This window comes from Epinephelus lanceolatus, chromosome 6, assembly GCF_041903045.1.
Source record: "Epinephelus lanceolatus isolate andai-2023 chromosome 6, ASM4190304v1, whole genome shotgun sequence".
Classification (NCBI taxonomy): domain Eukaryota; kingdom Metazoa; phylum Chordata; class Actinopteri; order Perciformes; family Serranidae; genus Epinephelus; species Epinephelus lanceolatus.
Window position 1 is genome coordinate 22,562,655 of NC_135739.1, and position 136,454 is coordinate 22,699,108.

The 136,454-nt window shown below is 41.5% G+C and overlaps 6 protein-coding genes and 1 long non-coding RNA gene across 9 annotated transcripts in view; 4 read left to right on the forward strand and 3 right to left on the reverse strand.

Annotated features, from left to right (window-relative positions):
* Positions 1–44,585: 44,585 nt before the first annotated feature.
* On the reverse strand, positions 44,586–47,035 carry LOC144463743 (uncharacterized). The gene is made up of 3 exons (XR_013491759.1): positions 46,859–47,035; positions 45,715–45,802; positions 44,586–45,527 (listed from the first exon to the last, which is right to left on the reverse strand). It is a non-coding gene; the product is annotated as an uncharacterized LOC144463743 (long non-coding RNA).
* Positions 47,036–77,924: 30,889 nt separating this feature from the next.
* Positions 77,925–80,025, reverse strand: fam43a (family with sequence similarity 43 member A). Of its 2 annotated transcripts, none has more exons than XM_033620953.2 (2): positions 79,934–80,025; positions 77,925–79,811 (listed from the first exon to the last, which is right to left on the reverse strand). In XM_033620953.2, the coding sequence occupies exon 2, from the start codon at positions 79,776–79,778 to the stop codon at positions 78,738–78,740; it is 1,041 nt and encodes a 346-aa protein (XP_033476844.2). In that variant the 5' UTR covers positions 79,779–79,811; positions 79,934–80,025; the 3' UTR covers positions 77,925–78,737. The 2 variants fall into 2 exon arrangements, with proteins under 2 accessions (XP_033476844.2, XP_033476843.2); XM_033620952.2 differs by having other exon boundaries at positions 77,925–79,814.
* Positions 80,026–81,623: 1,598 nt separating this feature from the next.
* lsg1 (large 60S subunit nuclear export GTPase 1) lies at positions 81,624–94,379 on the forward strand. The gene is made up of 14 exons (XM_078168834.1): positions 81,624–81,851; positions 82,633–82,759; positions 83,272–83,392; positions 83,481–83,567; positions 83,709–83,795; positions 83,895–83,955; positions 84,281–84,457; positions 91,511–91,879; positions 91,971–92,072; positions 92,182–92,322; positions 92,911–93,037; positions 93,318–93,397; positions 93,796–93,966; positions 94,064–94,379. The coding sequence occupies exons 1-14, from the start codon at positions 81,753–81,755 to the stop codon at positions 94,241–94,243; spliced, it is 1,929 nt and encodes a 642-aa protein (XP_078024960.1). The 5' UTR covers positions 81,624–81,752; the 3' UTR covers positions 94,244–94,379.
* A 2,131-nt stretch (positions 94,380–96,510) lies between these two features.
* LOC117253945 (hydroxylysine kinase-like) lies at positions 96,511–104,560 on the forward strand. Its single transcript, XM_033621850.2, has 5 exons — positions 96,511–96,617; positions 97,584–97,892; positions 102,040–102,182; positions 102,997–103,177; positions 103,319–104,560. The coding sequence occupies exons 2-5, from the start codon at positions 97,589–97,591 to the stop codon at positions 103,756–103,758; spliced, it is 1,068 nt and encodes a 355-aa protein (XP_033477741.2). The 5' UTR covers positions 96,511–96,617; positions 97,584–97,588; the 3' UTR covers positions 103,759–104,560.
* A 2,825-nt stretch (positions 104,561–107,385) lies between these two features.
* LOC117253735 (hydroxylysine kinase-like) lies at positions 107,386–112,700 on the reverse strand. Its single transcript, XM_033621396.2, has 5 exons — positions 112,396–112,700; positions 111,848–112,156; positions 111,309–111,451; positions 110,977–111,157; positions 107,386–110,835 (listed from the first exon to the last, which is right to left on the reverse strand). Exons 2-4 carry the CDS (start codon positions 112,149–112,151, stop codon positions 111,110–111,112), a joined length of 495 nt encoding a protein of 164 aa, XP_033477287.2. The 5' UTR covers positions 112,152–112,156; positions 112,396–112,700; the 3' UTR covers positions 107,386–110,835; positions 110,977–111,109.
* Positions 112,701–113,730: 1,030 nt separating this feature from the next.
* Positions 113,731–117,585, forward strand: LOC117254281 (hydroxylysine kinase-like). The gene is made up of 5 exons (XM_033622449.2): positions 113,731–113,846; positions 114,509–114,817; positions 115,656–115,798; positions 116,421–116,601; positions 116,742–117,585. Exons 2-5 carry the CDS (start codon positions 114,514–114,516, stop codon positions 117,179–117,181), a joined length of 1,068 nt encoding a protein of 355 aa, XP_033478340.2. The 5' UTR covers positions 113,731–113,846; positions 114,509–114,513; the 3' UTR covers positions 117,182–117,585.
* Positions 117,586–133,140: 15,555 nt separating this feature from the next.
* tmem44 (transmembrane protein 44) overlaps positions 133,141–136,454 on the forward strand; it is an 8,882-nt gene continuing 5,568 nt past the window's right edge. Inside the window, exons 1-6 of one of the 2 annotated variants that reach the window (XM_033622602.2) lie at positions 133,141–133,633; positions 133,715–133,841; positions 133,928–134,018; positions 134,273–134,430; positions 134,713–134,799; positions 134,921–135,091. In XM_033622602.2, coding sequence (XP_033478493.1) covers positions 133,449–133,633; positions 133,715–133,841; positions 133,928–134,018; positions 134,273–134,430; positions 134,713–134,799; positions 134,921–135,091 — 819 coding nt within the window. In that variant the 5' untranslated portion in view covers positions 133,141–133,448. The remainder of the gene's footprint in view (positions 133,634–133,714; positions 133,842–133,927; positions 134,019–134,272; positions 134,431–134,712; positions 134,800–134,920; positions 135,092–136,454) is intronic. The other variant, XM_033622601.2, reaches the window with a different exon arrangement.

The following is a 136,454-nucleotide window of genomic DNA, read 5'->3' on the forward strand; positions in this document are numbered from 1 at the left end:
GTGGCCGTTCCAAAATTGCATTTCTGGACATTAAATTGCATTTTTGGACATTGCCACCATGTGGCCAACTGGGGTCATGTTTCTTGGTAAACATCTGCAAATCATTTCAATACAGTTTCATGTTCCTAGCAAACGTACCCTTATAAAACGGTTTGTATGGTATCCTATGAATAACCACCCCACGATTTACGCTAAGTCTTTAACGTTAAGTTACATAATTAACGTTACGTTACAGAGGTTAGGTTTAGGCAAGTAAAGTTACTGTAGTTAGGCTTAGGAAAAGAAAACATGGTGACAATGCACCTCAAAATGACCCAAAGTTCACACGGCACCTAACACTGGCCTCCTGGAGAAAGTCCCTGTTTTGTGGTCTATCCACCACCCCACTGCTTCCTTCTCTACTCCCATCAGTGCACTGATCATATGATCCCGGCCTTCCAAAATACATGAGTTATGCATGAATTATTGACTCATCAATACATGGGATATATACGAATTTTGGTGCATTGCGGCCCCATTCAGTGTATAAGACCATCCTATACTAGCTTATTCCATCTCACTGCAAGTTGAACCGTGGCACAATAACAAACCAGCACAAATTCAACAGGTTCTGCCAATTTGGGACTTGAACCTTAACTAATATTAATAATGGCTCTGTTCTACTCTGTCCCAGTGCCAGTGCCCTCAAGCCACACTTTCTTCTGCTTCAGGCCTCACTTGTTGCTGCCAGTGTTCACAAAACTCTTCCAATCAAAGTGATACTCAGCCTGTAATAATCTCCATCTTAAAAGAAAGATCATGTTGAGTAAACAACCCAACTGAAAAATACACTCAGTTTTCGGTTTATTAGGTACACCCAACAAAAACGAATGCAATATGACAGGCTTGTGATAAATCATCATGAAAGTTATAGTGTTCAGGTTTTGTTGAAACATTTTTAGGGAGGTGCTGATTCAACTGTATGATCATTTTGGATAATGTAATTTGTGGTGCTGTTGGATTGTATTGCATTACACTGACAGGTTTTTTCTATTATTTTGTCAACCCCATTGTATCAATAATGGTTTGGAAATATTACTATAAAGCTTCCCAGAAGCTGATATCTGAAACCTCAATTAATCACAAGCATGAGCGTGTAGTCTTCACATGACACTAAAGTATGTGTTTACATATTACAAAACACTGAACTGAACATTTAAAATTTAGAACAAGTGAACACAGGAAACAATATGTCAGTGGAGATTTCCCTCACTTTTTATGTGCGCAGTTGTAGCCTCAGAGGATATTCTAATGTTGACAGTGAACAACATGACGGCTGATTTACATCTAACTCTCCTGTGAATATCTGTAATCATGAGGCATTCCTAAAAGAGTGAAACACACTCTGAGAAACTGTCATGGATTAAACCAGTTCTGAAAAAACTAAAATCAGCCATAAGGTTGCTGGACTGATCTAAAAGCGTTACAGAAAACCATCTTACTGTAACGATATTCGTTCCTGTTGAGAAAAATGCAATGTGAAAGTTATGTCACCACTCAGACAAGCAAGCTCCCTGTTTCTGTCTCACTTCCCGTTGTTTCTTTTCACTTGTACACCCACACTTTTAGTCTGTGCTCCGTCACAATCTTCAAACCACACACGTGGCTTCAGCGTCATAAATCTGACAGGGCTTTCATGTTTAAGACTGTGTGAGTGAAATATGTGGCTATAACCACACTCTGCCTCATGCAACTTCCATCATTAAAAAGCTACTTAAGGTCAAACAAGGGTAAGGTGTGTTATGTAACAATCATTGTTCGTTATGTAGAAAGTCAGTGTGCAGTTATCATTTTCCATGTATTGCCTGTAATGCAAATATCCACTTCATCCACACCACACCTGTAGATCCAGAAAAACATAATACATCTTTTCTGGAAAACAAAAAGACGCATGTTTGAACATGCATCCCCTGTAGTTTGGTAATCTTATTTAAAGTTTTGTAACAGAGGCAGGGACTTAATACCTGCTGTGAAATAGTCTGGACCAGTTGCTGTTGGTTTCATGAGGATTAACATATTTCACTCTCATTCGCACTGGAATGTTTGGGACAAATCTACTTTGTTTCACAACTTCTTAGTTGGGTTTAATTCAAGTGACGCAAAGTTTCCTGGTTGAACTTCCAGAGAATAGGAGGGCTGTAGATGTGTTGCCATCTCAATTCTTGACGCTTCTCATGAAATACCACAGAGGCTCCTCAACAAATTTCACAATGGGCTAGCTGTTAAGACACAATGGATAAACAAACACCTCATAAATGTATACCTTTTTTGTAATCTATTGAATTTTCACCAATTTCTGGGCAAAACCTACTTGCTTATGTTACTGCTGAGCAGCAAATAATGTACCTGTAGATTTTTGTTACTATTTTTGAGTTATACATTTACTATTACAGTCAAAAAAGGACCAGGTAAGTATGGACCCATTTACAGTGAACGGTGAACTATAAGGAAAATCATAATAATCTCAAATTAACTTGTGCACAATTTATGTATCTTTATTTTTCCTCTAATTTCATTGCGTAGCATTTGGCATAAAGAAAACCTAGTACTATTAACAATGGCTTTGTTATATTTAAGTGTCCCTCTAAGCCATAAAAGTCTGACAGTGAACCAGCAAGCACAACACCTGGACCCCAAAACTGACGCAGTAAAATAGAATTCAGCAATCATTAATTTTATCATTAACACCTGTGCTTTTCCTACTGTGACATGTCAACCTCTGTGGAGGGTTTGTTTAGTTGATGGAAACTATGATGAAAATTACCTTTCTTTCGATGATGAAAACGAGACGATAAGAAGCTAAAAAGAGATCCCGATACTAAAAACTGTGAGGAAATCCATGTTTAATTTTCGTTGATGAGACGAGACGGGACGAAAATGTTAGTGGTGGACTATCAGACATTCAAAATGAGAGGGTAGGAGGATAGAATGGCTAACAACGACTGTGTTTGCAATTAGCTTTTACTTCCATATGAGTGGTATGAGATCAGAGTACAGACTGGCTATAAACTCCAGTAAACAATCAGCACCAGGATGTTTTGCTAGCCTGAAAAACACACACGACATCAGCCACTGGTGTAAGTTGTGAGCTGTAAATTAACAATAAATAAGCAGCCATGTGTGTCTGACTGTGGATGGTAGAGCTGTTGAATGGATTTGTGGAGTTTGTTAGTTGCAGCCGTGGTTGTTAGCAGCTAGGTCGGCTTTTAGATGGTGAACGCCGGCAGAGCGAGGAGCCTGTGTTACAATGAACATGGGTACAAATCCTGGTTGTCTGAAATTAGTTATTTGCTGTATCAAAGTTTTTGAGACCATAAAGAGAGAGATTTTGAGCTTTTCAAATAATGATCAGTAAGTGTATGTTCATAAATCATCCTTTAAGCTTGTCAAAAACTAATGTCAAAAACATTAGAAATGCAAGTTTGTAACTTTGTAAAAATTATTTGTAGTTGTAGAAAAAATTAGGTAAAAAATTATGGGAAAAAAGTTATACAACCTGTCACCTTGATTGTAATTTCTGATGCCTGTATTAGCCAAGTTTCATTTCTTTAAATTAAAAAAAAAACAAAACATCTTGACCAAAAGCAATGACTAAAAGTTGAAATGGCATGACTTTTTATTGACTAAAACATTTTTAGTTTCTGTCATTTAAAACTGGTCTAAAACTATGAAGGACAAAAATGTGTGTGAAACTGTGACTAAAACTAATAACATTTTTTATCTTAAGACTAAGAAGAACACTAAATCTAAAACAGCTGCTGAAATTAACACCACCTTTTTGAGATGACAACGCCTACAATCTTTCCCCATGTTACACCAGTATCCTATTTTAAAATGACAACAAATAGTATGATGAATCATGCTCTAGGTGCTCTCAAAATGCTGTCTCATTGTGACATCAAGCCTCAAATTATCCACTTATTATTAACTCCTTAGTGACCAACAGTAGAGGAATGCAGTTGTACTGGCATGCTCCCAAACGTCAATATGACTCAACATCATCCTACTATAAAATGAGCATGATTCTTTGTTTAAGTCTCCCTCCATTGAGAAATATAAAAATCCACAGAGAAACAGAGATTTGTGTTACGTCAAGGACGAATCAATTTATGTAAATTTGCAATATAATGTCACACTACCGATTTCTATTCCAGGGATGGTGTGTCATTTTAAACTTTGCTCACTTACTCAAGATGGATTGAGTTTACAATTCATCAACGGTACAACTGAGTTTGACAAAAAAAAGGAAATGTAAGGCAACTTACAGATTTTTTTCTGAATGTTTAAAGGTACAGTGTGTAAGTGTTAGGGGGATTTAGTAGTATCTAGCAGTGAAGATTGCAGATGTTCAGGAGGTTTTTACCAAGAGCTGAATTATCCACAAAGGTCTCTTTGCTCCAAAATCGACCTGGGCCCGTATTCACAAAGATTCTCAGAGTCCTCCCAGAGAGCTCCTAACTTAGACTAAAAATTCCTAGCAAGGAATCTTAGCTTAAGAGTGATTCAGTAAGTTTCTGAGAGCAACTCTGAGCAAGGAGGGGACAGAAACTTTTATCTTAGTGAGGAGGTGTGGTTGACCCCGTTGCTAGGTATGACGCAGTCTTCTAAAAGCTGTGATTGGTTGTTACAAAAAGGAAAAGGAAAAAAAAAAAGAAAAACAAATGCGCTCCTAGTAATGAATGGACAGTGAAATCAACCGATCATAGAACTTAGACTGTATTAAGAAATGTGTAATCGTGAAAATAATTTTATGTCATGATGATGAAACTCAGCAAAATTAAATTAATTGTTACACAGCTTCAAAATGTTTGAACGTACCTCATTCACATGCAGATTATTATAGCCTATTGATTTGCTTATTGTTATGTTTACTCGCCATGGTGGTAATTTTACTACTTAATCTATTTGATATTAATGGTGGACGCAGACTCAGCTGTCAGCAATTACTGTGATTGCTGGCCTCCTTGTAAAAAGCGGTTTGATTTGGCAGAATGACCAAAACAATGAATGAAATGGAGAAAAAAACGAGAAAGCCGAACTGGACAGAAGAGCAGTGTCTGCTGTTGGCACAGCTCGTGGAGGAGAACAAAGGAGTTTTAAGAGGGAAATTCGGTCCCGGGATCGCGGCACAAGGGAAGAGGTAGACTTGGGAGCTCATTGCCTGACAAATCAATGCGTCGTTCCCTCTCCCTTTATGCACAAGCGATGAGTGTGAGAAGCGCTGGTACATGCTGCAATCCAAAGCAGGCGTTATTGCCTTACTATGCTGTGTGGGAAAAGTAAGCTCATCCCTGATGAGGTCAACCACAAACATTATCCCTGCACGATCAAGCCGGTAGCATCTTATTAAATCACTGTCGTTCAATATATGGAGAATATCTCCAATTCCTCTCTGTCTTTCTGCCATCTTCTCTGTTTATGACAGTCTTAGGCTTCTTAAAAGTCCTCCTCCCTCCTCTTAACAGTTTTTCACCTTTGGAGCTCTCTTAAGGCCTAAGATGCTTTGTGAATAACTTTTATCTTACCAAGGGAAAATTCTAAGAAAAATTTTAGAATTCAAGGAATTGAATTTTTCTTAGAATGACGTCACTAAAGGTGTGTTCACCTTAGAATGACGTCACTAAACGTGTGTTCACACCGGACCTGTTTTTTTTTTTCGCTGTCGCTCGGTTCGCCCCTTTGATATCGCTTCATCGCTCAGTTGCAGTCGCTTGTCAATGTAGCAGAAATCAACAGACTCGTTTTTTCGTTTTGATGACGTCATTGAAGCGATCAGGGAATTTCGGGGGGGGGTGCCTGACTATAATTTGCAGCTATACTTTTAATGAAGCTGACATGTCATGACAGTCAAGTACCCCCCCGGGATTCCGGGATTACGGCAGCCAATCAGCGTTGAGCTGCAAGCGACAGGACCCAGCGAAATACCGCTCCAGTGTGAACACACCTTAAGAGCTACTTTTAGTCTTAGGATTCTTTGTGAATACAGGCCCTGGTGATTAAAACCAGGGCTGGGAGATATGGCTTAAAAGTAATATTGCAATATTTTTAGGCTATATCACAATACACATATTTTATTTTACACTACCTTATTATATATATACATATATATATATATATATATATTATATTCCATATCTGCCGATATATCCCCCCAAACCCCACACACAGGATCTTATAAACTAACAGTGATTCTTGAAGCACTACCTCTGAAACCATTACTGTAATCCAAATCTATGTTCGGAAGGATGGAGAGGAGGCAGACGATGTAATGGTGTCTGGAGTGAAAGGCCACATGAGGAACTCCATTTATCATTAGTTTGAAAGACTTTGTGGATCAGTTCAGGGGCTCATTATCTCAGCTACTGGTGCTGGATGTGCTACCGTCAAACTGAGGGTATGGATAGTGCAACACTGAAAATGGAGCAGGAGCTGAAATCATCTGAAGTTGCAGCCACAAGCAAGAAGTCGCACTGTTAACTGTGTGTTTTCCGAAGCTGCTGCAGCACATTGGATCTGTCCTATGACTGGTTGGTGGTAAAAATCTAAAAGACAGACAGTCTATAAATGTTATTTTTTTCCTTAAGATTTATTTTTGCAATATATATATTTGTTTGTTTCTCTTCAAGTGAAGTTGTGTCTGTGCTGATAACAGATGCGGCAGGAATGCATGAGGCAGATAAACACACTGTGTTCCCAGTAGTTTCCTGTCAAAACGTTATATCATCAGAGGGATCTGTTTACAGTGAGCAGTGCTAATAAATGGAAGTTTAGTCCACATCTGAAGTCAGTTCCTAGAAGCTGAATACTGTGAAATTTCAACTGAGTGTGCCATGTTGTGACGGTATGTCTCCTGTGGTGAAGAGCGTGGCCCGAGCCAATAGATCGGCTCCCAGATGATGTCACCTTTTCCTCTGGGAGGGCTTTATCAGTGAGGTCAGACCCGAATATTATGCATGTTATTTTCCATGCCAGCTGTCTTTTTCTCACAGAGACTTTTCAAACACTCGTCAGGGGCCTAACTGCAAGAGAATATCTACTACATACCCCCTGTCTGCACTACATTCTGCAGCTGGAGCAAGAAGTTGTTTCCAAAGGTGGCGCATTTTCTAAATTTTGACCCAGAGAAAAACATCTTGGCTCGACCAATAAATTGCAGTGTAACCAGTGGGATTTTTTATTTTAATCCTTCTAGATTTTAATCCTCAACTGAGGTTTTTGAACAGTGTTACAGAGAGTTATATAGACTTTAATCTTTTTTTCTTGTGGGTTTTTCATCTTGATTTAATAACGTGTCCAACTAATCTGACCCCGAACCCTAAAATGTTTGGATGACTGATTCATTTTGGAGTGCATCATCTTTAAGTGGGACTTTAAGAAGTGTTTCGAGGACTATATTTGAACTCTGTATTCATAACATGCCACCCTAAACTTGTGTTTATTTTCATAATTATATAAAGGTTTGTTTTCTGAAGCATCATCTCTAAAAACTGAGGCCAAAGCTGACAGATTTGTGTTTTTGGAGTGTCCTTGAAAAACAAATTAAACACCTGAAAAGCTCTGCCTTACTTTGACTCTCCTTGTTCTTACACTTATTTAAATTCTGCCAAGTTGGCACCTCGAACAGAACTTCACTCAACTTCTCCTCCACTTCAGGGGTTATCTGCATCTCATGGCACAATGCCAAATGGCACCTTTATCATTTAGGAACTAAATTTTCTTGCGGCTGAAATGCACGTGAACTACTGGTGTGTGAAATCATCTTCGCTCAAAATGACCTCGCAGGCTTCTGGGTGGGCCAAATTGAAACCGCTAGATCCCCTCTATCAGGGCTCCTCTCGCAATCTACTTGACTTATTTCCACCTTAATAAGGTTTGTCCTGTGGTTGTAGCTCTCGTAGGAGGGCGGACAGGTAGCCTGGCTCTGACTGATAGAACTTCTCACTCCCTGCAGGGTGATTTTACTTTCATGTTATTATCTCCCTCTCAAGTGGCCAAGAGATTTGAGAAGTCATAAGATTTTCAAGAAGTCAAGTGCTCTTAATAAGCAGATGCTAGATCAAACAGCTGTGTGTGTGTGTGCGTGCCTGCACATGAGCATATGCATACAAGAAGTCTTGCTAAAGTTGTAAACTTTGAAAATTTTAAATTTGATTTGATTTTTCCATCAATCCACCAATCTATTTATCGACTAATGGTTCCAAATGTAGTTCAGTTACTTCCTCTTTGCTTTAACAAGCTTAAAAGTTCCTGCTTTTCTGATTTAACCCTTAAAACCACACCTCTGTTCGGCAAAATTACATATTTTGATTTTTTTTCCATTGAAAAAAATACCTTTTTGCTTTAAATGGCTTAGATGAAACTGCAACACATTCTCATCCCAACACTTCAGGTCATACAGTGCCGATGCTTTCTCGTGCCTTCAGTATGTGCTGCTGACACCGAAGGCACCCTTTGGTGTCTCTGTGAGATGCATTCTTTAATGTTTAATGTAATACACAGCTGTCTCGTGGGTTTAACTCATTGTAACACTACTTAAAGTTAATGGTCACGGTTAGGTTTAGGCCAGTGGTTCCCAAGTAGTGGGTCGCAGTCCAAAAGTGGGTCACAGGTCCATTCTAAATGGACTGTAAGTGACTTGCAAATGTGTCAAGTTTGTAAAATAACACACTTTGTTTTTAAGTACAGTGACTTGCACAACATTTTTACTGTGAAGTGTTGCTTCTTGCTGTAGAATGAGTGACTAACGGACACCTACTTGACAGAGACAGAAAACTAGCTTGGCAGCATGGCCACATCCAAGTATGACGCCGAAGATATTAAACAATGTGGACCTTAAAATAATGACTAAGGAGAAATGTGGACCCCGTGGCTGGACATGGTGGGAACCACTGGTTTAGGCAACAAAACTACTTGGTTAGGTTTAGAAAAAATATCCTGCGTAGGATGTATGGATTTTAACGCAAAGCGTTCTGACAAATATGTTTGGTATTTTGATATCTCCTTGCAAGAAAACCCCCACAACACGCTGGTTGCTTCCTGAACCCCCCACATTAGAGGAGTGGATAGATATTGTAAATGATACTTATGTTACGGAAAAAATTACTTTTTGTCTTCTTCTTCAGAAAAATGTGTTCAATAAATTCTGGGCAAAGTGGGTGAAATACGAAAGACCCTTACGACCTGATTTGGGGAGGTATCGTATAAAAGACCCTATTTTTCTTTCTTTAAACCCTCCTCAAGTCTCCGCAATAAATGGCACTTACATGTACACTTAATCTCTCCCAAAATGTTCTACAAAGTTCTTAAATTGTGAAAAAAAAAATTGAACAGCAGGAGAAATTGCTTTCTTTATCATAATTTATGTTTTGCTTTGTAAACTGCTGTTTGAAAAAAATCTAAAAAAAAAAAAGTAAAAAAACTAAGAAAAACAATGATTTGGGTTAAAGTAAGTGTGTACGGTGACATAAATACCTCACATTAGTGACATCGGTACCTAAAGACTGGACATAAGTTACATAATGTTACATTAAAACAGCACTAACTTTGTTTTCACAACGACAGCAGTCTCCTGAGTGGAAGTCCTGTGTTTGTTTTACCCATCCACCAGCACTCCCACTCACCTTACACAGATTTTCATGCTCTTTATACTATGCTGGAGTTAGCTGAAAGCCTGGTGAGTCTCATAGAGACACAACAGGGTTCCTTCGGCGTCGGTATCACACACGATGTGATAAAGCATTAGTACTTGATGACCTTGGAATGAGATCAGGCTGATAACTCTACACTTTTGCCGCATGTAGAAGCAAATTAGCCCCACTCCTTAGCTGCTCGCCTGTAGCTCTAATGTACCTGCTCATCAAAAACATAAAACTCTGTTTGTAAACAGTAATAGATAACATCAGACTTTAGCTTTACCGCATTTTCAAACAGCTAATTGAATGATGCTTCATAAATAAAACTTGTTTGCTATCGCCAGCTCTGACAAGTTAAAGTGAACGTGAAACTTTACTACTGGTACATAGCTACACCTGGCATTTCCGAATTGAGTAAGTCAACAGGATTGGTTCCTTTGGTTTGTGAGGTAACATCCCTGGAAGTCAAAATCTGTTCAGAGCTTGGCCATGGTACTCAGTACTTCTTTTAACACACTATAATGAACTGGACTAATGCAGGAGAATAAAAAAATTGTGATGAGCAGCATACAACTTTGTAGCTATGATTAACTCTGTCTGATTTATGAGCAGCCAAATGATCAGGATGAAACGCACCATGTGGATTATTATTTTTCATACATTATAGACTGTACAGCAGTTAAAACATCATAACTGCAGGTTATTTTTGACTATCTTTCTGACCCTGGCCTGGTGCTTACAGAGGAGTGTGCCAAGCGGATGAGGCGGATGCTGCCGTCTCTCTAATCTGCTTCCAGCCTATTTTCCTTGCAGCTGTCTCATTTACTCCCAGCATATCATGATTGCCATTAGTAGACTACCTGCCACGTGAAAATGCCATCAGTTGCATCGAACATGACCACATCGTGGCAACGTGCAGCCTCTAAAGGTCTGCTAATACTGTTTCCTGCAGTGATGGAATGGCATGTCACCACATAATGCAGGAGGGAAATGGCAGGGTAAAGATTTGATGTCCTACGTTGGGCACTTTATTAGAGAAATGGATCGAGAAAGTGGGCTAAAGTCATCGATGAAAAACATCACATGACACAAGTGAAACAGAAGGATGCATGGTTATCAAGGAGAAAGTATTCATAGCTTGTAACAGAGAATAATTAGAGGATGAAGAACGGTGTCTGCATGGCCCCGTTATGCCTTGTGTTCATTAATGTATACATGCTGTATATGGCAACAGAGGTTAAGATGATGAATATACATTACAATGTGTACAGTGTCTATATTTATTTGTGCATACAGGACATGTGTGTGTGTGTGTGTGTGTGTGTGTGTGTGTGTGTCTGAGCGTGCACTCCCAGCTGTGACAGTTCGTCCTATTTCATAACTACAGACAGTCCCGAAGTCCTTGAATAAGAGCGAGGTCTAAATCTGCCAAAGGCCAAACACTGAGAGGATGGATGTTGCTCAGTTAGGAAACTGGCTCTGGCCTCTTTGGTGAAGGCTGTTTTTCTTTTTTATGTGCAAGGTGACCTTGTCCGTTACTGAAATCCTACAGGAGCTGATCACTGCCATCGGCCTCCAGATTGCTCCGTCCGGTCAATGTGAGTCTATTGAGAACCGCTGTATTGATCCAAATGGAAGCCTAATTCAATGCTGCGTTCTCCCTCTCTGCATTAAATTTGAGTGAAAGCTGATGGAGCCCTTTGTGAATGTCATTAAACAGACCGTCTCAATAATGAGGCCTCTTGTTTTAAACGCACAAGACACTGCAAAAGTAGACAAGTTTTAAATTAATCACTCTGCCTCATTTTGTAATGAACAAAACATCACTTGAAGTAGTTTCTTGCTTTTGTTAGCACAACACTGCAAAAAAATATATAAAAGCAAGCATTATTTTTTTTTATTCTTTAAAATATTGTTCCATAGTTAGTTTCTTTACGGTCTGTTCTCACTTATCTTTCCGTTTCTTAGCACCTTGGTGTTAACAGATATGACATAATATTCTATTTTTTTTTTTTTTTTAAAAATCAATTTTTACCAGCCACAACAACGTCAGGACAACTGGTATCATTTTCACCTCATGTGTCTGTTTGTGTTTGTGTCATCATGGCACAATGTGGACCAGGTGACACCAACTGTCAGGGAAACTACGACAGAAGCTGTTTGAGTACTTTATCAGCTATTTATATTAGGGATGCATGCAATTAGTTGTCTAAATGTCTGAACGTCCGCCCCCTCGCTAGTCGGCACCAGCAATATTAGTCAGTTATAGTAATTAGTGTTTTACTCATGTACAAGGCCGCTTTACTGTCATGCAGCCGCCCGCCACTAGTGGGGGCTACAGAGCAGGCAGACAGCAGTCCCCCTCCCCGCGGTAATGCTCGAGTAGACTGGAGTGTTAAAATAGCACGGTGGGGAAAAAGAGAGGTGTCCTCTCACAAAACCAGCATGGATTGGCAGTACTTTGATCTAGAAAATGAAAACAATGTAGGCCGTGTAAGAAAAAACTGGCATATAATCACTCGACTGGAGCAACATGCAACCACATTCAACTGAAGCATTTGGATGTTAACCTGCATGGAATGACAGCTGCTGTTGCTAGCGGTGCTAGCCACACTCAGACCAAACTGACATTGTTCACCCGAAGCACTGTGACCCCACCTGGTCTGAGATGATAACGCAGCTCATCACGACAGTGACCTTGCAAGATATGCTTCCACCTAACTTTGTTGAAGGTAAAGGCTTCAGGAAGTTAATGGAATATGTTGAGCCTTAATACACCATGCCGGGCCGCAATATGATATCCTCCAGGCTGGAGCACATTCACCATAAAATGACAGAGGAGATAAATTGCGCTAAATTTTGACTGTTTTCTGTCAACTAGTCTTAATTAAAGTTTTTGTTTAGTTGACAGGGAAATTAGTTGCCAGGAAATTCCCTAGTTCATATGTTTGTCTGTAGACAGATTTTGTCAATGTGATACAGTCACAAACCTTTTTTATGTTTCGATTAAACTGAAGGCTGAGTTCAAAGATAGGCGTGGTCTGAGCAAAGTGGCCTGAAGTAAGGGGGTAGAAAGTACGGAAGGGGCCATTAGCCCCCACACTTTGCACTCCTGGCTGATGTTCACTTACAGCTGCGGATCATTGTACTGCTGGAGTGATCCAATCGCAAGATGGTCTCTATTCAAATTCTAAAACATTTAAATTCACAGATGTTTCAGAGTTTATTTGAAATGTCTGTTCTACAAGACTTGACAATTGAATAGTCCACTTTCAGGTGACAGAAATGTGTTAGTGTTGCGCCAAAGCAGATAAGACAGTAAATTACAAGTTGCTGATGGGCTCCAAGTAACCATTATTTTCATTTTTGATCAATCTGCAGATCTTTTTTAGTTATCAATAAATTGTTTTGTTAATGAAATGTCATTTAAAAGAGAAAAATGGCCATTGTAGTGTCCCCACAGCCCATGGTGACATACTCCAATTGCTTTTGTCTGACCAGTGCATAACTCAAGGATTCACTGTTTACTATAAAATATAAAATATTAGATACTTTAATCTGAGAAGCTAGAAACAGCAAATGGTGATCATTTTGCTTGAAAAACGACACAAACAATAAATCGATGATTTTCTGTTGTTTAACTAATTGATCAATTGACTAATCATTTCAGCTCAAATAAAATGGAGATATTTCTTCAGGCCAGAGCAATGAGCTTCTACTACCATGTCTGCAGGCCTGTTGCATTTCAAATATATGGTTCTGCCACACCGACCTTTATAACCTGACAGGGAATTATCACTCTCTGGAATCAAAGTGACACACTGCCTTGCTCCAGGAGGTGGTCGGGAGGAAATGATCATCACCAGAAGAGCCCTATACGGAAAACACTTTAAGGGGGTTTTAAATTGAAACACTATTCCAGTCAGCCAGCTCAGGTGGAAAAACAATACAGTCTGTACAGGGCTGATATGTGGCATCAGGATATCTCGCCCGGCACAGTATAGATTACGAAGTGATGATGATAAAATCCCCCATACGAAACTACATTAGATACAGAGCATGACGCCAGCTGTTGCGTGGAATCTACAATGCGAGGGCCGACAGCACCATCTGCCCATAGGCCATTCCTAATACAAAGTGTAACCCTCTTTTCTTCATTGTTGGTGTTCCCCAGTTCTTCCAGGCTGTGGTTAATAAGCAGGCTACAACATTTGTTTCTTACTCTTTGTTTAATTTTTACTAACACATCCAAACTTAGGGGTACAGCAACTTCTCTCCACTGTTAAGCTTGAGGCACTCACTCTCTTGTGTATCACTCAAACTCAGTCCTCTTAAAGTGGACCAAAATGTGGATGGACAGAAAAGGGTCTCAGTTCTTTTTGTGTTCACATTGTCAGTTCATTTGAAAGCGGACTATAACCTATATTTAATATATATACATTGACGCAGTTCATTTTTTTTTTACCTTTACATGGCACTGCAGTGCGGTTATGAAGCCTCTCACTTTCAGGTGAACTTAAAATTGGAGGAAGACCTAAGCGTTTCTGTACTGTAGACTGTTTTCATTTGAGGAATTCTACATTCCTCATCTGAAAACGTGCAGTATCTTCCGTGGACCAAACTACTCCTCCTCCCGCGTCCTTGCAAGTGTTACAGGGCGATGTGATTTCGTCTGTTTTTTTCAAGCGTCCTAGTGCAACAGCATGTGATCTAGAGAGCCTAATACAACGGCAAAGAGCAAAAGAACCTGGCACGCTTTGTGTTCACAAGGCATAGGTGAAGCGAACCGCGAGGACTTGAAGCAAACCAAACTCAGACCACCTCCTGAGGAGTTTGGTTCCCTTCAGAGGGGTCTGAGTTCTCTTAGAGTGTTCACATATGCACAAAAAACGCTGAGTCACCGCTCTGAGTGCATTCAGAGGGCTGAAAAGGACCAAATCACTACACATGAAAACAAAAATTAAACAATACACAAAGTGCTATACATGACAATTTAACAAATAATTTACCAGTAACTCAATAATGCTGAATCTATTATTACTTATATAAAAATAATGCAACCATTCATAAATAACACAGTAATTCAAGTAATAAATAACTATGGATACAAAAGCACCTCAAACAACTACAGGAGATATACTATATTGTAAATTGAGTGGATTAAAATAAGTCAAGGTATCTACATCATAAAACGTCAGGTATGCAGCAGGTAGTTATTAACTTGTGTTAAAACCAAAACAAAATCTCAACACCCTTTTACGTCAGACGTTATGTAGCGAGGACCATCAGTATTTAGATGGTTATCAACATGAAGTTGGCAGTGAGTGTGGCTGCGTCATGGAGGGATTATTATGCATGCATGTAGGGCACCTACATGCATGCAAATAGCAGATGCCCTCCTCAAGCACAACGAGTTTGGTTGCACAGTCGCACCACCACACAGCATGTATACTATGAAATTACATGCATTTTTATGACATATTAAATCACTGCCATTTTAAGAGCTTTAGAGGTCCAAACACACACCTTAATTTGAATAAAACCACCAACAACAAACCGTGACAGCACAGTTAACGTTACATAAATTAATATCAAATGAAGGACAGAGCCACAGCTATGGCCACACAACACTAATTACAGTGAAAAATATCCTACCTGAACCACCGGCTTCCTCCTGGCCTTCCTTGGAGAGGAGTCAAAGGGTCAACTCCCGGATGAGCTATGACTCATTGGCCGTGAGCTATAGCATGCCCAGGCGTCTTTTTATCCATGTCCTCATTTTGTTTTTAATAATGGACATTTCTGAAAACACAAGTGCTCCTGTCGTGTTCAGAAATACAGTAGTTTCCAGTCGCAAAAAACGTCCACAAACGCACTGCGTTAGTCCCAAACGGCTTCCTCTGTGGCAGCAGTGGGAGTACAGTCTTCCGGTGAACTTGGGCTAACGTTAGCAGTGCACAAATTAGCATCCAGGTTATCAACAGATAGCGCTGTAGCACCGGCGCTGTTGCTAATAGCAACACCATGACCGCAACACCGTTACCCCCTGTTTGTGTTTTGGTGGTGAAATGTTGAAATGGAGAGTATTTGTTGTAGCAAAGCGGTATCTCAAACTTTCTGTTTTGAGTTTACGCTTTCTCGATCCGCTATCAGCGTGAGTTAATAGACGTTTGATTACGTCATCACGTAATTACAGCATTACGTGTAACGGGAAGTTTATTTCATGATCATATTACATTTAAATCACATTTAAACCTATATTTTTAAAAAAAAACTAAAATACGAGAAAATAAATAAATAATATAAATCTTACAATCAAAGTGAACATTTCCACCTTGCTAGTGTGGTAATCCCTAGAGGAAACTCACCAGTTCAGCCCATAATATTCATAAACTCACACATATAAATAAAAATTTTACCCTAACATAAATCAGCAATATGAGGGAATAATAAGCCACCTGCCAAATAACAACACGAAAAATAACCTCATCTATTACAAGAACGCAATTGATAGCAAAGCGAATATTAAACTTACGCAAGCAAGCAAGCATTTGGCAAATACATATGTATATTTATATATATATATATATATATATATATATATATATATATATATGTATACATGCATACATACATACATATATATATTTGTTACTATCATTATTATTATTAGTAGTAGTAGTAGTAGTATTACTAATAATAAGAATGCATTTTTGGGGACATTCTCATGTGCTGTTTAGCATAAATTTAACAGAATCTATATCCTAGTAACAAAGATAAATTACTTTATACTACGTTATACAAACACGTGTGGACTGGCAGCCCAAGCAAGTAAAGGAGTAATCATGGGAAATTAGACAGGAAATATTTTTTCATTGGCATTCTCATGTCTGTTGTTCACAGGATGACTTCTTGGAAAACAGAAAAAAACGGATGTCCTCTTTCAGATGATTATCTACTCCCGCTGTATCTTCACAGTATTCTTTTCATTCTTTCGTATTGATCTGCTCCCCTGATATTGCCTTCCATTCATCAGTGCCTTCACTCTCATCTTCTTCTCTATTCTACCTCCCAGCATGTGCTAACAGATGTGTAGCAGACAATAATGAAAACCAACAAACAAGTGAAGGTCAAACGGTTTTCCAAGTCGTGACTGCAGAGGGAGAACACCGAGGATGTAGGTGTGACGCCTAACTCACGTGTGATACTCATTCTCTGAATGAGGAAGGTATGTAGGCCACAGGCGGGAGGGGTGGAGGATGGGAACGGTTGGGGAATAGATGAGACAAGGTCACTGAGGTGGTACTCTATATACACCAGCACATTTCGATCAGCTTCTGTTGTTGCTGTGGTGGACGACAACACACACACCCACACACACACAGATGTTCAAATTATAAAAGGTAATGACATTTCTCTGTTCCTCTTTTCTGTTCAGTTGATGTTTTTGTGTGTTTACAAAAAGTAATTCAACTATCATTAAAGAGTGGGCGACAACCCTGAAGGCTCTCTTGGTGATGATAAACAAGAGCTGCACTACAAATGTTGCAGGCAAAGATGCATGCACGGGCAGCTCAGTAGCAACAACCACTGATGCAGTTGTCTGTAAATGTTTTAACAACCATTATATAGTGACAGTGTTTTTAAATTTAAAGGAATAGTGTGTAGGATTTAGCGGTATCTCGCGGTGAGGATTGTAGAATGTAACCAGCTGAATTATCTTCAGAGGTCTCTTCCTCTAAAAAACAAACATGAAAACCAGTAAAAATACTGAATGAGGCAGTTGTACATTAAAGTCAGTGTTTATGCGACACTTTTGGGCTCATTGCAGACGGGTTAGCACAGTACCTGCTAATGTGTGCTCACTTTTTATCTCTGATAACTCAAGATCTGGGCACCAAGGGGGATTTAATTAGGAGCCAAACTATCTGCAGAGGTCTCCTCCTCTCCAAAATAAACCAATCCACTGATTTAAACTGGTAAAAACATTGAATAAAGAAGATTCATGTTAAAAATTAGTGGACTCCGTGAACAAGGGCTAGCTCCTTATGTAGATATAAACCACTCATTCTAAGGTAGAGAAAACACAACACTTCTTATTATCAGGGGTTAAATCACTTAAGAAAAAATACTTATTATATTATATTCCATTTTTGCCAATATATCCCCCTAAATCCTACACACTGGACTTTTATTCTTAGCTTGCAAAATCAGGCAAGCCTGTATAGGCATTTGGTCAGTTAAAGGGGAACTAATGTTTTTTTCAACCTGGGCCCTATTTTCCGATCTACTTTTGTCTAAATGAGTGATAGGATGTTCAGTATTGGACATCTCTCCAGTACGAAGCTAGGGCTCACCTGCCTGCAGCCCGTGAGCACGCACTATATTAAATAATAGGGCACTCAGACAGTGTCAAACAACGTCAAAATACATCCACTAAAAGTACATTTTTCTCCACACAGATAGACTCGGCTTGTTAGTATAGTTATCTGACAATATAACATGTTTACCTTTAGCTGGGTTCGGACATGTACCTCTGCCTGTTTCTGTTCCCACTCTCTCCTCATCCGCTCTTCAGTTTCAATGAGCTCTGCATCCATGTACGTCTGTGTACTCCATGTTCAAATAAATACGGGCGGTCATCAAATTCAAATGACTCATCCAGATCCAGCTGGTCAAAATTGGGTAAAAATTCAGCCATGACTACTCCACACAGAGTAACTCCTTGCTTTTGTAGAGCTCATTGAAATTGAAGAGCAGACGAGGAGAGAGAGGGAGCAGCAACAAGCAGAGGAACATGTCCGAATCCAGCTAAAGGTAAACACAGACGTTCATTTCTCCTTTCCGTTATGTTGTCGGATAATTATACTAACAATCCGAGCCTATCTGTGTGAAAAAAGTGCACTTTTAGTGGACGTATTTTGACGTTGTTTGACGCTGTCTGAGTGCCCTATTATTTAATATAGTGCGCGCTCACGGGCTGCAGGCAGGTGAGCCCTACCTTCGTACTGGAGAAATGTCAAATATTGAACATCATTTAGACAAAAGTAAATCGGAAAATAGGGCCCAGGTTGAAAAAAATGTTAGTTCCCCTTTAATATTATTTTCAAGGATCAGTGGATTTGTAGGGTACACCATAAATCAGATTTCTGCAGAGATACTGTAAAAAGCAAAGTGCTAACAAACATCAGTTCCTAACACTGACCTACATTTGCTTTTATCTTTTAAGGCATTTATTAACCTGATGGGAAAATGATGAAAATGAATGATGAAATGTCTGGGCAAAAAATTGTGTGTCGCTGTTATTATTTACCTTCCTATATCACCTGAACATCCACTTGATAACCCTGGTTCACATACTTCCTCTTTTTTGCTGACCCACAACAGAAACAATAGGAAAAGAGAACTACTTCAAACAAAGGTTAATATGTTGCGGTGTAAAAGGCAGATAAGTTGTGTTTGTTCACCAAACTATCATTTCAATGTTAGATATGACTCTGCTATTATTTCCAGGCACCTTCAGTTCATTGTACTGACACTGGGATGCTCACCTAGTATAAACCCTCAATGATTCATTTGGTCCTCTGTGTGACATCAATTCAATAACATTTAACCCAGCGGGGGCAACGTTTGTTGCCTTCAGCACTCACACCAAGGCTAAACAGTCAGACAATGAACAGTGCTGGTAATTGGGACAGCCTGATTTTGATTTAACAGGCATCGTAGCTGAGCCTAGGATGACCGATCTTGTGTGGTTAACAGTCACACATTTAAAAAGAAATATAAGGTTGATAACGTTTAATAGGGACATAGACCCAAGCATTTGCTGCATCAGTCATGAGCAGCTGCGTCGCTACTGCTCTTCTAAATATTATTTTCAAGTGTTGTGCAGTAAAGACAAATGAAGCAAAAATGCATTTGTTTTCTCTGACAGTAGCACTTGAACCCAGCTGATAGACTAGTGTGATTTATTTATGTCTTCTATGTAGAAGATGACACTTGAACACGAAAACCAGAGCCCGAAATGATTGAGAATGCATTATAATTCATCCTTAATTTAGAAAAACCAAACATAAAACAAGCTACATGTAGACATTACATTAAGACAGCAGTTTAAAAAATTAAAGTTCTGACTTTTTTATATTCTCATTTAACATATACATATATTTTTCAAGGGTGGCACAGTGGAGCAGTAGTTAGCATTGCTGCCTCACAGCAACTCCTGGTTCGAACCGTTAGTGTTAGCATGAGCTCCATGTGTCAGTGTGGGTTTTCTCCAGGTACTCCGGCTTCCTCCCACAGTCCAGAGACATGCACGTCAGGTTAATTGGTGACTCTAAATTGGCCGTAGGTGTGAATGTGAGTGTGAGGGGTTGTCTGTCACAGCTGAACTGACTGGCAACAAAGGTTTTCTAAGGTCTGGGCAGTAGCTGTGCATGTGTCATCCATGAGCAGTACTGTAAGTTGCTAGTGTGAGGTTTTATGGCTCATTTTGTTTTTTCAAAAGAAAACCAATGCACCAAGAGTACAGCACACTAGACCACAACAGTATATGCTGTATATATTAAGATATTAGTGTTTATACATGAACAAGAGTAAAGCAGACTGTGTGGAGTTTGCATGTTCTCCCCGTGTCAGTATGGATTTTCTCCGGGTACTCCGGCTTCCTCCCACAGTCCAAAGACATTCAGGTTAATTGGTGACTCTACACTGGCTTTAAGCATGAATGTGAGCATGAATGGTTGTCTGTCTCTATGTGTCAGCCCTGTGATAGTCTGGCGACCTGTCCAGGGTGTACCCCGCCTCTTGCCCAATGTCAGCTGGGATAGGCTCCTGCCCCCCCGGCAACACCCAACAGGATAAGCAGTTACGGAAAATAAATGAATGAATATATTTTTGAAGAGACAGATACAATAAAAAAAGTTCCAGTCAAGGAATCAAAATAGGATTCATTACCAAGCAGGTTTTCACTCACAAGGAATTCCCTTTGGTCTATGAAACCTAAAAAATCTATTAAGAGGAAATAAAAACAAAGGCAAATCACTGCAACAGTGAGCAGAAACATTCCAATAAAAATGTGAAAGAAATGACTCTGAAAATACTATGACATAACAAATGCGTACAATATAGCTGCTGCAAAATGAGAAAGCTGTATAGTTTTGTACAGGATGTGCAAAAATATAGATCAGGGGATGTGCAAAAGCTCACAGTATAGCCAATATGTGCAACACACAGAGATACTAGTCCAATACGTGTGTTAATGTAACACATATAGGACACTGTGTCAGTGGTGGTCATGAGCTATGACCTAAGCAGATGATAAGTTAATTGTTATCTTACGGCATCTTAAGGTTTTCACAGTTATTTAAAACAAACGAACAAAAAAAAAACCCTGATAAAAAAGTTCATCATCTGAAGGACATTTTTTTTTAAATATCTGATGTTTTTAATGATTCACTCCATTGGATGTTTGCTCTATAAGATAAAACCAAAATAAAGCAGATTTTATGAGTCATCCTCCATGTGCGGAAATTCCACTATGTGCTGCTGACCTTCTCCGCAGATGTTTCCTCTCTCTGTTGTTGTTGTTCTCCCTCAGCACCCTGGGGTCTCTCCCACTCAGCTTGTGGCCAACTAACATATTAGTTGTCTTTATAAACACTGTTCTGTAAAAGGAACACAGGTGCTTCTGAACAAGAATGTATATCTCAGTGTTTCCCAAATCTGTACTCCACAACATGGCTTGGATATCAGCCATCCTTTCCAAGCTGGTACAGGAAGTCAGTATCCCAACACTTGCTGGTGGTTTCCTAAGATTTAAAGGGCACTGTTACTATTTCACCATGCAGGAAATGATATTTTAGAGACAGAAATGAGGCGGGCTGCTCATGCACCAAAGCAGATGAACCTAATATCTTTTGGCTGGTTACAATCCTGCTCTGCTTCTGGTTATAAGCAGTGGAGGGTAGAGTGTAATCGAGGTATTGTGAGACAGTGAACAAACAAATCTGTATTTTTCTGAACACACAATGAAGTGTTGGTTGTTTTCTGCCTTGCATCTTAAGGTCAGAGTCACTTCTTCATCAGTGTTTGGTCTTTGATAGAAACATTTTTTACTAGGTAACAAGCGGCTATGATCAGGCTTCAGTCACATTTTCCAACAAGAGAGTCAGCTAATAGATCACATGATTCCTTTCTATGCAACCAACTGGCAAATCTCATTCAGGGCGCCCTATTTAAACTGCTTTGGCCTGCCTACTGTTGCTGCTTCCTCTGCAAGGTACTTTGCAACCCGCCTCCACCCCAGCTCCTCCTTTTCATGCTGTGTCTGACTTATCAATGTCATTTCTGTTTGTCATTGATGCTCTGTTCTGTTCCCGGGGAGACTTTGCTGCTGCTCTCCCTCTCCCTGCCTTAGGCTTTCTATGTAGGCGCATAGAAGGGCAGAGAAGTGTGCTCTCTGCACCTCAGGCGTTCCTTGTTTGCATGTGGAAGGGCAGAGAGGTGTGCTCTTTCTGTCTTAGGCTTTCCACATAGGCACATGGAAGAGACTTCCTGCATAGGCCCGAGGAAAGGCAGAGAGGCCCCAGAACAGAGCCATACTGCCAAATATAACACTGCAAATGGAAATAAAGTTTTCTTTGACTAAAGTGGTCCTGTACTGAATTTTTATTTTGGTCAAGATCTGGAATGCATCCTATTAATTTATACAGAAGTGCTGCTGCTATATGAGAAGTGTCAAAATGTATCCGGGAAAGACAACACGCAGGATGGCATAAGTTGAACTTGAACTCTTAACTTTTGCATTTAGAGACAACCATCTTATCACTCAGTTACTGAACAAACCAGATCACCATTCTGAAATACTTTATTAATCCCTGAGGGGAAATTAAATTTTTTCCACTCTGTTTTCATGTACACACAGACCCAAAATACACACACATGCACAATCAGGACCTAAACATGCATTAAATGGAGAGATGTCATATGTCAGGTGTCCCTAGAAGTTGCGGGTTCAGTACCTTGCTCAAGGGCACCTGGGCAAACTGGCACCTCTCCAGCCACCAGTCCACGCTCCATACTTGGTCTGTACAGGGACTTAAACCAGTGACCCTCCAGTTCCCAAGCTAAATCCCTATGGACTGAGCTACTGCAGCCCCATTTGTGCATGTACAAAAGTGAAAAATACCTAAGCACATGCCAAGAAGGTTTTGACAGGATGAATTATGAATTGAATGAAGTTCTATTTACTTAAGTTTAATATAATACAAAAGAGTCACTGGGTTCTCTGTCCTCTGGAGTTGTTCCTGATCCTGTGTAAAACTGCTGAGGGGACCTGGTTTAGATCACACAGACTTGGGATCTCCACACTCACCTTTGCATCGAAGGGTTTTAGAAAAGGTAGTGCTGGACCAACTATTACATACACTCAACAACAACAATGTATTTGAAAAGTTTCAGTTTGGTTTTCGCAGCTGCATAGCACAGAAACGGCACTCCTGAGCAAAACATGGAATACCACAAGGATCAGTTTTGGGACATGTTCTCTTCACATAGTACATGCTATCCCTGGGACAAAAAATATGTCATCACAACATCTCTTTCCATAGCAACTCAGATGATTAGCTTCTCTTCATCGAAGCCTTTATGACATAAAAAGCTGAATGTCCCAAAACCTCTTAAAATGAAGTACTCATCATTGGCCCTGAACATATCTCAAAACAAATTCAGCCACTCATCAGCCCCCTCACTCCTAACATAAAATCTGGGTGCAAAAAATCTGGGTGTTATTCTGGGCAGTAAATTGAGCCTGGAGCAACATGTTAAGAATGTAGTCCAGTCCTGTTTTTACCAGCTGAGGAATATTTCCAAATGTAGGTCACTGTCCTTCAGTAACACAGAGAAAGTAACACATTCTCTTATATCTGCTGACCCCTTGATGACTGTGATGCCTTATTCACCTGCCCAGCAGCTCCAAATCATTCAAAATTGAGCAGCTGGACTGTTGACCAAAACAAAACAATCTCGCACATCACGCCTACTTTGGCTTCCCTGCACTGGCTTACAATTCATTTTAAAGTGCTTTTAATTGTATACAATGCTCTTATTGATCTGGCACCGGAGTATATAACTGAGCTTCTCAAACAGGCCCCTCAGGTCTGCTAGTCTGGGTCTTCTAACTGTTCCAGAGTCCAGGTTAAAAATAAAGGGTGATCTAGACTTTTCTTTCAGCTCTGCAACAGCCTCCCACTGAGCATCACATCAGCTGACTCTGTTCACACTTTTAAATCGCGTCTTAAAACTTACTTTTACAGAATGTATTTGCAGCGGGCAAGTGTATATGTCTGCATGCTTACAGGCACATATATGCTTATGTGTATATGTAGGTGTATGTCTATGGAAAGACTGGGAATTTGTTAAAGAAGCACAGGTTAAGGCCTTAAAGCTTTTAAACCTTAAGGCTCCACAACAGATGGGCAGAAACAGGATGATGCGTCTCTTGTGTGCAGATGCAGGTAGTTTCCTGACGACCTCTTCTACACCTGCCTCCCACCTCCAAGACCAGGACGCCAAACCAACCTCACAAGCAGAAGGCAGAGAGAAGGAGGTCGCAAAACGTCATAGGGACACATTCTAAAAAAAGAAGAAAACATCAACCTGCTTTTCTTGAGTGTATTGTCAAAGATTTTGGTGAAAGGTCTTGAAAAGTTATAGGAGCTGCCCACCTGGGGATTCAAACCCTGGACCCAAATCCCCAGAGAAGGTGACTTGCTCACTGCATCACCAGGAAGTCATAGCTTAGGAGGGCTGATTGATTGACATATTGAAATTTCCTTGATCCTTGATCATTTCAGATCAGCAACGTCAGTAGACGATCCTGCCAAATTTTTATACGACTTACCCAACATCCTTGAAAATAAGATTTGGAGAAAACAGAGAAAAAGTTGCAAAATTTTGTATTTTCAAAGCAGAAGACCGTTGAAGCAAAGATGGAGATGAACTGAGACATTAAAATGGTGTATAAGCATTGACTCCAAGCCTAGCTGTTTACAAGATAATTGTGAAAATGTAAAATTGACCGTTACAGTGCCACCTTGAGGTCAATGAGTGTCATTTTTTGTGTAGTGGTTGGAATTTTCAACCCAACTGCCAATTTCGCTGACTTCCAATCTTATGGGTTTTTGCCACATAAACACTTTAAGTGGAGAAAAATAATAATGAGAATGTAGAACAAAAACAATAGGGCTTCAGCAGCGTGGACCCCTAAACATGTGAGGTATAATAAATCATACCAAAAATAAAGTGCTGATATTTCTGTCAGTGATGTTGTAAATGGCTTTTGTCAATGGGAAGATCTGTATTGTGCATGAAATACATGAATTACTGAACACTGAAATACCTCCTGCCTCCCCCCAGGGCATCTATCATGTGATGTGTGTGCCTGTGCACACATGCACAGTATATGAATGTGAGTGCCTGTGTGTGTGTGTGTGTGTGTGTGTGTTGCTGTGGTGAGGACATGTTGCCCTTGTCCTGCCTCACCTTTCTCTCATTCTTAAGCATCACGTGCATGGAGCACACAGAGGGAGGGTGGTCTCGTGACGAACTGGGCTGTGGTAACAAGGATCTGAATTTAAACCACCAGCCCACACCTGTCTCTGTGAGAGTAAATATACTCCAGTTTCAGGTATTTATAGGACTCATGAATGATTTCCTCCTGCAGCCCTCAGAGCATGGGAGCATGTATGTCTAAAGCTATGGGTACCCCGAGTGTGTTTGACTAACGAGGTGCTCTGATTTCCCTCTGGAGGAGAAACGGGGGCACACTTAATGATTCTACCACCACTGTGTGTCTGCAGATTATGAGAGGACACTTAGAATCACATTTTCTTGCTTTTGAAATAGTTTTTCTGTTACACATGAATTACAGCCATTTGAAAATTGACATTTTGTTTGGTCAGATTTTCTCATCCGAAAAAGAAGGGTAGTTCTTACGTGCATTTCAAAAAACAAGCACGGAAACCAGCTCTCTCAAAACCAGCAGATTCGTCTTCAGCTTCTTCGAAAGGATGCTTTTTTTTGGAGCATAATTCAAGTGCTCTGACATCAAATGATCGCACTGTGGGTTCAGAGGTCCAGTATTTACTTTATAACAATATTCCTTCACTTTCAAATGAGCAGAAAATTTCAGAGAGAGTCTGAAAAGCAGAAGTAATACGAATGCAATACATTTGGTGCACGTCTTACTTTCTCTCAGCTTGAACTCAAAACTTTTTCATTACAGCTGTGTGCAATCCATCATCACCAAATAACCAAGAGTGTAATGAGCACCATAGATGTGATACTGTGAATCACACTGAGGTTGACTTCTCCCTTAAACCCAGATTCAGAAAGTTTTCATGTGGCAGAAAAAGAGCATTAGATGGTTCGGTATTTTTGGCCTTGGTGTGTGTGCTTTTGTTTTTGCCATCTTGTAGGAGGTGCTGCTGTGGGCACAGCGGGGTTTCCTTGGACACGTTTTTATACACAGCTGGAAGCGAATAGATCAATAGAAAGCTCATCACAAGATTTCTAGGCTGTCTGACACGTGTACCAACACATCTCTTCCAAACGGAATTCTGGAAGAACTCTACCAAAAGACACTACCACCTGAATAAAACCCTGTTGATGCTCCTAAAAGTTCGGTTCACATAGAATATAATTCTATGGCCACTGTTTTCAACAACTCAGATGGAATTGTGAAACAATTTAAAAATGTCAGTGTTATGAGATTATATACAGGAGATTCTAACATTTCTGCTAGAGATATTGTTTTCTATTGAAAAACTGTCCGCCTGTGTGTCTGGGTGTGTGTGTGTTTGTTTCTGGATGAAAAACAGCTTCAGCTCGAGGCAGCAGGAGCTAAAAGTGGTGGAAACTTTCTGGATTTCAAAAAGTTTGTTTTGTGTGCAAAAGCAGATACAAACCAGATGCTCAAATAAGCTTTTTCATCAAAAGAAATTGTACATCATTTTTGGGGTTTAATGCTCTATTTTAATTTTTTTGAAATGCTCTTAAGCTGCACTTCTTGGGGTAAGTTGAGACACCTGTCAATGAAACAAACACACCCCCAGAAACCCCCTTTACACCTTCCATTAAAATGCATTTTGAGTGATCAGGTTGCAGTTAGATAGCACTTGACCACATAACAGTACAGGTGTAAATGCACTCAAAACACACAGAGGAAAGATTGTGATCTGATCAGCCAAACCGCTTCTGGAGGTGTTCAAAGATGCATTGTAACCACATTAGACACAAGTGTAAATGCAGTGGCATTTTTAATCCACATACAACAACTATGTGTAATAATAATTTATTTTCCAAAACAGCGAGACAGCAGCTCTACATGGCCTGACACTAAAGCTACGGGGCGCACAATGGTCTCTCTTGCATCTGATGCTAACACTACTTTGGCGTCTCCCAAATCTGCAATGTATTCTTCCAGTCAATCACTGTCAAACAGGTAGGTCTGTTCTATCCTTGTTGACCTTGCTGCTGCCCTCTAAATTTTCCTGACCGCCTCTAATGTAACAAAGGAAACCATAAACCAGCAAAGATGATTTTTAAATATTTGTTTTGTTTTACATCAAATATTATCTCTGAAAAAGTAATTGTAATAGTCGTTGACAAGCAGGGGTGGTTTGGCTACGTTCGGTTGTTTCAGTTGGACAGAGCGATTTGATCTTAATTTAATCTCAAAGTGGACACTGGAGACACATATCAATACCAGGTGTAAATGTTATCAGTTAATTCATATCTATATACAGTTTGGATACAAGATGCTCTTTAATGCAAGGTGTAAAGGGGGTCAAACATACCTCTCTTTAAGCCTCAAGTTTGAGATTTTAATGTTGTGGGTAAAAAACAAAATCAACATATTATTTCAAAAGAGAAGTTGGAATAAACAAAAACAAACTGGAAGGTTGGCATGAGCAGTAAAAGTAAGAGGAAACACTGGAAACACCAGAGGAATAATATATGCAAGTACATGTAGTGTGTGCAAAGTGTGTAAAAATGTGTGTCTTCATTGTGTGACTGCTTTTATCCCTGTGCACATACATGTGACTGCAAACATGCTTGAGTGTTCACGTGAAGCAACATGTATGTAACTGTGATATTTAGCAGAGCATGGCCTCAGGTCACATTGTTTCAACCCCAGATAAAAACGCATTGAGACTAACCGGCACATTGTGCTACTCTCCAGGCTCTCCCAGCGGACGGCTGTGACACTTTGCATTAGCCAGAGACATGTTCATGCGACGGCACTTCCACTCAACCTAACCTGCTTCTCCCTGAGGCGGAAGTAGCTGAAAGTTTAAAGAAGTGGCTTGTTTACAATTTAAGTTCCTCGACCAACTGTGAAAATCTGCAAAGTGAATGATTTATACCCTTTTTTGTCACCACATCTCTTTACAGCTGATTTAATATTTAACTCGTGTACCAAAATGATTGCCAACAAGTCATTGTTTTGACTTGAGGAGGTGTTCACATGAATTTTCTCAGCTGAAAACTATTTTTTCCTATTATTCCGATATCACATGAATGCAGAGGTATCCTACAATTTCCATGGACCTTATTTAAAGGTCTGGTTGATTAATGCTCTCCTCTTCACCTTCTATTTCCTACCTATGAGCAAGGCATATCATCCACAATTATAGTGGAGCTGCTTCATACGTAGAAGAGAGAAAATTAAAATGAGGCTAGGGCAGTGTTGAAAAGAAAAAGAGAAATTATCTAAACCAGTGGTTCCCAACTGGTCCAGAATTCTCCTTAGCCATTAGGTCCCAGAGTTTAATACATTCAGCTTCATGCTTGCGTTTGGACATGTCATTGAGCTAGTTTGCTGTCTCTGTCAAGTAGCTGTTGGTTAGTCACTCAGTCTACAGCATTAAACGGCACTTGAGAATAAAAGCTCTGTGCTGGAAATGTACTGTGCTTAAAATAAAGTGTGTTTTTTACAGACTTGACACATTTGAGAGACACTTGTGGTCCATTCAGAATGAGCCCACTGCCCATCAGATGGGAACCACTGATCTAAACATCTTAATTGAACATCCTGAAAAGACAGTTCTATTCAGGGAGTCTGCTTTGACATGTATTGATACAGAGTTATTGATATTGACATGTTTTCAGCCGAGCATTCACTCATGGTTATAATAAGATCACTGTGAAAGGGGTCACATGTAATGTGGTCATGGGAGGTTTGAGGATCAGTCAAATCCTGGAAAGGCAAGACGTCCTATTGGTCCAATAGTGTGAGACATCTGCCATGTAACCACGATGGCTCATTCACTACAAAGTGGTTAGATTTACTGAAAGACAAAAAGACAAGTCTTCATCTTTGTGTTTTGCTGAGTTGTGCGCAGTCGGAGTTCTGGCAAGCCATAAGACTTCCTGCAGAGTGTCAGCTATTTTTTCTCTCTGTATGTTTCCACTGTTTATCTCTGGGTTTGATTTCATACAGCTGTGTGTTTGGATTTAAGGCCACCAAACTGCTGAACTCAGAGCGGAGAAGTGACCGTGCACATAAAAGCTGGACACACATAAACACCATCAGGGGACTTGTGTATTCTGAGAGTGCTCAACAGATGTTTCGATAGCAGATCTTGATCTGAGATCAGTTTGTAGCACAAAGATGCAGGTTGTGACCGTTCCCTCTGCACTTAAAGTGAAAATAGAGCTCTCTAGTTTTGTTTGTTTCCTGGGATGCTTTATGGCTTCCTTGTGTATTTGTGTCCCTGTAGCATGCAGTCAGTGCCTTGTCTACGATCTGTTCTCATCATGTTACTTTTATATTTTACACTGTAAACTACAAGCACTGCAAAAAAAAGCCTCTGAATAGTTCAGGTGTGTGTGTATTTTAAAACTTGTATATGTCTGGCAGCAAAGCAATACTATTCAATTCTTTATCTGATCCCACAAATACATTTTTTATAAATAGTCTACCTAGTTCCTCCAAAATGCAGTTGTTCCACTTTTTTGTTCCTACATCCTGACCTGTTGGAGTTACTCAGGTGAAATGTGAAGCCAGCTGATTTCAACAGATTGCATCAGACACAGTTGGTGTGTGTGAGTTGATTTGTATGCGCTGTGTGTTGTTACAGCCCCGGTGGGTCTTCCAGGTCCGCTGCTGGAGTCTACAGTATAACAGCATGAGACAGTCAACTAAACAGATGGGGGATGTTTAAGATTTAATTTGAAAAGATCAGATTTTAGTTAAATAAATCAGTACAATGCGAGGTACTTCGTCTTACCCAACTTGTTTGTATCCAGATGATGAAGAGCCCCATGCACTTTTCATTCCTTCATTTATCTCACTAAGAGGACCTAGTGTGTGTGTTTTTCTTTTTCTTTTTTTGGCGAACAGAACAGTCATTTAATGTGTTACTGAAAAAGAAGAGAGAGGTTGAAAGTGTGTGCAGTTTCTACTGTAGTATCACCATATACAGTCACAGAGTTTATGTGGGTGTGTGAGAGCATGTGGATCTGCACATTTTCAGGTCTATTTGTCACACATGCATGTCTGTATATTATGAAACAATATATTTGTATATTTTTTTCTCAAGGTTTTGACACTGGAACACTCAGTCATTATTGATTGATATTATTGAACCCACACTAACTATTCAGTCTATCCTCATACAACACTTTGTTGGAGATCAAATGAATTAGCGTCCCATGGAAGATGTTATGTACTTATTGTAAAGTTACTGTAGTTTGGTTTAGGCAGGAATGTTTTGTAGGTTAGGTTTAGGAAAAGAGTAATATACCTTAAAATGACCCAAAGTTCACTTGGTTTCACATGGTTACGAACCTGATCTTCTGTAAGACAGTCCTGGGTTTTGTGAACCATCCACCACCTCAGCCTGGCTCCTCATGTGACTGCTTCCTTGTTTACTCTAGTCAGCACATTGGTCACAGATGTCACAGCCTTCTAAGATATGTGGATTGTACACAAATTACTGGATCATGATTTGGTGGTGATGATATGATGCATTACTTTTCGTAGGTATATGTACGAACAGTGCATGAGAACTGCCTGAAGTATTTTACGATTCTGAAAGTGGTAATAGTAGCTGACTTTTAATCAACATAATAATTAAATTGTCTATGTGAGTAGTTATTTGTCACAAGGGCTAAAAATACAGCTATGCACCAAAGACAATTTCCATTTTAACCATATTAATTCAACTACATGTTATGGATGAATTACATTTTTAGTTTGTTTGAGCTGTATCATTGAAATATGTACAAAGGTGTACCACAAGGTTCTATTCTGAGCCCATTATATTTTTCCGTTTATGTATCGATATAACCATCCATAAACTTTGTTATTAATTTAATCTTATTTATTTTCATAGGCATTTTGAGTTTGTTTGTGCTGCTTCTGTAATCCTTTGTAACATGTATCTGTTCTGACACAATGATATTGAGTTATCATTGTTTTATCTAGTAAGGTGTACCACAAGGCTCTGCTCTCGGCCCAGTATGTTTATTTGTTTATGTCTCAGTATAATCATCCATAAACATTATTTATTTTCATTGTCATTGATCATTCTTAGGATTGCACAGTCTTTGTAAGTCAGTCTTTTCCTATAGTGTAAGTTCAGAGTAGTTTGCTCAGACTAACGTTGATGGATCTCTGTCTACATCTTATGCCTCTGTGTGTGGTGTTTCTATGCTAGTCATTGTTTGCTGTTAAATCCATGCACCAGTACATTATGTTTAACCAAATACTTTTTGAGCCTTTAAAAAAGTTATCTTTATCAAATCTGTGCACACATAACATTTGTGATGACACACATTCCCTTACTTACTTGCAACAGTATTATCTTCCTACTTGATGAAGTTGGTCTGCAGTCTCCACTCCATCGGGTGAGCCGGTTGCGTAATGTTCTATTACAACAGCTGTTTATGTAATGTTTAATGTAACTACGAAGATAATTAAACATCACCACACCCTTCAATTAACATTATGTAGCTTCACCCTTTTCTTTTACACATGGTAATAGAATGTAAATACGTGCGCTTGGATACACCCTGGTGATTTTCACTTGTTGTCTTGAGATTGAAATAGTGCCCTTGGTTTGTACGTGTGGTGTAAACATACCTGCCTGCGTCCATTTGCTTTTAACATAACGTTTGGCAGTAAACAGTGTGGGGGGAGGTGTTCGAGATTACTGCTGCTGGGGCCAGGCAGTAAGGATATATCAGCTGAGAAATCACTATCTGCCTTCTCCTGCTTCTTCTCACTGTCACCTGCTGTGATAACCCTCACAATTTACTCCTGTTGTATTTTTAGCCACTGACCATATGTGCCTGTGATGATATGTGATGGTTGTGTCCGTCTCTAATGTCTTTCTCAGGGTTCAACACATACAGAACACTAACTCGGTCAAATCCATTCTCTAAAAAAATCTCTGTAATCTTTCCTGGAGTTGACGTCTCCCTCCCTTGGGCAACATAACAGAGGAACATGTGCTGACTGTTCATCAATCCAGTGAGCTTTGGCTGTAGATGGACCTCTGCTTGACATCATAAAGATATGGGTGATAAAACCTGCCTGGATATAGATTAACAGAGGCTTGCTACTGTAGCTGCCTGCTCTATACCATGCAGGAATATGTGCTTTCCAGCAGACATTTGTGTGAACAGCTTTTATAATGTGACCCTGTTTTTGCAGTCTGGAGAGCTCAGGGCTGCCGTACACGCCAAACAAACTTCACTGTTATGTGTTTTTAAAGGCTGTTGAACACAATGCTGCACGCAGCTCCTTTTAAGCATCGACAACTCATTCCCCTGTGGCCCTGGAAGGTGTAGCTTACAGAGGACAGCGGCTGCAGTCTGCTTGGCTTCAGTTACGGTGGAACAGTGACCCACTTTCATCCACTCATCAACATTAAAACATCCAAAAAAATGTACTCTAATCCACTTCTCCACTGGTCATCCATGCGCTCAGTATGTTTCAAGTATTATTAAATACACTATGCTTTGGTCTTTTCACAATAACCCTTTCAAGGTTGCAAAAAAAAATGCAACATGTTCTCATTACAGGTTGTCAGATGCTCGTGCTGCTGGGTTGTCCATAATGCCAATGCTCTCTTGTGGGTTTTGCGTAAGACACTAACTTAGCATTTTTACACTGAACTAAACAATAGCGACATCATTTCTGCTCCAGTATGTGATCCCGGCATCCCGGCATTGTGGAATCAAAAGAGGTGAGATGGGCATGACATTTAACACAGCAGCGTTGGCCTCTAGTGTGACATATAACATATGTTTTAACGGTGCTTTATAAACAATATCAGTGGCATAACATGGCAATAATATTCATTTATCCTCTCTGTTATATGGCGGTTTATCTTGTCCTCTGCTCGGAGGGTAAGGAGCTTCCAGACTTCATTGTTTCTTAATTTGCTGACATTTTTGGCAGCTGTTCTTTGATTCATTAAGTTAAATGAGGATGTTTTGGTCGTAACAATAGAAGTCACCAATTAACCTGCGTGTCTTTAGACTGTGGGAGGAAGCTGAAGTACCCTGGAGAAAACCCACGCTGACACGGGGAGGACATGTAAACTCTGCACAGAGGGGCTCCCCCACCCTGGGTTTGAAACCCCCACCGTGGGTTCAAACCAGGATCCCTCTTGCTTTGAGGCGAATACGCTAAAAACTGCACCACCATGATCAAAGAAGATTTTGATTAAAAAAGCCAAAAAATAAAAATCCATAATGTTAAGGTTGAATTAGATCTATCAGGTATAAAGATTTTATGTTAAAGTAAAAGATGGAGTCGCAGCCACTAGTGTTTAACATCTACACTCATTATTATTTTAATGGGACACTTAATACATTTTTAATCATTCACAGATATTCATTTTACTTTATTATTTAGTTATTTTCATTCTTCTTATAATGACTGTTATGTAGACTTAATAAAACTGAATGAGGAATGGTTCAGTTTAATTTCTATTCTTTATTTGTGTGACTTTGCCTGAGTGTGCTCATTACAAACACACAAGCAACCACACGCTGATAGACACACGTAACAAATCAATTATTGAAAGGTCTTCACTTCTGCCAAGAGATGACACCATCCCCCGTTGTGCAATTCTCATTATATGGCTCATCTTCACCTGTAAGTGACACCAGTTCTTTGTAAAGCCTGAGGATAAACAGTAGCGAAGCACCATTAAATCCCTCCTCAAACAATAACTGCGAGGGGCCGTCTTTAAAAGCCCAATAAAAGAGATGGTCTGTGTTGTTTTCATCCGGTGTTACATAATAATAGTTAACAGATCATGTAGCAGTGAATAGACGCTGGCAGCGAGGGCCAGTTAATGCCTTGTTTTCCTCAATTCTGCATCCGATGTGGACAAAAGAAGGATGTTGTTGCCACGAAACCAAGATACATTTTCACAGGTGGTCTGTTTAAAAAGGTAAAGAAAATAAGGATGTTATGTGTTTTTCATACACTGTTAGAGAAAAAGTGATACTTAAGTATTTGACGTCAAAGAAACATGTAAGTATCTAATTATCCTCTATGACTAATACAATCATTAACAGATTTTATTTCAGCTTATTCACTCAAAATATTGATTGATAATAAATAAAGCTGCAAGCAGCGATTCAGGGAACCAAACATCACGTCAGAGTTCACTGCACAAAGCCACAGAGGACTGGCCTACCCTCTGACTAATTGGAGAAACCTTTGTGGAAAGATGGGTCACTTCCTGTTTGTGTCTTTCCTGCCAACTTTGTCAAGTTGTCACACTGAAATTGTTCATTATTCAGTATCTGCTGCGAGGAACTGATTCAACCATTCAACTAATTCATCTGTCAATATGATGAACTCAGTTACTAGAAATGATCTGGACACTGAAAGCATAGTTTTGATTAAAGATTTCCTGCCTGAGCCTGTGACCTTAGATAATAAGTCCTTGAGTGTTTTTCAACCAATACACCATGAACTGTATGAACACTGCGAAGTCTGTGTTGTGTGTGGTTCACTGACTAGGGAAAACTCAATTTCCATGAGGGTCCTCAAAAGTATAAAAGTATAAATGCATGTGTGTTTGTGGCAGTGTCATCCTCATGGTGAACTGAAATTCTAATTTCTGGATCAGGAATACAGTATCAGAAGACATTAAGTAAATTAATAAATTATCAACAATAACTCAGTGATTCTCTGGCAAAGTTGCAAAGTGATCTTTTAAGTGTCAATGGCTTCACTGCAGCTCATATGAAGAGGATACAACAGATGGGTCCTATGGTCCTATGAGAGTCAGATTTTCAGTGGCATCCCTAAAGTGGGGACAGGAGGGATCATAGCCACATCATGGCCATCCTAATACAATTGCTGCCCCCCCCATCCACTGGCTAAATAATGCTTCAGAGCTGGGCTAAACTAACTGGCATGGCCATTTTCAAAGGAGCCCCCTAAACTCTCACCTCATGATATAGGAATGAAAATAGGTTCTATGGGTATCCATGAGTGTCCCCTAAACTCATGAAGGCTTGCTCCCAGTGAATATTTTGTTCATTGCAATCAGTGCCTTTAAATTAAAGATGTGTATTTGTTTTTTGGGGGGTAAAGAACAACTGGCTAGTTTGATGAACAATGAGTTTCTTAACAAATGTATATACGGGTACATAACACATTAAAATGGGATTATTGTGGAACTCTAAATGTTAACTGTACTGCTATTAGTCTATGGAAATCAGATAATTTGAATGCTGCTAATTTGATTGTTATAAATTGGCTGTTTGTTTTGAGTCTGTTGCTTGTTTTTTGTTTGAGAAATCTTTATGCTGTTTGTTTTAACCTATCGCAATTATGTTTTAAGTGTGTTGCTTCAAGTGAAAATCTGTATACTGCTGTCTTGGCCAGGACTCTCTTGCAAGACAGACTGAATCTCAATGGGAATCTTCCTGGTCAAATAAAGGTTAAATAATAATATTTAGGGATATTAAGTGTAAAATGACAACAAAAGTATATCAATATGTAATTCCTTAACTCGACATACTGACAATTTTGAACTCACCTATATACTTTAGCATAAGTTAATTCCTGAAATGTAGTAATGGCTTTTGGTTTCAGTGGCCCCATCTAGTCATCCACTGTAAAAATAAAAAAATCTGGGGGAACCACTGCAACATGTGTGTGTTTAAGGGAGGACGAGGACTGGTGGTCCCATAGAGCGCAAACTGCTCTTGTCTCAGATTGGGAGCAGGTTAGTGATATTTCTGGATGCTGCTGAAGTCAAAATCACCTGTTCTCACCATCTCTTTGATGGGTTTACCAAAATTATCATGACTTTTTTTGGTACTGAGAAATTGTAACAATCTAGTACAAAACTGATTCAGAAAAACACAAAATACCAAGAACAGTTTATCAAATCCAAATCTTTACTAAGGAGATCAGGGGTCAAACACGTGAAGGCAGTCCGTGAAGGCAGAAAACTCCACTCAGGGAAATCACACACACAAAAAAAGTCCAAAAATCCAAGCAGAGTCAACAACCAAGGACTCAAACACAAGACTGAAAAGCACAAACACACTAGTGCGCCAATAACAATCTGGCAACTGAATGGGGGAAACACTTGGCTTTAAATGCACAAGGGCTGATTACTAACTACACACAGGTGAGTGGAACAAGACAAAGGTGAAACACATTGGGTAATTAACAAAGGCGGGAAAACTCAGGAAGTAAAGGAAACACAGAGCACAATGAGAACAAGTTTCAAAATAAAACAGGAAGTGGACACAAACACATGAACATAAACTGGACAGAATGTCACAGAGATGACTTCAGACCAAAAACATTACATGGTAAACAAAAACAAAATCATGACTAGTTCCAATATTACTTTTTTTAAAGAATGTGGTTTATAATGTTACAGCTACCATGTACAAATACTTAAACTTGTTGATTCATGTATAATACATAACTTTAATGAGATCCTTATATGTGCTTACATCTTTTAGTGTGTCATGAACCTTAAGTGTTAGCATTTCTTCTTTCTCAAATGTATGTACATAACAACAATATTTACTGTTTGTGTCAAAACCACTGTGAATGTAAACAAATACTTATTATACTTAGTAACAGGCTTGACATTACATACATTGAAAATGAAGTGCAACTGCTAATGTGTAAATACAAACCATTAGGATGCCTCACTGGGCTGGAAGAGGAAGGAGGAAGGACTTTGCTTTAGATCTGGAGAAACAAAGAGACTGTGTCAACATCAAAAAGCAACAGGAGGTCAACCAAAGATCACAGTCAGGGTAAAGGATGGGGCGCTGATGCAGGGGGAACAAGGGGTCACAAGAACAGGGGTTACGTATCAGAGGTCACAAAGCCATAGAGGCTTGACTACACCATCTACAGACATGTGAATATTGAGAGTCAATGATTCACACCCTTGGTGTGATTTGCTGCCTGTGAGGTAAACGTGTCGGAAACAAGTCAGATAATCAGAAGTGCTGGGCTGAAATGGATGTGGTATGTCGAAATTTGCTTCCTGTATTAGTCAAACCGGTGTTGCTATACATCCTAGAATAGACACAGCCCAGAAGGCATTACACATCAGTTTCACTTGAAAATCACAAGGTGTCTTCCCAGAGAAAGCATGCTGGAATTTGCAGAAGGGACGTGCAGAGTCAGTGACTCAAGGATTTACACAGAAAAGAGATGTTACCATCACTCTGAGAAGTTACTGGGACAAAGTGCGTATCAGTCTACTTCACTGTCACCCTCAGAAACTGTTGTAATGAATGTGTTGTTAGGAAAGCAGTGTTAACCGTACAGCCTCCACTGCCATTGTGCTGACACGAGTGTGTTGCTGTGCAGCAAACACGCGGCACCCTGCGAGTCTGCTGGCACCGAATCAAGCCGGTCACACTGATTATAGACTCCAGAAGTTTTCTTACAGTCAGCAGAACGTGCTGGTAGCCAGCAGGGGGTAGACACTGAAAACTGACATTTATTCAGTGGTGCCGGAATTTCTCATTTTTATAACACTCACAGCAGCATGGTAATGCTATTATTCACTATACACACTGCCACCAGAGGCAGTGCAATATGGTTGTGTCATCTCTCTCTGTAAGAGCAATAAATGAGCAGGAGTTTGGTAACATAGACTTCGCACTAGTCTGTGTTTTTTCTTGCGTAACACTTATTGTCAACAAACCCCATGAAAAGACCAACAGTATAAAGTACTGTGCAGCCAAAGCATAAAATAACTTCTTCTGTTCTTGTTTAAAGATGGTTAAAAACTTATCAGTGAGCCTCATGTTCGCACAGGGTGACATGTTCCTTCAGTACTATGTACATGCTTAGTTTATTTTCAGTCAGTCCCACACACACTGTCCTTCTGCTGTAAATACACTAGTGAGTTTTGCTCAAATCTACACCACCCAGGAGGGTTAGTGGAGACCCAGGGGCTCATCAAAACCCCCACCCCACCCCCCCCCAGAGGCACCTAAGCAGGTTAATTTGGCCGCAATGACAGATGTCTGCTGATAATATCAGAGCCAATCATCTGTATTCACCACACTCAGTACACTGTGTGCTCTCAGAAAGCAGGCACACATGAGCACAGCAAAATGACTTTCACAACAAGGTAGCCTGTTTCTGTATTTATATACTGACTGTAAATATACTGACATATTATCTACTGTATTAATGTGTTTTTTTCTGGACTGTTCCACCTCAGGGAGACTAGAATAAAGAGAAAATATTACAATTGAAGTTGTGATTTGTAACATTTTTATTGACCGAATCACTGTGACATCACACTACAAACAAGAATCACTTCTGTGTTGACAACTTGAGATTGATTTGAATTGCAGAGATATGTGAAATCAGCAAACATATTTAATTTCTATTGCCATTTTCAGCCTTAACCGTGACCTTTAAAGATACATAGTTAAACACATTGGTTGAACTTATCTGACTTTTCTGCTGTGCTTATTTTATGTACTGTGTTACTTTGTTATGGTCTTTGATACACCAGATCTACTGGCAGGGAAGCTAAGTAATGTTCTGCTGCAGCAAACTGTATTTTAGCCATCTAAAAAAATCATTAGTAGTTTAACTGTTCACTATATGTGCAATCTTTCCACCACTTCTCCTTACACACTAACTAATGGAGGCAGTAGTAGACCAGTACTTTCCCTGTTCTTCTTGGTAAAATTATCATATTTGTCATCAGAGTCTGGTGGCATTGAGATAACAGTTTCAGTTCCACATCGTCATGGGCTGTTTAACAGCAAGCTAAAGTGCTTCAGATATTCTAAATATAGCGTACACCTACTCTGATATTGAGTTTCAACTGAGGCAGCGTTTGCAAGGCACCATTTCATTCAATGTACGTGTTGTGGAGGTTTTCTACCTGGAAGTTAGTGTGATGTGGTCTATACACCATTTCACTGGAACTGCATTGCTGGACAGCTTGAGTCCATGATTACTTCCTGTCAGATGATACCATTCACACAAGCTGTGTCTCGAATCAGGGGCTGCAGCCTTTAAAGGCGACCAAGGCTGTCTCATTTCGAATTTGGAGGATGTAACGGATGAATACTTTGTGGCCCAGCCTATCCCAAGATGCACTGCGAGCCGGGACAATTTGGTTGCCTATTATCATGGCATCTGACACACCGCTGGCAGCAGTGGCGGCAAATTACACTTTTAAATGTAAATACTGGGTTTCAACTCACTCAGATAGCTAACAATACAAATGTTATTAAACACAAGAGGCCTTCAAACCTAAAAGATTTGTTCAAATAACAGACTAATGTTAATGATGCTAACCAACATTGCCAGTTAGCTTCACTCGTCAAGCGCCGCTGGTGGCGTGAGAACAACTGGTGGTGCAACCAGTAAATCCTCCACAGACCATTCGGTTTGGTTGATGCAGTCTTCAAAGGATGCGGTTGATGTTGATCACAAAGGCCGCATCCTTCAAAGAAGGAATTGAGGGGACCATGTCATTGGTCCGACAGCCCATTGGTCCGACATCCCATTAGTCCGATGGTCTGCGGTGCTGAACGGCTCCTGGCGGGCGTATTTCTGCCTTGATGGTGCACCGCGACCGGCTCTGGGTCAGCTGGGAAAGGCCTGAGGCGGAGCAGGCTCACAGCTTATGTGTTTGTCACTTTCTTTTTCATTTTAACCCACACCATGATCTTTTCCTGACCCTAACCAAGTGGTTTTTGTGCCTAAACATAACCAGACATCATCACAGGGCATCATGATGATTTCGGAACAACGGGACTTCGGAACAATGGGTTTAATATGGTCGGAACAATGGGATATCGGACCAATGGGCTGTCAGATCAATGGGCAGTTCCCGAATTGAGACACACCTATACACTTATAAAGATTCCAACAGGAAGTATAAATAGTAGTAGTAGTAATTTAGCCTTTCTAAGTTGAGGAACGCTTTCAAATTTGCTAATCACAACCTGCATCTGGCGCTGTACGTCTTTGCCAAATGAATTCCAGGTGTAAAGAATTATTTTGCATTTTTGATTTGATTGGATTAGACAGAAGAAGAACTGGTACATGTAAGTTAGACGAGGAACAGCACGCTGATAAAAGTATCAGCTGCCTCCCCAAAATATGTGATAGTGAAGCAGAGAAGAATTTCTTCCCCAGATGGCTATTTCAGTCCGACAGATGTCTCATTTTAAAGAATCAGCAAACATCCAGACTGATCTTTTTTTAAATGTGATTAAAGATCACCCACTCTTAGCGCACTCTAAAACTTGCTGGTTCAAATCAGGTCTTCGGGGGCTTGACTGCTCCTAACGTCTCTAAAGGTTTATTCCTGGAGTTGAGGTTCATACTAAGTGAAGCCAGGACCCCTGTGATTATCTTTGACTTATAGTCCTCTACTTAAACCTGGCTGCTGGTAAAAATACCATGCGCACACACGCTACCTTGAGACACAGCCCCTGCAACAAAGCTACCGAACACACGCACACATTTCCTTGGGGTAAGAGTTGGTTCTGGTAAACTTGTTTGTCACTGGTTATGCGGCTGCCAATGACAGCAGCAGAAAGATGTCTGAATGACACAGCAATGACACACCTGCCCGTGGCGAGGGCTGGTCGGGGTGACTGGAAGGTTGCCAGTTCGGTTCCTCAGAGAGTGTGGGACAGGGAGACCTTGACACTCCCCTCCCAGGATGACACCTGCTGAGGTGTCCTTTTTACCCTCTGTGACTGTGAGTGTGTGTGTGAATGTTAAATAGAGCAGACTTGCAAAGGAAAATAATGCAAGGTCAGTAAAATCTGAAGTGAAATAGGAAAATACAAGTAACAAGAGGTTAAACAGACTTCATCTTCTCATGTTAGTTCAACACAAAAAGATGCTGAGTTAGCAGCACGGCCAACAGCATCACAATGACCAACATCCCGTAACATCAATGGCCCTTTGTATAGAATTGAATCAAAAAGAGCGATCCATTACTTGGTTGAAACAAAAGCTCTCGGGTTCATGACCAGGTTGTTGTCTTTAGAGGCCGCACTGATTTAAACACCTCTGGAGGACTTTTTCCGGCGCCAGCAAAGACACGAGCCAGAGCCAGGGGGAGACGGGAGTCAGGATCCTCTGCTTTCTTTGGTCCTGCTCTGGGCTGCATCCTGAGGCCACGCAGGCGGCGGCTGGAAATAGCCCAGACATGCAGGCCAAGTCGAAGCAGAGTGCTGTTGGTGTCGTCTCCTCCTCCTTCCTCAGCCGTGCTGCTAATCAGCAGAGACAGAAGGATGCAGGACAGGAGCCAGACACAGACAGGCGCTGCTGGGCAGGACAGGCAACAGGAGTGTGCATGTGCGTGTGGGTGTCTGGGTGTGCATGCATGATTACCTGTATGCAAATGTCTGCAAGTAACTTTGAACATGTTCGCACATGTCGACAGGAAACAAGGGAGTGGCACAGTTCAACTTGGATCCTCTCTCAGCTATTCTTCCACCCACCTTATTCCAGTGGTGGAACGTTAATTTAATCAAACATTTTGAGGTACTTATATTACATAATTCCATGTCTTTCAACTTTATACCTCCACTCCACTACATCTCAGAGGGAAATTTTGTACATCTTACTCCAATACATTTATTTTAAAGCTATAGTTGTTACTTTGCCAATTAAGACTGTACATTAAAAAACGTGAAAATCTTATATTTTTTCAAATATAAAATGTTTTGGCCTGTGACCCCTTTCAAAAAACCTCAATTTGTCTAGTTGGATCGACTTATCACGTTTTAAATGTTTATGAGCAGTTCAACCAAAGCGTGATTCCCCCTCTGAAATTCTCAGATGCTTAGAGACAGATTAGAGAGAATCAAATAAATAAATAAATAAATAACAATAATTTTATTTGAAGGGCCCGACCCCAGGTTAGGAACCACTGCAATAAAATACCTATATTAAGTAGATAAAACGATTCCACCTTGACCTGCTACAACAATAAGACGCTGCTCACTCACTGATACATCGGTACTATAAATCTAAAAATGTCATTATATAACAGATAGTTCCAGTCATTGATTATAATTGACTAAACCGCATTTGAACCCATTGTAAAATGCTCTCTAAACCCACAGCTTTGATAGCATTACAAATTCTGTATTACTGTGGCAATTAGTCACCTATTGCCTATTAGGACGCAGAGCTAAAGAAGACAGTTGCCAAATGATGCCTGAATCATTTATCATCCAACGGGACAAGAACGGTCAAATGTATGTAATGCTGTCATTCAATAAAAGCACAAAAAAACACAAAGATGCCACCAAAGAAACAAAGAGAGGTTACAAGGATTTATGTTCTGTTGCTTCACTGGAAAAACAGGATCGTTGCTGCTGCCCAATCCACAGGTCTTATATCTCTATCCAGAGCAGCTAAACTACACCAAGGATCTAAGTTAACGATTCAACAATGTAATTTTCACCAGCTTGCATGTTTTTATTTGTAGCCTCTTATGCTCACGTTCCTCCAGCTGTGTTGTCAAAAACCAGCAATATAATTTTTCTGTGAATAGTGGTGAAAGGGTCAAACAAGCACAGGCCTTTCACCCAGGAGACCAGTGTTTGTCACCTGAAGTCAACTTTGATGTCTTTTATTAATAGTGTAGCATAGTTTGCCAGTATGTATAGCGTACTATGCTAGTGATGTATGTAATGTGAAGTATGTGATGTCTGTCATGTGACTTCCGTGACGTTATATTAGTAACAAAAGTACCTATTTAACACCAACAAAGACCAATTTTCACCTAGGAGACCAGTGTTTGAGTCCCGTTAGATTATAAAGCCAAACCTTGTTCTTTTTTCTGAAACCTAACCACGTGTTTTTATTGCCTAAACCCAACCACGTGCGTTCGGAAATAAAAAGTCAATTCGTGTTTTTATTTTTTTTTTTAAAGAGACTGTATGTAAACGGTAAGTTCCCTGTGAAAACGGAAGTGTATTTTATGAGAAGAAAATGTATGTAACAGGCTGAAGTACCAAGTACCAAGAACCAACCCATCCAGGGTACGTTGCAAGTTATATGAAAAGTCCACAACCAAACGTCAATATGTGACAAGGCTGGAGTGAGACTATGTTGGTCATTTGGGGATGGTCATAGCATAAGTCAGCAAAAAAAAAAAAATCAACCTGTTCTGTCATTTTGGTAAGAGAGAGCGTTGTCTGTACACTACGGCCTCTAAGATCTTATTGTGTAAATGTAATGTATTAGTCACTGCATAATGAGTACTTTCACTATTAATTTGTCAACAATTTACATTGTTGTGTTGGTTCTTTTACCTCAGTCATGGATCTAAAAACTTCTTTCACCGCTGCTATAATCAATGCAGGACTCATTAAGTCACTATGAAACAAACAGACTCTGACGTATGGATTTTATTACTCATTCAATCAGCGTCATAGCAACCCACAAACATTGCTAACACCTACACCATGTACTTTGCCTCTGATGCTCATTAATTAATTGGAATTAGTGTTTAATTAGGTGCGTGTGTTTCCCCACCCCTACATTTACAACACACACTTCTGTTAGCAACCAAACTGACTTCTTCAAGCTGATTTCACTTCCTGTTTTAACACCTGCACTCACTAACTGAATCCAAAAAGATTTTACCATCCGCAGCCAATTACAGCACAGAGCTCGACAGCCGAGTCATGTAGTCTGACCTTTTTTCTCCGACCTCCTTTCTCCTCCTAAGAATGAAATCTGAGGCACTGAACGTGTCCTCTTCAGCTTTAATTTAAAGTGAAGCTATTTTTAGACATTTTCTTTCACCAGATGACTGAAATGTGTGCTCGGCATTTTTACTTGTAGTTTTTCCTGAGTAGAAGTACTTGTTATCAGGTTTCCACTCTGTAACAGTTCTATCAGTACTTCACAAGAACATGACATGATTTAGTCTTAGTCCTCTGGTTTCTGATTTCAGTAGAGATTTGTTCATGTCGATGACATTTCTGGCAAGTAGACTGTGTAATGGAAACAGTATGACACTCTTATGACTTGCAATTTTCAAACACACGTCTACTTTGGAAGCCTTGCTGTAAATGTAAGCATTCATAATTATGTTTTTCTCTTCACTTTTCAGACTGTATTATTGCATCTGAGAGGTGGATAATTTCAAAGAATTTCACTGCAGAAACAAAAGCATAATAAATAGATTTAATATCGGAGACATTTTTATCAAATTGTGAAAGACTCTTGAGAACTGAGAAAGAGCATAATCAGATTGAGCTCTGGGCAATTCTTTCTAACGATTTCCAAACAATTTAAATATGCATACATGATGCAAACTACACACAATACAACCTGTGGATTTAACTGATGAGAATCTCAAAGGTACCCTGTGAAGTTTGTGTATTTATAAATGAAGTCCCTGCTATATTGGTCTCAAATACATCCATGTCATGGGGTGGTAGGGTAGTGCAGTGGTTAGCACTTTTCCCTCACTACAAGAGGATTCAAACTTGTTTCAAGAGGGTTCGAACCTCGGCCCTTCTGTATGGAGTTTACATGTTCTCCCCATGTAAATGTGCGTTTTCTCTGAGTTCTCCGGTTTCCAGCTGGTCCAAAGACATGCATCTTAGGGTGATTGGGGACTTTAAATTGCCTCTGGGTATGAAGGTGAGAGTGAATGGTTGTCTGTCTCTATGTGTCAGCCCTGTGATAGTCTGGCAACCTGTCCAGGGTGTAATGAATGAGTGACAACCATCTCATGGATGTTTAAAACCTGCTGACACTGGACATCAAAATAACGTCACAATGATGTTAGAATCTTATGTCAGACAGACGTTAAATATTGGTCTTTTAAATGTCTAGAATTTCACATTTTGTGGATGTTAACATTATGATGTTTTGCAGATGTTTGGTATTGTTCGTTATACCTTACGACCAAATGCTGGTATTCTATGTCAAGATGCTGTTGGTATGAGTGGTTTGGAAGACATTGGATTTTGGTTACTTAACAATAGTTAAATCAGGAGAGACAGAAGGATGAGGTAAAGATAACATTTCATATGTAATATGTGTGTACAGATTAGCAGATGATTTGTGCTGTTTAAGATTTAACAGAAGTCTTTGGTGCTTGGACACCAGAGGGAGATATTTTGTGATCGAGGGACATCTGAGCGGCAGCAGGATAAATCCCCCCATGGAGTCCAGACACTGGTGGTGGTGGTGGTGGATGAGGACTCTGAGGCTGATGACTGCTGAGGCAGATGAGGCTGATGAATCCATAAAGACTGGGTGGTGATAGGGAGGTGGAGGGTGTGCATGACTGCAGCAAGAAAGAACTACGGCAGAGAAAGAGCCATATTTAAAATGAGGAGCAGTAAGATGATAGGCTGACAGAGAGAGGGTGTGTTGCCATGCTATTGGCTGTGAATCAGCTGATGACTCAGTTGACAGCCCCAGACAATGACACCTAGAGATAGTGAGTGAGTGAAGCCAAAGAAGTTCAACTGCTGCGTATAAAATTACCCAGATGATTGGCACTGCTTCAGCATTGTGTGGCCCAAAGAGCAGGTGGTCTTCTGAGCCGGCAATTTCCAGTTTAGCATGCCGCTAACTTAAATGGGGATAAAAAGGAGATGAAATGATTCAATCGTGCGGCTCCTCTAGACTTTCAAAATGTTATCAGACTGAATGAATCAAATCCCAATAGTGAGACTAATTATTTTACGAGGGTTGAGACACTCAAAAAATGTATCAACTGGTTTACAGACATGCCTTTCACCATGTAAGCTAATGGAAAAGGCCATTATGTGGATGGTGTAATCACGCTGTATGGCCACTACAAAAATTGACTTCAAAGCCCTAAATCCATTCAATATGTCCTCAAGGATACACACAGGTGGGAAACACTGAATGCAAACACAACTTGTTTGTTAGTGCTGGTGCTCAGATCTTCTTACTGTGACAGCCAGGCTAGCTGTTTACACCTGTTTCCTGTGTTTGTGCTAAGCTAAGCTAACTGACAGCTGGTGGTAGCTTTGTATTCACTGTACAGACATGAAAGTGGTGTTGATCTTTTCATCTAGCTCTCTTTCAGGAAAGTGAAAACGTGTCCCAAAATGTTGAGCGATTTCTTTAAAAGGTTCTCTGTCAGTTTGTACTTTTTGTTTGCTGATGAGAAAACTCCACAGGGGCACCTTTAAGATTAAAAAAAAAAAAGTATGCACTCCTCTGGGTGACAAAATCTGTCTTCTGTTTTTAGTTAGATCGAAGGGCTGTGGATCAGTCCTCCTCACTTTGTTCATGTTTGTTCATATCTCAGACAAGACACTCTAAATTTGATGGATTGTGGCATTTCAGTATTGTATTACTAATTAGCCTGAGCTTTCAGAGGGCACACTGCATCATCTGCTCATTTGTTTGTCTGCATGTCAGATATGATAACAGGGCTGGAGCGTATGGCACAGCAGCTCTCTTTGTAAATCACTGTGGATAAGACTGTCAGCCGACTGATTAAAAGTAAACAGGGTGAGGCCAGCTCCTTCACCGCTTCCCTACTGGCTGCTCTCCAGGATTCTCCAGTTTTTGCATTTGTGCAAATATTTTCAGAGGTGTTCCTTGTTATAATCCTGAAAATCAGTTAATTATCTCCCCGGAGCCATTGTCTTACCCTTGTTGATTCTACCAAGACTGCACGGCACAATGTGCGAGTGGAAGTTCACGTTTTAAGTTCCCGAAGAGCATGGCGCCACCTCCAGCTGACGCTGCAGTCCAGAGTGTGTGTGAGGTCAGCTGATCTTCTGAGAGGAGGGTGGTCAAGACACACACAAACGCACACTCTCAGATCCCAACACACAGTCTGATGGGGCTTCTCTTTATCTACACTGAGTGAGTGCAGCGAGTGTGTGAGACATGGCAAATGAACTGAGACAAAGAGTGATGAAGAAAGAGAGAGGTGACAGATGACAGGGCAGAAGAAGTTAAAACACACACCCAAAACACACACACACAGTCAAAATCTCTGTCCTGTTTCCTGTTTACAGCGATGTGATGGCTATTTTTGTCCCCTAAATGTATGAAGCGAGGCCTTCAGCTTTAACAATAGAACATGGTGTAAAGTCGGCAGCACACTTAAGAGACAGTCAAACACAACAGTCATTTCTTATCTACTTCCTGTTGTTAGCTAAAGTGAGCAATATTCAGATTTATTTAATCAGTCCCAAAATTGCCCCCGTGTCCAGTTACTGAAATTTATTAATCTCAAAACATTGTTTAGGTTTGAACACTTTATTTTACATTCACCAGTTTCCTAATAATTTATTAGAAAGAAACTCAGCAGGATTTAACATACAAACGTAAAATCTTGTGCATCATTCAACAAATACGGAGATAAAGTTTCCATAATGACTTAGGTTTAAAGGGCCAGTGTGTAATATTTGGCATGGTTTATTGTCAATCTGAATCTGAATCTGAATATTCTACCCATTAATATGTTTATACAAGTGTATGATCGCTATAAAATAAAATTTGTTTGGTTTTCGTAGCCTTATAATTATGCCTTTATATATATATATATATCAAGGGCCTTGCTTTAGAGAGGTCGCCATCTTGCGCTGCCATGTATGTAAGGCAGCCTGAGCGGACAATCCAGCCAGCCAGAGAACGCTCCTCTGGTCTCCTGCTCGTGAGTGATTCATTACAATATCGTAACATGGCTTAGATTTTTAAATAAACATTCACCTCGTCGCTAGATAGACCTACTCCTGAAAAAGTCATGCGCAAGGCTTTTTGTCCCTACTAGGTCACCGTCATTTACCCGACGGGAGGGGTGAGCGAGTGAGCCCTGCAATCTAGAATTTGACCACTGATGTCGCTGTTTTCAACCCATTTTACACACTGGGCCTTTAAAGGAATAGCAGGAGCTGGATTGAAAAAAAAGTCCTGCGCATGACTCTACTCCTGCTCACAGTTAACTTAGCTTAGCATAAAGACAGGAGACAGCAGGAAACAGCTAGCCTGACTCTGTCCTAAGGTCTCCGCTCTGTGTGTCTCTGATGACAAACAATATTCTCCTCCAGTAAAACCACATTTTATCTTTTTAACACTTATTTTTTTGTACAAACAACAACTAAGATATATCTTATTAGTTAATGAGCTTTAGAGGTGCTGGCATGCAGATTTTGTTGCCTTTGGAAAGAGCCACGCTAGCTGTTTCCTCCCATTTCCAGTTTTTGCGCTAAGCTAACAACACATTCTCACTCCGACCTTGTCACATATTGACGTTTGGTCATGGACTTCCCACGTCTAGATATGACGTGACAGGTACACTGGGTGTGTTGGATGTTGTCGTTCAGGGACGCTGCGTCAAGTTCTGCCTGTTACATGCATTGTCTTCTTCCAAAATACTCTTCCGTTTTCACAGGAAATTTCCGTTTTCACAGGAAATTTTTTCCTTCAACAACTAATGCACGTGGTTGGGTTTGGGCAACAGACACTGCTCTCCCAGGTTAAAGTCAGTGTTTGTTGGACCCATCTACCACCCCTCTCACCTGCCCTACTCAGATTTTCATCGCCTTAAGTTTTGTTCTTCTCCCGCTGCGTTTTCCCGTGACACCAACAAGCACCATTAAACTATAAAAGCAACCAGCTGCGTAACATAGTGACATTAAAGGACAGCTTTTTCCTCAGTGTCTGATGCTGCAAGTCACTGCCCAAGTGCCAGATTTCAGCAACTTTGAAGTGAGACCGGATTGAAGCAAAGCAACTGCTGACTATAGCTTTAACATGAAAGTGAATGATATGTCACACACACTGAGCTGTTCCTTTAAATGATGACTGATCTGTCTTAGTTTTTCTAGTCATTAAGTTTTTAGCAGTTCTTGAAGAACATTTCTCTGTAAGTCAGCAGCTACTCATGTATAACATCAACACAACAGAATGTTGTCTGTATTTCTCCTACATGAGCACCATAACACAGTTCTCCCCACAAAGTTTTGGGGACTGTCCATTGTCTTAACGGCCCAAAAGTCCAAAGTCCCATTGCTAAGATAGATATCCCATTGAAAAGCCCATTTTTCTGGCAGGCTCTTATACCAAAACACCCATCGCTCCAAAGTCCTGTTTCTCTGAAAATACACGTTCCTTGCAGTTAAGACCCGAACATACTCGGGCAGAACGTACGCGGACCGGACTCCACGGAGGTCTGCGCAGACTCAAAGCGGACATCGGCAAGCCCTGTGCGTGCAAAGCTCAGATTTTACGACCACGCAGACTTCGCTCCGTGCACCAGTGACAATGCGGAAGTGCACTCGACTATGAAAGCCTGAATGACTGCGGACATTCCTCGCAGAGTCCGCTCCGCTTATAGTACGCCCAAAGGGAGCGTATCTATGTTTCCCGGGTTCTATGTTCCCCACTTAACCCTGCAAAAAAGGTTCCATGTTCCCCCCTTACACAAAAAAGGTTCTATGTTTCCCTAGTTCTATGTTCCCTGCTCAACCAAGCGGGAAACATAGAACCCTTTTTGGTTGAGCGGGGAACATAGAACCCGGGAAACATAGAACCCTTTTTGGTTGAGCGGGGAACATAGAACCCGGGAAACATAGAACCCTTTTTGGTTGAGCGGGGAACATAGAACCCGGGAAACATAGAACCCTGGAAACATAGGGATGACCCCACGCCCGAGTATGTTCAGGCCTTTAGACAACAAAATCACCAGAATAAATGTTTGCATTTTATGTCTCTGTAAACCATCAATATGTTACATTTGTCAACAATGCGGTGGTAAATGTGTGATTAGGTTTAGGTACCAAACTGATTTCGCAATCATGTTTTCGCTTGAAAAAACAACATTTGGTGGCACAACGTAGCTGGAAAAGCAGGAATGGGTTGGTGAAAAAAAAACTCAGGTTCAGTGGCTCAAATACCCCTGAGTCAAGCGCAGCTGGGAAACTGGAACTAAGTGCAGAGAGTGTGTATTTTTGGAGCAAAGGGACATGTTTTGGACTGATGAGGCTTTCGAATTTTGGGCCATCGGAACAATGGCATTGCATCAAAATGTCCCAGCAAACTAAATTTAAGGCACTCATAAAATTTAACAGTACACAATTTTGTGGGGTTTACCTTAAGCTAATTCTGTACTACAACAAGTGAGGACATTTTCAAAGAATGGAAAAGTCGTTATGCAAGCTGAGGTTTATTGTCTTTCCTCTGGTCTTTATGGGGGGTATGGAGGAAAACTTCGCTCTATATTTAGAGGCGGGTCAAAGGTGACATATGAAGTCGAAGAGTGCAGGTCACTGAATCTAGGAAAACAACTTAGTGCAGCAGTCCATTCTGGCCCCACCGCCATCCGCCATGACGCCTGTTTACCCATCACACTTCCTGTGTGTGTACGCTGGACAGCTTGTGTGTGTCGCTATGTGTGTGTGTCTTTATATGTTAGACCATTTTTATCTAAATGTTAGTGTTTGTGAACACATTGCTCTGTGTCTGCCCCTCCTCCTCTGCATTTGACTTCAGTGTTCCTCTCTGTCTCAGTCACACACACACACACACACACACACACACACACACACACGTACAGCACATACACCCATTCCAACTGATAAATCGCAGCTTTGTGAATGTGTCAGTTTAGACCCAGGAGGCTGCAGTGTTTGAACATTTCTGTTGTGCAGAGAGACGAACTGAGAGGGCAACGAACACACACACACACACACACACACGCACGCACGCGCACGCACGCACACACACACACACACACACACACACACACACACACACGGTTGTACTTTTAAAGACAACTGAGAAAGGACTGCTGCTTCCAGCTACTGAAGATGTATAACACAAAACCAGGCATGTGCATTTTCAGCCATTTTTCATAATTCTACACAAAATATCATCCTTCACAATCCAGTTCACATGATACAACATATGTTGTACATTCTGTAAATTTTTTCCTTGTATGTGGTCATTTCCAATATTATATATTACAGTAGACTCATGCAGATGGACATATATATATATAAACATTTGTCACTATTGTGTTTTTACTGTTCTTCATTACATACTTTAAGTCTGATAATGATTCTGAACAGCGTCTCCAAACACACGTGACAACTTTCATAAGTTATATAGTTCACACACAAAATGATCCTTTCAATTACTCCCCCCATGTTAAGTTAAATTTGTGAGGAAAAGTTTTTTTTTTGGTGACCAAAGAATGAAAAAAACTGAGAAAATTCTTGATGAATTGAATTTAATGTTAAACAGTCGCATGCGTAAACAAGTAATACGCCTCAGCAAGTGTGTGCATTTTAGCTCTGCTCAATTAAATGCATGAGCAGAGCTCAAACCTGCAGAGTTAAAAAATGTGCTACTGGTGTTTGGAAGTGTTTTAAATGGTAAGATTTTATTGAAAGTGCATGTGTTTGGGCAGTACTGAGCATATGACTAAATAAACGAAACTGATTATACTGCAAAAGTTGCGTGAGAGTTTGAAAACCTGTTTTGATATTGTGTTGATGTTCTTAAACACAGCCCCCATGTACTTCAGTTCATCAAGAATTTTCTCAACTTTTGGATAGTTGCTTCACTGTGGAGGCATGTGAAAAAAACAAAGTTTGCTTCACATATTTAATACAATATTGGGTGAGCAACAGATATACAAATAAACATTTTGTGGCTGAATTATTCCTTTAACCCTTTGAAAACCTGGAGCAGCATCACTTTTCTTGTGCTGCTTTTAGATGCCCTTCACCAAAACCTTTGAACACTGAGCGAGTTGGTGCAATTTTTTTCAAAAACATGGGGGAAAATGGCAGCAAGCAGTTTGGTGAGAAATGTATCAGAAATTGCAAAAATGAAAAAAATAAAATAAAAATAAATCAGAAATTATTTTTAAAAAATAGGTGAAAAAGCTAAGTGAAAAACTATATTTATAATTATTATAGATATTACACTCCAAAATTGTGTTACAGAATTGTTATAATTTTTAAGCACTCTTTCCTGGTCATTTCCTGTATTTTTTCACTTTTTAGCTAATTTTTTGAGTCATTTCTTCTTTTGTTGTTCATTGCCTCCTTCCCATGTTTTTAAAAGAAATCAAGCCAACTTGCTCAGGTTTCAAAGGGTTAATGTGACTCATACTGTATGTTCACACACTTATAATCACTTCACTAAAGAGCAAAATTCTGACTAAGTTACTGTAACTCAGCACCAGCCAGTTTCACACAGTGGCAGCTCTGAGTGGCTTGTCAGCTGTGTTTTTTAAAAGGAGGGTTTCACCTGATCACAAATGATATGCATGATGTCTGTAAAATGTGTCCAACCTCATTTCTCCTGAGTGACAGGTCTTCCAGCTCCATCCAGCCTTAATGGAGAGTCTGCATTTTTGACAGCTCCAGTGAAAGCCTTAAAAGCCTAAAGTTATGGTGATTGCTTGAATTTTGGTAAGTCGTCGAGATGTTTTTTGAATCCACGTATTATGTAGTATGGAATGTACATGTGAGTGCTGACACTGAGGGTGAAAGAATATTGCCTTTTCAGGCCAACAAAGATGAGGGATCCCGGCTGCATTGTCCTCCTCAGGTGCTCGGTGTTGTTATGAAAGGAAGATTACACATTTTTATATGGTAAGGATTACTATATATTTACAATGCATAACCTCACACTGTTTTAGCTCTCTCAGCTATAAATCCTAATCTTTTTAATCTCAAAGACGTGAAAATACGCAGGTCGCTGCTTCTGCGTCATGTTACCAAATGAAGAAAAATTAATGTCTAAACTTGCACTCTACTTCACCCTAACTGCCTGCTGTGTTCAGTCCTTTTTGGAAACATGGCAGCAACATCCTCGCTGTTGCTCAGGAGGATTTTCTGTGGTGGTTCAGACTCTACGTGTCAAGGTGCCCTCGAGCAAGACACTGAATCCCAAATTGTTTCCGATGGTTTGTGGCTTCCACGGTAGCTCAGCCACTGTAGGCCTGAAAGACTCTCGTTTAGTGTCTCGATCTCGTGTTCCTCACCCCGTGTCAGACACTGGGGTTTTTTGAGTGAAAGTGGAGTCACAGAAACAGGAAACACCAGGGGGATCACCCTCACACCCACACAGTCTTTATTAAGATCCTCCAACCACAACCCCCACCTCCTCCTTCTTTTCCCACACCGCAGCCAAAAAGGCAGAAGCTCAGATACCCTGTGTTGGGAAGGCCTTTCTATATTTAACCACACGTTTGTGTATTGGGCAGAGTCAGCTTTGTGTGTTTCTTAGCGCTGAGCTCTGGCTTTTGCAGCAGAGAAGCTGTAAACCCATGTTTCCCATCCAGCCGTAGAGATAAGAGAGTTTCTGTTATTCGGGGCAGACACGCAGCCTCTGCACAACAACAAGGAGCCCTGCTGAAGACACATGCAAAACAAACATGAGCTTTCACACACACATTCTGTCTCTGTCTCTGTGTAAACATGTGTGTGTACACGTGTACATCTTTTTCTCTCCCACACACAAACATAAACACTCTTAGCAATGTGCACACGAGACGTCTGTTATTATTTTTAGACTGACGTTGCTGATTACAATTTTTTTTAGATATGTCCATTCAGCAAAACAAGGGCGTAGATTTTTAAACAGGGAATCTGGGAGTCCACCAACAGAACATTTTTAGTGTCACATACTCAGTTTCCTGCATTCTGGTGGATTTTTATGCTCCAATTTGTACATTTTCTGCATCGATGTATGGTGTTAGTGTCTTTAATTTTGTCAAAAGTCCTCTACTACTTTCATGCTTTTATTGGGAGAGACAAGTGCACATGTTCAAAATATTGATGGAGACCCAAAATCTGTAGCTATGCAGAAAAATGACTTTGATGACGAATTTTCCACGGAATGTCGTTTCAGTCAGGGACACGTTAGTCAAAGAAAACTTTATTTCCATTTGCAGTATTATATTTGGTGGTATGGCTCTGTTCTGGGGTCTCTCTGCCTTTCCTAGGCCTACGCAGAAAGCCTCTTCCATGCACCTTCATGGAAAGCATAAGGCGGGGAAGGCACACCCCTTCGCTATTCTGCATGCCAACATGACATACCTAAGGTGGAGAAAGCACACCTCTCTGCCCTTCCACGTGCAGATGAGGAAAGCCTGAGGCAGAGAGAGCACACCTCCCTGCCCTTCCATGCGTCTACATGGAAAGCCTGAGGCAGGAAGAGCAGCAGCAAAGACCCACTAGGAACAGAACAGAGCATCAATGACAAACAGAAATGACATTGATAAGTCAGACACAACATGAAAAGGAGGAGCTGGGATGGAGTCAGGTTGCAAAGCAGCTTGCAGAGGAAGCAGCAACAGTAGGCAGGCCAAAGCAGTTTAAACAGGGCGCCCTGAATGAGATTTGCAAATTGGTTGCATAGAAAGGAATCATGTGATCTATCACCTGACTCCCTTCAATCAATCAGCGGCTCCATTAGTTGACTGGGCTGCTTGAGATCAGCTGATGTAAGTGGGATGTGAACTGAGCTTGACATCGTGTCCTGTCTGAACTAACACTATGCTCAGTTTTTGTCAGGGTGTAAATCTGAATTTACTTTTTGTATAACTTTATTTATTAATAATGAAAAACATTACTGGATCAATTTAGCAACACAAACAAACAGTTTAGGAATCCATCATATGAGCATAAACAAAGTAAAAACGTGCACACTGGTGCGGCTAAAACATATGTACAGGCAAACACATGCCTGCAGACACACAGAAAGCATGCTCACTCACTCGTACTTGCTCACAGCACGTGTCTCTTTGTTGCTACATTCCTCAGACTCCAAAGCATTCATTAAAGGTGTGATAAGTGGCATCAAACCAGCGACAGCAGCGAAAACCTCCATTCTCAGGGGAGGACGCCCTCACAGTCGAGCTGGAGCTCATCCCACTGGTTGTTGTTTTTGTTGTTGCAGCTGTTTAATTGTCTTAATGCATATGCAACACTTGACATAAGAGGCCTTGTCTGACCTACTTTCCCCTCCTGTACGTTCTCATTTCATACATCTCTGCCTCTCATTCATCTGCCTCTCGCTCTTTCATGTTAGATGGAGACAGAGAGGTGGGGAGAACAGAATGTGAGGTATTTGGCATGCAACCTAAATCGTGCATAATGCTTTAGGACGTTCCTTGAAAACCTAATCAAAGTCATGCTGTGTCTTTGTTTCAGCAGGTTAATCTCAGGGGAGTTGCCCTGATAGCTTGTGCTCTAATGTGTCAACTCACTGCAGATGATCTCATTTGGTAAAGTCATAACAACATCGCACAGCTGTAGCACAGTACACACTGGTAATACAATCTGTGGTCCCTTGTTCGTTTTCAGCTTAATGTCAGTGTTGCTAATGTAGGTTTCCATGCACAGTGTCTGTTTTGGTCTTCACATGTAACTTTGAAACTCACGTGCTGGTGCATATTTTTTCCAGTTTCCTGGTTAATTATAATCATCAGCCACATCCCTGGAAATATGGCTCGAGAAGAAACGACAATAATGATTTCCGATGGAATCCTCTTAGCTCTGCAATGCACAGATTATATAGGCGGAGGATTACACAAACCCATTTCGCTCATTGATTTGATCTAAAGCTTCTTGTCCGCCATCTTTTCTGTGTGTCTGTAACAAAGGCAATGACTGTTTAACTGTGCAAGCAGCCATTCAGCAGGCTCAGGTGTTCCATGCTGAGAGAGTCTCACTTTAACTGAAGAGGCATTTCACTTTTCTCCTGGTCTGCTCCAAAGAGAGGTCAGAGGTCACATCACAGGCATTTGTGGTTTTCATTTCTGCAAACTACAAATATGTTACATTTGCACGTTTCATACAGACCATATCAGTGTCTCCAGAGTGACATATATAAGCTGACTTCATCATCGGGAGGTGGAGCGGATAGTGGATGTGCAGACAGCTGTTTGGAACCAACCAACAACTATTTGTGTGGTGTTTTTAGTAGCACATTGTCGCATTTGTAGCATTTGAGCCACCGAACCTGGGTGTTTCAGTTACCCAAACCATGATCTTTTCCAAACCAGAACCAAGTGGTTTTTGTGCCTAAACCTAACAATACTTTCACCATTGTAACAACTGGTGATCCAGGTGAGAGTGGACTCAAACGCACGACTCTGGAGACAATTCAGGTAAAATAACAGTCTTTACAGGTCAAAAGGTATGTTCAGTACACAGAGGGACAATCAGTGGAGGGAAACAAATCCAATTGGCATGAGTCAATCAACAGACTAAATCCAAAAAAACCAAGAAAACGACACAGGGAAACAAAAGGCTGGAACACTAACACACAAGGAGCTAAGACAAACTGGCAGTGAGAGACAACAAGGCACACACAAATACTGTGGCGAGGGGAAAGATAACGAGACACAGGTGAGGCTAATCAGGGCAGGACAGCCAATCAGACACAGGTGAAGTCATCAAAAGGGAGGGAAAACACACAGGGGCGGGAAGTGAAGTGATCTGAAATGAGAGGAGATGTGAGTTTCAAAGTAAAACAGGAAACAACATGAATAAAATAGAAGACAACCTGAGAAACCTGAGCTGTGACAACCATGGTGTTGCTGAGAAACATAAAGTTTCAACGTGTCTGCAACAAAATAATATATATCGTATCTGGGGTTTGCAGAAACGTACAGTGTCAACATTTTTTCCGGCAACTGGGAATTTGTCATAAGGTTGGAGATTTCTCCAAACTACTGAAATCGAGTTTGGTGTGTTCTCAGACAGAAGTAACTACAGTATACTTACAGACAACAGCAAACCCTGTGTTGTGTGTGTGTGCAGATGCTGAACTTGCCAGTGAAAGTTAAAGGATAACTTTGGGAATTTTTCAGCCTGGACCCTATTTCCCTGTGTAAATTGATAAAAAAGACTGATGTGAACAACAGTTTTTGAAATTTGTCCAGTACTGAGTGAGCAGCAGTGGACTGCAGCCACTCAACAAAGTGCCACAGAGTGTCTGAAGTGTCTCTTTACCTTTCACTTGGAGAGAGTATAACAACCGGGCGGTGGTCAAATTCAAAAGCAGTGAAAGGTAAAGAGACACACTGAGCCACTCTGTGGCAAAAATAACCACTTTTAATGGACATACAATGACAATGTTTAATTGTCCCGTGTGCCTCCATTTCAGCTCATTCCATGGGTCCAGGTTGAAAAACGCTAATCTTAAAGTTATTCTTTAAAATCAGCATAATGTTCCTGAAAAGAAAAGCCACTCCTTTGTGTTCCAAAGATTATTTTTCAATGTCTGAAGCACAGCAATGAGTTCCAGTCATCTTCATTGTATTAAGGTGGCTGCAGAAATCTCAGTTGCAGGTATTAATGACACTATTACTCTAGCTAGATGCAACTACAAGTGAGCATATGTTATTATATTGTGATCTGGTTAAGTAGCCCTTAAATTTTGCTATCGGTTTGGTGGAGCAAAATCAAACACACAAACAGGCATATTTAGCCAAAGGTATTATCCTTACTCATGGCTTGTCGGGTCGAATGTTTCCGTGTTAACAAAGCCGATCAGTTAATTGCAGAGAAAGTGACACATTTCACACCACGTTTATGTTTTTCACGTTGAAATCAAGCGTGAAGTCCACTTGCATCACACTTGGCGAGCTGCTGCACTTTCAGGTTTGGCAATTGTGAATTTATATAAACAGACTTGTACACAACCTCCAGCCATCGTTTCTGTCACTCACTGCTGCAGAGGGTGACAACATACAGGAGTTGCAGCTTCAAGTAAATTAAGAAACCTCACAGTTTCACAAATATATCACACTTCTTTAGCCTCTATATGTATGAACCGCCGCAGTGTGTATGAATGTTTTTTTCAATGTACAATTGAAGAAAATTTTTTTTTTTTCTACATTATTCTGTGGCTCCAGTTCTTCAGGGTACTCGCTTCACACCTGGATGGATTTCTGTAAAATACAGTAAGTTTACAGAGACACACAGAAGAAGAGATGAGGCTGTCTGATCCATCAGCTTGTATTTCTCTGTGGATCGCTCGCTGACTGTCTCTTGCTCCTCGCCCCCTCCAGTCCCAACCTCTCTCTCCTCCCCGTCTTTGAACTTCTCTCTCATTTTTTTCTTCTTTCATCTCCCTTTCTCTCAAGCGATTGGAGGAATGCCAAAGTCTTCAGAGAGGCCAAATATGAGCTGCATTGCATTCCTGTCTGCTTTGCTGTGTCGAGGTGGACAGGTTAGACAGGAGGGTGGAGGCACGTGACTCTGCTGGTGACAGATGGGAACAAGACCCAGAGGAATCCACCTCTGCCCCTAGCAACCTCCAAACCCAGCGTCACCTCAACTCACTGAAAATTTCAGTCTCTCAGGCTCTTGTTTTTTTCTGCGCCCTGTTCAAGTCATGTTGTGGTTTAATTTTAAGCCTTTAGAAGGCAGAGAGATGACAAGAAATGAGGGAGAGAAAGATCCAATGTAGTTTCCACAGCTAGATTCAAACTAGGGATGTTGTGTTTCACGGTTGTCATTTTATCCAAAGCCCTTTCTGTGCTTTTGTGCTAGTGAATCAGCTTTAGATATTGCAGAGGAAAATGGTGAGACATGTTGCCGGTGCTGAGCTGAGCCGGAAGGTGAAGCTTTTGATTTACTGGTCCTTCTACGTCCAAACCCTCACCTATGGTCATGAGCTCTGGGTAGTTACCAAAAGAATGAGATCGCAGATACAAGTGACCAAAATGGGGTGCTCAGTGGGGTGGCTGGGCTCGGCCCTAGAGATAGGATGAGGAGTTCGGACATCCAGAGGGAGCTCGGAGTGGAGCCGCTGCTCCTTTGCGTCAAAAGGGGTCAGTTGAGGTGGTTCAGGCATCTGATCAGGATGCCTCCTGGGCAACTTCCGTTAGAGGTGTTCTGGGCACGTCCCACTGGTAGGAAGCCCTGGGGCAGACCCAAGATACGATGGAAGGATACATATCTCATCTGGCCTGGGAACACCTTTGGGAGCAAGACCCCACCTCCACCATGTCACTTCCTACATAAATAACTGCCTACCACACTCCTTCTGTTCTGCTCTCATATACTTCGCCCCTCCTCCCCACCCCATTGTTCTCTTACTCTCTCCTCCTCTCTGCTACATAGGGTCCTGAAGAGGGTCGTTGTGCCCAGGTATTACAGCGGTTTCCCTGTCAAAGCTTCCCCACTGAACATTCGGCAAAACAGACGAGCTACAAGCAGTCCAAGCCTTGCACATCAGCCACATTTTTCTTTAATAAAACTGTTAAGCTCGTCTTGTCAGTGGTGTGTTTCTTGCTGGTGAAGTTAGTGTTAATTTTTCTAAATACTTGATCAAATGAACAATCTTTCTTTAGTCCGAACCAGGTGCTTTGAGTTGCCCAAACATTGCCATGAAAACATTATTCATGCCTTATTTGCAACAAGGCAACATTTAAACATTTCCAATACATGACACATTTTGCAGAAAGCAAAATGAACACTTTTGCCGACAGTGAACTTTTGGCACATATTTTCAATATAAGCTTTTCCATCTTGCACAAAAACAAAAGCATGATCCGGGTGGTGTTACATTTCCCTCTAAACATACAGTATTTGCAACTGGAGAACAGGTCGACACCTGTTAGAAACTGCTTTAAAGTGAAAGTTTGAAAAATAAAATCACCCAAAATCAGAGCGGCTCAGTTCTGTGTTTCAACAGGTTTTGTTTGGTTTTACAGGGTTAATGCAGGTTGTTTATAAATTTGGTCCGTGCTAGATTCCTTTGGCAAAGCAAGCTCCTAAACACACACACACACACACACACACACACACAGAGTCACACAAAGCTATGGCCCTTTCACCCTTGGGTTGTGAACTACACACACACCCGCACACACACACACACACACACACACACCCTCACACAGTGTTCAAGCACAATCCCATTTAATCACAAGAATCCTGACTGGGTGCATTCCTGTCGCACAGAGTAAGTACGATTTGCTTATTAGAGCAAACAATGGTATCTGTCAATTTCATTTTCATAAGCTGAAAGATTACAGCGATGTGCTTATCCTCTGTATCCAGTCCAGCGCACTGCAATTCCTCCGCTTTCCCACGTCTGACAAGCACCACGTTGGATGTGATTGTCAGGTGGATTCAGACCCTGCTGATCTTTCCCATCACGCAGAGCTGGACGTGTTTTATACAGTTTCCCTACATGTGCAACAGTTATAATAAGTGCATTTTAAAACAGTTAAATTTAAAACCACAGAGGAGGGTTCTTGTCATTATTTCAAGGCACATATGTGCTTCTGACGGCATCTCTCAGCTGGCCCCGTGTCACCGCAGTGCCAGTATTCACATTAAAGAGCACTCTCTCAGGTATTAATGCTATAGAATTAAAGAGAAGCCTCTGTTCAGACTTGCTGACTCCCATTTTAATAAGCTGCTGCACCTGAAAGTCTGCATTGCTGTGTCACTGACAACTATGCTTACTCAGATTGGCGAACCCAGTGCCTACATCTGAGAACTGATTAATGGCACCCAAATGTGCAGGAAAGTGTTATCATGTAAGCAGTTGCACAAGCACATGTTGCACAACACGGACAGCACACATGAATATTCTGTCTATTTTACTGCAAACCATTAAAAAACACACATGTACAAAACAAATATGTGCACACATTAGCCGGCAACACATCCATTATTTGCATGAAGAAGTATATTCATGAATATGAATGAATGTAAGCTACATTCATGAGTGGACGTGTTGCTGCAGGCATGGATTACTGTTGCTTTGTCTTTGTGAAAATCCTGTACATGCACCTGCATTGTATTCTCTTGCTTTTGTATGTGTGTTCAAAAGCATGTGCATGTGCATTAAAACGGTTTTGTGAGCTTGTCTGTGCAGCGTGTTGGATTCTTTGTGCGTGTGTGTGTGTGTGTGTGTGTTTGCAGGTGGAGGAAAGAGGGGGCAGCGTGCAGCAGGGGACCGGAGAATTAAACGAAGGAAACGGGAAGGAAATGACGAAGGCCTGCTCTCCGACACTGCAGAACTGCCACTCTCCCTTTGTCGTCCTGTATGGAAACTTGGACACACATGCGCGCGCGCACACACACACACACACACACACACACACACACACACACACACACAGCCTGTTGTTGTTGTGACTGTGATGAAAACTCTGGTACACAGGATCTGAGACACAGGATGGTGAACACTGAACTTGAAGAATGCAGGGAGAGAAATGGAGGAAGAAAAAAGTCAAAGGTGAGGTATACAGACCATAAGACAAAGATATTTAAAAGAATAAGATATTTAAAACCGAAAATTCTGACTTGACTGCACAGGAGATTTTAAATGGCAACTGTTTAATCATTATATAACACAATCTTACTTTGCATTCACAAGCAGAAACCTTATAAAAGCTGATAACTTCAGTAGTTTTTCGTTTCATTCAGCACTCATTTTGTCAAAGTCAGCGTCCCATTTTTCAAATGGCTGTCGTTTCCCTTTGACATTAAGCTCTTGAGAGAGAGGTTTGTGAGTGGGAGCAGGTAAATCATGCACAAATAAAACGATTATTGCACATTTGTCGGCTGAGCAGAGGCCAAACACAGCTTTTATGCACAATAACTTGAGAGCGAGGTGGCATAGGAAGCCAGTTCTTCCACACTGATCGCTGATAACCCACAGGGGCAGTGAGCTGGAGTGGCGACACAAACATCGCTGTCGCCGCCACAACACGACAGGCCGGGATCCCTATTGTTTGTTATAACCAGCCCGGAGTGCCACATCAGCAGCATTAGCAGCTAAAACATGAATCACAGAGAAGCAACACTGATTCAAGAATATTTTTCTTTGACCTCAACATTCAGGAGCTCCGGGAACAAACATGAGTCATCTGCAGGGCCCGACACAAAAACAAGAAAAGACAGTCAGAGGAAGGTCAAAGGTCGCTGCAAGAATGTCATTGGCATGTTTGTTATCGCATATTTTCACATACATTCACATAGCTCAGTGTATGAGCACGCTTTTGATGTTCTGAAGAAATCAGAGTCTCATCTTTCAGCTCAACAATGTTGTTTTGATTGAGTTTGTCTGCTCTGTGAAACAATTGACTGCAGAATGAGTTTCATTCCTGTAAGACAGAAAAACAATGCCCCCCCAACGTGGGCTTAGGAGCATTTCATATGTGATACAGAGGTGACATCTTGTTTTAGTTTGTCCATTTCTGTGTATTTTATTGTTCCATATCTGTGCTCTGTGTGGGAATACACTCAGCTGTCCAGTATGAAGGATTGCTTTCATGCATGCTTGAGTCAGACCATATGTGTGTGTGTGTGTGTTTTAGTACACAATTGTGCTTTTAATCATCTGGGCGTGGCATTAATCAGATACAGAACATTACATTCTGTGTTATAATGGCATTTCATTTTGTGCCCAGTGGCTATTTGGCACCAAATAAAGAACCCAAGACAGATAAACTAGAGGCATTTGGAATAAGCCCACAGATATAAACTGACACACTGAGAGAGATTTCCAAATGATAACTGCTGAGTTTGCCCTCTAATACAGCGACACACTAAATCTCAGAATCAGTGTTTTTATAAAGAGAGATCTGCTCTCTGCGGCCGGTTAATACAGCACAAAGTCCACCCATTTCATGAAAACTTGCTGCTCTAAGCACACAGTGTAAGGTAGCTCTTTCACAGGAAAAATCCCCTGGTGAACAGGAAGTGATGTGTTTTATGTTCTTGGCAGCAGCGACAGGGGGATAAAATGAAGAAAAACTTTGCAGTTGGCATGACATGCAATAACAACCCTGACTGAACTCAGATGTTGGTGAAGAAGCTGAAGAAAAACCATAAAACTGGCGCTGAGCAGCAGTAAACAGAAAATCAAACACACACTGCCTCTTTAAGGTTTTGGCTTCAGGTAAGCCGGGCCCTCAGCTGTTGCTACGTCCACTGTGCATTTCCTAGACGGTGTGTGGCTCATGAGACCCAATGACATGCTAATTCCATGGAGACAGCGTGTTAGGAGGGGGTGAGATTACAGTCTGGCAGTGGAAGTCCAGCAAGGTTGCTCTGTTGTTTCCTGGAGCTCATGGCCTGTGTCTTAAGAGGCTTTAAGAGGCTTGGAAGAGATGAGCTGCCATCTGGCTAAATCCCAAACAGGCAGCCACACATGGTTGGTAAAAGGTTGACACCGCTGATGTAGTGTGATGCAGCACAGGGCTGCTGGTGACTGAAAACATGGCTTCTCATAGCAGAAGAAAAGATTGTGAAGGGATAATGTGCTGTGTTTTTCAAGAATTAAGAATCAAGTTCCTTTATTTTAATCTAAAACCTTTTTAAATATGAAATATATCTCATTTGTTGTTGCTGTTTTAGCTTTGTAGTCTTGGCTTCTAAAATTATAATCCAATTTAATTAATTTAATTTGTAAACTTAGGTTCACGAGCAGGGCCACACCTTAACCACACCTCTAATTACCTGCCAAGCCTACTTATATCTGATCAACCCATCCTGCTTTGTTTGTCTCAGATTTCTCGATCGACCCTCCCTTTCCCATCCCTTTATCCATCATCAAACCAACATTCCTTCACCCTCTCCTCCCTTCTCCCCTCATATCTTCTTATTCAGTCTCCCTCGTCTCATTCTAGGTACCGTCTGGGGGCCTGTAATCAGCTTGGGTGGAAAAACGCCCGAGCCTGAACCCCCACTTTGAGTTTCCCTCTGCCCCATCTCCAGCACATCCTCCCAGATCAACCTAACAGAAGACATCTCTCTTCCACCTCAGAGCAAGTAGTTCAAAGAGCATGAAAGTCTGCTCAGCGTTGGCTGAAATGGAGATGGATAGGTCTAACAAACCAGGAGACCGGTGTTCAAGACCAATAAACAACATCAGTTGCAGTGTTTGTGGCACTCAAAGCCAGGCGTGTTTTTGGCGATACACTGCTGCCTTTCCAGCCGTGTTTGTGCCACACAAAGTCGACATCCACAATCTTTTCCCGAAGCATAACCAAGAAGTTTTGTTGCCTTAACCTTGAAAGCCAGCCTTCCTCAGGGCTGACCACCACATCAAGATAAATTGCAAAAGGCTGCCTCTGGCCAACCCGGTCTCACTCCAAAGTCGTCGAAATCTGGCGCTTGGGCAGTGACTTGCAGTGTCAGACACTGAAGAAAAAAGCCATCCTTTAACGTTGGCATGATACGCAGCCGGTCGCCATTATACTTTAATGGTGCTCGGCGGTGTCAGGAGGCTGCGACTTTCAGCTAGGAGAGCGGTGTATAAAGCCAAAGCCTGTTCTATTTTCTGAAACTTAACTAGTTCTTTTCAGTCGTCTAAACCCAACCATATTAGTTGTTGGAGGTAAATAAACGTCAGTTCGTGTTGCTGTACTGGCATAGTCAGTTTATTTTGAAAGAGACGGTAAATTTCCTGTGAAAACGGAAGTGTATCTTGAAAGAAGATGATGCATGTAACAGGCAGAACTTGACGCAGCGTCCCAGAACATCAACAACCAACGCACCCAGGGTACCTTTCATGTTGTATCTGGATGTTGAAGGTCCATGACCAAACATCGATATGTGATGAGGTCGGAAAAATAGGGATAAGATCACATTGGGCAGACACAGCACTTGTTAGGGAAACATGACGTCCTCAGTTTAACAATCAAAAAAGCCCACAGTAGCTTCAGGTACAAGACAGGAGATCACAATCATCACATTGTAATTGGAAAAAACAAAATAAACATGACATAAATGTCATATTAAGTCTACTGATGTTGCCGTGTTGCATGGTCTGTTTTGTGTACCTCAGCAGTGATTTGGTTTGTGCAGCACGGTTGTGGGTGTTGACAGTTTCACACACCACATCAGTGTCAAGTACAGTACGAACCTGCAGGGAGGGAACATGCTGGCACACAGCCTTCACCCTATCAGTCTGCTCAGATCTGTCAGAGGCCTGAATGTGTCACAAACAGTTTACTTTGTCCTCTGTTTCATCTGCGAAAATTACAGCTCTCCCCTGTTTGAAAATATTTATTTAAACCTGTCTGAACCACCGCCACACCGTCAGCCATTGTCCTGTCAGTCAGTCATGCAGAGTATGAGCTAATAAGGTTGACTTCTTAAGTGACTTATGTGATTGCCAACATCAGAGGCTACAGTGAATCATACACACTGTCAGCTGAAATTCAATCACCCACAGCATGTTGGGTTTTATGTTTTATTTTAGAGATTCTAGGGAGTGGCTCTTAGACAAAACAACATCCGATAAACATTTCTGGGATTTCTGTGAACAAAGGACTCAGTTTTGTTTACATTCCCCGCGCAGGGAGACGCATGGTTTGAACTGTCTGCCTGAAGCAGCGATACACAGACACACAGCTCTGAATGCTGCTGTTCTTCTGATGTTTATCTCTGGAACCTCCTGATCAGGGTAAAGAGGTCAAACCTGGGCATCAATAACCTCAGACATATGAGTGTGGATGTCAAACTAAAGGCAAGCATTTAGAAAGTACCCATGAGCAGGGCATACTGAAATGATTTGACAGAGCAAATCTTCTTTCAAACACTCAAAGTAAAGGTTAAAGGTTCAGTGTGTAGGACTTGGTAGGGTATACTGGCAGAAATGAAATATAAATATGTTTGTTAGTGTATAATCACCTGAATGTAAGAATCATTGTGTTTTTGTTACCTTACAATGAGCCGTTTATATCTACATACGGAGCGGGTCCTCCTCTACAAAGTCCACAATGTTGCACTACCATGTTTCTACAGTAGCCCCAAATGGACATAAATATTGGCTCTAGAAAGGGCCATTCACGTTTTGTGTCTGTGATGAGCATGAGACTGCTTTATTCAGTGTGTTTACCGGTTTAAATCAATGGGTCCTCTGCAGATATTTCAGCTCCTGGTGAAAACCTCTGAAACATCTGGATCTTAAGTTATCAGAGAAAAAGGGTGAGCGATGAGCCAAACAGCATTGGAGAAACACTGATTTGTTACGTGAAACACTTTTCCTTTTTCTGTTTTCAGTAGAAAACCCAAGAACCCCAGAAATGATGCACCTGTACAGCACCAGACCTATATTGCATTTTATATATATCATTGTATCCTACATCATACAACATTTTCCATCCTCGTTGATATAAATGAGGTGAACAAAGTGGTAAAAGCACATTTCTACAGCAGCGCAAACTACAGCCTTCAAAATGACCATAAAGTTGAATCTAAAACAGTTTCAACTAAAAGCTGAACATTATTACTGTGATGAAAATAGGATTTATTGCATAACTGTTGTGCAAGTATTAAACTGTATTGGTTTTTGCTTGGTGTACCTAATAAACCAGCAACTGGGTGCCCTCCTGTCACGGACAGTGATTTAGCTTTAGCTAGCTAACATGACTGCTCAAGGATTCATGAGTAACAGTTAACCTATTTGGCCGGATTCTGGGGCGTCAACCAGATCTGGCCCGGCTAATTTCATCCGGCATCCCAAGTTTGGGCTGATGCTGGGCCAGGTCATGTCTGATACAGGCCAAGTGTTGGCAGTGCTGGCAGCTGGAATCAGGCCAGCTGATTTTGCCCGTTTCTGGGGCGTCACTTATACCGAGTCTCAGCCGAGTCAGGCAACTGGACCCAGCCCAGCTAATTTCATCCAGCATGCTGACTTCAGGCTGATTCTGGGCCAGGTCATTTTGGCTACTATGGAATTTATCTTTGCTAATAATGTGTTCAATTCATGTTAATGTGTATCTTCTGACATATTCTAATTTAAAAAAAACTAAATCTAAAGAAACAAACAAAAATTAAAACCCAGTTTACCAAACAATAATTTGTCTGTCCTCCTGCAGTAACTCTGAGGACCCTCTTGGGGTCGTGGACCTCCATTGAAGACCCAGGCCCTGTACTGTATATATAAGCATCATGTCATTCTTGTTGTGACACCATTATCTTGTCATCCAGTCCACTCTAAAGATTTCACTTGACCAAAGTAATAAGATATGTCAATGGATGGGAAAACTGTATTTTCTACAAGCAAAGGTGACTGCACTCAGCCGACCCAGCCGTCCATTGATACGCTTTTAGTCGGGCTGTCAGTGGGACTCCTATCCATGGATGTCGAGTGATGACCTGCTGGCAAAATGCTATGAATCGAAGCCCGGCGCACAAACGTGCACAGCTAGCACAATGCCCTGCACAGCACTGATCTGAATGCAGTGGTCAGGATGTATCTATCAGTGACAAGGTCTGTCTGTTATAGGTCATGTGGCTCGATGGAAAATTGAGATTTGATTAGTCTAATCAATGTCTCTGAGCTGTAGGAGTGTCTCAGTAAATATGCCACAGTGTTCAACACAGAGGACCGTCACTGATGCATAAACTATTGACAAGTCTCAAAACATAAACACCCTCAGCACAAAGTGCAGCTTTCACAGCTTGGATCATAAACGGTCACGTGCTAAGATAAGAGACAACCATAAAACCACAACTAGCAGCAAGGAGGTAAACATAACAAGATGTTTTTATAGTGGTGAAAACCTTTGCCCTTTTTGTGTCAGGTTTTCCTCAGACTGGGGTTATATCTGCATTTTAGCCCCTCAGATCCAGCCCGGTGCCCCAAGCCTTCCTGTTAGCAAACAAAAGCACCTACAAACACACACACACACATGTGCTCACAGAAACATGTGTATCCTATGGGACATGCCAAAGAACTTAGGTGTTGGACATTGCATCTGTTTCCTGTCTGGATTTGAAACAGGAAAAATACACATGTGGATTTCACCAAAGTTTCCTCACATGTGGACAGTTCTGGAAAGTAGGCCACAGTATCTCTGGAATAAAGTCGCTAAAAACCTGCTCTCACTTTGCCTTTGCCACTGAACAATGAAAAGCAAAAGTGTTTTGGGGGTATAGACGTATTTCAAGTCCCCCCTACACAACATGCTGATGGGTATCTTGTTAAAAACACAAAAAAGCCTCACAAATCCCATTTTGGATTCTGCACTCTGCTCAGACAGTAAATCTGTCCGAGGGTCACCCCGTGATTTTCTCTCTCCCCTCTGTTATTATTCCATTTCCTCCCCGTGAACGGAAAGACTGAAATAACCCTGCTGAAATCTATGGCTCTCCAGGGGCACAGCTTTTGTGTCGGAGCAAGTGGAAAACAAGAGCAGCGGAGGCTGAATGGGACACTGGGAGATCTAGAGTTTCAAGGCCACATGGGGCTCGGTCCATAGACACAGACACGGCTCATTACATGAGCAGACTGTATGGAGACCAACCGAGAAGTGTCTTGTGAGACACTCAGCATGTATGATTCACAGGGGAAATTGTAGGCTGGACTCTTGTCTGAGGCTGAATGACGGCTGAGTGCACAGTGATGAAATATTCCTTAAGTACCTGTAACTGTGTATGTGGTGAACTGGGGAAGGAGAGGTTATGATCCGAGCTGAGGGAAGCTAACACTGAGTCTCATAAAACCTTTTTATCTCATACATTTGTTATGCTTCTCGCTTCTTCCCTGATTTTAAGCCATGCTGGCTGTGTGGCTTTAAGGATTTCGCTTGGTCCACCACTTCGATCCAGACTGAAATATACTGAATAGACTGCCATGAAATGTTGAACAGACATTAACAGTGTTCAGAGGATGAGTCTTAATGATGTTGGGGATCACCTGACTTTTCATTCAGCTCTATGGGCAGGTTAAAGTTTCCTTATCCTGTGAAATATCACAATATCTACCAAATGGATTAGCACAACATTTTGTATAAATGGCCTCGGGCCTTTTTCAAAATCAAGGATGATTGAATGATTTTAAAGAAGGCCTGAGGACAGAAACATCGTCTGAATCTACAACCCAGTTGCCAGAAAAAAAAAGTTTGTATTGCACATTTTTGCAAACCACTGATATGTTATGTTTGTGTGTTATTTTGAAGTGGATCCTTGAAACGTTCCATTTCTCAACAACGCTGTGGTAAAGGTGTGGTCAGGTTTAGGCACAAATATCATTTGGTTATTATGGATAGGCAAAACTCATGATTTGGCTGAAAACACTCACGTTTGGTGGCACAAAAGCCGCTTGAAAAGCAGGGAGGGGTTGATGAAAAACACAAAGGTCTGGTGCCACTTAGTCTTTTGGAAACACAGTGAAGAGTTGCCAAATCACAGCTGGTGGTGTTGGTTTGAAAGGTTGTCTGCAGTGGTCTCGCTTACTGTAGGTGATCTGCTATCCACCATCCCCTCCACCTCCCAGTGACAAAAATCAGTTTACTGGTATGTATTATGTCACTTTAGAAACATTGATATGCGTATGAAGCGTGCAAATGAAACATTATTGTAGTTTGCAAAAGCATATAATCTGAACATTTTCTTTCTGGCAACCAGGCTGGAATGTGTGCAATCCTTTTTTCTTACTTTCAAATGTGCTTCCAGTGATCACCACCTCACTACAACCCTTAGTGTGTGTGTGTGTTACTTTTTTTTTTATTATTATCATACATGATGATTATACATTTCGTACAGACATTCATGGTCCCCAGAAGAAGAATCCTATTGACTATCGTGATGCCTTCACTTTTCCTCTCCTTTTCCACCATGATGTTGACGTTGATGGTTTTCTGTCAGATATTTCATATTTCGACAACTATTGGATGGATTGTCATGAAATATGGTCCACACATTCATATCCTCCTTTGGATAAATTATAATAACTCTGCTGATCTCCTGACTTTTCATCTTCATCCATCAGTGCATCCATTTTCATCCGTTTATCTGGGGATGGGTCGCGGGGGCAGCAGGCCAAGCAAACCCCCTCAGACATCCCTCTCCTCAGCCACTCTTTCCAGCTCTTCCTGGGGGACCCCAAGGTGTTTCTAGGCCAGACGGGATATGTAATCCCTCCAGCATGTTCTGGGTCTGCCTCGGGCCTCCTACCAGTGGGACATGCCTGGAACACCTCTAACATGAGGCGCCCAGGAGGCAACTGACCCCATTATACACAAAGGAGCAGTGGCTCTACTCTGAGCTCCCTCTGGATGTCCCAGCTCCTTACCCTATCTCTGAGCCCATCCACCACACAGAGGACACTCATTTCGGCCGCTTGTATCTGTGATCTCATTCTTTCGGTCGCTTCCCACAACTCATGACCATAGGTGAGGGTTGGGACATAAATGGACCAGTAAATCGAAAGCTTTACCTTTCGGCTCAGCTCCCTCTTCACCATGATGGTCTGGCGCAGCGCCCGCATCACTGCAGACACTGCACCAAACTACTGATCCATCTCACGCTCCATTCTACCCTCACTCATAAACAAGACCCCAAGATACTTGAACTTCTTTGCTTGAGGCAGTAACTCTCTCCTAACCCAGAGGGGGCAATCCACTGGTTTCGGGCAGAGAACCATGGCCTCAGATTTGGAGGTGCTGACTCTCATCCCAACCACTTCACACTTAGCTGCACACTCCACTCACAAAATAATCAGGTAAAAAATATATTTGTCCAATACCTTAATTTATGACAAAACATCTGCAAAACAAATGACATCCCCATCAGCCTTAGATTGGCACACATTGGCTGCTATAAGTATGTTAAAATGATCATTGTGAGCATGTTAGCATGCTAATGTTAGCATTTAGCTCAAAGCACAGCTGTACCTCAGTAAAGCCTCACAGCGCTTTCAGCGCATCTGCAGACTCCTCATCTACAAATTTATTTTTCATCTGAGTTGTTCATTTTAGATTACATAATCCAATTTACCAGCAACCAGTGCATAAAACCACTGGCATCTATCTGAATGTTTCACAGACACGGTTGCTTTTAAAAAGATGCACTTTCTAAATAATTTATGAAAGCGTGTCTGTCTTTGCCTGATGATGCATCTGTTTTCCACTTCAGCCGGAGCAGCACCTCAGAGAGTGCTTCACATGAAATGCTTCGTGAAACAGTTGAGCATGAAAATGACATGTACCTACACACCTAGTGGTCTTGCATGCATAGACACACACACACACACACACACACACACACACACACACACACACACACACACACATACACGAACCACTCCTGGAGGACAGCTGTCAGATTCAGACTAATGAGAGCTGGGGCTGGCACATTAATGGATTTTTTTTCTCACTCTCTGTCTCTCACTGTCTGTCTGTCCCACATTCACAGCATCCTGGTGAAGTCACAGGTGGTCACTGTCTGCCTGTGAAGCTCGGGGTCAAAATACATCATCCATTTCCCCCCCCAAAAAAGGCCAATGAAGTTCACTTTACTGTATAAGATGTGTTGCACCTCTAATCCTGTGTTGTGCATATAATGACCCCCAACTGTCACATCTGTAGTTGAGCATCGTGTTAATGACACACCTTACTGCAAATAGTAGTGTCGCGTCCAGCTCCTCCTCACTGGCCCCAAGTGCTGATGTGCTGTCTCCTCAAAGCGTCTAATTATGATCTGAGGACATGCTGGGACATGTTGCTCTCTGCTACTATTCCTAGAGATTTGTTTTTTATGTTTCCACAGCAGAGAGAAGGTCACTGTCCCTCTGTGCTCTGATTTCAACCCCTCTGACATCTTAGTGCTGCTAGTGTAATCGGATCCAGGCACACTAACTAACGGCTCTGGTGCTTTCCTCATGCATTATAGACGAACAGATTTTCTGGTGTGTGTCAAAATGAAGCTGTGTGTCTGCCTGGCACTAGTGATGGGCTGGTACACCAATGGCCTGCGGCTGCGTTCCACCAGCTGATAATTAGGAAACTCTGCTCCTTCGCTTCTGTGTTTCTGTGTCAGACCAGGCAGTGACCGCCACGTTCATTTGTATCTGTGTTTGACGATGGTTAAGTGAATGTAAACTGTAATTGGAGCAGGTTTCTCATTTAAATCTAATGTGATTTGTCTTGATGGAGGGTTTTTCCATGTGTTTACAGGACATCACTGCAGAGAACGGAAGGTGCCAACAACACAGTGAACACTTTAGGTTCATTGAACCTGCAGAATACTTGTATATAGCAGTAGAAAGTAGATTTACTCAAGTACCATATAGTTTTATGGTACCTGTGCTTCACTTAAGTATTATGACTTTATGCTACTTGCTACTATGACTTCTCTACATGTGAGAGGAAAACATTGTACCTTTTACTTTATTATATTTAGTTGACAGTCATAGTTACAAGTCATTTTGCAGATTAAGATTTTAGATATAAAACAGATGACAGTTTGATAAAGCATGACATTATCAAACTGTCATCTGTTTTATATCTAACCCATGCCCCCCCCCTTCACACTTAAGCTATCCTGTCCAAAAAAGCAAAAAAAAAAAAAAAAAAAAAAAAATCATCTTTAAAAAAGTCCCCAAATTGACACATCAGTATTAATACACAAGCAACATAATTGTACATAGAATCATGTCACATTTTGGAGGGGGCTGTCTTGCATCATGAGTATTTTTGGTTTTGATACTTTAAGTTTTCTGTTAGTAGTTAGCTGCAGATGACGTAACACCTTGAATGCAGCTACATGCATTCAAGGTGTTCATTCATTCATCTTCTAACCACTTCATCCTCTTGAGGGTCACGGGGGGGCTGGAGCCTATCCCAGCTGACATCGGGCGAGAGGCAGGGTACACCCTGGACAGGTCGCCAGACTATCGCAGGGCTGCATTCAAGGTGTTACTTCAGTAAATATGTCACGTGAATAAAGAATCGGAAACACTTTACGTGAAAGTATCTACAAGGGTGACATGACACTGTCATGAACTTGTCATAAACATAATGTACATGTCATAAACGTTTATGACTGCTGTCATTAAGTGTCATTCGGTTTTTGTAATGACAAGTTGACATTGTTTGTGTTGTCTTGATTATGACAACTTGACATTAACTAAAGTGACATTACCAGAGGTTGTCTTTGTCATGACAAGTTGACATTAAATTTGTTTGGGATGTCCTTATTATGACAACTTGACATTAACCAGGATGACATTACCAGAAGATGTCTTTGTCATAACAATAATAATCATTATGTCAACTTGTCATAAACACAAAAAGAGGTGCATTTCTTGTTACAGTTTTTGCCCGTTGCTTGAACACGTTTTGCAAAACTTGGCTCATTGTGTCAAAACTCTACACACAAGCAAATAAGACACAACACTGGGAAATAAACCATTCACATCTATGTCAAATTGAAACTCTGCTATCAAAACCTAAAAACAAACCTTTGTCAAAATGTCACTCTGATGACAAAATGATACCCACTTGCATCATATGAATACACTTTCAAATCAGCAGCAACACACTAGTCTACTTTATATAAAACACTGCAGTCTTTTGTTTTCACTGTTTTTATTCTTTGGCCAATTATATTACGTCCCTGTTGTCTGTTTTTGCTAAGGCTGAATCCAGCCTCGTCAATGTAAATACATTCATGAGGCTGGGCAGCTCCATCCATGTCCAAGGTTCTCTGTAACAAAAAATACATATTGTGGATGGCTTTACTCAAAGCACACAACTACACTACTACACATACAGAACCGCCCCACCCCACCACACAGGTACCTGTGTAACTTTCTGAATGTATCTATGTGGTACATATTCAGCTATTACTGGACTGCACCCATTCTGTATTGTAAATGTAAAGGACTGTAGCACTTACCTGTACATATTCATGTCGAAGTTCCTTGACTCTGACACCGTTCCTCTCAAATGGGATGAATTGCTTCATGGTCATGTTGTGCTTTACCAAGATGCGTCTGATAGTGGTAATGCTTACTCGATTTATGTTGTTGAATACTTGCCTATCTGCAAGTATTTGTTGCTGTAGCTGGTGGAGACAGATTGCATTGTTTGCTCTGACTAGGTTCACTATGGCAAGTTCCTGCTGTTGGGTGAACAGGCGTTGGCATCCACCCCCAGTAGGTCTTCTAGCCATTCTGTAGAAAAATGGAACCACAAATTGTTATTGTTTGCTTCTTTTTTACAGTACTGTATATAACTGTACTTTACTGTATTTACCATACACAGTACTGAAACATCTCAACATGTTATCACGGTATGTTTCACAAAACTACCACTTTTGTTCGAAAAGGAGCATTAGCCACCCTGCAATACAGTACATGTGATACGGTAACGTGATACGATACAGTACCGTAAATACTCTAGATACAGTCTGAGTAGAGTAGAGAGCTGAAGACATACCTGTTTTCCAGTCGGAATGTCCTTATTATGGATGAAACTGTGAAACGGCTTAGATTAGGGTGGACTCTCTTCCCTCATGGTCAGGCCATGGTTTATGACATGGTCCATCAAAGTTGCTCTTATGTCATCCGAAATAATGGTCCTTGCATGGCCTCTTCGACCACGTCCTCCTCTCTCTCTCTCTCTCTCTCTGTCTTCTTCTTCCTCTGCCTCTAGCTCTCCCTGCCTCCATGCTTGCAAAGTTCTCAAAATGGCTTAGGTAACTGAGGCCTTTTTGTAGCTGGCTGATTGGTGTTCAGTTTTGTAAGTAAGTATTTTCAGGTGTGTGTCTAAGTATTTTCAGTTAACCAATGTGTGTTGTATTTTGAATAGATGTGTTTTCCCAATGGTACCCTGAGATTTCATTTTTGAACTAAGTGTCTTATGTATGAAATAGTGTGTAGTGTGCAGGAGCAAGTGTGTTGCAGAACTGCAACTAAAGTGCAAAGCAGCGCTTTTGTTTAAGGTATGGTTACACTTTGTTTAAGGTATAGTAACAACAACTTCAAGTTATGTTACTTTGGTTTAAGCATGTGTCTATAGTGTTCAAGCAATGGGTAAAAACTGTAATGTCAAGTCGTTATGACAAAGACATCTTCTGGTAATGTCATCCCGGTTAATGTCAAGTTGCCATAATCAACCCAAACAATGTCAACTTGGCATTACAAAAAACAAATGACACTTAATGACAGCAGTCATGAACGTTTATGACATAAACATAATGTTTATGACAAGTTCATGACAGTGTCATGTCACCCATGTATCTTCAGTATCTTCAACTTGTGTTAACCACAGACCTTATTTCAGGCATCAATCCAAAAACCCATTGAAAAAAACACTGGCTTTGAGACAAGGGAACCAGTAGTGCAGAATTGCTAACTCATTTCCGCGTTTTACGACTGAATCCTGCAACACTTTGTAGCTAACAGCAGCAGGGCTGAAAAGATTTGTCCATTAATCAATTATTAGATCAGCAGAAAATTCATCTGCAACTGTTATGATGGTCGATGAGTTGTTTCAGCCCATTTTGAAGCCAAAATGTGAAACATTTCCAGCTTCTCAATACTGAAGATTTATCTTCCTTTGTCTCATGTGATGGTTAAATGAAGATCTTTTGGTTTTGAGCTGTTGTGCAAACAAAACAAGCAAATGTGATGTGCATTTATCACTATTTTTCACTATTTTATATATCAGGAGAATCTTCGGCAGATTACTCAATAAGAAAATAATCATTTGGTGCAGCCTTAAGCATCAGTTTTGTTGTTTTTATTGTCTTTGTACACATAATATAAGTTGATTTACGTGGTTAATATGCTTTACCTTCAACTCTTTAAAAATACACTTTTTAATAATGCCTTCATTGAAAAATAAAACTGCTTCCGTCCCTTTCTAAAAAGCGTGTTAAATGGCGAAGGCATGAAGGCAAGCATTTAATACGAATAGCAACACACATCTGCGACTGCCAGACATTTTTTTTTAGTGTGTCACCTCTTTTCTCTGACTCACACATGTCTGTTAAGCAAACACCTGAGTATTTGTTCAAGGTAAGAGTGAACGTGACATTTGAATATGAAAAATATATTTCATTCTCTCTTATCAGCCAGGATCTCTGCTCTCTCTCCTCTGGCTGCTTGCAACCTGTTTTACAACCACTTTGTCGTCAACAAACACTTCCAGCCCTCTAATTGTGTGAGTGGGCCGGCTGCACATGTGGCTTACATCCGGATAACCTTGGAAGATTGCGAGACCACGATTGCTTTTTCAGAGGTGAGACACTCAAGACCGGCTGTATGAAAATGTAGGTCAGGGAGAAATATTGAACTATAAAGCAGCTGTAAAGAGCTGGAGCAGCTGGCAAGCGGCCTGTTGCTCTGTCTATACGCTTATGTGGTAAGGGCGCTGGCTGTCCACTAATTACATTGAAGTGGGCACATGCAATGATGTCATGCTACCTTCGCAGCATAAGGGCAACTTCTGTGAGTCTGCACTTGGCACAGACAGGGCATCACACCACATGAGGAAGAGAAACTGTGTGGGTTTCTGTTGCTATTTCAACTCACATGCACAGTTTGACAAGCTCCAAGTACAGCAACGATTTAGAGCGTGTGTGTGTGTGTGTGTGTGTGTGTGTGTGTGTGTGTTTCCTGAAAGCACATCAATTCATAATGAGCTGCTGTGAAGCTTTTTATAGGACTCACCAACCGCTGGCTGAAATACATTAACCTTCTGTCTCTGGATCTCATTCTAAATCCATGGTGGGAGTGTTTTTGTTTTCAGTGAATACCTCAGCATGGCCAATGGGATTGTGTCAGCTGGTGAAAGACTGTCTGTGCAGATAACAATCCCCATATCCACCTCCTCTGGGCAGCTGGAAGCCCGTTTTCTCCCTCCTCATGTCTTATTTAGCCCTGTTAGTGTGCGGCGTCAGTGCTGGTGGTTTTAATGAGAATATGCCCGGCTCTGGGGGAGCGTCTCCTGCACGCTGTGGACATTGGGCTGCAGCCCTGGCCATGCAGACGCATATCACTAATGGCTACATCAATACATCAGGATCAGTGTGTTCCAGTCGAAACTGTTCTGTCTGAATGACTGTGTGGCGTGTGCGTAGGCCTGATGCTGTGTGAAAAGGAAGTGACAATGACAGTGAGAGGTCTTCCACATTCAGAGCAGCCACTGCTGCTAAGTCACATCCCTCCCTGACCACAGGTCACATGAGCCTGCGTGAGAGCTGATTCTGTCTCTCTGCCACTGCAGTTATCAGATAGTAAGCTGGCATTTATAGAAGGAAGCAACCTCGTCTTTTGTCTGTGTCACTTCCATTTCTTAACTGATATTTTTAAGTCAAAGTAACTGACACAGCTAATGCAGTTGCTCTGACTCCAGTAAGAAGGGAAAATGTAAACAAAATGTAACTGCTGGCTCTGAGTGTGTGATTCTATACATGCACCATTACAGTATGTACATTTACAACTCTTGTTTTGGCCCTTAGGAGATTCTCCATGGTGCCTCACCAGAGGAGAACAGACGTAATAGCAAATAAAATAACAGTCAGTATGTTGTTAAAGGACCTCTGGAGGTTCAGCCACCTTGTCATTAAAGGACCCATGTGATGTTCTAACAGCTTGCGCTTGTGGTGACGTCCCCCTGTGTGGCCTGGCTTCCCTGAGGCCAGCCAGAATGAATGGGCCTTCAGTACCTTAATTGAATAAGTTGTGCAGCCTGATCCCTGGAAGCAAGGACAAAGAACCAGCCAAGACTAATAAATGAAATGTATATGTACAACACAGATTCTTCAGCGATAACACTCATTAATACCTGTAGCTTGTAGAGCTGAGAAATGCACTGTCTTTCTGTGTTTGCAGCCTCCACGTGACTTTTATTCAGCACCGCAAATCTGACCTCAATTTGTGCCTCTCAAGGTAAATCCCCACTTCTATTAAAGAACGCCGCAGCCAAGCGTGGCCTGCTTGTTTTCCAACACAAATCTGTACACATCAACTTTATATGATTTTCTTTTTTATTGATAATTCTATGAGGTTCACATAACAAACCACATTTTCTTTTTAAAAAATAACATATTTATACTTTAAACATCTTACTTTACATCTTAATACATAAAAGGTGTTTTTTCTTTTGCACAGCAAAGATATGACATTTATGTTTCAGACAACATACCAACAGACATTATGTACATGTAGTCAACATAATACTCGAGTGAACTCCACAACAGTGCAAAGTAAAGTAAATGAAACAGGCTGTTACAGAAGCGCCCTGACAGGAAAATTAAGGATGCCTGTTTAGACCCACTGAACCACTTAAGGGAAAGAACAAAACGTGCTTTAAATACGGAATGTTTTTTTGGGATCACGATGAGCATCTTTCAACAGAAAAATGCCACTTTTAAGAGAGAGACAGACAGAAAAAAAGTTGAGTAAACAAGCCTGAGGATACAACAAATCCTCTTAAATAAAAGAGATGGAATTAGTGCCGTGCGTCCTGAGGCGCACTGGGATTTTGTCGGTTCAACCAGTTATCTCTCAAATGGGCATGCATTTGTTTGTCCTTTTTTTTTTGCTGTGTTTACTCAATCTTAAAACATCATTCAGTAGCCTAATCGTGAGTCCATGTGCGGTAATTGTCCCAGAACTTTATTTCTCTTTCTGGATCTCTGGATCTCTCTTTCAAATCTCAGTCAGTGGTGGAGGCGCCAGATTAGACAAACACTCTCCAACACAGCGACAGAGGAAATGTTTCTTGTGGAGACATCGTGGCTCAACCGAGACAGAGGGCGCCCAGAAATGTCTAAAATGATTCAGGCAATTTCCTGCACCTTTACCTCCTCAAAGCCATTAGTGAGCGGAGGGGGCTCCTGGTTGCTTTCAATGGAGGACTCGCTCCCCGTGCTCTCTCCAGAGAGAAGTCTGGTGACTCTGAGATCAGCTTTCAGTGTCTGCACATCGTTTCCTATGCTCATCTCTCCCAAGTCATTAATAATCTGAGTCAACTCCTGTTTACCGTTGGTAACACAATCATCTTCCGTGTCCAGAATGTCCTCACACTCAAAGTGCATCGCCTTCTCCTCCTCCTCCTCCCCGACCAAGTCCTCTGTGATGGAGCCCAGTTTGGGTGCGCTCCGGCTGCGCTCCACCGGGGGTTTGTAGTAACACTGTCCGTTCAGCAGCTTCCTGATGGGGACCAACGGGATGGTTTGCTCCCCTATGAGCTGCTGCTGCTGGTGCCTGGCATCGTCCCTCCGTTTTAGTCTTTTGAACTCAGCCAGCGCCGTGGCCGAGGTCTGGTACAGCAGCAGCGCCATAGCCTTTGCCTTCTCCGGCTTGGACACCAGCACTGCGTGGCAGCGCAGCATCACGGCCTTGTGCTTCATCTCGTGCCTGTAAACCCAGGCGAAAATCTTGGGGAGTCTCGGGTCCGCGACGCAGTAGGTTATCCGGTGTAGCAAGTACAAGTGTCCCGGCCTCCTGGCTTTGTCGTCCACATGCACCATCCGGATGCCCTGCGAGCTGATGGTCAGCCTCATCTTGGTGCCGTTCTTGCCCATCTCGCTCTTACCCCAGATCTTGCTCACCGCCACGTCCGTGCAGCCGTCCCCTTTGGACTGGATGGTGGTGGCATTCCCCAGGTACAGCACCGTGTACGTGGGGTCCTCGCTGGTGATCTTCACCTTTTTCCTCTTGGACTTGAACATGCTGCCCACCCTGTTGAGTGCGCTCTCGGGGCAGGACTTGGCGAAAGAGGTGAGCGCAGAGTAGTTGAGGCTCACCGCATAGCCCTTCTGCTTGGACTGCTTGTCTTCCTCAATAAGGTCGAACTTGTTCTTCTTCCAAGGCAGCATTTTATTGCTGTTTCCAGTCAACAGCAACAAAGTCTACTGAGAGAGAAAGAAATAAAAAATAAACTCTGTATTACTACTAAATCCTAGAAGTGTTTATTTCCCTGTCACGTCATGTATGAGCTACTCTATGAGAAGTGAACGCAAAGACACCGTACTTCATCTGTTCATCCTCTAAAGTGCTCTTGTCCATTGTGGTGTCTCCCCTCGTCTTATCTCATCGCAGCTCTGAGTTCAGACTGTTGCTGAAGGACGAGCTGCGCGAATTATATACAGGGACAAACCATTTGAGTGAGACTGTAGGGGGGGGGCTGAACCAAATGAGAATAGACTTGTATTGGTTTGTAGATATTGAGTGTGTTTATTGATACAATACTCTCACGTTTGCCTGTTGTGTCCAAATGGCTACTGGATATTTTTTTGTACACAGTCAATATTTATTATTGATTTTCAAAAAATAGCATTTATCATAATAATAACATGTTATTATCGTTACTTTTTACAAGAAGTGGGAGTGTCAGTAAATAACTGTAGGCTGCTACTGAACAGAAAGTGTGAGAAATAAAAACATATACCAAAACCCCTTTATTGGGCTGTGGCAATTGTATAAGAGATGGAAACACAAGTAAGGTTGTTTTTCTCTATTTAAATAAGAATACTTGCACTTATCTTACTCCTGTTGTTACTTTATTAGGCACTGTTTTTTTCTTTTGCTTCTTGAAAACACTTCTTATCTTGTATATTTGAACATTTTGCCAGATACTTATTACTCTGTTGTTTTAAAAACTGGACCCACTGGTTGTGAAAGCTAAATTGTAGTTACTGTACTTAGTGTAACTGTAATTTGCAGCATTCTCTGGCACAAGGATTTCCCTTGAGATAAATACATTTCTATTGAATTGAATTGAGTGCAAAGTAACTGTGTCCCCATATATTTTAGAACAATTTCTCTGATAAATTAAAGGATATATTTTTTCAAGTTGGATTTAAAACTTAATTTTCCCCTTGACATGTTTACTGAAAAAAATTAACTTGGAATTTCAATTTTGTTCACTCTGATATCCAACATAAACATAATCAACTATCTTTCAAATCGCACTTAAAAGCAATTGTAATTTAAAATGAGAAACATGAAAATATGATAGCCACAACTGTACTTTGTCATCCATCAGCCAGTTCATCATAGTCGCGTTGCAATCTAGGAGAGCCCACTCTGATACAGCTGTTTTATGCTGCCATCTTTCGGTTGTTATCAGAACTGCGCTTGTTGTATTTGTGTATATGTTTATTTACCCTTTGCGCCTATCCTGTGCAACTTCCTACTTGTGCAATATTTAAATATTTTCCAGTACAGTTCTTCAGCACTACGTGTGTATTATCCTGTATGATCTATCATGGACATACAGTATCCATATTACTGAAAGGTGTGTATTGTGTATATAGGCTAGCATTTATTCTAATTTATTTCATCTTATGTCATCTTGTTGTATTCTTATTTGTATTTTTATTATTTGTATAATTTCCCCCTTCCCTTTTCTTTTGCTTTTTGACTCTTGAGCTGCTGTAACTTATCTTTAAACTGACATGAGGAACGAATATTGGTACTGTCCCGATTTCCTTCAGGGCACATTTGATAGCTGGACAAAGAAGCGGACCGTACCATTGCTACGTCAGTGTAGATGCTTACATTAAAACAGATATTATCTCGAGTTGAAGAGGTTAATTATACAAATGCAGTAGCGGAATTTGTAACGATGTGAATTAAACGTATGAATCAATTTCCCGGTAGTTGTGGTCGAGTCGTCATCATATGAGGCTTGATGGTTTGGCCCACTTCCGGTTCTTACGACAACAACGTTTTGCACATGGGGTACAGTAGCTAGAGACATATAGCGTTTGGACCCTTCGGATATTTAACATTTCAGGTTTTTGTGAAGTTTAAATCATATTACAGACGTGACAAAGTCAGAAGTTAGCATGGGTAAGAAGAAAGCAGGCGGAGGATGCGGACTGGGCCGAGCTCTGATAAAGGAGAGACTGCAGACAGGCCGAGGAAACAAGAGGGGCGACACCTGGGTATGACATGGCAACTAAGTTAACATGTTAAAACGAATCATAGAGGATAGTTTGCTCACTGTTCATAATGTATTATGAAGTTCAAGTTCACTGACATCCCTGTGTGATCTGCCACTCAACATGTGGGGTCCGGGAGAGCTGTCAGTAGTTCTCAGAAGTCTTGTTTGTTGCTTGTGCCAAACTCCCTTGAGACAATATCATTTTATCAAAGCTTTGGATATCAGCAACATGAGGTATTCATATTAATACCTTTTCGTAATAAATATGTTCCTGTGTTAAATTCGGCATGGAGATAAATTACACAGGAGCATTATTTTTGCCATACAATCACAAGATTACTCAGAACTGGCTCAAAGACTCTTCTACTATTACCCATGGTATATTATCATACAAGACGAAGTCTGGTTTGTTGCTTGCGCCAAACTCCTTTTAAGAAAATGTCATTTTATCGCTGCTTTGCATATCGGCAACATGAGGTATTCATATTAATATCTTTTCGTAATAAATATGTTCCTGTGTTAAATTCGGCATGGAGATACATTATACAGGAGCATTATTTTTTGCCATATAATCACTAGATTACATAGAACTGGTTCAGAGGCCCTACCACTATTACCCATGGTATGTTTTCAAGACAGTCATGTAAAACAAACCACCATGACAACTGTTTTGGCAGAACACAACCGAGTTTAAGTATATCCTCATGATAGTCATTGTCCATGATTTTTTTTTCTGTAGTAAACACTGTAACCCCAGACTAATGTGTGGTTTGCATTTGCAGCTCCACACCAGTGAGCTGAATGATGGCTATGACTGGGGACGACTGAACCTGCAGTCGGTGACAGAACAAAGTTCCATGGATGACTTTCTGGCCACTGCTGAATTAGCAGGAACAGAGTTTGTTGCAGGTAAGTGATACCTCACCTGATCTCGTGCGAAGTTCTTGGGTTAAATGTTATACATGTATGTTGTGGCCAGAGATTGTCAAAAGGTTTTATCTATCAAGCATTGCAAGGTGTACTTATAGCCCCAGCACATGCCATTCTTTGGCACAGTATATAAACATCAAACTGAATGAAGATATAGTAGCTGATCGTTGGCTATCAAATCGAATTCACACTGTTTGCTGCACAGCAAATTTTGGGGGTGTACCTGTTGGTACTGTGTCTATATAAAATATGCTTATTGCTTATGTTTCTAATAGTGTAATAATTGAGCACATGGACTTTAAGGGTCACAGTGTGTCTCACCCTCACTGCTTAGAGAATCACAGGTAAATTGTTCTTGTCTTCTGAAGGAAGTTTGAATTTGGGCAGCAGCGTCAAGGGTTCTGTCTTGTCTCAACTGCTGTTTTATCTGTTGCACCTCTGCCCTATGATGCCACTGCTGCCTCTGACTGTTCCTTGCTTTGTTTCCTTAGAGAAACTCAACATCAAGTTTGTTCCAGCGGAAGCAAGAGCAGGTTTATTAACAGCTGAGGAGAAAACCAGGCTGAAGAAGCTGCATGAAGACAACAAACACTTCCTCAGGATTCCTCGTCGGTAAGTAGATGAGTTCTGAATTTTATAAATTCCTGTGTTGTATGTTTTGCATTTTAAATTTTCTGATATCTCGCTCCCAATATTTAAGCCCTCACTGGGATGAAAGCACCAGTCCAGATGCGCTTCAACAAGCAGAGAAAGACAGCTTCTTGGAGTGGAGACGAGAGCTTGCACAGTGTGTAATATTCTGTAACCTTTGCTCTTACAAATATATTGTTGCATTTTTACTGTTATGTACAAAATCAAGAACAGCATATGTGGTTACAGTGTAGGATTATCAATGTCAGCAATCTAACTGCAAGTGTTATCTGTGAAGGCTGGAAGAGGAACAGAAGTTAATTCTCACCCCATTTGAGAGGAACCTGGAGTTCTGGAGACAACTGTGGAGAGTGATCGAGAGGAGGTAAAAAACAAAAGTGGTGTACAGTTGTCACCTTTTACCTGTGTTTAATGAGGAATGTGTTCTCCTTAAAGTAAAACTGTTTCCATGTTTTTTCTGCAGTGACGTCGTCGTTCAGATTGTTGATGCCAGAAATCCTTTGCTGTTCAGATGTCTTGACCTGGTAAGTTTGTGAGACAGAATTGCTTTGAGGGGAAATAAATGTTGCTAGTGGATGTTACTAAACTGTGACTACGTCGTTCAGTTTTTCTTTTCTTTTTTGTATTTGGGCACACATACACGTTCTAAATGCGTTGAATGACTTTTTGGATTTGTTTTGCGCAACTATTGTTTATCTTAAGAGTTTTTTCCTCAAAGATTTGTACATTTCATTTGCTCTTACTGTAGTCATTTTTAAATAAGTAAAGGGATGAAATGAAATTAGAGAAACAAACTGTAGAAATACTGCATAAAGGTAAACTAAACACTTTTCTTTTCTGTGCTGCCAGGAGGCGTATGTAAAGGAAGTGTCAGAGCATAAGGTGAACATGCTGCTGGTGAACAAGGCCGACCTGCTGACCAGGGAGCAAAGGCGAGACTGGGCCAGACACTTTCAGAAAGAGGGGCTGAGGGCAGTTTTCTGGTCGGCCCTGGCTGAGAGCGACAGACTGGATGCAGAGGAAAAGGTGAGGAGGTGGAGGAGTGAGAAGCCCCACTCTGAATACCGCTTATCCTGTTAAGGGTTGTAAGGGGGCTGGAGCCTATCCCAGCTGACATTGAGTGAGAGGCGGGGTACACCTTGGACAGGTCACCAGACTATCACAGGGCTGACACATAGAGACAGACAACCATTCACACTCACATTCACACCTACGGACAATTTAGAGTCACCAATTAACCTGCATGTCTTTGGACTGTGGGAGGAAGCCGGAGTACCTGGAGAAAACCCATAAGACAGAAGGGCTCTCCCACCTCTGGTTCGAACCCTCTTGTTGTGAGGCGACAGTGCTAACCACTGAACCACTGTGCCGCACTCTGAATATAACCTGTAAATTCTCACGCATCTGTTAATACATTTATTCCAACTATCGCTTTTCAATATTGCAACATGCACGTTTCAGGCAAGACCTCATTCCTCAATGTGTATTTTGGCAGTGTCCTAAACAATATGCACAGGTGGGGTTAATTATAGGTGATGCTAACTGGCAGAACCAGTATAACAAGTAGATCCCAGCAGGAGGAGCTGCAACCTTTCCTAGCACAGAATCTCATGGTATGAACTACTAAAACAACAAATAACCAAGAAACACAGATATAATCACTTTATAAAACACATCCCCTTGGTGACGAGGGTGTCAGGGAAATGCATCCATGACACCTCACTTTGGAGAATGAGGCTTCTTCATCACCACCTCTCTGAGGAATATTTGATAGAACCATTGGATACATTTCGTTAATGCTCACATCCCCAGTGGGATGAATGAGGTTTCATTTGCTTGTTTTATATGAAGTGAATATATTGTTATGACCTGGTCGTTTAGGCCACAACAAAGAAGGGAGGGCCACACAGAAGGCTTAAGTTTTAAACAATGATTTTACTTGAAATTATAACAAATAATTACAAGAACAATAAAAAGGTATGAAATGTTAAGTCAATAACCAGTATGAGACGGAAATGTTGGATACAATGAAAGCCATATATGTGGGGGCGTCTGTGTGTGTGTGTGTGTGTGTGTGTGTGTGTGTGGTACAAAACAAAATAACCAAACCAAACAGAAACTGGCAGGATCTTGGCTGTCCGGGTAAGAGAGGGAATGAACTGAGGAAGCCTGCTTTTATAGACTTCCTCACAGGCGTAGCCAGCCAGCATTCTCAGATAGAGGTGGAGCCTCCCAACAAGCAGAGGTAGAGCTTCCCAGCAACCAGGAAGGTAAATGAACAGGAGATCAGCATAGCAGACAGCAGAGGGCCTTGCAAAGCAGCAGTGAAACCAGCCCAAGCCCAGCACCTGTAAAAGACAGCAAACAGCCAGCCAGACAGGAAAACAAAACATGGCCATGGCCATCACACTTCCCCCCATAAAAACGAGACCCTTTAGGGTTTTCGTAAATGTCCTCTCTAGGTCCGAGACAGAGCATCTGCCATCACATTCTCCCGACCTTTGATATGACAAATGTTCAGAGTAAATGGTTGTAAGAATAGTGACCAGCGCATAAGCCTTTGGTTATTGTTTTGCATACTAGACAGAAAAGTAAGAGGGTTATGATCAGTGTACACAGTAATCGGCATCATTCCAAACCCCACATACACGTCAAAAAACTGAAGGGCCGAAATTATTGCCAGAGTCTCCTTCTCAACAACTGAATAGTTCAAGTGGTGACATTTGAACTTACACGAGAAGAAACAGACTGGATGGTCAATACCCCCTTCACCCTCCTGTAGAAGTACTGCTCCTGCCCCAACTCCGCTGGCATCCACCTGAATCTTGAAGGAGTTTTCAAAGTTAGGAGCTGCAAGCACAGGAGAGCAACAGAGAAGGTTTTTCACAGCAACAAAAGCAGCTTGACACTGGGGAGACCACTCAAATACAGCTTTCTTGCTCAAAAGGTTAGTTAGAGGAGCTACCACAGTGGGAAAGTTTTGACAAAGTGATAAAACCCCACCAACCCCAAAAACCTCCCCAGCTCTCTTTTTGTTGTTGGCACAGGGTACTTGTCAATGGCTTCCACTTTAGCCCTCACTGGACATACCTGCCCATGGCTCACAACTTTACCCAGGTATGTCACACTGGCCTTGGCAAATTCATATTTTGACAAGTTAACTGTCAAATTGGCCTCCACTAGGCGATCAAACAGAGCCTTGAGGCGTGGAACATGGCATTCCCAGGAGTCGCTGTACACAACAACGTCGTCCAAATATGCAGTGCACCCAGAAAGCCCCTGCAAAACACTGTTCATTAGGCGCTGGAACATAGCTGGAGTGTTCCGCAACTCAAATGGCATGACATTGTATGCAAACAACCCCCCAGGAGTAATGAATGTACAAATTTCTTTTGCTCTTGATGTCAACAGCACTTGACAGTAGCCCTTTAAAAGATCCAGTTTTGTCACAAACTTTGCATTCCCTACCTCGTCCACACAATCTTCAATGTGGGGCATTGGGAAGCAATCAGGTTTTGTAACTGCACCTTCCTGAAATCTGTACAAAATCTGTCAGAATTGTCCTGCTTTAGGACCAGTAAACATGGTGAAGCCCAGCTGGATGATGTCGGCTCTGCTATACCATTATCTATCATGTACTCCACCTCCTTCTCCATGCGGTCTCTCTTCTCCATATGAACACAATAGAAACGTTGTTGAATGGATGTCGTATCCCCAACATCTATGTCATGCTGGATAAGGTGAGTGCGTGATGGAGTGTCTGAAAACAGAGATAGGTGGGAATTAATCAACTGAACTGTTTGTTGAGGACCTGACAAATAACTCAACTGAGCCTCCAAGTTGTTTAAATAAGCTGAGTTATTTAGTTTCCCCATAACACTCTCCTCTGATGGGGCCACAAAGTCTTCAGATGACATACTAGCCAACCTTGCAACAGCCAAGACAACTTTGGACTCACCCTCTTGCAGTGATGCAACACTACCCCCCTTCACAGCCCCAACATCTGCCTGCCCAGCATAATATGGCTTCAGTAGATTGATATGACACCATTGAACTTTCTTTCTTCTCTCAGGGGTATGGATAAGGTAGACGCACTCAGACATCATGCTCTTAACTGTGTATGGTCCATGAAAAGGACCATGCCTGAAAAGGAGAGCCTACAATTGGCAGCAGTGCCAAAACTTGATCACCTGGCTGAAACTGGCGAGCTTTAGCCTTCTGATCAAAAAGATCCTTCATTTTCTCCTGAGCCACACCAAGCTTCTTCTGGGCAGTTGTACAAGCAGTATACAAACGGCAACGAAAGTCATTCACATAAGTCAGAATGTTGTCAGGAGGATCAACACTTTTCCAGTGATCACTTAAAACTGCCAAAGGACCACAGACTTTGTGACCAAAAACCAACTCATTAGGGCTAAACCCTGTACTCTCTTGGCAAACCTCTCGCACTGCGAGCAACAGCCAGGGAAGACCGCCCTCCCAATCATGGGACAGCTCAGTACAATAAGACCTCAGCATTGACTTCAAAGTTTGGTGAAACCTCTCCAGAGCTCCTTGAGACTCTGCATGATAAGCACTTGAGATATTATGTTGCACCTGAAGATGCTTCAGCACCTGAGCAAAAGTTCGAGACATAAAGTTACTTCCCTGATCTGTTTGTATGACCTTTGGAATGCCAAATGTGGAGATGAAACTAGTCAGAGCTTTTATCACAGGCTTAACCTTAATAGAGCGTAGAGGAAACGCTGCTGGGTATCTAGTACTCTTGCACATAATAGTTAACAAGTAACAGTTGCCATTTTTACTCTTTGGCAGTGGACCCACACAATCCACAAGCAGGTGCTCAAATGTGTCCAATTACAGCAGGTGCTGTAATTGGACACAATGGAGCTGGCTTGATCTTCTGGTTGGGCTTGCCAGTCAGTTGACATGTGTGACACATTTTACAATATGCTGACACATCACGCTTCAACAGAGGCCAAAAGAAATGAGGAAGCACATGATCATAGGTCTTCTTCACTCCAAAGTGCCCAACCACACCATCATGTGACATGCACAACACCAACTGCCTGAATGCAGCTGGCACCACAACCTGAGTCACCTGGTCGACTTCCACATTGTCAACAACACGAGACCATTTCCTCAGCAGCACGCCCTCTTGAAGAAAGTAGCAATTTTTCAGCTCTCCTGCCTTGCTCATAGGGCAAACCATGTCAAACAGAGGTGTTAAAGTAGGGTCTACTGCCTGCTCTGAAATGAGCTCCTCTCTACTGATGGATGGCAAAGGACAAGGGCACAGCAAAGGCTTGTCCTAGACTTTCTCAGGCAGCTCCCCCTGAGAACACAACTGTGAGGAATCAGCTTGTGTTGACTCCCCACTGTTGTCTGAACTAGCCTTGCTCATTGCTCGAGTCACAGCACACACAGTGAAAACATTTGGATTTGAAGACAACAGCAGATGAAGTGCTCATGTGGATTGCAGTATCATGGTATCCAGGAAGGTGCTCTTTGGTCAGGAAGTGTAGTACATCTTGAAAAAAACAAAATCCAAGGCAGCTCTTCTCTGGTGCAAAAGTTAAAAGGCCTTTATTAAATGGCTAGTTCATGAAGCCCTGATGAAGGCCAGTGAGCATGGCCGAAACATGTTGGTGATTTTAATGTTCATCATGAACTAGCCATTTAATAAAGGCCTTTTAACTTTTGCACCAGAGAAGAGTTGCCTTGGATTTTGTTTTTTTTTCAAGAAAACATTTGGATGTTGTCTTGCACACTGATCCAGCTCAGCAAAACACCTAGGTGAAGTTGTCACTACCAGTGGTGGTGGAACATCTCTCCACACCTTCGCCCCAGCCAAGTCATTACCCAGGATAATGTCCACTCCGTCCATAGGCAATAAGTTGCAAACCCCCATGACCACTTCACCATTAACCAAGTCAGAAAACAGGTTAAACCGGTGCAAAGGTACAAATAAGGGGACCAAACTAATGCCAAGAACTGGAGTAGTACCACCTGTGTCAGTAGCTGATGAAAACGGCGGTAACTCCTTCAAGATGAAACTCTGTGATGCCCCTGTATCTCGCAAAATTTTAACAGGCCTCCGCTCACCATCACCAAGAGAGACGAAACCCTCTGTCATGAAAGGGGCATAAATATCATCATTCTCCTTTGGCAACACTACAGGAGTTGATTCAGCCACCACTTGATACAACTTTGATGACACTGGAGCCACAAGACCAGCAGACTTCACATACACACTAGACTCAGTTGAACTTCGATCCAACCTAGAAAGCGGACATTCCCCTTTCCAGTGACCTTTATTCTTACAGGAATGACAGACCCTCCCCGGATCAAATTTCCCATCTGTCCCTGGAACACTTCTGACACTGGCCTGAGAACCTTGCTGAGCCCAAACAAATTTGTCTGGATTAGACCTCCCATTCTCTTTTTTCATGACATTTACACCATATTTACACTGTTCTGAGCCATCAGCATGGGTCAACACATATTGATCTGCTAAGACTGCAGCTGCTGAAGCTGTCTTAACCTTGTTCTTATTAGTATACACTGCAGTGTGGTGTGGAACAGAGTTTTTGAATTGTTCCAAAACAATGAGATCACTCAAATCCTCATAGCTATTTAGAGTAGAGGCAGAGCACCAGCGAGCAAAGTGAGCGCTTGAACGCAACACAAGTTCAGCATGAGTGCCGTGCTGAGCTGCTGTGCGAGCAGCATGTGTGTTTGTGCGTAACAGCAGTCTGTTGGTTATTTACACAGTGTCCATAACAATAACTTTGTCAGCTGACAAACTGCACCGGGCTCGGGGTCAGGTTTGGTCAGGAAAACGCGGCCCGAGCCGCTCTAGCGTGCTCACCTGTGTGTGTGGCAGAACTCCGCCGTGCGCGATACAGAGAGCAGAGGAGAATTGTTAACGCGTGACCATGTAGAGACAGAAATGACACAATGACATAACACCATAAATAGTATATTGTTATGTTATTATATGAAGCGTTCGTCGCGCAAAATAATATTAATGGGCGCTGTGGGCAGGACATTGTTACACCGCGTGTGCCTGTGACTTCAGGCAGAGAGACCGCTGCATCAGAGCCGAAGGAGCACGTTTTAAAATACATTTATTTTATCAATTAGTTATTAACTTTTACTATTTTTAGCAACTTGCCCGATCGGACAAGTGAGTTGTTAGTTTACATGCCCGGCCTTGAGTTTTACTTGCCCCGGGCAGTCGGGCAATCCTTATTGTTGAGCCCTGTGGGGGAACAAACAAATGCTCCAGCCAGAATGACAGGACTATCTGACCAAAACCCTCCTGCACCCAAACACTGTCTGAACACATGCACCCTTCTGCAACTACAAAAAAAATTACTCTAAAACACCAAACTACTGCTCACTGAAAACTAGGGTCTACATTTTCCTACCCTCCAGACCTCATTACACAAAGCAAACCATTATCAAACAAAAGCAAAACTACAAGCTACTATGGCCCCCCCAAGCATTTTTCCTAATTATTAATATTAATTAATATTATTACTTTCATTAATGTTGTTGTAAGCTACTGTCATTACCGTCTGTCCTGCATCTCTCTCTGTCTCTGTCTCTCTCTCTGTCTCATTGTGTCATACAGATTACTGTTAATTTATTATGCTGATCTGTTCTGTACGACATCTATTGCACATCTGTCCGTCCTGGAAGAGGGATCCCTCCTCAGTTGATCTTCCTGAGGTTTCTACCATTTTTTTTCCCCGTTAAAGGGTTTTTTTGGGGAGTTTTTCAGCTGTGAGGGTCCAAAGGACAGAGGGATGTCGTATGCTGTAAAGCCCTGTGAGGCAAATTGTGATTTGTGATATTGGGCTTTATAAATAAAACTGATTGATTGAGGCAGACTGACAGGTCTGATATGTCTTATTCACTCAGCTGCTGACTTGTTGAATGATGGCGAGTGGATTTAATAATAGTGATAATAATGATAATGATGCTTTTAACCTCAGATTGCTCTGGAGAAATGTGTCTGAATAATCTTGCTTGTTAGCATCTTCAGACTTTGATGAACATCTCTTCCTCCAGGGCATGGAAGTGGACGATCCAGAGTGTGAAGAGAGTGACCCAGAAGAGGAAGGACAGCCAGACAATGAAGACTTGGCCCAAAAAGGTGCAGCTAGAGAGGAAGACATGAAGGTAGCAGAAGAAGAGGAGGTAGATGAAGAGGGAGAAGAGAGTGCTACAGAGGAAGAGCAACGGGAAACAGTGTCTGTAGATGAGGAGGACTGGTTCACCTGCTCAGAGGATGAACAGGAGGAAGGGGCTGCTGTTTCATCCAGTCAATCCTCCTTTCACAACTCCAGCCGTCTGCTGCATAAAGATGAGCTGCTGGACATGTTTATGGCTGTTCACAGTGGGCCCAGGTGTAAGGACGGACAACTGACAGTGGGACTGGTGAGTGAAAAGTCAACACTATAAACCTTACACAGGCATCATCAACTGTTGTAAAGTGACTACATGTTTTTGTTGTGCATGACTTCAACAGGTTGGATATCCTAATGTGGGAAAGAGTTCCACCATCAACACTATTTTCAGGAACAAGAAGGTGTCTGTTTCAGCCACTCCTGGACACACTAAGCACTTTCAGGTACAGGACTACTTTTTAAACCTCTCATTATTGATCCGTCATTCAGTGAATCAACAGAAAGCTTATAGTGTGATTGTTTTTGTTGCCTTTTTTTTTACATGAATCACAGACTCTGTATGTGGAGCCAGGCCTATGCCTCTGTGACTGCCCCGGTCTGGTGATGCCCTCCTTTGTTTCCACCAAAGCTGAGATGATCTGCTCCGGGATCCTGCCCATTGATCAGATGAGAGATCACGTACCTGCAGTCTCCCACATATCCTCTGGATGATTCTGGCACAGAATCCTTCAGCAGCTTTGTGTGCTATATGTAGAGTTTCTAACATGCATTTTCAGAAAGTGAAAGTAGAATTTTTATGATGGGACATAGGGAATTGAATTAAAGGCCTGTGAAAATAATTAGCAGTATGTCCTTCAGCAGGAGTGGGAGCAGTAGATTCCCGAAAAACTTTTCCCCTAGGGGCAGAGCCTTGCGTCCTGCGTCTCAGAGAGCATTGTGTGTTCCTGATGCGCACTCTTGTTTGCTCGCATAGAGACAAGTCATCACTTTTTGGATACGCTAGCTAAACTGTGACTTAGAGTTGTTTATTAACTTATTGGGGGCTATATTCTGATATCAGTGCTGTATCTTGCATCAGCATGCTTAACAAGGCACACTATCAGTTTCCATGTATACAGGTGTGAGACCAAATACACAAATTACAGGAAGTCATAATCGTGTAGTGTTTGTTATACTTGTACCGTGTATTATTTTTGTCGTAGTAGTTTTTGAGCTTAACTTTAATACTTTTTTAAATAAATCTTTTTATGCTGATCGTAATTAAGTCCTTAACAGATTTGTCACGTATGTCAGTTGATCCCTCGGCACGTGTTAGAGGGCACCTACGGCATCAACATCATCCGACCACGAGAGGATGAAGACCCCGACAGGCCCCCCACCTATGAAGAGCTGCTGATGGCTTATGGATGTGAGACTACCGCACATTTGTTGTGTTTGCATAGATAATAGATTAACAACAGGCCATTATTGTACTTAGCAGCATGCAGCTCTGTGTGGAGACAAGCTGTGAGAGTGACCTTTTATATCAAATGATAAAATGTAGGCTAGTATTTGCCCACGTAATGCTAGCTTTTATAATGTTTCTCTTGAATAGATTCTGATTATCCACTCATTTAACTGTTTTTTAAAGCACTCTGCTTTTAGAAGAGAGCAGTGATATATTGAATATGTGTTTCCATCTGTTTCAGACATGAGAGGCTTTATGACGTCGCACGGCCAGCCCGATCAGTCCAGATCAGCCCGGTACATCCTGAAGGATTATGTCAGTGTAAGTGCCAGACCTGAATCAGGACTCAAAAACTTGGTGCGAGTATATTTTTTTGCTGGTTTTGCGTACTTGTGTATAGTAGGTAAGGGTGAGAAGGGCACAGAGAACCATCCATTGAGTACCAAAATGTGTAGACGGTCTCTTTAAAGTCAACAGGCAACAACACACTGATTAAATGTTTAAATAACGTAAGTTATTTTAATCTGCCAATTGACACTAGTCTGTTAAGCTCACCTGCAGCGTCACCTACAGTCATTGTTAATGCACTGTGCTTCTGCTTTGTTTTAAAGGACGTCAGGGAGCTTTGGCCATTTAGCTGCATAATGAAGTAGCTGTATGTTAAATTATGTACATCCTCTCCCTAATACACTCTTCCTAATTATGTTGACTCTTTAAAGGGAAAGCTACTGTACTGCCACCCTCCTCCACATATTAACGCTGAAGACTTCCAGCCACAGCACAACAAGTTCCTGAATAGAGACACGGACTGCTGCGACCTCTCCGCTACAACAAACAAACAGAAAATCAAGAGAATTGAAAATGTGGTCGACAAGAACTTCTTCCATCAGGTACGATTCATCTACAGTCTTCTTGTTGGTAAGAAAAATGCTGAAATAGTAGTTATTAGGTATCATAGAATAAAAGATACTCTGTCTCTATCTCCAGGAGAATGTGCGGGCGCTCTCCAAGGGGGTTCAGTCCGTCATGGGCTACAAGCCAGGCAGCGGACCTGTCGGCCCAGGGAAAGCTGGATCAGAGGCGGTGGTGGGAAAACCCTGGAAAAAACACGGCAACAAGAACAAGAAGGAGAAAGTGCGCCGTCTTAACAAGCATCTGGACGCCTGATGATGATCTGAAATCAAAGAACTTTTAATCACGTCATTTCAGCAGGAATGGAAAAACCCTGAACTACAGCTCACACGTGATTCCAAAGGAATTAATGCTGAGCAGTGTTTGTAGGTAGATGTAGACCCCTTAATCCTGTGAATATGGAAAGGTCACGCTGTCTCAATATGAATATATGAGGTGCATGATCTGTCATGTGCCGCTCTGGATAGAGTATCATATTGGTGCAATGCATTCCATCAACTGGATCACTAGTTGTACACCAGATCTCAACACGGTGTTTGGAAAAGGACTCAACATCCAAAGGGTGTGGATTTTCTTAGACATTGAACAGTACAATTTGTATTTTGAAGATGTTTTAAAAGACACATCACATAGTCTACATTAACCAGATAAATACTATATGTTTGATACTGCTTTATCCAAATTTATATACAAATCTCTTTTTTTGCCAATTAAATCACATATTTAAAGAATTAGCAATTAAAATAATTGACTTCAGATTTCCTTTTGAGTTAAAAAATGAACAAAGATTTTAACAACACTTGTTTTTGCTCCTGCTTTTCACAGGTTTAAGTTAAAGATCTCAGACTTGATGCACTCAATAGATATATTTCTCCTAATTTTTGGTCGTAAATGTGATAAAATCGACCTTGACTCGCGTCAGTGACGCCGCCGGTGTGTTTTGGCCTCCAGTGAGCACCCACCTGACAGGTGTGGCATAACAAGATGATGACTAAACGGCATCATTACAACACAGGTGTGTCTTGGGATGGTCATGATTAAATGATCACTTTGACTGCACAACACAATGCCACAGATGTTTCAAGCTTTGAGGGGGCACAAACTGTCTGCTGGAGGTTCGTCATCCTCAGCAGGGTCTTGACCTGACAGCAGTTTGAGTGACTTGAGTAAGCAACTGCTCTCTGTCACTGGCCTCCGACACTTTGGATTTTATTGATGGCAGTTTGAATGCACAAAAATACTGTCTTGAGATTCTGAGACCCTTTGTCATGCCATTCATTGCCACCATGACCTCATGTTGCAGCATGATAACGCACGGCCTTATGTTGTCAGGATCTGTGCACAATTCCAGGAGGCTGAAATAATCCCCTTATTGCATTGCCTGTGTCCTCACCAGACATGTCATGCACTAAGCATGTTTGGGTTGCTCTGGATCGGCGTATACAACAGTGTGTTCTGATTCCTGCCAATATCCAGAAACTAAACATTGCCATTGAAGAGGAGTGAGCCAACTCTCCAAAGGCCACATTCAACAGTCTGATCAACTCTATGTGAAGTTGATGTGTCACACTGCATGAGGCAAACGTTGGTCACACCAGATACTGACTGATTTTTGGGGGTATGTGTACCCCAAAAAATGCTTTTCTGTAGCTCTAGTCATGTGAAACCCAAATAAAGGCCTTTTTTTCAAGACAAACTGCATATTTCAGAGTGGCTTTTTACTGTGACCATCCCAAGGCACACCTGTGTAGTTAGGATGCTGTTTAATCAACATTTTGATTTGCTACACCTGTCAGGTGGATGGATTACAAGGAGAGGTGCTCATTCACAGGGATTTTAATCAACCAAAATTTGAGAGAAATATATCTGTTAGGTGCACTCAAAAAAACAAGGGTCTTAGATTTTTAACTTAACCTGTCAAAAATGGGAGCAAAAAAGTGGAACCTTTAAATTTTTGTTCAGTGTATTTAAAAAATTATTAATCTAAGTGGGTATATGCATTCATGTAGGGGTACAACTCTTCTCATTAGAATTTAGAATACCTCGACTTCAGATGCCCTTAAGTTTAAAACCAAACCAAACATAACTTTACAATAGTTGAGATAAAAATGTTGGCTGCCACATTTACCAGTAAGACTTTTATTTTGAAATTTACAAACCATAATCCCATATATTTTGAGTCTTCCTTGATAATACTTTTACCACAAGATGTACAAATAAAGATTTTGCGAAGAGGAAACATTTACTTAAATCTGGTGCCGACTTGTTCTTACGCTTCACTTTCTCTATCCAGCCCTCTCATTAAAATTAGTAACCGGAAGTTATATTTTCCCTGACTTTACACTGGTGCTACGCAAAAAAATGTCTGTACGCTGTGAAAAGAGATGATTCGTTACAAAATGAGATTTATTCTAAAATACGCAGTATAACCTTAGTTTATTTCACAGACAAAACCTACATTGTTCAGATTTAAACGCTACTGGTGTTTTTTTGTTTTTTTTAAAGTTCCACCGGATGTAGATGTTGTTAATAACCCCCACATTAGGTTCAGTTAGGGTCAGGATCTACGAAAGGTACACAGCACATAACGTGTCTCTGTCATTCCCGTGGTGTTTTCATACAGCCTGAGGTAAGTTCACTGACATGTGAATGATATATTTTATTTTCAACAGTTTTAGCTGTTATTTCATGTCGCTACAATACCGTCGTTTGTAGTGTGTTGAATACGGTTGACTAAGTTACACGAACGTTAGATACCAAACTGTTAGTGACGTGGATCAACTGATGACACTCAATATATCACATTTTTTATATTCACTCTGTCACGTGATTTGGGTGAGGTTTATGGCCAATTGGCCATTTTTATCTTGTTTAATCCGCGTAGTTCCCTTAATAATGGCAGAAGAGTACGTTGAAAAGATGTGTTTGACTCCAACATGTACACAGTGCGAGAAAACACTGTTAGTAATACGGAAATAATAGCTGGGAATGTGGAAAATCCTCCTCGTTATGCGGTAGGGTTAGGGTTAACCTAACCTAACTTCTTCACTTGAAGAGCCTGGTGACGCAAGGCTAGTTATGCGGTAGTAATATTTGAATGGAGCTCAGATTTAATAGGAAGCTGGGTGGCGCAACCAAGTTTTATTTTTCAGAGTCACTGAATAATAATTTAGTGTAAAATGGTCATCACAGCTTCCCGTAGTCTGTTATGTCACTTTTATTTGTCACTTTTTGTTTGTTATGGGGGGAAAAGGATTCAGTTTGTAATGATAGGAGCCACAAAACAAACAAAAAAACCCTGCAGACTCTTACATTGGAGAAGCTGGACTTAAATGTGTCATTGTTATTTGATAAATTTCTTAAAAATCATAGAATATTAACACTGTTACTACCACACAACAACAATAGTCATTAAAAAAAATACTAAAATATTTAATTTCATTCCTAAAGATGTATGCAGCTTGCTGTAATGCACCCTTTGGCAGTTTCAGACAAAAATGTGTACTTTAAATTGTTATAAATTCACATATGATGCTGTTGTGTAAATTTCTGCAAGCAAAATTCTTTTTGTGACAGCTTGTTGTTTTTCATTCAGCAATTATGTCAGCGAAACATGCCAAGCCCCACTTCAGCCAGTCTCTGGTGACTGAGATGATGAAGAGGCTCTTCGACCTGACGCCATCAGAAATCCACTCTCTGCCGAGCTATGATGACCAGAACTTTCATGTGGTGTCCGCTGAAGGTGGCGAGTACGTCCTGAAGATCACAAACTCAGAGGACAGCAAGAACTACGCCCTGATTGAGATGCAGGCTTATGCTATGTCTGTCCTTCACCAGAATGGACTTCCTGCACAAACAGTCGTGCCCACCACCTCAGGACAGCTCATGAGCCTGGAAGAAACAGGTATGAGACCAGTCCCACAGATCAGACCTGATGAATGATGTCAAGTAACACTGGCTGGAAAGAAAAACATCGTATGGCATTATCAGAAAATTGCATCCATATAGACTAGACTAAGTGTCTCACAACAGCCTTACAGTCAGTGTTTGTCAGTCAGGGATATGTTAAATTAATTCTGCCTTGATTGATGTCCAAATGCTCTATAGCATTTTCTCTATCAACATTCAATCATGACTCATGAGTAAAACATACAGGTTGCACTGTAAATACTATTTTTGATGTATGAGAGTGTTGCATCCCGGCTCAAGGGAGCATCATAGTCAACAAAGTGTACTTAATTAAACAACAACAGGTTTTACATCTGCTTGCTCCTTTGTCAAAATAGGGTTTCAGCAGGTTTACATGGCACTCCTCTTCCAGCCTGAAACTTTAACTAAGTGATCACAATCACTGACTTGACAGTCAATCACATATGGCCCTCTATATTGCACCTGCTGTAGATCCAGACAGTGGCAAGAAGGCTCACACCTTATCTCCTGGGGAAAACACCCTCCGTTTGGCTTTTATCAAACCAACATTTTATTTTTTCTTGGGTTTGCTTACGTTTGTTTTGGCTAGTTCATATGCCCTATGGAGCTTTGACTGAAAGTTAGAAGATGAAGTTGGATCTACTAGCCATTTCTCTTTTAACACCTTCAAAAGGCCTCGTACAGTCCTGGGTCACTTCTCTTGCTGCAAAGAGAAGTGAAGGGACTCCATCATCCCAGTCTTTCTCAAACTCTTTGCAGTACGCTCTTAACATATTTTTCAGAGTCTGGTGAAACCTCTCAAGGGCTCCCTGGGACTCTGGGTGATAAACAGAGGATGTGATGTGTTGGACTGGCAACTGCCAAAGCACTTGAGAGAACATACGGGCCATTAAATTCGACCCTTGATCAGTCTGCACAATTTTTGGGAGGCAAATCACTGTAAAAAATGTGACAAGGGCCTTGAAAACTGTTGAAATTGCAATTTCCCTTAAAGGAACTGCATCAGGAATCCTGGTAGCTGCACACAGGATTGTCAGCAGGTGCTGGTTTCCAGAATTAGTATGGGGACGGCTCACACAATAAACCAAAACGTGCTCAAAAGACTCACCAACAACAGGAAAGGGACATAATGGAGCAGGAGGAATTGTTTGGTTTGGTTAACCCACAGTTTGGCATACATGACAAGTTTTATAGTGCTGTGCCACATCTGATTCAACGCCAGGGCAGTGAAAATGTCTAGTTTAAAGTTTATGACTCTTTATGACTCCCATCTGGCCTGCCAGACGATGATCATGTGCCAGATGCATCATATTAGAGCGATAAGCACTTGGAACCACAACTTGGTACACACTGTCCCAGCCATCTTCAGAGGTCATGTCAGGAGATGTCCACTTTCTCATAAGCACACCACCATCAGAAACAAAATAACCACAAGAAACATTCCTGGTGGCATCCTCTGAAACTGCAGTTTCAAACAAGGAGGCTAAGGCATCATCTTTCTTGTGTTCAGACTTGAGCTCCTCGTGGGAAGGAAACTTTTCATCCAACCCCAAATGGCCATCTTTGGCTAGGAAGGTGTGAGCAAGTGTGACGTCTGTGTCAACACTTTTAGCCAGAGGTTTTTTCGATATGGAACGGGTGGTGACACACACAGGGAATGTGTCTGGGTATTTTTGCTCAAGTTCATTTGGGTCTTCAGACATAGCAGGAGCGGCAAAACCTACAAGGGTAACAAGCAAAATCATTCCCTAGAATGAAGGACACACCTTCAGTTGGGATAGATGGACGCAGAGCCACAGCGACCTCTTCCAGAAACCAAGGCTGTTTAGAGAGTTAGAGTGTGCATTGGTTAGGTCAAGTAACCACCAAAGCCTTCCACAACAGCACTAGTCTCATGCAGACTCATCAGTAAATGGGAGGAAATCCTGTAAAGTTACTAACTGAAAAGCTTCACTGTCCCTCCAAATCTGAACAGGGCACTTTCTCTCAGGATCAGAACCAAGAGAAACAAAACCCTCAGTCAGGAAGGATGAACTGGCTATCTCATATTTTGGGCTCAGTGCCAGTATAACTTGAGGCAGAGTGGGACTCTTAGCTGTTTTTACTAAAGCTACTGGCTTAGAAGATTTTAGCTTCCTGCTCAAAACATGACATTCAGCGATGAGGTGGCCAGTGTTTTTCTACAATAAAAACAAGATTTTGCAACACAGCCCCTCACAGAAGATTTCCCAGGCAAAGTAGCAGGAGCAGGAGAAGAGCTAGCTCTGAGGGACATAGCCTTCCCTTTTGGCTCATCCTAAACTTTATTGAAGTTAGTCTGAGGAGTAAACATGAACTCATCTGCTAAAACAGCAGCCTTTTCACTTGTTGACACTTTATGCTTATTAAGATATGTACATATTATACCTGGCAGACAGTTCTTCTGCTTTCTCTGCATTTTGAGACTGGCACCATCTATTGAAAAATGTTAGTTTTTCCTCAGCAAACCCCACAAAAGTTTGCTTATCAGGCTTACAGAGGCTTCTGAATCATTGGTGATAGGCCTCAGGAACTAGCTCATAAGCCTTGACGATCGCATTTTTAACTGTATCATAATCCTCACTCTCTTGAAGGTTCAAAGCAGAACAGGAATCCTGAGCCTTTCCTACCAACACACTCTGGAGAAGCAGCGTCCGAGCCCGCTGAGGCCACTTAGAAACAGTTGCAACACGTTCAAAATGAGGGAAATACTTTACCATCCTTCTCCACAAATGGTTGAACCAGCATGACTTTAAAACATCAAACTCAGATGCCTCAGACTTGGCCAAGCTTCTAACGCAGCACTTTTAAGCTCCAACTCTTCGAACTGCTTTTCCTATAACACCAGCTCTTTTGACCTCAGCTGAAGAGTAGCATCTGAAGGTGAAGGAGAAAGATTTGCCGAATCCTTGGATGGATGTTAGTTGAGGCCTGTGGCGCAGGAGCAATCTAAAAAAGATAATGTTTGGTTAAAGTAGCTTTAAGGACATCTTTAATACTTTCTTTTAGGCATTTATCCTCAGGAGTAATCGATATTATAATAATGAGCACGTTTCAGCAGCTGGTAAATTGATCAAGCAACTCCTCTGATGGTACCACAATAAAGTCATCAAGGGAGGCCATATCTGAACCTGAACCACAACTAATGTCCAAACACTAAAGTCTTTCAAGAGGACACCAAAACAAACTAGCGTGCATAATGCACACTATCAAAAATGTCCACACAAACCGCAGCAACTCAAATGCTCTCTCTATCTAATGGCTATCAAAGCCATAGTCACAAAGATAGGCCCAGAACTAACCCATGAAGCTACAAAAGTAGCACCAAAATGTTACCAAAGTAGCTCCCATTCATCAAACAGAGCCTTCAGGCAACCACCAGCATCACCCACAATGACACGCAACTCAAGGAAATCTGGCTGACCAAAAGTCAAGTTAAATACTGAAACCTGACAAATTAAAAGCTTCACAATGTAAGTTAGGTTCACGGACACCACAACCAGCCAAGCTATTACTTACTCACCAAACCTCCTGTACCACCTGCCACCCAAGCATTTAGACTATTGACAGAGGTTTCTAGAATATATTAACTTTTAAATTGATGGAAACAAATCTACGTGATTGTGCTCTGTGAGTGTGTATTCACATGCTGAGTATCTGAAATTGACCCTGGGATAGATGCTGTTTCAGAGAGCTTAGAAAGTTAAGTGTAGAGCTACGCTGTGGGCACTCGATCAGTGGAGGAGACCAGACGAGACGAGACCAGACGAGGCAAGACAAGACTTTCTTGATCCCTAGAGGGGAAATTCAGGTGTTGCAGCAGCACAAAGACAGAAATAAGGCAAAAGTAATAATAAAGGTACACAGGTAATGAAATACATTAACATGTGCTGCCTCAACGCAAAACAAGATGAACATCTGTAGCTTCCATTTTACGTAATATATCAGACTGTGGCAGGTCCATGTCCTCAGCTATGTTAATACTCAAACACAGTAATGATAAGTGTGCCCCTGAGCAAGGCCACAGCATACAAGTCATGCTTTATGAGGACTAACAGTGAGGGGAATGGCTGTTAAACTAATCCTGTCGTTATCTTTGGCAGATTGCGGCTATGGCCCACAGAAGTACCTGGTGCGGCTGATGACTTATTTGACCGGGACCACCATTTCCAAGGTCCCTTTAACACCACAGTTACTGTATGAAATTGGCAAGACAGCAGCCAGGATGGACAAAATCCTGCACAAGGTATAATGGTTGAACTTTCTTCATGGTACAGCTGCTAAGCTTTGCTAGGCAAAAAGTACTTGGGGCCCTGAAACACCAAGCTGATGGTCAGCTGTCAGTCAGTGTTAGGCCGTCGGTGAATGTCTGTCACCATGGTTTTTGAGGTGTGTCACACACTGTTGGCGCTAATTGGTCCATCAGCTTTTTTTCATCCGATTGAGCATGTTGGATTGGCAGTTGAGCCGGCAGAGCCCGTCAGTAAATGAAATTACTCTGATTTGCAGTTGAGCTCAATGCACAAGAAGAGGAACAAAGTTGAGAGAACTACTCAAGTCAAGATGGAGTGAGATCAAACTTTTTTTTAGCCATTTAACTCATTAGCAAACACGGTTCATGAATTGTTTATGGAATTTTTGGCTAGTGGACTGTAGGTATCCCATGTTTTTTCAGTATCGGGTTGTGTTGGTACAGCTGAGGTACCAAACTCGAGGGCTTCAAAACAAGGGTCTATGAACCAACTGGTGACGTCATGGCAGCTACTTCCATTATTTTCACAGTCGATGCAACCGCCACCTGCTGGTATGGAGTTACTTCCTCTCACACAGGCGCAGAACGTGCTTGGTAGTTGGCCGTTGGCTGTAGTCTTTGCAATGTGTACAGTTACAATTTTTTGACTGAGACGCAGGTGACATGAGGCAATGCAACAGTCAGCCCTCGTTGCCACTAGTTCTTCGATGTCAGTTTGGTGTTTCTGGGCCTTGAGCTTACCTTTAATTCTGTCTTGTACTTTCTGTTCTGCCTTTCTCCTCCTGATAATATTATTGTTTTTTTCCAGATGGAGCACCCCCATCTTGGCGTGGTGCAGAGAGAGAATTTCATGTGGAGTCTGTCAAATGTTCCCCTCCTGGAAGGTTACATTCATTTATTAGATGGAGATCCTCTTCAGGAGGTTGTGAAGTCTGTCATTCATCACTACAAGACCTCTGTGATCCCTAAGCGCTCCAATTTCCGCAAGTGTGAGTATGATATTTACTTATAAACATTTAGATACAGGAGCTGGCACCTTGTTTACTCAGCTGAGACTGGATACATCACTGAATACATGAGTGATAATGTACTTTGGTTCACACAAACATTTTATTTCTTCCATCTCTAAGGCATTAACCATGGTGACTTCAATGAACTCAATGTGCTTGTACAACCTGAGGGTGATGGCCACAGGATTTCTGGCATCCTTGACTTTGGGGACATGAACACTGGCTACTTCATCCATGAGCTTGCCATCGCTATCATGTACATGATGACCATATACCCAGAACCCGTAGATGTGGGTGGACCTGTCCTCGCAGGGTGGGAAAGTGTCCTTCCCCTCAACGAGGCAGAGAAGGATTGTCTCTATGTGCTGGTGCTGTCCCGCTTCTGCCAGTCGCTGGTTTTAGCTCGTCACTCCGTGATGTTGCATCCGGAAAATGAAGAGTATCTGATGATTACATCCAGGAGGGGCGTCCACATTCTCCGTAGTATCTGGGAGCTCGGAAAGGAGCAGGTGGAGAAGGTGTGGTTTCAGAGTGCTGCTCAGTTCACTGACAAGAAGTGAAATATTAGTATGAAAGCCATTCACCCTTTCAATGAACAACAGGGTGATTCTACTGAGCCCTTTTTTTGTGAATCAAGTGTAATTTTAAGATCACCAGTAAAAAGAATAGATTATGTTTCAACACTAAAAACATTTTACTCTTGAGATTCAGACATAATGTAGTAGGAATACTACACAGTGTCTGAAACCAAGATGACTAAGGTAGCAGATATAAAGGTAGCAATAGTAACAATAGATCATGTACTGTAAAAGCAAAATGTCTATCAAAGAAAGCATTTAAAAAGAAGATAGGGAAAAGTGCTTTATAGTGCCATTTATCATGTGTAATAAGTGCCTAAAGTCACAAGGGATTATACACTCCAGTGGATAGTCACGAGGGATTATACACTCCAGTGGATGTGTACCTTGGTGCTTCTCTGTATGGTAACAGGCCACTTGGCCAGGCATTGGATTGATTTTTATGACATTTCACAAAGAAAGAGACAAACACATCAGCAATGTAAGAGACTACAGCATCTCCTCTGTAACAGATTTTATACCTTGACCAGCCAGTTTCATTTGATTTACCAAGAATAAAGACAAATGTATTGCTCAGGTCACATGTCAACTGAAGTGCAATAATGTCCTGCTATATGGATTGTTGTGCACATGAAACCTTTGTACAGTTATACATTATGCTTCTCTGGGAAATCTACCTCAACTTTCAGACTGTGTGTTTTATACTTTGCCTGGGTCCAAATGTTAATTTAATACTGTTATACTGCTCCAATTAGACCAATAAACAAAAGAACAGCCCCTTAAATACTCGGTTGCTATTTTTTATATATACTTAAAAGTGTGTCATAAATGTGTATGAGTGGAGTGGTGAGAAACATAGTTTTTAACTCAATTTCTTCCAAACAGAAAAGGGCTTAAACGTGGGGAGTGAAGCTACACGACACTAAGAATACAGAGGAGACTGTCTAACAAGTGAAAGGGACAAGTATCTTTTATATTTACAAGTCAGTCAGAGTCTTGGTGACCCAGAGAAAATATTCTTGACCACTTGCAGGAACATTAGTGGTTATTTGCTTCAGGTTTGGAGTCTATATCATATTGTATAATTGCTGTGTATCACTGCTGTGTAACCAATTTAATATTTACCATTGCACAACATGTCATAAATAACTCTCCTCTCTTCAAGAGAAGTTGTACTTACTGTCACATTTTTACCTTTATCTGTTCCTCAGCTGACTAAAGGGCACGTCTGCATTTATCCAATAGATAATGTATTTTTATGGTCAGTGGACCTGCATCGTAAAACATCTTTTGAGTTCCTACACTTGTAAAACAGGAAATTGGTCAGTGTAGTTAATACCTAACTCATGTACAAGAAGTGCTGATTTTAAAAAAAAAAAAAAACATCACGAGTGTGAAGTTCTTTGCATGAGCTTTGCTCAAGAAAGCCGCAAGCACTAATTTCACAGGCTGAGAAATCTGCCAGTTCTCAACAGACATGTTTTGAACGAGCACTACACTAGTGATAACAAATGAAACTGACACTTTAAAAACTACCATTAAAAGAACCATTACTATCGGAGCTTATCAATAGCGTGGTCTTCAATAATTTTGCCCTGGGGCCTGTTTAATACTGGGTTTCAGTACTCATACCTAGCTATACCACTCAGAGGTTGAGGCTGCCGATTGAATAGGCCATTATGTAATCATTTCATGCATTTCTGCAAAGAAAATTAGTGAAATTGTTAGATTTAAAGTTTAAAAATATCAAGATATAAACTTAAACGTCACAGAAAAAGGGAACGGACATACCTGAACAAAAGCTTTACTCACAGAGCCTTCACTTTCTGCTGAACAGCCTCATTCTGAGTTAGAAAAGTACACAGTTAAGACAGTTAAAGAGCTAATAGAACAATGGCCGAGCATCAGGGAGAAGAAAACACTAAATCTGTCAGAAATGAAGCCTGTTAGGTATGAATGATTGTTACAATTTGAGGAAAATACATATTATAGACATGAAATTATAAAAAACTTTTCCAATCAGGAAAACTGAACCCTGACGTTATATTCAGAAGAAACAATTGGCTCGAAATTCAGCCAAATTGCTCTTCTTAGTCAGAATTCCTGCAGTTATTCACTATTTGGGTTAATTCTACAGTTTGCTCTGTACTGTTATTGTAATGCATTGGATAGATATGAAATATCTATAAAATACGTCACGTAGTCAGGGGTTTTCAGTTTATCCAATGTAAGAAAAAAATGGGTTCCTTGAGGAAAAAGGTTAGGAACCACTGGTTTATGCCAGCGATCAACAACTGGAGATCTGAAGGGCACATCCGGAAGTAACTGAAGTTTTCTTAAATCAGGATTTAAAGGGTTGTAGACATGAATGTGACATTCAGAGAAGGGGCCCCGTACGGTAAACAGGATGTGGGTGAAGTAGGAAGATGTCTCCATCTAGTGTTCATCCGTCTTTCTCTTTAAAGAATTAGCTTTCTGAATGTCTACAGCCAAGCACTAACTCTGAAGCCATCAACACTTGTAGCCTATACATTAACCAAGTGTGCTACACTGAATGCGCAGTCTCTGCTTTACAATCTCTTTGTAATTTTATAACACACTTTTTAAAGAACTGCAAACACAACTCACTACTTTGGCATTACTTTAACAACTGTCTTTCCACATTGACACGTGCTGCCTAGCTCAAGACTACATTGCATGTGATGTGGTTTATTATGTGATGTGTGTGATTTATGGTCAAACCCACAAAGAAGGTGAGATTTAGCATAAAAATTTGTTTCTGTTTTTCTTCTTTAACACAGATGTTTTCTCATTTGTGAATAATGTTTTGCTGCTTTGGTGTAACGTTTTATAGTTGGTATGTGAAGTTTTGCAAAAATAGCCTATAGTCTCAAAGATGGTGCCAAAGCAATCAGAAAAAAACTGTAACATCATTTCACTAATAGAGTGGCGCAGGAATGAGTCCTTAAACCAATCAAACTGAAACAACTGCTGAGGGTTATTTTTGTTGCTTCCCAGGGTATTCATTCAGCCAGCCAATAGGTGGTGCACTTGACTTGCACTAAATATCCATAAAGCCTGTGGGAATCAGGTAATACAATACATCATAGAAAAGAGGGGATGTGGGAGACCTAAACCTGCTAACAGGATAAATCACCAAGATATAATGTTCCAGAGCAGAGAGCATGCAGAATTTGTGACACAGCAGTGACATACAGCAATTATACAATATGTTATAGACACAGAGAAATGGTGCTTTGTGTAAAATATGACACTGCAAAGACAACAGAAGACTCCAAACCTGAAGCAAATGACCGCTAATGTTCCTGCAAGTAGTCAAGAATATTTTCTCTGGGTCACCAAGACTCTGACTGATGTTTATGTATATATGATAGTTATCCCTTTTAATTGTTTGACCGTCTATCTCCTATTTATTCTCACTGAGTCATGTAGCTTTACTTCCCACGTTTAAGCCCTTTTCTGTTTGGAAAAAAACAGACCAGAGTTAAAAACTACAAATGTTTCTCACCACCCCACTCACACACATTTTAAGACACACTTTTGAGTATACATATTTGAGTCTTGAAAAGAAGATCCTGCACACTGCACTTGCTCAGCTTCATTTATTGATTATAGTAATGTTTTGGTTCCTCTGGACCTTCATGGTGTTCCCCTTTAACACCATTTTTTACAACACTGGTCTTCAACAGATAGTGCTCCGCCCATTTTATGTGCACAGGTGTGGGACAGTTAATCAGCTGTGGGTTTGTTTCTCAGTAGCTGACAGCAACATGTGTAGCATCTGCTACATTATATACCCAATATGAAAAAGAAGAAGAAAACAAGGGAACAAGCAAAACTGAAAAATCAGGCTCCTAACACAGCTAAGTCTGCATACTGAATGAACACGTCGACCTGGCAGCTTTATAAATCATTCAAAACTGTTGAACATTGTATAATCTGATGATGTACTTGTGCCTAGTGTGTATTATAAGTTGGTCTTTTAAGATCCCAAGATCCTTTAAAGCATGACATGCCATGATATCTCATCATTTAATCCTCTGGGGGACAGTTTGCAGAATGAATATCTAGTATACTTCTTGCAGGTTTCCAATCAGTGACGCTTTAGCTTGAAGCTCTAATGATGATTGGGTGATTGGATGATGACGACCACTGGATAAGGCTCAACAGTTTACTTCAACACACGAAAACATGGTATAGAAACAATTGTCTAGTTCAAAAATCCAAAACTGTCCAAAATGAGAGTCATAAAGACAGAGGTAAAAAGAGATAAAAGAGGTCAAGAAACTATGTGGCTCCACTCTCCACTTGTCTGACTGCAAGTAACTCTCCCAAACCCAAAGCTCCCCCTACTGGAGAGATGGTGAACAGGCAATTAAAGGTGCACAGCAACAACAATAGTACCCTAATCTTAAAGGTTACAAATGTAAATATTCATGAGATTTTATGCATTTAAAATCACAGCCACAGATCCATATACGTAACTAGTGTAAATGTAGTTTAACTTCAAAGTCCTAACTGCATAGATTGTACATTCTAACATATGAGCAGCTGTCAATCAGTTTAGCGAGAAATCTCGCGAGAAATTGAAGAACGGAGAAGAGAGAGAGAAGCGCAACAGGTAGAGGACGAGAGAGGAGGAATGGCTGCTGCAAGGCTGCTAGGCTCTGGAGATTGGTGGTGTACCTGTGAATGCTGTGCCCCAGTGCCCACAGAAGAGGAATGCCTCTGTTGCAAGGAATGGGACCGGTTGCAGCCTTATTTTCAAGGTCTGGATGTGACCGAGGATGAGACACCTCCACCTGGAGTAGTATCCAGCTGGGCTTTATCTAGAGCTCGCAAGATTTCAGGCACAGTATGAGATCGCTGCTTGTTCTTCGCGATATTTCGGCCGCGCTTTGGAAAGCAGAGCTAAATGGTAAACAAACATGGCAGCACACCGGTAAGGTAAGACAACACGTTTACATGTCGTTTTCTATATGTTCTCTGACATTTCTCCTATCGATATGAGGCGGTCTTTGTGGAAAAAAAGCTTGTTTAGTGGACTAACTTTGCACTTGAAGGTTGCCCGTTCACTTACGTTTTAACAGGTCTGACTCTACTATGCGCCCCGGCTGTATCTAGGCCAACGGCTAACATGCTAACTATTATTTTTATGTCACCAGTCACTTGAAACAAATTTAGGAGGATAGGAGACAGGTTGAAATAAACCGAAATTTCCCTTTAATTCAAGGTCCACACAGTTTAATACATTCAGGGCCGAATTCACAAAGAATGAACTGCTGCACTTCATTTGCACCCGCAGTTTGCTCCGTCTTAACGTCCTATTCCCAAAGGATATTGCGCTAATGATATACCAGCGCAAACACGCCCACAAAGTTTGGCAGCTGAGTGCAGTTTGCCTGATTGCAATAAGCCACACATGGCAAAGTATAAATGCTGGCTTTGCGCCAAGAACACTGTGGCAGAACAATGGCAGACTTTGTTTGGCAAAGTACTGAATACTGTATACCCTCATGTAGTGATGTCTGCGGGTGAGTTAGTCCAACAGCGTTGGATGGGTTGAGGCTGTGGATTTGACCAAGTTTGACCACTTTATCACTATTCCCTCTCACTTGTAACTGTTTTTTCATTATCTTTTGAATTTAATATGAATTATGGAACCGGTTTTGTTCATGTTTGTTTCCCCCATTTCGTAAAATAAATTATTGAAAGTTGCTTTTGAAGTGCGTGACAGAAGTGCGTTTTGAGAACGACCGCAGACTGTCACCTGTTCAACGCATCAATATCTTCGGATGCCATTATAGTAATAATGATTATAATAATAATGTCAAAATATTATTTACAGACTGATTTAACAGACGATCACTGCTGCCACGATCACTGGAAAGTCTGGGCGAGAGGCTTCCACAGAGGAGCGCCCAGTGTGCACCAGCTTTCTAAAGACGTTATTTACTTCACTCAAACTGTGTGTGGCTATTAGCGCTGGTGTTAGTGAATTAGACGTTGTTTATCAATGAGGCTCATTTGCATAGAAAGGGGCAATTTTTGCATCAAATATATGCATATTACCTCATTTAAATACGTGCAAATAACACCGGAGCACCGAGACGCAATCTGCTTGGCAGCGCAGTTAGTGGAGCATTTCACCCTCTGCACGTGCTTTGTGAATTAGACGGTATCTGTTTGCTCCATTTTTACCGGTTTAGCAGCCGCAAAAGCCACGCAATCTTTTTGTGAATTCGGCCCTCAGTGTCATTCTTGCATTTCGCCATGTCGTAGAGCTAGTTTGCTGGCTATGTCAAGCAGCTGTCCGTTAGTCACTGACTTCAAAATATGAACTCTGTGCTGGAAATTCACTGTATGTAAAAATAAAGTGTCTTTTTACAAACTTGACATCTTTGTGAGTCACTGGCAGTTCATTCAGAATGGACCTGCGACCCACCAGATGGGAACCACTGGTATAATGTGTCATATTTTTATTGGGAAGACATAATCTGTTGTTTTTTACTGGTGATCTTAAGATTACCCTTGATTTGAACAAAAGGCTCTGTGGATTCACCCTGTTGTGTGTTTAACTGAATGGTTATCATATTTTTCACTTCCTGTCAGTGAACTGAGCAGCACTCTGAAACCACACCTTCTCCACCTGCTCCTTTCCGAGCTCCCAGAGTTGAGGGAGAATGTGGACGCCCTTCCTGGATGAAAATGTCAGATACTCCTCATTTTCTGGATGCAACATTACGGAGTGACGAGCTAAAACCAGCGACTGGCAGAAGCGGGACGGCACCAGCACATAGAGACAATCTTTCTCTGCCTCGTTGAGGGGAAGGACACTTTCCCACCCTGCAAGGACAGGTCCACCTGCCTCTATGGGTTTTGGGTGCTCATTGATCATGTACATCATGATGATGGCGAGCTCATGGATGTAGTAATCACTGTTTATTTCCCCAAAGTCAATGATGCCAGAAATCCTGTGGCCGTCACCCTCAGGTTGTACAAGCACGTTGAGGTCATGTAAGTCACCATGGTTAATGCCTTAGAGATGGAAGAAATAAAATGTTTCTGTGAACCAAAGTACATTATCACTCATGTATTCAGTGATGTATCCAGTCTCAGCTGAGTAAACAAGGTGCCAGCTCCCGTATCTAAATGTTTATAAGTAAATTTCATACTCACACTTGCGGAAATTGGAGCGTTTAGGGACCACAGAGGTCTTGTAGTGATGAATGACAGACTTCACAACCTCCTGAAGAGGATCTCCATCTAATAAATGAATGTAACCTTCCAGGAGGGGAACATTTGACAGACTTCACATGAAACTGTCTTTCTGCAGCACGCCAAGATGAGGGTGCTCCATCTGGAAAAAACATTAATAATATTGGGAAGTGGAAGGCAGAAGAAAAAGTACAGACACACCAAACTGATGTTAAAGAACATAGTGGCAATGAGGGCCAACTAGGGCATTCATTTTGGGCCTGAGTGAGAACAGATGGGTGTTACCATAATACCTCATGCAGGATTTTGTCCATCCTGACTGCTGTCTTGCCAGCTTCATACAGTAACTGTGGTGTTAAAGGGACATTGGAAATGGTGGTTCCAGGCAAATAAGTCATCAGCCACACCAGGTACTTCTGTGGGCCATATCCACAATCTGCCAAAGGTAAAGACGGGATTAGTGTAACAGCCATTCCCCTCACTCTTAGCCCTCATCTGTACTTATTTCTGTCTCTGTGCTGCTGTAACACCTGAATTCTCCCTCTCCGGTTTAATAAGGGCTTATCTTATCTTATCTTACCTTATCTCGTCTCGTCTTGTCTCGTCTCCTTGCCTCCACTGATCAAGTCATGAGCTCTCTGAAACAGTATCTATCCAAGAGTCACATATATCTTTGACTGACAAACACTGACTGTAAGGCTGTTGCTATGGATGCAATTTTCTGAAAATGCCATATGACGTCTTTCTTTTCAGCCAGATTAGAGGACATTTCTCTGTCAGAGTGTTAGTTGGCATCATTCATCAGGTCTGATCTGTGGGACTGGTCTCATACCTGTTTCTTCCAGGCTCATGAGCTGTCCTGAGGTGGTGGGCACGACTGTTTGTGCAGGAAGTCCATTCTGGTGAAGGACAGACATAGCATACGCTTGAACCTCAATCAGGGTGGGGTTCTCACTGTCTTCTGAGTTCATTATCTTCAGGACGTACTCGCCACCCTCAGCGGACACCACATGGACGTTCTGGTCATGGTAGCTCGGCAGAGAGTGGATTTCTGATGGTGTCAGGTTGAAGAGCCTCTTCATCATCTCAGTCACCTGAGACTGGCTGAAGTGGGGCTGGGCATGCTGCGCTATCATTATTGCTGAATGAAAACAACATGGAAAAGGATTTTGTTTACAGATATTAACAAAAGCATCATAACCCGTAATAAATTTATAATAAATAAATGCAATTGAAATTCAGATTTTTGTCTCAAACAGCCACAAGATGTATCAGGGCAAGCTGCATGCCTCTTTAGTAAACAAATTTAATTTTTTTCCATTGCTGTTATGTGATTTCTACGTGACAGATAATCAGCATGTTGATAAAACACCTTTATACCTTTATCAGCAACGTTAGTTGTACTTCATATCTGAGCCCAGGAAGACTGTTTCATCAAGTCACAGGTTTTTGCCTGCAAAAATGTGTTGGGTGAGGATGTAAACAACATGCTCATGCTCATGCCATGCTTGGCTGTGATACAACACAATGTTTGGAGCTGGGAAAGGGGTATATTTATAGCCTTGTGTCTATGGATTCAGGAGGGCAATTCAGGAGAGGGCAGTTCAGTTTTTACAGTTGGTCATTGGCTTGAATCCCAGCTGGGGCAAGGCCTTTCTCTGTGTTTGTGTGGGTCTCCTCAAAAACATGGTCTAAGTTGGTCCCCAGGAGGCGGGCCATGTCTGTCCATGACGGCAGGGGAGGGAGACCTGATGCTGCTCAGCAGGGCGCACGGTATACGCGTGGCTGTCAGTGTTGCCAAGTCCGCTTATTATAAGCGACTTTGGGCTTGTTTTTCTGTCAAGTCGCTTACAAATATTGGTAGTTGCAGATATTTTCAATATGTTATTTAAACGTAGGATAGTTTGTCTTGCCTGTTCCCTCTGTCCCTCCTCTTTCCCCATACACACAGGAGACAGCAGAGTTTTTTCCCACCCGCATCCTGCTTCTAACTGGCTCTGACTCTGATGGCAACGAGTACCAGCCAATCAGAGGCAGAGCAGGGTAACGTGTTTTTTTCTGGTTAGGAAAACGTCAGTCCTGTAACTAAAAGAAAAAAGTTAGATGAGTGCATAAACAGCAATAATAAATAAAGAATTTGTGAATTCAGGATGATATTTATTTGTGTGTGCAAATTTTAATTATCAGAAGTTTACTGTGTATATAATGTACTTGGTACATCAGTCTATATTTGATATCCCATCTGTTTTCTAATGTTAAATAATGTTAAAAGGTGGTTTAACTCCCTCTTGTGGTCATTGTCCTGAAGCTCAGGGGGGAGAAAAATAAATAAACTGTGTACCGTGGGTACGGTTTTGCAAAACTGCGCACAGTTTATGGATGTAAATTGACAATCGATACCCACAGTTTAAAATCCGTCCCCACGGACTCTAAAACCGTGCACATAGTTTATTTAATTTTCTCTCACTGGAACCTAGGGGGGCTCCGTAGAAAAAGTCGCTTGTTTTGGGCTTGTTTTCACAGGCCTGGTTGCTTACTTTTAATTAAGAATTGATGCAATGGGCCACATTTAATAACTAATATATAGTTCTTACATGTGTATTGCAAATGGGGTTCTTATCTAGACAGTGGGCAAAAGGAGCACCACCTGGGGTGTGTCTGTGCACTTGCCTCTAAGATAGATTTTTTCCCATAAAGCTCCCTACCTCAGGCCAGAGCAGTTCACACAGAGGACTGAACGTACAAGTGAGAGGTACAAACCTTAAGCAAGGGACAGGCCGCGAAGCGTGTTCTCTATCATTCCCCTGATGTTTTCACACACACAGCGTGAGGTAGGTTCACTGACATGTGAATAATGTATTTTATTATTATCAGTTATGGCTGTTATTTCATAAAGCTGGCATTGCCTCTCATGCAGTGTGTTGAATATGCTTAAATGCTAGAAACTAACGTTAATAACGATAGACGATAGACTCATTATGTCTCAGTTCATGTTTTTTACATGTCTGTGTAATCTGTGCAGTTGATGGTGTTTTTTAGAATCTTGTATAATCCGCATGATTCCTATTAGAATAAAGTTATATGGGTTGCCTAGTTTTGACTCCAACATGTGCACACTGTGGGAAAACACTGTGGAATAGTCAGAGCACGTGGAAAAACATCAGCAGTTGTGCGGTAGTATTTTTTGAACGGTGCAACCAAGTCTCAGTCTTCAGACTGAGTGAATAATAGGCTAGCAGAAATAGGTACAAATGGCCATCACAGGTTTTTGAAGTTCAGTATAACATCTTCTCTTTTCTTTTCTTCTTCTTCTTTTTTTTTTTTTTGTTGCCAAAAACACCATCAAAACAAACACAATGGAGTCAGTTTTAGATAAGAGAAAATGTTAAGTGGAGAATTTTAATTCCATTTATTTATTATAAATTTACTATGGGTTATGATGCTTTTGTTAATATCTGTAAACAAAATCCTTTTCCATGTTGTTTTCATTCAGCAATTATGTCAGTGAAACATGCCCAGCCCCACTTCAGCCAGTCTCAGGTGACTGAGATGATGAAGAGGCTCTTCAACCTGACACCATCAGAAATCCACTCTCTGCCGAGCTATGAGGACCAGAACTTCTATGTGGCGCCCGCTGAGGGTGGCGAGTACGCCCTGAAGATAATGAACTCAGAAGACAGTGAGAACCCCACCCTGATTGAGGTGCAGACATATGCTATGTCTGTCCTTCACCAGAATGGACTTCCTGTCCAAACAGTCGTGCCCACCACCTCAGGACAGCTCATGAGCCTGGAAGAAACAGGTATGAGACCAGTCACACGGGTCAGGCCTGATGCACCTGCACCTTTATTGCATTTTCTCTGTCAACATTCACTCATGACCCACGTGCGAAACATGCAGGTTGTGTTGTAAATACCTTTGTGATGTATAGGAGGTACCTAGGATGTATGTAAATGTGTATGCTCAGATGAATCAGCTGGAGGCTTAGGTGGAGGAGGATTTCTGAAATACCCCATGGTGGATGAAGAACCTGAAAGCCATACTTGAGGAAAAGTACAGATATCTTACCAGAAAATGACTTTAGTAGAAGTTAAAGTCACCTACTAGAATATTACTTGAGGAAAAGTATCAGATATTTGCTCTATTTAAGTATCCTAATTAACTGTATTATATTAAATGTACAGTAAGTACTGAAAGTAAAAGACAGCACACAAGTACAAGTAAATCCTGATAATAATAAAATCATTACTCGCCCTCTCTGCTGCCACGTCCTGCTTCCACCATGAAATCATCTCATCCTCTCAGCATCTAATCTGACAGGCAGCCTGGGCTTGACGTGAAACCTAACTGCAGCTTTAAGAGCACGTTTGCACTTGCTTATATGTGATTAACCTGTGATCTAAGTTGCAAGCTTGGATCACTGAATCACCAAACCGTCCGATTTTACTTTGTAATAAAATAGTGACAAAAATGCTTAGGACATAGAAACACATAGCTAGAGTGTTTTAAAAGTACGGCATAGTCCCCCTTTGATATTCACATCTAGTAATGATATGTACCCCTGAGTAAAGCTGATGCTTTATGAGGACTAACAGTGAGGGGAATGGCTGTTACACTAATCCTGCCTTTTTCTTTGGCAGATTGCGGCTATGGCCCTCAGAGGTACCTGGTGCGACTGTTTACTTATTTGCCTGGAACCACCATTTCCAAGGTCCCTTTAACACCACAGTTACTGTATGAAGCTGGCAAGACAGCAGCCAGGATGGAAAAAATCTTTCACCAGGTACAGTGGATAAACCCCTGTGAAACTTTTAGATCATTTACTTTGTTTTGTAATACCATGAAATCTGAATCCCTGAATTGTTGTGACAATAACAATTGTCTTGAAGGTCCAGTGTGTATGTTTTTTACAAACCAAACACCTGCTCTTGATAGGGCCATTGGCATTATGTTGTGACACTGCTTTAGTGTGTTCACCGGGTGCGTTTGTTTTGGAGAGGAAGTGACCTCTGCGGATAATTCTGCTCCCGGTAAAAACTCCTGAACAATGAACACTGAAGGGTTGCAACCTCCAGTCCTCACAGCTAGACGTCACTAAATCCCCCTAAACCTTACACACTGCAAAGTGACAATACTTGTGTCATTTTGAATTGGAATTCTTAAGTCACGAATTTACTCACCACTTTTTTATGCTACTTCACTGTTATCATGTTTACATTATTTCAGAATCTAATTCAGATAATGTATATAATAAACGCCTTACCCTTCACTGCTCATTAAACATAAAGCTGGACTTCTAGAGCTGCTAAGTTTTGATAATCAAAACATGTTTACTTCACTATCTTCAATTCTGTCTTGTACTTTTTCTACTGCCTTCCGCTTATTATTATTGTTTTTTTTTCCAGTTGGAGCACCCTGATCTTGGCGTGGTGCAGAGAGAGAATTTCATGTGGAGTCTGTCAAATGTTCCCCTCCTGGAAGGTTACGTCCATTTATTAGATGGAGATCCTCTTCAGGAGGTTGTGAAGTCTGTCATTCATCAGTACAAGACCTCTGTGATCCCTAAACGCTCCAATTTCCGCAAGTGTGAGTATGATATTTACTTAGAAACATTTAGATACAGGAGCTGATAAGTTAGAACATTCATTGGCACCTTGTTTACTGTAAGCATAGACCTGATATGTTACTGAATACATGAGTGATATTTCATTTATTCCATCTCTAAGGCATTAACCACGGTGACTTCAGTGATCAAAATATTCTCGTACAACCTGAGGGTGACGGCCACAAGATTTCTGGCATCCTTGACTTTGGGGACATGAACACTGGCTGCTTCATCCATGAGCTCGCCATCGCTATCATGTACATGATGACGGAGCACCCAGAACCCGTAGATGTGGGTGGACCTGTCCTTGCAGGGTGGGAAAGTGTCCTTCCTCTCAACAAGGCAGAGAAAGATTGTCTCTATGTGCTGGTGCTGTCCCGCTTCTGCCAGTCACTGGTTTTAGCTCGTCACTCTGTAATGTTGCATCCGGAAAATGAAGAGTATCTGATGATTACATCCAGGAGGGGCGTCCATACTCTCCGTCAACTCTGGGAGCTTGGAAAAGAGCAGGTGGAGAAGGTGTGGTTTCAGAGTGCTGCTCAAGTGAGTGACAGCAAGTGAGAAATATGTAGCCATTCATGCTTTAAATGCACAATAGGGTGATTCCACTGAGACATTTTTTCCAAATCAAGTGTAATTTTCATCTAAATTCACCGAAGTGCCTGTATCCATGTATTACACTCACATAAACACATTTTGGTGAAGACGATTTAATGTTGTAATGAGTTTTTGTATAAAATAAAAATAATAATGAGTTTTGTATGAATTCTGAGGGTGTGAATTTATCCTTTATACTGTATAGTGTGCTCAAAAGTCCTTAAAAGATGGGTTCAATGGCATTTACACTACTTCAACACTCACACAATCTACCTTAACTTTCAGAATGCGTGTTTCTTTAACTGGGTCCAGATGTTAACCTTTTAATACTGCTCCAATTATTTTAATAAACAAAACAACTCCTTAAAGAGCCATGTTTGTTTGTTTTTTCAAATACATATATAAATATATATATATATATATATATATATATACAGTGTGTGTGTGTGTGTATGTATGTATGTATATATATATATATATATATATATATATATATGTATTAATTTCTAGTTTGTAAAGTTGCTCTCAAATGTTTAAGCCCTTTTCTGTTTGGAAGAAATGCACTAGAGTTAAAACCTACAAATGCAGTTGTATGACAAATGTTTCTCAACACCCCACTTACTAATTAATACAAAAATATCGTTTGAAAAATGAATAATGATATAATGTCAGGAATTAACTTTATGCTCAGTTTACATTTTAATAGCATATGACTGCTGAGCCTTAGTTTCACTTGCACTAAATTTCCGTAAAACCTGTGGGAATTAGGTAATACAGGTATTACATAGGTAATAAAAGAACTACTATAAAACAGCAAATTCTCAACCTCCCACTCTCAAGGCACCAATTTAGAGTCGGGCCTGTCTAACAGCTGCTCTATACATATATATGCATACTATGCAACCTTGTTCTTCATGCATATCTTGTCCCGCTGACACAAAACTTGCATCTCTGGTCTAACTGAAATTCCTCATGCCATTGCCTGTGGCAGATGACTGCAGTGAGTTACACTCATGCATCCTCAAACAACACCATTGCTGTGAGTGTGTGGAGAGATGGTAATTATCCTTTCACTGAAATGTACAGCTTCGCCTGGCCAGAAAACTCAGGGAGACCTCTTTCTCCCCCTGCTGTTTAGATTTGGAATTATATTCAAATTTTGATAAAAATGTCAAAATGTCACAGAAGACCTTAGGGCTGCTGCTGCCCGTTTGGTGCCTAATGCCTTGTCAAATTGATCAAAGGATTTGACATTTTTTGAAAAATATGCTTTAAGAGTTATGCAGAGTTTATACCTCTGCGTTGAATCAACGCCGTGGCTACGACGTAGGCTCCATGTTGACGCAGAACCTACGCAGAAGCCTGAGGTGCACCTCCCAAGAAATGTAACTACAGAATTTATGTCTGTTTCTGTAAGCTGAGACCATTTCCCTCAGTGGAAACTTTTATTAACTTTAATTTCACGGATAAGAAACAATAAATTGTGAAGACAGTAAAGCCTCCACAAAATAGCATTTTAAGACTTGTGTGTTATTAGTCCTTCAGGGATTTATCCTGGCTTCATATGAGCAGAGAAAATCTATGCTTGTCGCTAGGCTAATTTATACAATGTAAAATGCCATAGGCTTGTGCTAATTGTGTTAGCATGTTATATTTGTTTGGAAAATGTGTTGTTTTGTCTGTTAACCTTGTGAGTTGTAATGGACCCAAATTATGTAAAGTTACCTTTGTTAAAAGTTGCTGTTGTCCCTGGTTTTATATGAGAAGAGGGGGAAAAAAATGCTAGCTGCTAGGCTAATCTATTCAATGTAAAATGCCATAGGCTTGTGCTAATAACATTAGCATGTTGTATTTGTGGGGGAAAATGTGTCCAGATAAAAACAAGTGCTTTGTCTGTGAATGCTGCGAGTTATAGTGAAGCCCATGTGTGTACTTGTGTTTGAAATTGTTGCTATTCAGTCATGTTTAATGTGTGTTTTGAATCAACTAAACTTCACAGCACTTCACAGAAACCTCCACCACGGACAAGTTTTTTGGATGTGTAACTGTGACACAGACACACCACCGCACTAGTACAAATTTTCACAACGGCGTAGGCTACGACTTCGGGTCTACCACATGAGTTTAAACACTGCTTTAGACTACATGGCTCTCACACTGTCTGATAAATTCAAGGCTATAGACAGCAGGTTGTTATGTTCAATGGACATGGCATCAGCTGCTTCTAGGACATTAGAGTTGTTTTTGGTTTGGGTTCGTTTTGTGAATTCTCATGGGTGAAGGCACCTTTGATCCTTAGTTTAACCACCCACCTCATGTTTTGGTTTCATGTTTTCATTCTTACTGCCTTCCTATGCAAAATTCCCAAAACAATATGGTTCTTTAACTATAACAGAGACCACTGCTTTGTCTGCAGTGAAGCGGTAGACATACTGTCCCTCATAATAATAATAATAATACATTTTATTTAAAAGCGCCTTTCTCAACACTCAAGGACACTTTACAGAGCATTAAAAACACAATTAAAGTCATAATTAAAATAAATAAAAACAACAGACAAGAGTGACAGAAAGTAAAAATGGATGTGGGCAGTTAAAGGGAATATGCAATTTGGAACAGATGGGTTTTGAGTTGTGATTTGAAATGGGGTAGAGAGTCCATGTTTCTGAGGTCCGGGGGGAGAGAGTTCCAGAGTTTGGGAGCAGAGCGACTGAAAGCTCACCATTCGTCCAACACCATTGCAGACCAAGTACCCCCTGTCATGGCAACAGTACTCCCTAATGGCAGTGGCCCCCCAGCAGGATAATGCACCATGCCACACTGCAATCATCGCTCAGAAACGGCCCAAGGAATGTGACAAAGACCTCAAAGTGTCAACCTGGCCTCCAAATTCCCCAGATCCCAATCTGAATGAGCACCTGTGGCACGTGCCATTAACCCACCTCACAACCCACTGGACTAAATGGATCTGCTGCCAACGCACTGGTGCCAGACACTGCAGGACACTCCCAGATATCCTGTGTCCATGCCTCGACAGGTAGAGCCAAGTCCGTTCTGAGATGGCCCCACCTTGGATTAGGGGTACATCTGGGATACCGACACACAACAAGAATCCTTGAACATATTGGGACCTGGGAAATTTAGAAGCCAGGTCGACACCTTGAACTTTTTGTTACGCTCCACAGGCCAGAGATAGGCAAAAATATATCAAAATATATTTTGATACAAAATACAAAATACCCCTCAGATAAATGTATCAAAGTAAAATACAAAATACTGGTGCCAGAAAATGTATCAAAATAAAATATATGTATTTTGTATTTTCAAATACAGAAAATACTTTTCTCTTTTTCTTTTTAGCAGCGACCGGCAACTCTGTAGGTCACTCTGTTGGTCGGTTGGTCGGTCGGTCCACAAAGCTTTTCGTGAATAACTCAAAAAGTCCTTGACCAAAAATGCTCAAAATTTGCATACTGCAACTAGAGACCATGAGTAACTATACCACAAAGAATGCCCATGATTCGTCCATAGGTGGTGCTATACTAACCGATTCAAATCTTTTCGTGAATAACTCAAAAAATCCTTGACCAAAAATGCTCAAAATGTACATGCTGCAATTAGAGACCACAAGTAACTATGCCAGAAAGAACAATCATGATTCATCCATTAATGGAGTGATAATAGCAAATTTGGTCACAGCTATTGCAAATTTGCGCTTGTTTTCTCACAATTTGGTGTGATATACCTGTATACACACAGGTGACGGTCAGTCAATGAGACTTTTCACATTTAAATTGTGTGATTAATGGAGGTTCTTTAACTATTTCACTAACAAGTGGGTGAAATATGGAAAGAATACACTAAATTCTATTATTATTATTATTATTATTATTATTATTTAGTAACCGATTCCATAACAATACATATCTTACAGATAACCTCACATGATTCCTCATGAACTCTAATAAGTTATTCAAACGCATGATGGTATGTCGGACTGCAGGATGTTTCCACAGCTCCGCCCGTCCCCCTTCTCCACATTTACACAGAGGTGACGGTCAGTCAATGAGACTTTTCACATTTAAATTGTGTGATTAATGGAGGTTCTTTAACTATTCGCTAACAAGTGGGCGAAATATGGAAAGAATACACTAAAGATTTGTAGAAAGAGAGAGGATTAAAAGATTTGACTTCAAGAGGGGGACAATTCAAAGGTAGTGTGCAGATTCAGATTCTATGTGAAATATGTACTACATGTATCATTCAGATCTTGTTCAGCATACCAGCACTGTTACAGTGAAAGTGAAATGATTCATTATATGCAACTTCTTTATTTTCATTTTCATTCATTCATTTATTCCTTCCACGGTTTGGTAGAATTCAAGAGCAATAAATATAATGTAGGCCTATTTGTAAAGTAATTTTGAAACGGTTGCTTATGAAACACTGATAAGTCCATGCATATAGCCTACTGCATCCTATATATAACAGATTAACTAATACGGTGGCCTCTGGCTATTTTTAAGGTTGTCATTTTCATGCCAAACATTTTATATCAATTCCAGAGTGAGAAAGTACTTTGTAGCTGGTATAAAAAAATAAATTGTGGAAAGAGGTAGGATGAACTGCACTCTGTTTTGGTAGTTTTGCTGAAACATTCAACTTCGTTCATTCGCAAAATGAGGGAAATAGAGTGTTAGTGTATTTTAATATTCAGAATTTCTTTTTTTTTAATCATACAGCCCAGATGTAAAAACTATTATCCAACATTTAAAGGCACTTGCCCCAGGATATTCAGATGGCTCTTAGTTTGAAATTGACTTGTGATTTGTAGTAGGCTAGGCCAATCTACCCGCTAGTGTTGTCACGGTACCAAATATACCACGATACCAGTGAAAGTATCATGGTTCTGAGTAGTATCACGGTACCACAGAAAAAATTAGGCAGATGTGCCTTTTGTCATTTATAAAAAGATAAATCACTTTTCTATAATACATCAATGATATTTCAATGGAATAAATAACTTATGGACTTATTCATACTTCAAATGAAGAGACCCCACACCAGTCTTTTCTGTTAACCAGGTCTCTACGCTAACCTTTTTCACTAGGAGCTGAAACTGAAAACATTTAGGAGCACAGAAAGAAATTTAGGAGTGCAGTGAAAATTTTAAATAACACATTTAATAGGAAAACAAGAAAATACAAAGGCTCCTCTGGAGCCACCCTCTCCTCCATCATGTGTGTGGTAAGGGCCCAGCACACACACACAGGGCTACATTGGGCCGACTGCTCTACTATTAGACACAAAGGACGTTTTTAGTCCACTGGCTTTTGTCGTTGGGTGGCCTGGCACGCTTAGCTGAGTTCATTGGATGAACTCAGCTAAATTTTAAAAATCGTATTCATGGTGAAGGGTCATGCATTTTCCACCAGTCACTTCCAAAAGCTCAAGGAAAAATATCTGTGGCTACAGGGGGGATCAAAATAAAATAAATCAATAATATAAAAATCAACCAGCCACCCTCCTCCTCTGACAAGTTAAGAACAGTCCCTTCAGTGCGGTGAGGTTTGTGGACCGTTACCTGCCACAAAGAGAGAAATGTGAACGGCTCGTTTCTCCTCTGACACGTCACATACCAGGTACTTCTGGGCAGTCATGACACCAACGAAGAGGAAATTATTGGACTTGGAGCTGGGCTTCTAGGTTGCTGGTAAACCGTTATCTTGTGGTGGCCATAGTGCTCCGCTTCCAAATTAGTGTTTGTGTATTTTAAAATTCAGAATTTCGCTTCGACAAGCAAATTTTACAGCTAAACAGTGCACCAAAATATGTTTCTGACAACGTTTGAGGTGAAAATAGACAATACAGTAACACAACCTTGATTCATATTTGATCAGCGCTGCCTAGTTTGGCAGTTTGACCGCAGTTTACAGAGTGACTGTAATGTTTGGCAGCTAAATGCATTACAGACTCCTCAGCTCTGATTGGTTGTTGCTGACCGCACCATGGTCGGATTCTGGCAAATGCCATCAGAGGCAGGAGGGGAGGAGGGAGAAGGTTTTTCTACAGACTATCTGTGTCATGTACTTCGTTCAGAATGTAGTGACAGTTTCGGCAAATATGACACAAAGTTATTTCAATAAAAGTTACCAACTGCTAGCTTGAAGGACGTGTTGTTATTACGGCTCCAGATATAATGTAAAGCCAGCTGCGTATGAGCAACACACAAATCCAGGCTCATGCCAAATCAGTAACAATGTATGCAAATGGACACTGGATAATAAACAAGTTTACACTGTCTTTAATAAAAATGTTGTCAGAAAATTCAGTTCAGTTTACATTCACAGCTTATTCATAAAACCCAATATCACAAATCACAATTCAATTCAATTCAATTCAGTTTTATTCATACAGTCCAATATCAAAAATCACAAATTGCCTCAGAAGGCTTTACAGCGTACGACATCTCTCTGTCCTTAGACCCTCACAGCGGATGAGGAAAAACTCCCCAAAAAACCCCTTTAAGGGGGAGAAAAAATGGTAGAAACCTCAGGAAGAGCAACTGAGGAGGGATCCCTCTTCCAGGACGGACAGACGTGCAATAGATGTCGTACAGTACAAATAAACAGAGACAGAGAGCGACAGAGCCAGAGGGATGAGCAGGGCAGACAGATCAGATGCTTCCATCAGGGCGGAGGTTTTGCCTCCCTAAATGCAGCACCAAGCGTTACAGATCATCCTTTGTTCCATTCACTTTTCTGAACTGTCAGTGACCACTAATTGTGCACAAATTCCCCCCTGGGGACATTAAAGTTTTTCCTTACCATACCTTACCATATCTTACCTTATCCTCAGAGGGGTTTGCCATCTATCTGTGGTCCTCAGGGGTCCAGACTGTATCACTTCAGCCAGGGGTGGATCTTAAGTTTCCTGAGGGTGGATCGGCTCTCTGGTCTCTTGGTCAGACAGCGTTGTAGAAAACTGTTGCAGTCTGGGGAAACAAACAGGAAACATGTTTTAATACAAACACTGTACTCTATGTGTGTTTATGTGTGTCATTATTTGGACTGCCTGTGTGCGTTTACAACTTACTGATGGAAAGATCCTCACGGATATTAGGCTCCTCAGTCATGATCTCAGAGCTGTTGCTGAAGGGCATGTAATCATGCAGCATCTCAAACAGCACTACACCAAGCTGCCACACAGTGGTTGGTTCAGCCATGTACCACTGACGCTGGAACCACTCAGGGGGTTTGTAGGGGTAGGTTCCTACAACACACATAGCCACACAGAGACAAAGTTGAATGGTGAGGGACAGAGGTAAGGACAGAGACAGCAAAGACACTGGGTTGTTTCAGAGAACAGGACCATGAGAAAGGCAGCCTACCTGTTTCTAGAGTGTACCTCCTCCCTGACAGAAATGTGCCACAGCCAAAGTCAATGAGGCGGACACGTGGGACATCAGAGCCAGTTTCAATAAGAATGTTCTCCGGCTTGATGTCCCTGTGGAACACACCTCTGGAGTGGACTTCAATGAGGGCATTCACCAGCTGTTTTGTTATAGCCTGCAGGAGAGAGAAAGAGACATGTAGACTGTGTGACATGCTGGACACAGACAGAAACACACAAACACACACATCTTCAGCTACTTACTTTAGCCTCGTGTTCCTGCAGGGCCGACTCTCTAGAGTTCATATAATTTATCAGGTCCAAGCAGGGGACTGGTCTCTCCAGGACCAGAATCAGCTCACGGTCCAGATTGTACCAGTCCAGCAGGGTCACCACTGCAGCTACTGGTTTCAGTTTCAGCAGCAGTGCCACCTCCAGAGGGACCTTGCAAGTTTTCCCACCCAGCAGCTTTAGACATAGAGGGAGGAGAAAAGAAACAATGAATCCTTCATGAACACATAAACACTATGCTGTGAGAATATATGAAGTACAAGAGGAACATGTGCATATGTTCCCTTTGTACTGGGACAAAGAACAAACCATCATTACCACTGATGTGCACTGAATGCCAGGCTGGGGAATGTGTTTTATGGCCACCTACGAGACAGTCACACAGACATTTGGTTAGTTCATACCACATACAAAGTGGACACACGAATCATAGATACTGTGTGTGTGTGTGTGTGTGTGTCTCTTACAGGCAGATTGTTGTATTTGCGGCGGCCAGCAAAGACTGTCCCGAAGCCTCCTCTACCCAGCTGTTCCTCCTCCTCATATCTGGCCTCAAAGGCAGCTGCAGAAACAAAACACAAACTTTGATTATACTTGTTCAGAACTTCACACTCATAAACTAACCCCTGATACTAACGTGTGATCAAAAATTAAATCTTCTTTCCTATATTAATTCAAAACCAGCAAAGGCTGAACCTTCTACCCAGCAGACGATTAGCGAGCCTGATTCTGTTCAAGAGTACCAAAGTAAGTAAGTGAGTAAACTCAACAGATTTTACTGGTGAAACACAGATTTTATCAGTGTTTTGAGTAGGAATGTCAACGGTTAACCAAGACAAGTATTTTCAAATTGTTACACGTCAGTCTATCAGTTAATTTTTGCTACTTTTCAGTTAACTGTGCTGCGCACCCCCCAGGTCTGATAGGAACTACCTTGTGGCGCTGCTTATTTAGCGATTACTGCTGGTAACGCCGTCTTGACCCAACAGTGTTGCTGTGGAAACATTGTGTCCACCCTCGGGTCTCCCCCCAGGTAAGCCCCCTATAGCAGCGTTACATTGGTGAATGTGAATGAGCTGCGCCGCTAGCTAGCTGCAGCCCAACCCAGGTGGTGTGCAGTGCAGAGCAGACAAGGCTAACATCAGCTAAACATCTATCTCATCTAACCTCTGCTGCAAGGCGGGCCAGTGTTTACTGATGAGGAGGTGCCAGGTTTGTTACTGATGGAGGCCTCAGAGGTGGTCTGGTGGATGGGGTCTTCAGAGGGACTGGGGGTCCTGGGTCTTTCTTCACTCTCATCATCGGTGGACTTCCTCTTGATGCTGGTCCTTTTACACCCGGTAACCAAGGAACTCGATGAAGGCCCACTGAAGGTCTGGTTGCCGCTGTTGGAGGGACTTTGGCTTGTCCTGCTCCCCTTGCTGGCTCTTTCAAGACTCTCCTCAGACTTTTTCTTGGAGGTGGTCTTGCTTCCCTCTGATCTGCAGTCTTTCACTGTGTGGTTGATGGGGTCAATGTTGCGCCCTGCAAGAACAAGAAAAGATCATCTTGTTGGCTGCATGTGCTGGATGTAATCTACTATATTATCCACTGTCTGAGTGATCCAAGAAAGAACCAGTTACATTTAATTACATTTCAAAATACAGTACAGGCCAAAAGTTTGGACACACCTTCTCATTCAATGCGTTTTCTTTATTTTCATGACTATTTACATTGTAGATTCTCACTGAAGGCATCAAAACTATGAATGAACACATGTGGAGTTATGTACTTAACAAAAAAAGGTGAAATAACTGAAAACATGTTTTATATTCTAGTTTCTTCAAAATAGCCACCCTTTGCTCTGATTACTGCTTTGCACACTCTTGGCATTCTCTCCATGAGCTTCAAGAGGTAGTCACCTGAAATGGTTTTCCAACAGTCTTGAAGGAGTTCCCAGAGGTGTTTAGCACTTGTTGGCCCCTTTGCCTTCACTCTGCGGTCCAGCTCACCCCAAACCATCTCAATTGGGTTCAGGTCCGGTGACTGTGGAGGCCAGGTCATCTGCCGCAGCACTCCATCACTCTCCTTCTTGGTCAAATAGCCCTTACACAGCCTGGAGGTGTGTTTGGGGTCATTGTCCTGTTGAAAAATAAATGATCGTCCAACTAAACGCAAACCGGATGGGATGGCATGTCGCTGTAGGATGCTGTGGTAGCCATGCTGGTTCAGTGTGCCTTCAATTTTGAATAAATCCCCAACAGTGTCACCAGCAAAACACCCCCACACCATCACACCTCCTCCTCCATGCTTCACAGTGGGAACCAGGCATGTGGAATCCATCCGTTCACCTTTTCTGCGTCTCACAAAGACACGGCGGTTGGAACCAAAGATCTCAAATTTGGACTCATCAGACCAAAGCACAGATTTCCACTGGTCTAATGTCCATTCCTTGTGTTTCTTGGCCCAAACAAATCTCTTCTGCTTGTTGCCTCTCCTTAGCAGTGGTTTCCTAGCAGCTATTTGACCATGAAGGCCTGATTCGCGCAGTCTCCTCTTAACAGTTGTTCTAGAGATGGGTCTGCTGCTAGAACTCTGTGTGGCATTCATCTGGTCTCTGATCTGAGCTGCTGTTAACTTGCCATTTCTGAGGCTGGTGACTCGGATGAACTTATCCTCAGAAGCAGAGGTGACTCTTGGTCTTCCTTTCCTGGGTCGGTCCTCATGTGTGCCAGTTTCGTTGTAGCGCTTGATGGTTTTTGCGACTCCACTTGGGGACACATTTAAAGTTTTTGCAATTTTCCGGACTGACTGACCTTCATTTCTTAAAGTAATGATGGCCACTCGTTTTTCTTTAGTTAGCTGATTGGTTCTTGCCATAATATGAATTTTAACAGTTGTCCAATAGGGCTGTCGGCTGTGTATTAACCTGACTTCTGCACAACACAACTGATGGTCCCAACCCCATTGATAAAGCAAGAAATTCCACTAATTAACCCTGATAAGGCACACCTGTGAAGTGGAAACCATTTCAGGTGACTACCTCTTGAAGCTCATGGAGAGAATGCCAAGAGTGTGCAAAGCAGTAATCAGAGCAAAGGGTGGCTATTTTGAAGAAACTAGAATATAAAACATGTTTTCAGTTATTTCACCTTTTTTTGTTAAGTACATAACTCCACATGTGTTCATTCATAGTTTTGATGCCTTCAGTGAGAATCTACAATGTAAATAGTCATGAAAATAAAGAAAACGCATTGAATGAGAAGGTGTGTCCAAACTTTTGGCCTGTACTGTACATGTAATTGTGATTAGTTACAGTTCCTGAGAAAAAAACCCTGTGATTATTAATCAAAATGTCGTTGATTACAAAGCGGTTACATCTGAATATATGCCTTACAGTACAAAAGTTTATATGTAGAGTATAATATTCATTCTGTTGCTTTGCATCTTTCCACCGTGCAGGAATGCCTTCTTTTGGCAGAGACTATTTCTGCTCATTTTGCAGCTTTATTGCCCAATTTAAAAAAACATGTTAGAAAATGAATCAAAAAATGATCACATGTAATAAGTTACATTATTTTGATGAAGCAATTAAAATAATTACAGCATTCATTACATTTTTAACAGGGTAACTAGTAATCTGTAATCAATTTCATTTCAAAAGTAACTTTTCCAACAGCTGCTCACCAGGTTGTTTACTGGAGCGCCGACACTGACCAGAGTTTGTGGTATGAAACGATTTTGAAGACATGACTCTCAAACAGTAATGGTTCACTGTTGAAATCACAAGTCTAAATGTGTTTCGAGGTGTCTTGGCCTCTATTTGAAGGATTTTAAGAGGTTCTCGAATGTTGTGACTCTTTGTGACACATTGTGTTCTAGAATGCAGAATGACGGGGGTTTCCCAGTGGGCAGACATGTCTTCGAGGCCAATACAGTTGTTTTTGTGTTTGTTTGTTTGTTTTTTATTTGTTTTTTGTTTGACCAGCCAATAATACAGGCCCACTGATGTATTTTATTAATAGACACTGGGCTGGCCCAATCACATTTCAAACCCCTCCCCCTATGTGCTCAGTGCCTTCATTAAACAACATCTGCTACAAAAAGTGTGCCAAAATGGATCAGGTCAGAAAAATACTAGGCAGGAGGGAGTTAATATGGTTACGAGAATCGGCAGGTCATTTCATCGTGAGCCTGTCATAATGTAAGTCTGTGTGAAGTTGGACCAAAAACGTGATAGTCTTTGTATCATGGATGTTGTCGTGCCTGTTAAAATAAATGCAGGTCTGTGTGTGTTTTTTTTCCTTCAGAGTTTACTAAAATTTTCAAGGGAGTCGTGGTTATAATGACCCGATACATATAAATATATATATATATATATATATATATATATAGGTTTATGCAACAGTGCAGGAGAACAGCCTGTTTTAATACATGGAAACCAGACAGCGGCAGTTGTTGACACAGCAGTTACCAATTGGAAGTCTTCAAACACTGGCACTATGTCAGTGGATGTCCTAGTAAGATATTGACACACAACGGCACCTTTCGCAGCGCCATGAAATGCACTGGTGGGCGACAGTTTGTGATGCCGCCGGTAACAATGTAATATACGGAGCTGGACAGTCCTTATAAAGTGGGCGGGACAGCGGGGTGGTGGATGGGTCCAACAAACCGTGGACTTTCACCTGGGCGCCCACTGTTCACTTCTTATTTGAATGTTTAGCCAAACCATGAGTTGTTGTTTTTTCTCTAAACCTAACTTAATGCTTTTGTTGCACAAGGTAATAAACAAAATACTAGGGGCTCTAGGTTCCCGGTGCAGCGCAGGGTGGCGCAGGGTGGCGAACCCCGCGCAGAGCTAGTTTCGAGCAGCGCAACCCGAGGCGCGCTCAGTTTGGTAGTTTGGCAGACCAAGGTGCGCTGAGATGGGTGTGGCGGCGCAGCAGGGGGAGGTGTCGACAGATCCAGCTTGGCGCAGTGATAGTTTCGTGCCAAAAGGCTTCGCCGAAGGTGCGCTAAAAGCTTGCCAGCTGAAACCAGGTCTACTGTCAACGCAGGCGGAGCGCAGCCGGTGTAAGCCAAAGTTTGGCTGACTGGCGGACAGTGTGCACACGTCACCAAAACCTCACAGGCAGGTTTGCAGAATGTCAGGCACATTAATGATGCAATAAATATCCAAAATGCATTCAATGCAACTCTCTGCAATCAGCACATAAATGTATCTCTATATCGACTGTCCCATCACATCTGATGTCATATCAAAGGGGATTGGCACCGTTTGGCATGTTTGGCACGCGTAATGGAAACCCAACCTGATTTGATTAACACAGCTGCAAACTAGTGAGTTCACTCTCTCAGCCAACCACAAACAGCCACGGCATCAGATAGGGAGTATATATTCAGCATCTGTCATCTTAGAAAAGTCAAAAGAAAAGAAACAGAGTGAGACTGCGAGAAAGAAAGAGAGAGCGCACACGCACAAGAGAAACGCAACATTGATTTACGATTGTGGTGACCTCCTCCCAGGCTACCTTTGCATCATCAGCCCGTGGAGGTCTGCTAGCAGTTCCATATATACGGACACTGCCAGCTTGGACCTCCCGGACCAAAACATCAGTTTCCTCCTGGGAGAAGTTTGGCTGTCTAACGCTGCTGCTGTCTTCTGCCATGGTGAATTGAGTAAACTCTCATTATGCTTTCACGCAGCGCATTTAAGGGCGAGGAGAGGGGCTCATTTGATTGGTGTGATATGTGTAAAACCCACTCCACGTCTTCTCTCCTCCCTCTTTCCGACTTGCGCAGGTAGAAGGGACGGAGGTGGGAAAGAGGAGTAGCTGCGCCAGGTGCACGGTGTGCCAAACTTGCAAAATCCGTCTGGCCACACCCAGTTGGCGAAGCGAAGGTGCGCTGCGCCCCCGCCTTGCCCGGTCTGTGAAACTAGAGCCCTAGGTGTTTTACCGACATTTTAAGCTTATTTTACAAAAGACTGAATGCATATAATGAGCAGAAACTGTACATTTCCTGTGCAAACAAAAGTGTATTTTGAAAAGAGACAATGCATATAACTAGGGATGGAAATTGAGAACCGGTTCCAACTGGTTCAATTCATCGACATCATTAGCGTTTATCAGAGATGGGCAAAAATACATCAAAATACAAAATACTGGTGCCAGAAAATGTATCAAAATAAAATACATGTATTTTGTATTTTCAAATACAGAAAATACTTTTTTTTTTCTTTTTCTTTTTAGCAGCGACCCGCAGCTCTATAGGTCACTTTGATGGTCGGTCGGTCCACAAAGCTTTCTGTGAATAACTCAAAAAGTCCTTGACCAAAAATGCTCAGAATTTGCATACTGCAGCTAGAGACCATGAGTAACTATACCAGAGAGAATACCCATGATTCACCAAAAGGTGGCATTATACTAACTGATTCAAATCTTTTTGTGAATAACTCAAAAAGTCCTTGACCAAAATATTCAAAATGTACATGCTGCAATTAGAGACCACAAGTAACTATGCCAGAAATAACAATCATGATTCATCCATTAATGGCATGATAGTAGCAAATTTGGTTGCAGCTATTGCAAATTTACTCTTGTTTTCTCACAATTTGGTGTGGCAGTCTGTTGAACTTGGAAGATGTGAGCAGCAAGGTAGTCTACTGGTAGTGTGGGTCCATCCACGTGAGCAGCATGCCTGGCAAGTCTAGTCTAGCTGTGCTGTGAACTGTCCACCAACGGTCTAGCTAAACAGCAGCAAGATACTGTAGCTACTGTAGCTAGTTAACTTGTTTGCTGTCTAACTTGGAGCGTTTGGAGCCCTGTGTTCAACTTTTTTTAAATGAAAAAAGAAAAGAAAGCTAGGGACATGTAGGCTACCCTAAAGTATTATTTATTGATTCAGATTTAGATTCAGACAACTTTATTGATCCCACGTGAGGCAATTCATTTGTAGCATACTCATCCCAAGCATCAACCACAACACCATACAATTTCCTATGTTATGCACAGTCCAGTAAAACAGACCACTAGGTCATTGAATGGCCCAAGTTTATTAAAACATATAGATAAAAATATATATATTAAAATATATATATAAAAAATAAGTAAAAAATATTGTGACATTCAATATTATAAGAATGTGTAGCCTATTATTTTTGTTTTTTGATTTGTGGAGAAAGTATTTTGAGTATTTTAAATACAAAATTACTCCACTCAAAAGTATTTTGTAACAAATTACATTTGCTTTTTATCGGCCTTATCAAAAACAAATTACAAAATACTCAAATGTAATTGAAATACGTATTTTAAATACAAGTAATAGAAATACTGCCTATCCCTACCACAGGCCATTTTGAAACAGTTTTTGTAGTGTGGCATGCTGCTTTTTTCTGCTGGGGGCCATTGCCATTGGGGAGTACTGTTGCCATGAGGGGAGGTACTTGGTCGGTGTTTGAGTGGGTGGAACATATTGGTATCCACATGAATGCCAGAACCAAAGGTTTCCCAGCAGAACAACGCATTGGAACACAATAGTCAAAGTTATTCACTTCACCTGTCAGTGGTTTTAATGTTTTGGCTGATCGGTGTATGCTGTTGGTTAGAAAATCATTACAACAGTTATAGCAAATGCCTGTTACACTTCAGTGTAGTCAATGCAGTTTCCATTGGAAGCATAAGCTTCTCAGAGGCCGTTTACACGTTGCCGGCTATTTTCATAAACGGACATTTCACCGTCTCCGTTTTCAAAAAGATCTTCGTTTACACTTACCCGTGTATATATACACAAGAGCATGCCAAACCTGTAGGTGGCAGTGTAACGAGAAGCTCAAGCCTTCCATGTATCCATTGTCACCATAGCAACATAGGTCGCACTTTTTACACAGGCGCAAGTTCCGGCGCATACTGTGACGTCGGCTGCCTATAACTCCGTTTATCTCCGTTTATCTCAGTTTACATGCAAACGCATAACCGGAGTTTTCCAAAATCTCCACTCTGGCCGGAGTTTTTAGAAAGACTCGTTTTCAGAAGAGAAATCTCCGTTTGCGTGTAAACGAAGGGCACAAACGAAGGAAGATGTCTCCGTTTATCAAAATCACCGTGTACGTGTAAACGGCCTCTTAATAAAGAAGCAATTCACACCTTCTCCTTGACACACCTCTGGGCAAACGTGTTTCCTTATATAGAGAATTAGGGGCGTGGCAATATGCTGATTGGACATGGCGGGCACGCGCCTGTCAATTTAGAAGGATTCTGTCATGCTCAGTGGTGGTGCGCACGTGTCATAAATCCGACGGTAATTTTGCGTGCGCGCGTATGTTATACGCAGTGTAAGAACATTTTTACGCACACAGCCTATCAGTGAATGAGGCCCAATGTCTGGTGGTTTCTGCTTCTCACTGTGCGCGCCCCCGCTGGGTGCACAGTGTATGCAAATCTGGGCAGGTTGGCACAGCTCGGCACCGCATCCGTTATGCTCAGGTGCATTTGACGGCTGTATGGGTACATAGGTACTGCATTAATTTATTTAAGCACCGCGAAATGTAAACGAATTTCCAGTTAACATGGGAGGACGCACATTGACCCTGGAGAGTCACACTAGCGGAGATCTCAACACTTTCCTCCTCAGTTTGGTTGAGTTTTGCGTCGATTCAGTCACCACCTGTTTCTCCCATGACGCAGACAAACTTTGCGTCTCCATCGGTCTCAGCTCTCTGTCTGCGCTGGTTTTACTGCTGTCATGCCTCCTGTAAGTACTGTTTTCATTCAGCAGTTATTACAGTAAATTGTTGGAAACATCCTAGCATTGAACCTGTGTTCTCTCTGTAAGGCTCGTGTACCAGAGCTGCACGTTTCGGGGAGAGAATCCGGGAGGAACCTCCAGTTTCCTCTATAGCCTCCTCGGTAACATGTGCAGCACAGTTGGAGCCATTCTGTCGAGACAGCTGCAGATTCAAGTAATAGTTTTAATCACTGTACTTTTTTTTATTATCATTATTATGTTGGATGCAATAATAACTTCTTTCTGCTCCCTCCTCTGTAGGTTCTGTTGGGTGCTTTTGCTGCTGCCCTGGATGCTGTCACTTTCATGTCATGCTGCTGCCATGTGCTGCTGTGCTGGAACTCAAAGGCAGGTGAGTTTAGAGAAATGCCATATCTGGGCAATCATGCAAACCTTGTCATTCTCAAACAATCACTCAGCTGTGCACTGGTGAAACAAACTTGATAAAAGTAGCACCGGTGTTTGTAGTGTTAGCACCCAACTGGCCAAACCCTTTAGGCAAAGCGGTGAGGAGACTTATCAGAGTTGCTCTACAGATAACAAACAAATGAATAGAGGATGTGTTACAGCTGCAAAAATTTCCCTCTTGCGCGTGTTCTTCCTCAGAAAGGAGGCTGAGGATGAGGAGGGGGCGGAGGAGACAGCACCTCCTTGCAATATGTGTACTGATGGTGGTTGCAGGAGGGTTTCTGAAGTCAAAGGTGGCCCAACAACCAGCGGACAGACCTCTCATCAGGAGGAGGCTGCAGCATTTCGCTCTTCAAGTAGGCACACGCCACCACTGTGGCTAGCTGTACTCCCTTACTTATATGACTTAGTTCATGGAGAAATGCATTTACATGTAGTGATGAATGTAATGTGTTTGTGCAGTGATACTTTACTCATGTGGCACTTAGTAGTTTTATATACTCAGTAGTTCATATGTTTCACAGTATCTTCAATTTTCACACCGTGGATGAACATTCATCTTCTTTAGTATGATCTATTTAGACTAAATAACCTTACCTCATATTGTATCTAATATTATAAAACTGTTCTTCTGACAGGACAACACTGAAATCCTTGGTTACATACTTGGCCTGCTGTCCTTTGTCATCGCCTGCACCTCCAGGTTCCCTGCACTCTGCAGAGCAGTAAGTGACAACGAATACAAGTGTGTTTTGATGTCAGAGCTTCTTCTTATTGCTTTCCCAAAATTGTTCCCAGTGTTATTAAACTGATTTTAAGGGAATGACATTTACTGTCTCCCTTTAGTATAGAGGACAGATGTTGACCTGGGCCTACGTGATCTCTGGACTGCTGTGCTCACTGGCTGGTGCCCTCTATGCTGCTGCCATACTCCTGTACGACACTCAGTTTGGGTTTCTTTTAAGAGTCATGCCGTGGTTGCTGTCAGCAATATGCTGCATCGCCCTGGACCTTCTTGTATCCTTATATAGCGCAGTGTGTGACCGCATCTTACTCACTCTGTCAGGCTCAGGGCTTCAGCTAAAAAAAAAAATTTGCACATGTGATGGTTTACTACATGTTTGCATAGATATTTATTCCGCATCATTACCATAATTTCAGGAGGTGCTTTGCCTTTTTGCAGTTGTGGATACTGAAAACATTTTGAACAGTCACCTCAGAGTCAAGTCTGTCAGTGTATAAAGCTTTGAAGTACACTTCTCAAAGTGTGCCACTAGGTGGTGACAGCATGTTGATATTTAGCGTATTGCATGGCTACTGTGAAAGCACACTCTAAGGCCACTTTATTAGGTACACCTGTTCAACTGCTTATTAATACAAATGGCTAATCAGCCAATCACGTGGCAGCAACTCAATGCATTTCAGCAAGTAGACATGGTCAAGATGACCTGCTGAAGTTCAAACTGAGCACCAGAATGGGGAAGAAAGGTGATTTAAGTGACTTTGAACGTGGTATGATTGTTGGTGGAGTATTTCAGAAACTGCTGATCTACTGGGATTTTCACACACAACTATCTCTAGGCTTTACAGAGAAAATATCCAGTGAGCAGCAGTTCTCTGGGTGAAAATGCCTTGTTGATGCCAGAGGTCAGAGGAGAATGGGCAGACTGGTTCAAGATGATAGAAAGACAACAGTAACTCAAATAACCACTGGTTACAACCAAGGTCTGCAGAAGACCATCTCTGAACCAACAACACGTTGAACCTTGAAGCAGATGGGCTACAGCAGCAGAAGACCACACCAGGTGCCACTCCTGTCAGCTAACAACAGGAAACTGAGGCCACAGTTCACACAGGCTCACCAAAACTGGACAATAGAAGACTGGAAAAACATCACCTGGTCTGATGAGTCTGGATTTCTGCTGCTACATTCAGATGGTAGGGTCAGAATTTGGTGTACACAACATTGAAAGCATGGATCCATCCTGCCTTGTATCAATGGCTCAGGCTGCTGGCGGTGGTGTAATGGTGTGGGGGATATTTTCATGGCACATTTTGGGCCCCTTAGTACCAACTGAGCATGGTTTAAACACCACAGCCTACCTGAGTATTGTTGCTGACCGTGTCCGTCCCTTTATGACCACAGTGTACCCATCTTCTGATGGCTACTTCCAGCAGGATAACGCACCATGTCACAAAGCTCAGATCATCTCAAACTGGTTTCTTGAACATGACAATGAGTTCACTGTACTCCAATGGCCTTCACAGTCACCAGATCTCAGTCCAATAGAGCACCTTTGGTGGTGGAACGGCAGATTCACATCATGGATGTGCAGCCAACAAATCTGCAGCAACTGTGTGATGCTATCATGTCAATATG

Coding starts and splice junctions, on each gene's coding strand:
- fam43a (XM_033620953.2), bottom strand. CDS start 79,778: ATGCTGCCTTGGAAGAAGAACAAGTTCGACCTTATTGAGGAAGACAAG.
- lsg1 (XM_078168834.1), top strand. CDS start 81,753: ATGGGTAAGAAGAAAGCAGGCGGAGGATGCGGACTGGGCCGAGCTCTG. Junction 84,458..91,510: donor GACTGGATGCAGAGGAAAAG/GTGAGGAGGTGG, acceptor CTCTTCCTCCAG/GGCATGGAAGTGGACGATCC. Junction 93,967..94,063: donor ACAAGAACTTCTTCCATCAG/GTACGATTCATC, acceptor CTCTATCTCCAG/GAGAATGTGCGGGCGCTCTC.
- LOC117253945 (XM_033621850.2), top strand. CDS start 97,589: ATGTCAGCGAAACATGCCAAGCCCCACTTCAGCCAGTCTCTGGTGACT. Junction 102,183..102,996: donor TGGACAAAATCCTGCACAAG/GTATAATGGTTG, acceptor GTTTTTTTCCAG/ATGGAGCACCCCCATCTTGG. Junction 103,178..103,318: donor GCGCTCCAATTTCCGCAAGT/GTGAGTATGATA, acceptor TCCATCTCTAAG/GCATTAACCATGGTGACTTC.
- LOC117253735 (XM_033621396.2), bottom strand. CDS start 112,151: ATGATAGCGCAGCATGCCCAGCCCCACTTCAGCCAGTCTCAGGTGACT. Junction 111,452..111,847: donor CATGAGCCTGGAAGAAACAG/GTATGAGACCAG, acceptor TACCTTTGGCAG/ATTGTGGATATGGCCCACAG. Junction 111,158..111,308: donor TGGACAAAATCCTGCATGAG/GTATTATGGTAA, acceptor TGTTTTTTCCAG/ATGGAGCACCCTCATCTTGG.
- LOC117254281 (XM_033622449.2), top strand. CDS start 114,514: ATGTCAGTGAAACATGCCCAGCCCCACTTCAGCCAGTCTCAGGTGACT. Junction 114,818..115,655: donor CATGAGCCTGGAAGAAACAG/GTATGAGACCAG, acceptor TTTCTTTGGCAG/ATTGCGGCTATGGCCCTCAG. Junction 116,602..116,741: donor ACGCTCCAATTTCCGCAAGT/GTGAGTATGATA, acceptor TCCATCTCTAAG/GCATTAACCACGGTGACTTC.